The sequence below is a fragment of the Pelobates fuscus genome, chromosome 4 (genome assembly GCF_036172605.1).
Source record: "Pelobates fuscus isolate aPelFus1 chromosome 4, aPelFus1.pri, whole genome shotgun sequence".
In the NCBI taxonomy this organism is placed as follows: Eukaryota; Metazoa; Chordata; class Amphibia; order Anura; family Pelobatidae; genus Pelobates; species Pelobates fuscus.
The window spans coordinates 72,444,193-72,588,371 of NC_086320.1; the positions used below are offsets into that span (position 1 = coordinate 72,444,193).

At 42.1% G+C, this 144,179-nt stretch overlaps 1 protein-coding gene across 3 annotated transcripts; it reads left to right on the forward strand.

Annotated features, from left to right (window-relative positions):
* Window positions 1-30,673: 30,673 nt before the first annotated feature.
* On the forward strand, window positions 30,674-115,521 carry PAG1 (phosphoprotein membrane anchor with glycosphingolipid microdomains 1). 3 transcript variants are annotated; one of them, XM_063450357.1, is made up of 9 exons: window positions 30,674-30,891; window positions 69,649-69,703; window positions 75,633-75,693; window positions 101,338-101,511; window positions 103,883-103,934; window positions 108,600-108,693; window positions 109,261-109,853; window positions 111,650-111,709; window positions 114,911-115,521. In XM_063450357.1, the coding sequence occupies exons 4-9, from the start codon at window positions 101,396-101,398 to the stop codon at window positions 115,268-115,270; spliced, it is 1,275 nt and encodes a 424-aa protein (XP_063306427.1). In that variant the 5' UTR covers window positions 30,674-30,891; window positions 69,649-69,703; window positions 75,633-75,693; window positions 101,338-101,395; the 3' UTR covers window positions 115,271-115,521. The 3 variants fall into 3 exon arrangements, with proteins under 3 accessions (XP_063306427.1, XP_063306428.1, XP_063306430.1); XM_063450358.1 differs by lacking the exons at window positions 69,649-69,703; window positions 75,633-75,693; XM_063450360.1 differs by lacking the exons at window positions 30,674-30,891; window positions 69,649-69,703; window positions 75,633-75,693 and adding an exon at window positions 99,125-99,174.
* Window positions 115,522-144,179: the final 28,658 nt, after the last annotated feature.

A 144,179-nucleotide genomic window follows, 5' to 3' on the forward strand; every position in this document is an offset into this window, starting at 1 on the left:
GCAATATTATTGCTAATACCAGTCTCAAAATTCATTCCCCGCTACTTGACCAGATCTTGAAGTCACAACATCTAGCTCCCGGAAACACTCCTGAGGGAAGAAACTTTGTTCCTCCTGAACTTCAACTGGAGCTCTTACAATGTTTTCATGAAAGTAAAATAGCTGGTCATCCTGGTATTCGCAAGACGTACTCTCTGATATCCAAGGATTTCTGGTGGCCTTCACTTCGTAAGGATATTGAGGAGTTCGTCGCAGCTTGTGAGACTTGTGCCAAGACTAAACTATCTCATGCATCCCCATGTGGCCTGTTACACCCCTTGGACATTCCTGAGAAACCTTGGTCCTGTTTGTCCATTGACTTTATCGTTGATTTACCTGCTTCCAAAAGACAGACTGTTATTCTCACGGTGGTGGATAGATTTACCAAGATGGCCCATTTCGTGCCATTACCTAAACTTCCGACTTCCCCTGAATTGGCGGAGATTTTTGCGAGAGAAGTTTTTCGTCTACATGGGATTCCTTCAGAGATTGTTTCTGATAGAGGTTCTCAATTTGTCTCACGTTTCTGGAGATCCTTTTGTTCTCAAATGGGCATCAAATTGAACTTTTCCTCTGCCTATCACCCTCAGTCTAACGGAGCTGCTGAACGTACTAATCAAAAGATCGAACAGTATCTGCGTTGCTTTGTTTCCGAACACCAGGACGATTGGGTCGGTCTGATTCCTTGGGCGGAGTTCGCACACAATAACCTTGTTTGCGATTCAACTCGCTCTAGCCCTTTCTTCATGAACTATGGCTTTCATCCTTCGATTTTTCCTTCGGTTTCCTCTTCTCAGGGGATACCGTCGGTTGATGATCATGTCGCCAACCTGAAGAAATTATGGGATCAAACTCGACAAATTCTATTACATAGTTCCTCGCTGTTCAAGAAACACGCTGACAAACATAGAAGAGCGGCTCCTGTTTTTGTTCCTGGGGATAGGGTATGGTTGAGTACTAAGAATATTCGCCTAAAAGTTCCGTCCATGAAATTTGCTCCTCGTTACATAGGTCCTTACAGGGTTCTCACTCGTATCAATCCGGTTGCGTATCGCCTTGCTCTGCCACCTGCCTTACGCATTCCTAACTCTTTTCATGTCTCCTTGTTGAAACCTCTCATTTGCAACAAATTCTCCTCTAAGGTCTCCTCGCCTCGTCCTGTTCAGGTGGAGGGTCGGGAGGAGTACGAGGTCAGCTCCATCATTGACTCCAGAATTTCAAGGGGAAAATTGCAATATCTGGTCAACTGGAGGGGATATGGTCCTGAGGAGAGGAGTTGGGTACCTCAGGAGGACGTCCATGCTTCTCGCCTTCGCAGAGCATTTCACCTTCGCTTCCCATCTCGCCCCGGTTCATTCCGCCCGGTGGGCGTATCTGAGAGGGGGGGTACTGTCAGGGTACCTGAGGCCTCTACCTCTAAGGGAGGTAGAGACTTGGTGGTGTATCCGTCCAGGCGAGCTGTCTCCTCCGTTCCTCGCGGTTCATCCAGTCACTTAAACACCGGCCGCGAGGAATCCACGTCCTTTTCTAGCAGGACGCTCAATACGTGACGTCATGACGCTAGCACGAGCAATCTGTCACTCAAGTGTCCGATATCCAATCGGTACTTTTCAGAGGCGTGATTTCCATCCAGAACCAGGGTATTTAAGCTTACTCCTTACTTCAGCTCATTGCCCTGTCGTGGTTCTAGCTTGTCTAGTCACTCAGTGCTCTGGTATTCTAGTTTGCTCTTTTGGTTTTGACTCGGCTCGTTGTACTACCCTGTTTCTCTGTTATCCCTTGACCCGGCTTGTCTCTCGCTTATCTGTCTTCTCGTTCCCTCGACCTCGGCTTGCCTCTGACTATTCTTTACTCTCGGTACGTTAGTCCGGCCATTCTAAGGCCCGGTATACGTACCTTTCCACTCTTTGTACTCTGCGTGTTGGATCCCTGTCCCGATCCTGACAACATGTCATGATTCCCTTTTATTCCAGAAGTTTGGTCCTATCATTACCTCCACATTTAGGGAATATAATGTTACCCTAATATGTTCCTAACACATTTTCTTTGTGGTTTAGAGATCACACCTGCACCAAGAATTAACTTAAAGTGAGTTATAGATGGGGGTTGTAGAGGGGTAGGCAAAGCCATGTCCATACCCTTTTTCCCCATCCCCATGTCCATCCCCTCTTCACCCTTACAGTCTTTTTTTAAACTTCTTTTTAAATGACTTACAGGATTAGTAATTTAAAAAGGCAGATAAATGTGCTTTCAGTGGCTTTATTTTGAGCAGCCGACCTGTTTATTAAGGTCAGTTAATTAACCCCTTAAGGACACACGACATGTGTGACATGTCATGATTCCCTTTTATTCCAGAAGTTTGGTCCTTAAGGGGTTAAAGTTCTGCAGGAATTAAATACAGCCGAATTCTATTAAAAAGAAAAGAAAATCAGCCACTTTTTTCATAGATAATATAATAATGTCTTATTGGCATTATTCTATATGTTCCGCCTAGAAAAACACTTGAAGAGTGTTTTGAAAATAAATGTAACTTACCTTAATCCAGGGCCGGGGTCTGCATACCCTGATATGATGTCATAGAGAAGCTCTGAACCGGCAGGAGGAGTGGGACAGAGAGAGGGAAAGGAAGTAATTAAAAAAAATAACAGAGGGGATTGGATGAATCGGAGCTTCATTCAGAGTGAGTGTGAGGGAGAGAGCAAAGGAGAAGCAGTTACGTCTGTTGACAGCGTGCAGTGCGTGCGGACGAAAGGTGTAATTTATGCACAAAATTGATATTAGGCAGCCCAGGAAAGAGTTCTGAAACTTACCCCCGGCACACAATTAGATGTGCAGTGTTTCAAGCTGAAACATTGCCCATCCAGACTCCTACCACCATCATAACTTCAAAAAGCAAAAGTGGTTATGGTGATTGGAGTAACACTTTAACAACTGTTTTTGGCCAATAGAGTTAAAATGAGGCCAATCAGTGGCGTACGTACGACGACCGGGTAGCAGCTGCCACACTTTGCGGCCCCGGCACGTGCGGCAAACCGCCGGGGCCACATGTCAAGGGGTCCATCGGATGGCCCATGCTGTCAGGGCCACCCGATGGACATGGATTTTAAGGGGGCCCGGTCTGCGCTGAGTGCTTTAAGTGCTCAACCGGGCCCCCTGTGAGGACATCATCACGGCTGGGAGAAGGGACCGCACGTCACTCCTCCTAGCATACTGAGAGCCCGCGCGGGAGGAAACAGAAAGGAGGAGGGAGTCAGAGTGGGAACTCTGACTCCCATCAGGCTGAGCCACCACTGGACCCACACATGGTAGGAAGCATTTTGTGTATTTGTGTCTCTGTATGTATGTATGTCTGTCTGTGTCTCTGTATGTGTGTATGTCTGTGTCTCTGTATGTGTGTATGTATGTCTGTGTCTCTGTATGTGTGCATGTCTGTGTCTCTGTATGTGTGTATGTATGTCTGTATGTATATGTGTGTATGTATGTCTGTGTATGTATATGTGTGTATGTATGTCTGTGTCTCTGTATGTGTGTATGTATGTATGTATGTGTGTATGTATGTTTGTGTATGTGTGTATGTATGTCTGTGTCTCTGTATGTGTGTATGTATGTCTGTGTATGTGTGTATGTATGTCTGTGTCTCTGTATGTGTGTATGTCTGTGTCTCTGTATGTGTGTATGGATGTCTGTGTATGTATATGTGTGTATGTATGTCTGTGTCTCTGTATGTGTGTATGTATGTCTGTGTCTCTGTATGTGTGTATGTATGTGTCTCTGTATGTGTGTATGTCTGTGTCTCTGTATGTGTGTATGTCTGTGTATGTGTGTATGTATGTCTGTGTCTCTGTATGTGTGTATGTATGTCTGTGTCTCTGTATGTGTGTGTGTCTGTGTCTCTGTATGTGTGTGTGTCTGTGTCTCTGTATGTGTGTATGTCTGTGTCTCTGTATCTGTGTATATGTCTGTGTATGTGTGTGTGTATCTGTATGTCTGTCTGTGTCTCTGTGTGTGTGTGTGTGTGTGTGTGTGTGTATCCATATGTATGTCTGTGTCTCTGTGTGTGTGTGTGTGTGTGTGTGTATGTGTGTGTCTGTGTCTCTGTGTGTATGTGTGTCTGTGTCTTTGTCTCTGTGTGTGTGTGTGTGTGTGTATCTGTATGTATGTCTGTGCATGTATGTTTGTGTATGTGTCTCTGTATGTGTGTATGTATGTGTCTCTGTATGTGTGTATGTCTGTGTCTCTGTATGTGTGTATGTCTGTGTATGTGTGTATGTATGTCTGTGTCTCTGTATGTGTGTATGTATGTCTGTGTCTCTGTATGTGTGTGTGTCTGTGTCTCTGTATGTGTGTGTGTCTGTGTCTCTGTATGTGTGTATGTCTGTGTCTCTGTATCTGTGTATATGTCTGTGTATGTGTGTGTGTATCTGTATGTCTGTCTGTGTCTCTCTGTGTGTGTGTGTGTGTGTGTGTGTGTATCCATATGTATGTCTGTGTCTCTGTGTGTGTGTGTGTGTGTGTGTGTGTATGTGTGTGTCTGTGTCTCTGTGTGTATGTGTGTCTGTGTCTTTGTCTCTGTGTGTGTGTGTGTGTGTGTGTATCTGTATGTATGTCTGTGCATGTATGTTTGTGTGTGTGTGTGTGTGTGTGTGTATGATTGTGTGTCTGTGTCTCTGTGTGAGTGTCTGTTTCTGTATGTGTGTATCTGTATGTATGTCTGTGTATGTGTGTGTCTGTGTCTCTGTATGTATGTCTGCGTGTGTCTCTGTATGAATGTGTCTGCGTGTGTGTCTCTGTATGTATGTGTCTGCATGTGTGTATGTATGTATGTGTCTGTCGGGGGTGTGTGTATGTGTTTGTGTCTGTATGTATGTGTCGGGGGGGAGGGGCCCACAGTCAGGGGGGAGAGGTTCACAGTAGGGGGGGGGGCCCACGGATCAGTTTTGCACCAGGGCCCCATGGAGTGTGTGTACGCCACTGAGGCCAATGCTTGTTGTTTTGGTTTATTTTTTTGCTTTTGTACATTTTCTGTTTTGAAAAAACTTGTATTTGAGTATCAATTACTTAAAGAAGAATGGCCACTTTATAGAAATTCTCATATTATATTCACTTATCCCCTATATATGACAAATGTGTATTTTTGAGTTGTAAAAAAAAATGAATGCATTCCTCAACTGGCCAAAGAGGGATTCTTTCATTTTAGAGGTGATCTTGTGAGTGGTGACTTCATGACCAACTAATGAGCATTAGTGTTACATAAAATATTTATAACAATATCCTATTTTAACAAGCATTTAAACATCTTTATTTTAGTCTAGTCTTATTATTCCCATAACAAATAATGGGAGAACCAGGTGGGCTGAAACTGCACAGTCTAGGCTGATTTCATGATCACTAACTGCGTGAATGTGTGGCTTGGTTTAATATACGATCGCACTGACTGACAGTAATAGAATCAGTGACAGTCAGCCTGCATAACTGATTATACCAGTTGCAATCCCGGAGGCAGAACATATTGAACCCAGATGTCATGTATAAAAATTGTATTGATTCACGTGATCAAAATATAATTTTGCCTATTTGAAATTCAATGTTAAAACCCCACCATGCGGTGCAATTTTGTTTTATTCTGGCACAGTGAAATGCGTTGCCTCGTGACAAGTAAGTACGGAGAAAATTATTTGACAATGCATTGTGGCGACAGAACAATTTGCCTTAGTAAAACAGTCTGTTATATGCGCACGGAAGGTTCACTAAAGTGCAGGACAGGCGAGTTTCAGAGTGGAACTGAGCATCTAAAATCAGGACTGGCTCACGTAAATGTGACAGCTGCAAATTATGTAGGAATGCACACCTCGGGTCCTACCATCCTAGCTCGAGTTATTCATTATTACTCTGTCCTTTGCCCCTAGCAGTCAGCATTGAGAAGTCATGCAGAGACTAGGAGAAATGAAACAAGATGCAATATGTGCCATGTCTATGTCTGGACTGAATGGAATAGTGATGTCGACATAATGTTAACTCAAGTTATTTGTGATTTTGTATTTTTTATCAAATGGTGTAATTTCCTGAGAAGTGACGGTTCCCCTTTCAGAACACATTTTGGGAAATCACAGTATGATTTGTGCAGATTGCTCTTGGAAGGCAAGATAGAAAAGAAAAATAATATTGTGGAAAATAAATACATTTTAACCCCGTGAAACAACTGTGCATTGTCCTATTGTCCTTCAGATGTCCCTCGCACAGATGTTCTCGGCTGTCAGCAGCTGTTCTTCATTTCATGCTTGTGATTGAACAAGTCACATGCGTCAAGTTTTGTGAAGTGTACCAAGCCAGCATTATTCTATAAAAAAAAATCTATGGCACTCCAGCTGCTGTGGACTACAAATCTAATAGTTCTCAGTCGGTTTGTCATTTATATACTGTATACAGAGCAAAGCCCGGTTGAAGATCATGGAATTTGTACTTTCACAACAGTCGTACAACACTAGTGTTTAGGGGATCCGAGTTCTGTATTGAAAAAAAATTATTCTTAATAATTAGAGTTGAAGTAATTTAATATATTTTTGTATATATATATATGGGTTTTAAGTAAAATGTTAAAGGGGCACTCTTAGAACTATAACCACTGCAGCTCAGTGTAGTGATAATGGTGCAAACTGGCTTATGGGTGTCCTTTTACATTATTTTTTAATTTTCTTAATTTTTAAAAGCTAAGGCTATCCCCGCACTGATAGTCTGTCCTCTTACTGCCAGAATTGATAATGTGGTATTTACACTATGCATTGCCAGTATTAATTTTGCCCAACCTGGCTTCAACTTAAAGGGACACTGTAAGCCCCCAGACCACTTCAGCCCATTGAAGTGGTCTGGGTGCAGTGTCCCTGTCCCCTTAACCCTGTAATGTTTGAAGTTGATGAATTTGCAATATTATCCCAGGCTTTCTATTTTCTCCATTTAGCCCTGCCCAGACAAGGGAGTCACTAGCCAATCAGGATGCTGGTGTAAAACATGTGAAGCATTTTTCTTAACCATTTTAACACTGTAATATGGACACTTTAGCATACCTCCCAACATGCATCCTCCTCATTCGGGGTGGGTGGGCAGAGGCCTGGGTAAGGTTGCCAGAGAAAAAGGGTTTTTTTGTCAAAGAAGCAGACAGGTCAGCCAAAAAAAAAGCCTTGCATGGGTCCTTTTGCAGTGGTAAGCAGGTCTAATGATGTGCTCACACTGAGTTGCACGGTGACAGCTCCTAGGTGTCCCTGATCCAGGACACCAGGGAACTAAAGTGAGACAGCAGGACAACACCCCAAAATTAGGACTGTCCTGCCAAACGTGGGACAGGTGTGAGGCATGCTGTAGTTTTTATGCAGCCATGAATTAATAAAATTGGACATATAACTATGCTGATTTGGAGTTTAATTTACTTTTCGGGCACCTGTAGGCATGAAATTCTTTGGGACCCAACCTGCTAAAAACAACAAATTTTGCCTAACAAGGTCCATATTATAGAGGACATGCATATTATAGAGGAGATTTTAGAGGTAGTTGGGGAATTATTAATAGAGAGACTAGCTGGGGAGTTAAAAAGGGAACTGAGGAAGGTTAAAGAGAGGGCACCAAGGAGGCTGAAGATAGGGAGACTGAAGAAGAGGGTTAAAAAATGGAACAATTGATTCTTGCTTCATCCGTGCTACTAATGTCAAGTCTAAACATCTGCAAGTGGGCCCTGCTCACTAATGCCTCGTTTCCACTGAGCGGATCGGTTCGGTTCAGTTCGGTACGGTTCGCTATTTTGGGTGTTTCCATTATGAAAGTGGTCCATACAAGTGAACCGTACCGATCCATTCAGGGCCCTGCTTCAGATGTAGGGCCATAGAAAATGGAACGGTTCGGTTAGGGCGGATCTACTATACAATTCATTGATTGGTGGACAGGAAGAGCATTTTTTCTAAACCCTGCATGGCCCTGAAGGTCTGACTTGCAGTGGAAACGCTCACCAGAATGGGCTGGTCCATTCTAAACCTTCCAAACTGTACCAACCCGAACCGATCCGCTCAGTGGAAACGAGGCAATATTGTGCAGGTGGTTGATGCTGTTCTTTTTTGTGAAGGTCAAAGGACATTCACAACCCAGCAAACCAATCTATGAGTTTGTCTGTGTGTCGTGAGACCTGTAACCTCCAGTGTAATCGTTCCCTAAAAACCGTCACAGGGACCTGAATGAGCCTTTTAATAGCTATCTGCGGAGCAAAAATCAGTGTATGCAGGCAGTGTAATAGTATCTTATCTAAAAGAGTGGCTGGTGAGCAATTCCAGAGGTCAATTTTCCCCAACTTCCTGCCTGTGGGTGTGACCTTAAAAATAACAAAAATTTATGCCAAACATATTTAAATTGGAAAAGATGCATTCCAGAGGTACTGGAACCCATAGGCAGATGTCTACTTTGCCTGATGATCTCTGGTCAAGTCATTTTCAGAGGTTACTCCTACAGATACATGTTCACTGTATTCAGGAATACAAAAGACCTTTTAGATTAACACTATCTTTATTGCTTTGCTATTTAAATTAAAATAATAAAATACATGATTTATTTTTTTATTATTATACTGTCCCTTTAAAATGCACACAAACCATTTTATAGGTAAATAATGATAATAAACCTATAGGACTGTGAAAACCAGATAGCAGTCTGGCGATATATTGCTTTCTCAATATAGAATTTGTGATAAAAAGGCATTCTATTTTTACCAGTACCAAAGTAGGTTGCTATGGAAAATTTCCAGTGTTTCCTTGAAACCAATTACACAGAGAAATTGCTCTGGAAGGTTAATTATACAGTGTAAAACGAATTTAAGAGGTTTACTACATAGCAATAAAATACATTTGAAATCCAGTGAAAGCCATTTTTTTAGCTCGTATTTGTATATTTCCCCCATATCCAAGATGCAACTTAGATCTTCCAAACTTTATACACCCTAAAAGTGGAATGATTGGGGTTGTGACTTTGATTGGAAGTGAGACAGCCATAGCAAGTCTTATTATGTAGTGTTTAATAGCCAGATACTTGTTGCAGTTCTTCATGTAAAATGTCGATTTGGTGATTTCTCCAGATGGTTGTGAGACTAAGGATAAGTGGACAAGATCCAGTCTTCAAAAGTGGATATTAACTTAAATGGATACGCTTAGCACAAAAACCACTACATCTTAAGGGTGCGTAAACCATGTCTCTGCAGACTGACAAAAGTACAGTTTGCCATTTGTGAGAAACAGCTGCGTCTACATTTGTAGTCATATAAAGCTTGAGTGTAGAAGTTGCCGTGCATTTACGTCTTTATGACAAGGGGGATTGGCTGCTGGGAGAAAAAGGTGAGTAAAAACACTTTTATTTTTATTTTCTGGGTCGAGGCCCATAATCTATGCCCTTGGAACATGTCAATTAAAAAATAAATATATTCTTAGAAAATATATTTATAGAATTGCTATGTATGTGTATTTTTTTTTTTTATAGTTTTGTAAACAAATGAAATGGTTTCATATGGAGAATATCTTAAAAAAAGCACATGATAAAAGTGGTGCTGTTTCCATTAAAAAACGGAATGCTCTTGCTAATAGTTTTATGATGAGAACGTGGTCCTAGAATAGTTATTTACAAGCAAACACAATCTAAAAATATATTAATAACGCCCCTGGTATCGGACAAGAGGCGAACAGATACCATGTGACATTTGGTAACCAACTCATCAGAGTGCATAGCGTGCAGCTGGCAAATCTGGCCGTTCTAGAGACATCCATCTACAAGTTTGTAGACGTCTCATCATCTTGCAAAACCAACACTATCACATGGCATTGTAGCATAGTCTTTACATGAAATGCTGCTAACAAACGTGTGTGTGGTGTGAGTTCTGCATTGAAATGGGTTATGTGAGTCCAGTTCTGTAGTCACTACAACAACAATATGCATTGAATTCAAAACTTGGCCAAGGTATCTTGCAAAATGTCCCTGTGTCAAATCCCCACTCCCCTGCTCACCTGTCTCCACGGAGATGCCGCACCAGAGGAAGACCCTCCCTGCAGAGCGGCCAGCCCAACCATCAATGCTGGCTGTTTGTGGTCCTCCAGGCAAAGTCGCTTCTTAAACGCAGCTGCACAGAAGGCGGACCTTTGGGGGAATTCTATGGCACGTGCGCATCAAAGCAAGGCTTCTTAGAGATAGAGGAACGGAAACCAGAGAAGGGCGTGTACATGAAGGTGGAGCTACAGTAAGTGGACATGCCTCCTCTCCCTATTTAAACTCCTCTAACCCTTGACTCTTTGCTCAGTTATACTGTGCTCCTGTTGCTTTAATACCTTCGGTGTCTGTCCTGTTTGATTTCTGGTATTTCTACTCCTGCTTGACTCCTAACTACGATCCTGTGTCTCCTGTCCTGACCTTTGGCTCTCCTGATCATTCTTAGTTTGCCCCTTTGTACTGTGTTCTTGATTGTTCTTTTGGGCCTCGTCTCCTAAACAGTGTCCTAACACACTGATGGCATTGCTCACCCAGTCTCCACTCCTTCAAAAAATCGTTAAAAACCCACTTCTTCATAAAATAAACTGTTAATATCTCCTGACTGATTCCTCTTCTGCAACTGTCAGTCTAATACTATCCTTACCTTTTGTGTTACTATGCCCCACTCCCTCTAGCATGTAAGCTTATTGAACAGGACCCTCAACCCCTCTGTTCCTGTGTGTCCAACTTGTCTGGTTATAAGTACATGTCTGTTCGTCCACCCATTGTAAAGCGCTGCGGAAATTGATGGTACTATATAAATACCATAATAATTTTTTTATTTCTTTATTTATAAAATATTTTACCAGGAAAGATACATTGAGATTTCTCTCGTTTTCAAGTATGTCCTGCTCTCGCCCACATAGCATTAATTTCTCACATTTACTTGTACTCACTGAATAAAACCCGTCATCTACCCCTTGCTGTATAATTAGCTCCAAATACAGTTAATTAAAGTGGCATTTTCACTGCATATGTTATTGGTGGCATTATTTCTCTTTCGTCATTACAGAGGACGAGGGGCTAACAATGAACAGGCACTTTAATCAGACCAAGGACTTTTCAGGGCCCTACTTAAGGTTCCTGTTTGGTTCAACAAAACCGCTGCACGCACAATGCAAACTTCATCAAACTTCAGTGATTATAGTACTTGTAGCTTTAGTCACGGAAACCTCTCTGTTTGAAGAGAATTATCATGATTTTTCTTAATAAATCTGACAATCATTGTAGACTATGGCCTCAATTTAATATATTTTTTAAATATATTTTTCAAAATATTAAAATATAACTACAGATATATAAAAATCATATCAGATAAAAATATCAAAACATTGAAATATTTTTCAAAACATTACGTTTTAAAATTGTATCCACAAATATTAAATTGAGACCTATGTTACAAAGGAGGACCCCCCGAAATTTCTCACTACCTAGACATTTCATGAACAGATATTAGTGTCTCTCCACATCTGCCTGTATAAGGTATAATTTGAGGCAATATAGAAATATAGGAATAGCTGGTGTAGGAGCAGGGCCACCATCAGACATTTTGGGGGAACCTAACACAGCTCAGGGTCTTGGCCCCCGTGGGGCCTGCCTCCAAGCCCCAATACACACACACAAACACACGCACTGATACAAAATGACACATACACACACATACATACTAACAGACACACATACTGAAACAGACATACACATATAGGCATACAAACTGACACATACATACACACATTTTCAGCCACCCTCCTGTTTCTTACATTTTCTTTGCTGGAGGGTGGCGACAGACAGACATGCATACATACATGCATACTGACATACATACTTACACACAGCTCATTTTTCAGCCACCCTCCTGTTTCTTACCTTTTCTTTGCTGGAGGGTGCCTGGGACTGATGGGAGTTGGTGTGGGCTCTCCCTCTTCACGGCCTCCAGGCCCATGACAACCGTCAAGGTTTACACCCAATGATGCTGGCCCTGCGTAGGAGTAATATACTTCAAAAATAATAGCTTGCAAATTCATCATTTCTAGAACAGACTGTAAATAAATTGAACTAAAGACATTCGTTACATAAACAACCTTTTAACAGTATAGCACTCAGCATAATAAATTAGCCTTTTTATAAACCACAACAAATAATTGATAAGAGTATCTTTGTAACTCAAGACGATGAATTATAGACTCAATCTCTCTGATAAACTGTTGTGGCTTACCTATATTGCGTTATTATGATGGAAATTAGACTATGATTAAGTAAAGGGGACAGCTATTTTTTTTCTGAGAGAGCAGTGGGGTTCTGCAGGAGTACAAATGACCCAAACTTTTTACTTATGGAGTTATTCGCTAAACACAATTGTTTTCCAGGTGGACAAAATTCAGTTAGAATAAAATAATTTCAACCATATTTGCAATATATGTTAAAGACACAAGTGGTTGGAATTCTTTCATTCCAACCAATTTTGTGCATCTTATTCAGTACATTCCAAGATTTATTTCCTTTATAACATATAGAATTTGCATATTTAGCACATATCCGATTTACTGGATCTTACCTGGAATCAGGAAATCTAACTAAATTCAGCTTTATTTTGTAGGTGAATCTATTTAAAGCAGCACTATTTGCCCATTAGCTTCTGTGAAAATTGTTGTAACAAATAGCATATGAGAGTTAGAATGGCCCTGTTGTATACCTCCCATAAACTCCCATACCTCCCATAAACTCAAGCCAACATGCTGGGGTGGGGGCACATTTTGTAAACAGTAAGCCGTCAACGACTGCCAAGCTTTTAATTCCTCATCTCCTGACCAGTGGATTGTTCTTAAGATGAGAGTAAGGGGGGACCTGTCTCCAACTTGCCCACAGATCTACCTTCACACAGCAAGTTGGCCTTTATGTGTATTGGTAATTTCTGTTTGAAACGGGGCTCTCTATCCACCCTTCTAGTAGATTGTTCTGTTGTAACCAGTATTCTTTCAATTCTAAAGACCATTTATCTCAATGTATCTGCCACTCTTCACTCTAATTTTTACTTTAATTGCAGTGGTACTATAAAAATGCTACTCTTGCAGAGTTAGGGCCACTCTCTTCAAACCAAAAAGCACTTTGGGTGGAACTGATAATGATGGATGAGCCTTGTGCTTGTGACAGATTAACATTACATTGTCTTTTACTTGACGGAATTGTCAAACCTGCAGTGATGATATCACAGAACATGCATATTGGGATGTAGGTATAAGTGCATTAGTGATCAAATGTTAAAAATATGAAATATGTACGTGGACGATGCAGGGTTGCTTTATTAGGAAGAACAATTTTACTCACCGGAGTAAATTCAATAAATTAAATACTAAATGCCAAACACACATATTTAGAAATGCTATGATGCATGAAGGACACACACTTGTATTCGTTTTTTGTTTCTTAAATTGTCTTTATTAAATGATCTTTTCACTGATCCGTAAATATTTGCACAACAAGGACTGGCGCCATAGTCTTGGCATTGGTTCTCCTACTGCCTGTGTATTTTATTAGATCTCCAACAATGATGGCAGTGTATGCTATCTAGGTCACAGGATGCACAGTGAAAACAACACCTCTATTGCCAGAGCTCCTGTCCAAAAGAATGGAAAAATATGGTTCGTAAGAAAAAGGACATGTGGCGTTAGTTCAGTATATTACATTTTCATTAGACTCGTCACATGTTCTGCTGCAGGTAAAATGAATAGGTAGCCAAAATAAATTTAGAAGAAGGTTAATATTGCAGCATCTAAGGGCTCATTTGCAAATTCCCTAAGTAAATGAATAAAATTATTTGATCAAATTATTTGTGGAGATTAAAAGCAAAGCTTGTTTTGTTTCTTTCAACGTTCCGTTGGAACTTTACTGGATTCTCTGCTTCCATTGTATGAAGTCATTATGCCACTGAGCCATGCATTTACTAGATTTAGTCATACGTTATGAAGAAATATTAAAAGACTTTTACTTTTACTAAATCATTCCTCACCACCTGCGTAGCAGTCATTTTGCTTACGAAGAAAAGAGAAATAGCACTGTTACAGACCACATGCATCCCACTTACATAATTTTACTCCTATGGCCTGTATCTCCGTACAATAAAGCTGAGTTGTCAAACGCCAGCCCTCAAGATGGACCCCAAATATTCTTTGAATGCAATAGTGGGGCGGAGCATTATGGGACTTGTAGTCTAACATATGTGGTCCAAATTTTGACATCCATGCTACAGAGCATTTTGCAGCACAAATGTGTATCGAAACATCTAAAGCATCGAGCATTTGAGTTTCTTTCCATGAAACCAAACTCTGTAATGTTTTTTTTTTTTTTTTTTACCACCTTGCTGAATCCTCATGTGACGAACTTTGACTGTTATGGAGACAACACAGGCTTAAAAATATGGATGTGAAATAAACAATGCAATAAATGTTGTTTTCCCCCTCCCCCCATTTTTGTGATCTCTGGACATAGCTAGAATGAATTATATTGGTTTGTTTCTCAAACCTCTCTTTAATGTATGCAGTCCATTTATTGCTAAGCCCCCAGCAGCACACACAAATCATCTTAATGAGGTATTGATTATTTGAACCAGGTGTACCAGTGATGGAATTGAACAAATGAATGGAATGGAATGCGTGTCGGAAATAGCTTAGATATTTCAGACTGACAGGTGTACAATCAGATTTTTCATCTCTAAGGCTATTATCAGTGAGCGATAGCCTGCCTCACCAGATTTTCCTTGTCGTGTTCAAACTGTGTCAAAGAAATGTGTAAAACCTTGCTTAATCATAGACAGAAAGCAGAGTGGAAGACCCAAAACTCTGTCTGTGCCTAACAAACAGGTGTATCTAATGAACAGGTGTATGGGTTGCATCCTTGAGGATATAAAGAAATGCAGTGCATGCTCCGCATCTAGTGGATTAAAAATGTATACAATATTTCAAATTATACTATACAGATATATTGGAAGGATTGGAAGTTTGAGGGATTATAAAATGTTAAAGAATGTCTAAATTAACAGGATAAAAGCAGAATTATACAGTACAGGTTAAAGGGACACTATAAGCACCAAAACAACTTTAGACCTCCCTCCACCTGAACCTCTGTCCTCCCCTAAGCCTGAACTCCCTTGCACCCCTTCCCGTCTGGTGAGGGACATCATAAGAGGGTTGAGATGCACGGAACGCTTGGCCTTGGCGCTGGAATGGAGGTAAGTCTTAGCTGTTTTCTAAACATGACAAAGAAATATAAAACAATCAGGGTTATTCTCTAAAGTGAGAATTCAAAGTGAATTCAAGTAGAATTCCAAAGTTTAGACCAAAGTATCCAAGCTAAAAGAATAGCTCTGCAGGCGCCTTTTGCAGCATGGAAAGAAGTCTTGCGTTGTGCTCGGAACTCAAATCATACCTTGTGTTTCTGCAGAGTGGGTTGAAGTGGCTGGATTTACAGTTCCTCTGCAAAAATTCAGAGAGTTTGAAATGTGTTCCTGTAGCAGTGGAAAAGGAAAGTGGGGCTTGCCAGGATGTGAGGAAAGGATTTTAAAGGAGTAAATTGTTTCTACAAAGCAGAGTACTTTTGCGAGCAAATACTTTACAAAACTCTTGTGAATTTCTTGCAATTGGGTTCAGCTTGTCCTTAATCTGCTTCTGGCTGAACCTGCTCAAGATTTCATTATTTCTGATTATTTGTTCAAGTGCTATAGATTGGCTTTTCTTGTTTACTGCTCAGCTGCTAAGATATGGTGTAGAATAAGTCCTGTGACAAGCAACAGCTTGATTCAGAAAGCCATAATGATATTAATGGAAGTAGGTCTAGGTTAAATAAACTGCTTGGCTGCAACAAGTGAATGTCAGGATATGTCTGCTGTACCATAGCAATTTCAGATCCGCTTGGAAGCTTTATTAAATAGTTCATATTAAGGGTGTGCTTTCACGGATTCAGACATCTTCATATTTGCTTTCATCATCAATGGCCTCTATTGACTCTAACTTTAGAAAGAAAGGTTGTCTCATACTACTGGCCCGATATGTGACGTAGCTCTTTAGATCCCAAAAGGGCAAGTGGGTTTGCGTACTTCTACGGCAGTTTGTAAGTTAGTAAGCTGTTTTATACCTGTTCTTTCAATGTGTAACGGGACACTGTGGTCACTATAACCATTTCATCTCTTTGAATGGGTTATAGTGTCTGGAGTCCCCTGACCGTGTACCTCCATTCAGAGTCAATCCATTGTACAGCAGTTTCACACTAAATAAGGGACCCTTCTGGAGGTGTGGCTAAGGCAGAGGTTACACACTTCCTTGTTGTCATACCCATTCATACTGTCAGTTGGACCTCTGATAGGCTAAAAACAATCAGCTGACACTCTCAGCCAATCACACGTGCCTATTGCTGCCAAAGCTGATACTTCCTCATCTTGTAGTGTGTGTTTATAGGGGTATAGAGTGTGTGAGCAGAGAGTGTAGTGTATGTTTAGGGGATATAGAGTCTGTGCATTGTGTGTATGTATATAAAGGGTGTGTGGTGTGTATAAGGGTTATAGAGTGTGTATAATGTGTGTAAGTGCAGGGGGTGTAGTGTGTCAATAAGGGGTATGATGGCAGGGGGTGTAGTGAGTTAATAGGGGATAAGATGTCATGGGTGTAGTGGGTTAATATAGGGTATGATGGCATGATGGCAGGGGGTGTAGTGGGTTAATATGGGGTATGACACTAGGGGGTGTTGTGGGTTATTAGAAGATAAGATGGCTTCTTAATTAATTTAATAATTAAAGTATATATATTGCACTCCCCTCCCTCTTATTACCATGCTGATGACGATCACTGGTGGTTGAGCCGGCAGGTTATTAGGTCTGTCCTCCACAGGATACAGACCATGCTTCTCCCTCTCGCAAGCGCCGGTATTACCAAGCGTTGCCTCAGGTTTTTATGGCAACGCTTTGAACTCACAAGAGGGAGACAGGTAGGCTGCCCGGCACGGATTCACAAATCTTTCCTATGGCCCTGTGCACATTTAAATTAGAGGCCACATTTAAATACCACTCCAGTAGTTATTAAAGTGCTAACTCACCTGCCCCATCAAGGTAGCACTGTAAAATGACTGTGTAATACAGAAGCAAATACCAACATATAAAATTAAGCCCTGAATTCAAACTTCCATTACTCCTGGGAGGCAGCCATGGCTACAGAATTCACCAGCAGGGTTAAGGTTTTGGGCGCTACACTTACACAGTTGGTGGTGTACCATTTAAATGTTATTAATTATCTGTTCACTGATTATTTACATGTGGTGTTAAGGGAGTAACCACAAAGGTGTTAAAGTCACCATAATTACAGTTTTACAAAAAAATCTTATTCTAAAGTTCTTTTAATTCCTAATGCTACTACCTACACACACTGTTACACACTCATACTGTTACTCACGCAGCATGCACACACGCACATTACTACACATACTGCTACCCATACACACAAATACATGTACTCATAAACATGCACTCAGACATTTCTATACACTACTGCACATATACACACACTCTTTATAAACCATTTTTATAATATTTAAACTGTCAAGTTATTTTTTTGTTAGTGTGGAAGCCTGGAAGGGGTGTTTGGGGTGTTTGGGGTGCATGAGAATGTGATCGCACATTACCACAAACAACTCTGGCTAACCAATTCTGGCCTGTATAATATCTGCCTGTTATCACTTTATACATCGCACGGCACTATTTGCAGCCATATCTTGGTTTTGTAAACAGGGTGCTGTGCAGCAAGCTGCAGACTAAGCATGTTGCAGCCATGGCTTGTGGGAATTAGCAACTTGTGAGGCAGGTGAATGCCCAGAACACTGCACACACAAATTGGGTGGATATTGTATAGCATTTGATAAAGGTAAAATGCCTCCTTTTGATGTCACTGATGTTTACAAATCACTAGTTGTAAGTCAATGTACAGTAACACAATGAAAGAGGGACACCATAACTACACAATAAGGATAATATAGTAATAATATAATAAGAATACATATTGCACCCTCAGACACCTCCCCCCCCCCCACCTCCATATAGCCTTGGCCCCCAAACTACTAGCCAGGAGCGCTCACACACCCTAGCGCGACTAACCTTTGCACTTCCCCCACAGCAGGGACCCCTCGCAACAATGCACTGACACGCACCACTCCCACACATACCCGCAGCCAAAGCTCAGGGACTCACATGCCACACACCCAGGGAGTAACGGGACCTGACCCCGAACAACCCTGATACCCACTATAGTGCCCCACCAACCCATCACGCACCCAAACAAGGGATGGCCCTCCCTAACGCAAGGAGACATACGATAGGAACCCCTAAGACACTTCCACATAGTCGCATTAGACGCCCTGCCAACTCATCACAAGCACACATATCCCTAGCACAGGGGATACCCTCACACAGGGACAGGAAAGAATAACGAAAAGGGAGACAAAGAGACCTAAGCTAGCAGACACACGACTAGAGACGGCTAACGGAAGTAAATAGCAAGATAGGCAATACAACAGCCCTTGACAAGCTAAACATGACACCAGAAGAAATACAAGAAAAGGAAGTTTAGGACGCTCGAGACACCAACACTCCAGACACTAGGAGAGACAACAAGGGGGACCAAACCAGAAAACAGGAAACAATCCCCAGACAAAAAAGAAACAAGAGTACGCCACAATAAACATAGCCCAAAAACCCCACCACTCCGCCTAGCATGTAAGGTACCGAGACACGGACGAACACCAGAGGTCCCCACACAAGCAACTGATACTCTCCCTACATAACCCCTAGTAACCGAGACTACAGAGAAGCTATACTTAAAATTTCTGGGAATGTGCAACTTCTCCAATGACACGCTACTACAAAACATATTGACACGATGATATGTTCCTCTAACCGACCACTATTGTTGGATTACTATGTTTTATAAATGTCATGAACATTATGTAACCACGGAAGACATACTTAAACTTGCTTGTAAACTGTCCATGCACGCTTAATAAAAAAAACCTTTGGAATGGATAAAAAAAAAGACAGACAGGAATAACAGGGAATAGTAATCAACCACTACACACACACAGATATATATTAGTAACGACCAACACGCTAAGTAGATACAATAATTATAGTAAAGAGCCCAAAATAAGAAAGCTATCAAACTACACTCCCCAACAACTAGACGAGATAGAAGTGAATTCCACTGAAAAATAACTGCATTAATAGATATAACTCTGTTCGCAGCAACCATGTCGATTAAAATACTGTACTTGTTAAACAAAGCTACATACGAAGCTATGTAACAAAACATGATCCTCTGCATTTTTGTTATGTTTACACCGTGATAATTGCACTTGTTGAAATATGAAAAATAATTGTCAAAATATCTAGATACAACAGTTATGTAAACAAATGTGCTATATTGCAACTTTGTATTGTTAAAACCGTATATGTTTCACTGGTTGAAAAAATAAAAATAAAAAAAAACTTAAAAAAAAAAAAAATAATACATATTGCAACATAATATACTGTAGCATAATAATGTTATAGTGCTAATAAAAGCCACAGAGAGGTGTTAAGAAAAATTCAAAAGACTCATGGCAGACCAACTTTGAAAAATGCAGAAGGTTTTAAAAACATTAAATATAAGCCTTAATTGTATGCGTGTTGTGGTTTAGTTATACAGGATGGGAAAGGTTGCAAACAATTTTGCAAAATTAAGGTGCAGCATTTAACTCACTGAAACCAGATATCCTCGAAAGTTAGATGTGGTTAGTTTTCTGAAATATGTGAACGCCCATTATACTGTTTATAGATCTGAAAGAGTGTAAGACAGATTGAGTTGATAGATTCCCATACTGTCACTCTAACTCGGGGTATGAAAGTATGTTGAATTAATGAGATCCTCATATGGAGTCAGTTAATTATGGCTCACATTTTATAATAATCATCATCATTATTTTGTTTATCACCAGAGAGCACTTTCCTGGGAAATTTTAAGAGACCTATTAAGAATGTAACCAAATAAAATGTAGTTGCAAAGACGCATTGTTGTGAATTTTATTATTGAAAGCAATATTATGCACTCAGACACACCAACAATACAGAGCTTATTGAAAAGAAGGACACAGGATGATTTAGGCCTAAAATAGGGACTGTCATTCCTGAAAAGGGACATGTGGAAGGTATACATTTTACACTTAAGAGGGTCCTACAGGCACCAAGCCACTAATCATCATGAGAGCGTAAGCCCAGTGATCTCAGCACATTAATGGGCACCCGTCCAAGCTTACGTAGGGTTTCATACTGAAAATCTGCACTTACAGAGTCCCTACGCCATGACCACTTCAATACACTGATGTGGTTATGGTGCTTTGAGTGTCCCTTTAAGTTGTTCTTGGACTACAATTCACAGCGTTCTCAGTCAGTGGCTTGGCTACAAAAGGTGTTAATCCTCCCATAGCACAGGGTGTTTATGAAAGGTTTGGGCGTCTATAGCTGTCAGAAATACTTACCTGCTTAGTACTCTATCCTACGCCCATAGCAAATTGATCACAAATCACAATACAATTATAATGTTGCCTTCAGCCAAAATTGTAACCTTTCTCATATACTCATCTTTATGATGGAGAATATAATCTTGCTATATGCAAGTTTATGTTTGCGCTGTTATGCACATGAGTGTAAGCAAATTGCAAGAATAATATATATGTATATATAAAAAAAATGGTGCCTCACATATTAGATAATATGCGTCTGAATTGATGCCCATTTCAATTAGTATTTAAAACCCAGTATTTGTTCAATGTCCTTAGGTGTTTCTGTATAGCCCTAAGCCTGTTCTGGTATATTATGTGATATTCTGGTTTTAAAATTGAATTCCATGAACCACCCCCTCTGGATTCTTTGACTTTTGCCAGACTTATTTCTTACAAGTTTTTCAGGTCCTCTGCGTGCAGTCTGGTTCTCAGTAACCTCTGTTCCTCTGCCTCTATGGAGGTTTTCACATTAAGAGTCTCGTGAACCCATTACCCCAGGCTCCTACCACCTTGAGCATTTCAAATCACGGTCATGGTGGTTGAAATAACCCTTTGAGGCTGACTAATCTAAGGATAGGTTATGCATCTCGATATACTGTTCCTGATTCTTTATTGACCTCTAGTTTAGATCTATACTTTACCTGACTCTATGGTGGCACAGAGATTGGGTAAAACATAAACTGGGAATGTGAGAACTATGAGAACGGGTAGGAACTCAAGTAACTGAATAGCTTGCCCATCAGTTAATCCCTGCTCAGGTCTGAAAACAAGTTTTGCTCACTTCTGCCGTAACATAGAGAATCTATGACATTAGCATATCATACTCATCCCACCCATAGCAGCAGACAAGATTTAAAATGTCGGCAAGTTCCCTTTGTACAAGTAATACAACATCCTTGGACAATTATTTCCACCCTCTCTGGGCCTCGTCAGTAAGGTGTTGCTGCTACCACTCTAGGTAGTGACGCAGTGAGCATGGGGTCCATGTTTGCATTAACTTCAGGAAACTCTAAGAAAATGCACTGAAGCGAATACATATGATATGAGAACCTATATTATTATTATTATTATTTTTCTCTCTCTCTCTCTATATATATATATATATATAAAGCGTAAAACAAATTCTGCAATGCTGTACAATGGGTGAACTAACAGACACATATTTGTAACCAGACAAGTTGGACGCACAGGAACAAAGAGACTGAGGGCCCTGCTGAATGAGCTTATATGCAAGAGGGAGTGGGGCATAGTGACACAAAAGGTAAGGGTAGGGTAGAAAAGAACGCTGCTAAGATAGTATTCACTGAGGACTTGGTGTTTTGTTTTGATGACAGTTGCAGGAGAGGAATCTGCATATCAGACTGATGCTACCCAAAAGTGCTGACCAAATCTAAAATTCAGCCAATTTACCTATGTACAAGAGATACAGCGAACACAGGCAATCATATCTGCTCTCTTTGGGCCTCATCAGCAAGTAGTAGATGATACCGTTCTAGGTATAGTGAGCACGAGGTCTATATTCCAACATAGGGTTGTCATTGTGGAATACAGAGTCAAGGTGTATATAAGTGTAGGTCTAGAGTTTGCAATTGTAATGGGATTTTCCACAATGTATCTTCACAGTGAACCCTACTCTATAATGTGTCTGTGATGTACTATTATTTTGTCACAATTAGCTATAATGTGTATTTTATGTATTAGTATTGTGTCACGGTGATATAGTCTATGTTAGTAACTGATTCTGTCTGTAAATCTCTGTGTGGGGTATGTGAAAATTGTTACATTGTATTGCCATCCATCCTGTGATGGTACCTGCTGTAGGTGGCCCAGTGAAGCAGCCTGCTTCGCTGTTCTACAGAAATAAACCCACCATCTGCACAGAAGAAGCAAGGCTAGTCTATTATTTCCATAAACGTCCACTGAAACACTGTCCCCGAGACCAGGGGTAAACTACCATGGGCAATCCAGAAGCTGTGGACTACATCTCCCAATATGCTTTTACAAGCTGGATTTAGTACATATATGCTAGTAAAGAGAAATCAATTAATTATTCAAGGAGGAACCCAAAAGCATTGTTTGGATTAAGAAATTGATTTCATCTTCACAGCTAATGAATTATACATAATGCAGGGTAGCCATTTGTGTCCTAATCTTTAATATGAGGAAGTGATAGGAGTTAGGAGTCCATTGTCACATTGTACCATATAGCCCCTACAGTATAACCTTAGTTATATTCCCCCAAAACAAATAGAAATTACAGTCACGTGTGTCCACTGGGAAAATATTAAGGAGTTCTGGGTGTGCAAAACGCTGACATTTTGAAGTCTTCTTTCAACTTTGTGAGACAATTCAGTAGATTATTTGTGTTTGATACATTTACAAAGCATGACACTTGGACCATTTCTTGCCTAATCGTTTACCAGATACAGAGTAAATTACTAAAGTGAGAGTTCAGAGTGAATTTAAAGTTTAAGGCCAGAGTAGACAACTGAAAGCATAGCCAACCTAGAGATTTTTCTTAACGTTGGCTATTTTGACCCTAAATGTGAAATGTACTTGAATTCACTTTGCGTTCTCATGTTAGTGAATAACCCTGACAAATTATTTTTTATTTTAGTATTGCAACATGTAGATGTAGCACAAATATGATGAGCGTTTCACTGTCTAATGCAATTTGTATTTCGGAACTGAATTTTTTATTTTTACTTTTATTTCTCATCCACATAAACTATAAAGAAGACACATACAGTGTAATGTTACAGTAACAAGTAATAACCAAGTTATAATCAAAGACAGAAATAGAACCAACCCTCAGAGTGCAAAGAACCCAGCTCAATTACAAAGCTAGGCGCAGTAAAAAACCCTAATAGTAATACAATTTAGAGTGTATTGTAAACCACAATACTAGGTAATAAAAACAAGTAGATTTAAAAACAATATGAATGTTTTTACTACAACTTAAAGGGAAACTATAGTGACAGGTTAACAAACTCGTTTTCCGGGCACTATAGCTTTCCCCTTTGTCAAGAACCCCCTCCGTAGTGCAGAAAGGTTTAATAACCCCTTCTGTCACTTACCTGGGTTCAGCACCGATGTACCTTGGTGCTGGCTTAGCTCCGCCCACGCTACTCCCCTGCCAGCGGCTGCCGGCGGAGGAGACCTTATACACATGCGCAGCAATGACCACGCTCGCATTAGGATTTCCCTTCAGGAAAGCATTGTTCAATGCTTTCCTATGGGGATTCCGGTGACGCTGGAAGTCTCCATGCATGGCGTGAGGACGTCCAGTGTCGTTTAGACGATCTAAAGTCGTCTAAGCACCCGAAAGTCCCTCTAGTGGCTGTGTGGTAGACAGCCACTAAAGGAGGACTTAACCATAGCAGGTAATTATTCATTAATAATTACATGATCAGGGTTAAGGGTGATGGGAGTTTGCACCCAGACCACTTCAATAAGCGAAAGTGGTCTGGGTGCCTACAAATATAAAATAAATAAAAACAACAATATTTATAGTTATGGGATAATTCTCATAATTTATTTATTTTTTTTTAACAATATCTTTTAGACACTGAGCTATTGAGGACGTTGAGGACGTGCTAAAACATTTTGTAAAAACAACATGAAATGAGACAGCCATAGTAATAAATCTAAGAAATAGAAGAAGATTTGAAATGATGGGAATCTATAGTTTATCATTTACCCGCCCCTTGATCTTCTCTTATTATTATTACAACTGTTCTTTCTTCCAGTCCTACGTTGGACCATTGCACCTGGGTATCTTTGTCCTTCTGAAATGTGTTCAACTTTTACCTCTTGGCTCTCTCAGTTGCTGTTGCTGGGACATCCCTGTATGTTTTAGTTTCCCCCCTGCCCTCCCCCAAAAAATTGCTATTACTCATTATTAATTTATCATTGTGTTTGTAACATGCAACATGATAAACTGAAATGTGGCTATGTAAGACATTACTTCAGTGTCTTCTACAAACCGATATTGCACCGAGGGGACATGGCCACTGATGGCCGTAGACTCTCATCCAGTGTTAAATCAATAGAAAATAGTTTAACACAGAACTATAAGATGGTGCCATGGGTCACAAAGCACCACAGCCCCTTCAATATGATGAAGTGATGATGGTGTCTAGAATGTCCCTTTAAAAAAATTAGTTGTTGACTAATTTCTGCCTCTGTGATGCAATGATATAAACCAGTTTTACTAAGAGACTATGAGACAGGCACCCTGGAACATGCATTACCCAATGGTGGTGCTACTGAAAGGACTACTAAACTGGTTCATGGATTGCAGGATAAAACTTACCAGGAAAGGTTAAAGGATCTTAACATGTATAACTTGGAGGAAAGACGAGACAGGGGGGATATGATAGAAACATTTAAATACATAAAGGGAATCAACACAGTAAAGGAGGAGACTATATTTAAAAGAAGAAAAACTACCAGAACAAGAGGACATAGTCTTAAATTAGAGGGACAAAGGTTTAAAAATAATATCAGGAAGTATTACTTTACTGAGAGGGTAGTGGATGCATGGAATAGCCTTCCAGTAAAGGAGTTTAAGCATGCGTAGGATAGGCATAAGGCTATCCTAACTATAAGATAAGGCCAAGGACCAGGGCCGGTGCAAGGATTTTTGGGTACATAGGCGAAGATGCATTTTTCCGCCCCCCCCCCCCTCTAAAATTAACATCTTAACCTATGTGCCTCCTAACCAGCCCCTCCCTCTTCCCCGTCCCTTAGTGTTCCTCTCCCCTCCCCCTTCTTTTCCCTCCCCCTTGGTGTTTCTCTCCCCTCCCCTCTCTGTCCATTGGTGCACCCCCCACCCTCTTAGCGGTCACACTCCCCTTCCTGGTGTGCCTCCTACCTGTCTTGTAGTGTTGCGGAGCAGATCCTCTACAGGAGCTTCAGTTTTCTGTACCTGGCTGGACTGACAGGAAGTCCTCTCTCAGTGAACACTTCCTGTCAGTCTGGCCGGGTACAGGAAACAGAAGCTCCTGTACTGCGCTACGCTCCGCCACGCTACACTCAGTGGTGTATACACACTAACAGCCACACACAGAGACGTCACTGACAGACACAGACTCACTGATCTGACACACACTCATTCATTGACAGACACACACTCAATCACAAACATACTCTCATTGATTTGACAGACACTCACACTGACAAAACACACTCATACACTGACAGACACACATTCATACAATCATTCACAGACACACACACTCACTTACAAATGCATAAACACACATACACAGACACACACACTGACAGACACACACACATACACACACTCACAAACACACTCACAGACACACACACTCACAAACACATACACAGACACACACACTCACAGGCAAACACATACACATACACAGACACACACACTCACAGACACACACACACTCTCACATACAAATTAATAATATCCACCCAGCCTCCCTACCTGGAGAGCTGGCGTGGATCTGTCCCTAGGGTCCAGTGGGGCTTCAGTGCGGCAGGCGGCAGCGTTCTAATGAGAGGCGGCGAGGGAGCTCTAACCTGTCTGCTCTGCTCCCTCGCGGGCTGTCTACTGATGCCGGGAGCCGGATTATGACGTCATAATCCGGCTCCCGCAGAATCAGCAGACAGCGCGCAAGGGAGCAGAGCAGACAGGTTAGAGCTCCCTCGCCACCTCTCATTAGAACGCTGCCGCCCGTCGGGGGTCGAGAAGGTGACCTGGCAGGAGGAAGCACTTCCCTCCTGCCGGTCACTGAAATCTGGCGCCCCCTGAGCCGGTGCGCCCTAAGGCGGCCGCCTGTGCCGCCTTATGGACGCGCCGGCCCTGCCAAGGACTAATGAAAGTTTTTAGAAAATTGGGCAGACTAGATGGGCCGAATGGTTCTTATCTGCCGTCACATTCTATGTTTCTATTGAAAAGACATGAAAAGAGATCATAGAAACTCACAAAATACAATTTTTAATCTTTCAAGACGGCTTTATCCCTTAAGGACCAAACTTCTGGAATAAAAGGGAATGATGGCATGTCAGACATGTCATGTGTCCTTAAGGGATTAAAACCACCTAATTTATATGAAACAAATATGGTACCAAGTCCAGTAATATGTTGACGATTCCAAAATAGGAGGGTTCTTTTTGTATAGTTTTTTTTCTCATTTTAAGAATTGTATCCCAGACTATACACGCCTTTCTGCACCACAATTAGTCATTACTCTACGTAAAACGATTGATTTCACAACACTCTTCAATTGTTAATTCAAAGTGATGTATCACAGCAATTATTTGAGAGTACGAACCACCTTGCTGTCACAGCCTCACTATATTGCTTGACAGGAGATGTTAAAACCTATTAATTTACGCAATACTGCATTGGAGACATGCAGAGAGACTAAACAGTACGATTGTCACTGATTTCAGTTTGTTTATTTACAAACAACCTTAAAGGACCACTACACACCCATAAAGCACTTCAACTTGCATTAGTGGACGAGGAGTATCACATTTCAAATGCACTTTATAACTTTAGAAACATGCAAATTTCTATGAGAAAATAAATTCAATAATGACTGTCAATCAGACAAAAAGGGAGGTTTGCTTCCTCCTTCTGTTAGCTCCCCTAAGTTACTGGAAGTGGAGGGGCGCTCTACTTGACCATGATCATAGTACTGGGCAGTGCACAACACACACACACACACACAGGGTTAGCTTCACAGGCTTCTCAATGAGGCTATTTTCCTGTGAATGGACTGCTAGTTTATGGTGAAAAGCGGATGGCTTGCAGAGGCAGCAGCAATGAAAACTGCAGCTTTTGAAAGCTCTTTTAAGATACAACCGTAATGAACACATGCATGAAAACACATGCATATATTAATTGGGGGTATATCTACTAAACTGTGGTTTGTACTTTTTTTTTTGTCCATTTGGGCAGTAGATTGCTGGCGGATTATTTCAGATTGCATTCTTTTTTTTTTACCAGTGTAAATACCAAGTGCAATATATTTTGTTTAAACAGAAAATCAATTAATGCCATGTAAATCTTATAAACAACATGCTAATGTAATTTAAATTGTTCTGCATTATTATTTCGTAGTACATTCCTTCTAATACTTGAAAAAAAAATGGGACAAGAATGGTAAATTAGCTATCATATTATCTACTCACATCTTAACGGAACGCTCCAAGCACCATAACCACTACTGTGCAGTCTTCTGGCTATGACGTATTCGTGTCCTGTTGCTCCTGCAGTGCAAGAAGTCATACCCTTTTATAACGGTTTAAAAGCTAACCCGTAGTCCGCCAGGCACAGCTCTTCATCTCCCCCACAGCCTTTAAAGAGCGGGTAGTTCCTGCTTATGAACTTGCGTTAGTTCTGCTGCGCTAAGGCATTCGATGCAGGGCTAGCAGCAGCAGCTGATTGCTCTCATTCAATAAACTAAGCCTGCACCGCTAGGCTTCTTTCAGACAGAGAGCTAATAAACAAAGAAAATTAAAAGACAGTTATTGACCCGTAGCCTTTGTTATTACAGTGGGACTATTTTTTTATGAATTTTTTTCAAGAGAGGGTTAAATCTGATAACACCCAACTTTTTATTTATTTATTTTCTTTTTTTTATTATACAAACTTGGGCGATGTTGTAGGAACTGTTACAAATGGGAGTAAACGCATTATTTGATGCGCATTATTTGACTCCACTATATTTGATGTCTTTCTTTTTGTACCATTCAGGACTATTTACCTTTGCTTCCCCCAGTTATACTATTGCACTGGATGTCTTGGGTTCCTGGGTGTTATAATTCAATTGTTAGCGTTCTTTGGTAGAAAGGTGACATTTGAACTACAACGTCCAGAAATCCTTTCTGTACCCCTAAAACGTAGCTGTAAAAAGTGTTATGGGGTTAACTAAGCTAGCTAAGTCACTTCCTCTTCTGGGCAGAGCTCACCGCAGAAGCTGCAGAGCTGGTCATTTTCAGCAAACATGAAAATAAATGTTAATTAATTTACAGATTTGTATACATTGATATATTATATTTAAAATATTATTAGCATAATGCATTGAAAAATGAATGGATAAAGGCAAGCTGCCTGCAAAATACATTGCTTAGCCAGGCTGGCTGTCCATCATTCTAGTTAAAAAAAAAATATAGGAGGTACCAGGTTTAGCCTGAGGATTTGGCTATGCATATTTAACCAGTAATAACGTGTATATATATATATATATATATATATATATATATATATATATGTATATATATATTTAGTATTTTTCTTTATTTAAAGTTGAATGCACATTATGGGTTCTATATATAGGGAGTGGGGATAGGCGGTCATTCAGGGTCTGTGCTGGAGGGAAGCCGTAGTCTTTCATTACTAACACAGTCCATTTGTTCTTCACATGCACTCAGTTGTCAGGCATCTGGTGAGTGTTTCAGAGCTGTTTGCCAGCCCTACACACTCTCTTCATTCCCATGAGTCAAGTTCATCAGGAAAGAGACAGAGGCTGCTGTCAACCCCTTCCTTGCCAGAAACAGCAAACCAGCACAGCTTGCCAGTGTACACAGCGCGAAGAAATACCAATCCTTGTAGATGGCAACTCAAATGTTACAGACAGTCATGAATTGTTCTGGTATCAGGTGGCTTTAAGATGGATTTCTCATACCAGTCTGTCACTGAAAGGGTTAAGAGACCCGCCTAGACGTCCTACCCTTTGTCCTACCTCTGGGGTCTGTTTACTAAACAGTGAATTGTAGGGCGTTAACATTATTAGTATTTATATATCGCCAACATATTCCACAGCGCTTCGCAATGATAGAGGTGACGGAAAAGATATTGTTGCTATGATGTGAAGATTTTTTTTTTAATTCAATTGACCAAGGTATTTTAATCTACACTTGCAATCTGGATTTCAGTTTACAATAATTTCAATATTTATTGAATAGACCCCCAAAATGAATGCAAAGTAAATTTCAACGTTTAGGCCAACATAGTCAAAAAATTGACATACATGGTTATTTACCAAGCTCTGCATTTTAGCAAATTCAATCCAAATGGCAAAATTAAAGCAAACAAATCTGATTTTAAAAAAAAACTTTAGTAGTGGCATGGTTTGGCTATTTCAGTTGTAATTTTGCAATTCGTAATCGAGTAGCTAATATTAGTGAATAACCCCCTTTGTGTTTTTAACAGGTTAAATTTTAGTGAATTTATCTGTAAATGGTTACATTTAAAATTAGAATAGAAAAGTTTAAAACAGATTCAAAATTACATAACCCTCACCGCAGCTTTCTTACTAAATGCACTGTTTAATAGATAAACCCTTATTTGTTAAACTTTACTGTTATGAACACAATTCTCTATTTTGTGAATAGCCCTTTTTTTTCAGAATGTGGTTTGAGAAATAGAAAATATTTGATTACACAATAATCTATATTTACCAATCTACCCTAACCACACCTCTTCAACGATAAACTCGCATAGCTAATTTTTTTTTATTGAATACCATTATAATTTTTTATTAAAACAAATAATCGTGGCATAATTAAACCAGTGCAGAAAAATAAATCAATAGACTCCAATTCACTCCTTACATACCAAAAAATTAATTCTAACAAGCTAGGAAAAAAATCCAATCAAAACCACATTATAATCGATTTCTCTTTGAGTAATTGAATGGAAAAGCTTGTCCCAGACAGACAATAATTGAATATACAGGGTGTCTTGCGACTGACACCTTTTCTACAAGTAACTCAAGACACAGACCCTTGTCATACTTGAAACCGAGAGAAATCTCAATGTATCCTTCCTGGTAAAATGTCTAAAATACAGGACAGCATAGAGACTACGTTTCCATTTAAAGAGCCCCTCTCACTGTCAGGCAAGACCCACAGAGTTCAGGACTGCAGGATCTAAGGTGAACACGTGAGTGCTGCATGGATAGGAAGAGGTTAAGCTTTCTCATGGGTCTGTACACAAGAGCAGTGTCATTGTAGTAATGTGCTGTGGTCTGACAGAGGAGACATTGTTGCCTGTGAAGCAGGCTGGAAGCCTAATAAGGAAGTGCTGTGTGCTCTGAATGCAGATTCTCATTGTGATCGAGCTCCAAAGAATCTTTAAATTCCAATCTCATGGAGGATTAGCTGGGAGGAATTTTAAAGGATGAGTTTTTCCCAAAAGGGGGTCTTCAGTTAAGTGTGCTGGTTCCCTGGGTGAGAGACTAACGTATCTGGGTAAATATTCTTGTTTCTTTTTGTTTGCTATGATAATATGTGCATGGCTGCTGTGGGCATGGAAGGGAATAACGTATGGGCATATGGTGCCCATAGGATCTGTTCTGCTCTGTGTGTGTTTATATTTAATGCAAGCTGGATAAAGTTAACAAAGCTTCTTGTAGCCATGTGTTTTAATCTGCCTATGAGCTGCTCTGGAAGGATACCCAGCTAGCTGTGATTGGATTTATTGTACTTGTGTTATCAGGTTTCTAATGGAAGCCATGTGCACCGTTTACAGGGATCTGCAGGTCTTAATTAGAATCTAGAATGGTTGGAGAAGCTCTCAGGGCTGTTAGGAGAGCCATGCTGCATGTCTGATAACTTGAGTGACTCTTAGGGCTTGGTTTGTTTTATAGTGAATTGTGATGAAATACAATCTGAATTGCAACATTTAAATTGGAATAGCTACATGAAAAACCTAGATTCACTGTATGGGTGCTAAACTTGGAATTGTATGGCAGAACAGCTGATTTGGAGTAGTAGCTAACAATTTGAAATTCACTTTGTAGTTCTGAGCGTCTACACACTTTTGTTGGTATATAACTGGTATGTTGTGTGTTTTTTAACCCCTTAAGGACCAAACTTCTGGAATAAAAGGGAATCATGACATGTCACACAACACATGTCATGTGTCCTTAAGGGGTTAAATAAAAACCCCATGTACTGCTGAAATATCTGCAGGGCTTTTGAAATTGCAATGTTTTCATTATGCTGGAAATTGGTTTAGATGTTTGTCTGGTTCCAGAACCTGTTTTACAATATTTGCCTTCGTGTTATGTATGGAATGCGGTGTCCTATGGCTTGAATGTACCTAGAACAGAATATTCTATGACCACTCTCTGTGTGCCCGAGGACACATTGCTGAAGGGTTCCCTTGTCAAACTGTGTATTATGATCTGTTAAAAACTGAACTGCACATTTTTGCTATAAATAAATTATATTTATAGGGTGGGGGTGGGGGTGGGGGAATAAAACGTAAAGAGAGAGCAAAATTATTGTGCTTTTTGGTTTCTCGTTCCAGTCTTGACAAATTATTAAAAATACAAAACGTCCCCAATTAAAATGTTTTCAGCGCGGTTATTTTGGCTGGAATCTCACCATCCTGTCTTTCTTAATTTGCCACAATTCAGTGTTTAGTAAGTAAGCCCCCACGATTAGCACAGTATAATCACGAGTTATATCATTTCATGGCTGAAATCTGTAAAGCAGATCTTGCACTCTGTGGTCGTTGCCAGAGATCGGCGTGAAACATATTGTTGCTGTTTCTCCCTACTCAATATAAATTGCAGTTATTTTGAGCTGCTTAATAAAGTGTTTCTAAAGCCTTGTTCCCATGTGTTGGGATTGCGCAAGCTATAGTTGCTTGCTCCTTGCACCATGCTTCTCTTGTGTTTACGTTTTTTCTTTTGAGTATCAAACTTAAACCGCAACGCCGTCTCCATGCCGCCTGTCGAAAATAACTGTGAGTGTTTTTAAAGATCAGTCGTTGTGTTGTGTAAGAGCAAGCAGAATCTCCAAGGTTTGCAGAAGCTCTGCATGTTCTCGTGTTGTACATTGATGGCCGAGCCATGGAAGGTTTCAGATATTCTACACGCTCACATACTGGACGTGGGTACAACAGACATTCAAGATTTCAGAATCTTTGCATGTGGATGGAACAGGTATGCAAGGCTGCACAATATCTCGTGATGTACATTTACAAAATAGCCATATGAGGTTTCAGAAGCACTGTCTCTTCTACTGTTTTTCTATTGGCATTAATGGGACACTAAAGGCACCCAAACAATTTCAGCTCATTGAAGTAGTCTGGGTGTTTAGTCCCAGATCCCTTAACCACGCAAAGGTAATTATTGCAGTTTTTAAAAAAACTGCAATTGTGGTGAAGGGGACCTCACCACGGGCTCCTGGAGGAGCCTGCTTGTGTGCCTCAGGATTATGAGCCATGCTGTAAGGCTTATAAACGACTTGGTTCGTGGGATTCCCTTGGACTGTTCGGGAACCAACCCACGAACTGCAGACCACCTCTGAGCCTATTGACCCTTGTTAACTTCTCCTGACACTTTAATCAGTGTGGGTTCTAATTGTGTGGCTGGGAGGCCGCCATCTTGTTCACGAGAATGCAGGCAGCGGTGTTTGGGTGTCGTTCGCATGGAACTAAAATCACTAGTTTACTCCCGAACACTGCTGAACTTTGACGAATGCCTGCTTCTTCCTCATCCATGTCAGGAGAACCATACGAACAAACGCTACCTATAAGTCAGAGTGTGCTTTCGGTATTTCTTTTGCATGGAAATCCCGAAAAGGGACCGACCGCTATCCCTGAATTCATGGAACTGTTTTGGGCATAGGACCATGTGTGTGGCCGGTCAGAACTTCCACACTGCATGGATCTGAGCGCTATTTGGAGAACTTGGGCGCTCCGATTCAGGCTATCTGGACTGTGGGGGTTCCTATGTGGAAAATATATTTTTATGTGTTTTCATATTTTGTATTATTTTGCTGAGTCATGGTGACACTGTATTTCTTGGGTGTGTTTTGGGTGTGTCACTGTCAGGGCCGGACTGGCCCACCGGGATACCGGGAAATTTCCCGGTGGGCCGCGGCATCTGGGGGCTGCGCAAGTATGTGCCACCGGGTGGCCGGTCCGGTGGCACACTCAGAGGGGGGCCGGCGGCCGCGTTCCAGGCAGGAGCCGCCGGGCCGGATCGCAGCCTCGCCGGTCCGGCGGCACTCCTACTGCTGAGGGCTGAAGGGGGAGGGAGCATATCTCTACCATGCTCCCTCGCGGTTCCCACAATTCACAGCACGGATGCTGCTGGGGATTGTGGGAACCGCCAGGGAGCATGGTAGAGATATGCTCCCTCCCCCTTCAGCCCTCAGCAGTAGGAGTGCCGCCGGACCGGCGAGGCTGCAGTGTGGAACGCTGCCGGCCCCCTGACTCCTCTGCCGGCCCCCTGACTCCTCTAAGGTGGGTGGGGGAGATGGGGGGGGGGGGGGGGGGGAAGAGAGACAGAGAGAGAGAGACAGAGGGGATGGGGGGGTGAATAGAGAGAGAGAGACGGTGGGGGTGAATAGAGAGAGAGAGACGGTGGGGGTGAATAGAGAGAGAGAGACGGTGGGGGTGAATAGAGAGAGAGAGACGGTGGGGGTGAATAGAGAGAGAGAGACGGTGGGGGTGAATAGAGAGAGAGAGACGGTGGGGGTGAATAGAGAGAGAGACGGTGGGGGTGAATAGAGAGAGAGACGGTGGGGGTGAATAGAGAGAGAGAGAGAGAGAGGGGTGGGGGGGTGAATAGAGAGAGAGACAGAGGGAAGAGAGAGAGAGAGAGAGACAGAGGGGAGAGAGAGAGACACAGAGGGGGTGGGGGGTGAATAGAGAGAGAGACAGAGGGGGTGGGGGGTGAATAGAGAGAGAGAGACAGAGGGGGTGGGGGGGTGAATAGAGAGAGAGACAGAGGGGGTGGGGGGGTGAATAGAGAGAGACAGAGGGGGTGGGGGGGTGAATAGAGAGAGAGAGACAGAGGGAATGGGGGGTGAATAGAGAGAGAGAGACAGAGGGGGTGGGGGGGTGAATAGAGAGAGAGAGACAGAGGGGGTGGGGGGGTGAATAGAGAGAGAGAGACAGAGGGAGTGGGGGGGTGAATAGAGAGAGAGACAGAGGGAGTGGGGGGGTGAATAGAGAGAGAGAGACAGAGGGGGTGGGGGGGTGAATAGAGAGAGAGACAGAGGGGGTGGGGGGGTGAATAGAGAGAGAGACAGAGGGGGTGGGGGGGTGAATAGAGAGAGAGACAGAGGGGGTGGGGGGGTGAATAGAGAGAGAGACAGAGGGGGTGGGGGGGTGAATAGAGAGAGAGACAGAGGGAATGGGGGGGTGAATAGAGAGAGATACAGAGGGAATGGGGGGGTGAATAGAGAGAGAGAGACAGATGGAATGGGGGGTTGAATAGAGAGAGAGACAGAGGGGTGGGGGTGCCACAGGGAGAGGGGGGAGAGTGAGACACAAGGGGAGAAAGAGGGGTGAATAGAGAGAGACAGAGGGGGAGGGAAAGTGCCACAGGGAAAGGAGGGAGAAAGAGACAGAGGGGGGAGAGTGAGACACAAGGGGAGAAAGAGAGGCGAATAGAGAGAGACAGAGGGGGAGGGAAAGTGCCACAGGGAAAGGGGGGAGAGTGAGACACAAGGGGAGAAAGAGGGGTGAATAGAGAGAGACAGGGGGGGGGAGTGCCACAGGGAAACTCTAGCCCTGGAGCTACAGGCTAGAGTTCACTCTCACCACTGCGACCACCAGGGATTCCTGGTGGTCCAAGTGGTGAGAGTGAACTCTAGCCCCATACAAACACTGCCCACACACACACCATACACATTCACACACTGCCCCCCCCCATACACACACACAGACCCCCATACACACATTGCCCTACACACACAGCCACCCATACACACATTGCCCCACGCACCCTACACACTGAACCTTTCACACACATTGCACTCCTCACACATTGCACCACTGCTCCTAAACCCTACTACAGCCCCATATCCCAGCAGACCCCAGGTAAGTTGTCAAACTGTACTTAAACGGTTTGACTATTTACTCTGGAAACGGGTCCCGGCACAACTGGCACCATACCCACTACACAGAGCAGTAGTGGTTATTGTGCACGGATTATTTCTTTAAATAATCTATTGGTTCCCCCTCCTGAGATCAGGCTCTGGATCCGCCACTGATTTTATTTATATATATATATATATATATATATATATATATATATATATAATTATGCCTATAATATTTACACATATATTAATGTACATTTATATATGCATAATACACTGAGAAATGCCATTGATATGTACAATATGTAATAAGCCGTCTTCTTGCTAGGTACATACTCCAGCACAATAACATATTTAAAGTGAAGAGTGCACCCACAGGACCTCAAAATAAACAAGATAACGTAATTTTTTACAGTTGTGCCCTACATACATTCACCATTTCAGTCCCATTACCAAGCTTTCCTTAATATGTCATGGTAGTTGGACTGAAACATTGGTTATATGCAAAGGCACGTCTGCTTAAAATAAATCTGCACTCTTTTTTTTTTTTTAAGCCTATGAGTGCTTTTTTTCACGTTGGAGTAATAATTTTAATTTTAAGTTATCTTTTCTAACTCTGTATCTGCACACTATGCTGGCGCGACGCATTATGGGGCTGGTAAATAATTTTTTTCCAGGGCTGCTTTTAATTCCCAGTCCGGCCCTGGTCACTGTGCTCAGATTTTGAATATAAGTGAGCCATTTGGCTGGAATAAATGAGACTAATCCCAGCATTAAGCCTCGGCTCATGTGGGGGGGAACAGCTATACTGCTCTAATCACTGCTATATTCTCTTGGAGAGGTCTTCCCACTGGAAGCTGGATCCAGGTGTTGGTCCAGGATGGGAAGGGACGGCGAGACCCCAGCCAAGCTGTGGCGGCTACATTGTGTGTGTTTCTTATGGTTCTCGGCGTCTACAAGAAGCAAAATTGGCGAAGGTACAGCAATAATTAATTAAATCTGAAGGTTAACTCCACCTCCTAGATGGACTTCTGGGTTGTTTGGTGACTTTTGGTCGCTTAACTGAAGCTGGATATCCTCACGCTATGCATGAGGACATCCAGCATCACGCAAACTTCATAGGAAAGCATCATACATGCTTTCCTATTGGGGAAATACTTATGTGAACACAGCCATTGCTGTGCATGCGCATTAGGTCTCCCCCGCTGGCTGACATCGACAGGGGAGGAGTTGAGGCAGAGCCTGAGCCAAACTCAAGGGAAACTTTTTGTTTTTCCTGGCATTATAGTTTCCCTTTAATTTACAGAACATATATGTGACCTTTCAGAAGCTCTGCCCCTTCCACATTTACAGAACACATTGGTGGAGACTGCGCATTAAAGGGTGAATATGACCATTTCAGTGGTTTGAAGTGGTCATGGTGATTGGGGTCTGGATGTGCATAAAGAGAAGGTACTTTTTTTTTTTTTTTATATGTGTTCCTCCACTTCTAGCAACATCATAGCTCAGAATGACAGTTCAGGGCCAACTTTTTGGTGAGCCAAGTCCTTAACTAAGCCCATCTTCCAAGACGTCTCTCCTCTCCAGTAACTATGAACAACGTCACTGAAGATGATTAGGGGTGTAGGGAGAACTTCCTAGCCTCAGTGCTAGATTGAGGGTGTGTGGGTTGTGAGGTTTTTTTGGGGGGTTTTGTTTGTGTGCGATGTGTTTTTATTTTTAATTTTTTTGTTTTTTTTGTTAGGGGCAATCCCAGCAAACATTACTACAACCAAACAGAATCAGGGCTATTCACAAGTGTGTGAATTTTACATTTTAAGCCAAAGTACCCAAACTGAAAGCTTATTTTTCCATTTTGACTATTTTGACCTTAAAGTTTAAATTCGCTTTGAATTCCTACTTTATATGAACGACCCTGCAATCCTGCTTTTGGTTGTGGTAACCTTTTTTTAACAGAACAGCAGTGTGGGTTTGGAGAAGGTGCATTCACGCGGCCTGTGAACTGAACCAGGTGTCAGAACCACATCCTTTACATGCTTCTACATTTACTGCGTGAGGTTTGAAATGCTCCACCCCTTCTTCTGCTGTACACAATTTGCCACATTAACCACACTTCCTGTATACATAACATAAACATGCTTTAGGATTTTGTGTGAGCATTCATGTACATCAGAAACGGATCGCAAAATCTTCATCTTTCTATATGTTTTGGGTTCACTCTTATGATTTGTTTTGTCAATCGTACTAAAGCATGCATGTGCACTGTTATCTGCAAGTTTTTGTTTTTTTTTTTTTTTAAATCCATTTTAATTGATGGGTTTTTAAGGAAAAGTTGCAATACAAGATGGAGAACATTATAGAATCAAAAAAAAGCTAACAAAGGGCAGCTTCACATGTGAAAACCAAAAACATTTTTGTATTGCAAAGAGATGAGCTCAACAATAATTAAACTGTTACAAAAGATTCCTTGAGTTAATCAATATCAGCATCCCTTAATATCAAATGACCACTATAGCCTTGGTAATACATAGGTTCCTAACACTATAGTGCCCCAGTAACTGTTTAGGTTACTGGGCCCTGGCTACCAGGGTTAAAACGGTGACTTTACTTTCTCTCTCTCTCGCAGTGCGGGTCTCTGGCATTCAGGAATGCATTAAGAGTCTACTGCGCATGCATGGCAAAACGCCACGCTGTGCCAATCAGATGGCCTCTCTGAGATCATCTGATTGAAATAGTGCAGTTTTACTGTAGAACCTATCCTGTAGAAGTGCAATCAGCTGAAGGGTTAAAATGGAGGGGAGGCAAGGTACCCAAACCACGTCATTGAGATCCAGTGGTGTGGATGCCTATAGAGACTGGAAAAGGGGAGGAAATGGAATGGGGGAAGAATAGAGTGAGCAAAGTAGAGACCTTCTCAATTATTATTGAAATAATCTTAAAACTTTGCAGATATTGGTTCATGGAAAACGAACAGAAGAAATGGAGCCTATATATGATGACATGAGACCTGACCAGTTTTTCTGATATGATGCAGTTTAAAATCTTGAAACTGGTCCTCGTGAACCCATAAATGTGCCCCTTATCTGCATATTATTTCGGTTTAACCGAGCTAATGAATATTTTTTGTTCCATTTAAAAAAAAAAAAAAAATTCTAATCGCTTTCACTGTGTAGTGCGCTGCTGTTATGTACCGATGTGCTCCCCTTATAAAAAAATCTTTTTTTGACCTCGGCTACCTTTCTGCTCTTGAGAAAATTGGATTCTTGAGGATTTATTTACTAAACCTTAACAATGAAATTGACATGGACTTCTGTTCCAGCTCTTATTTTGGTCAAGTATTGCCTTTCCTACTCCTCTATTTTTCCCATCTTAGCTTTTGTTTACTTTATACTTGCAATTCTCTTGTCGGTTCACTGTAGCTCCTATTTTATTATTTTATTTATTTTTTTGAAACAAAGAAAACCTGGTACTGTGTGTCATTTTTGTGTGTTGTGTTGCTCCAGAATTTCCATACTTCAATTTGTGTGGTTTGGGGAGTGCTGGATTAGGGATTATCATAACGACCGTACATCCTCTTATATTACTGATGACTAGTGATGTCACGAACATAAAATGTTCCGTTCGCAAACGGCGAACGCGAACTTCCGCAAATGTTCGCGAACGGGAGAACCGCCATAGACTTCAGTAGGCAGGCGAATTTTAAAACCCACAGGGACTCTTTCTGGCCACAATAGTGATGGAAAAGTTGTTTCAAGGGGACTAACACCTGGACTGTGGCATCCCGGAGGGGGATCCATGGCAAAACTCCCATGGAAAATTACATAGTTGATGCAGAGTCTGGTTTTAATCCATAAAGGGCATAAATCACCTAACATTCCTAAATTGTTTGGAATAACGTGCTTTAAAACATCAGGTATGATGTTGTATCGATCAGGTAGTGTAAGGGTTACGCCCGCTTCACAGTGACAGACCAAACTTCCCGTTTAACGCACCGCAAACAACCGCAAACTCCCCATTTACAAAACGTTCGTGTGTGGGGGTGCTGGAATGACGTGGGCTAATGGGAGCCTGAATCAACTTTTGGCTCCCACTGCCACTTTAAGAGCGAGCTCGTGACTCGAGCCGTGCTCCTAGTGCCAGGCGGGCCACGTGACCGATCACTGCAATCAGTGCACGCGACTAAGTCAGAAGAGGAGATCAAGCTGCATACGGCTCGTGTGGAGGCAGGAGTGATCCAGCCACGCGCGGCTCAAGCTTAGGAGCCAGGTCGGTCCCAGGATAAGGTAAATACAGCCACAACCACTTATCCCAATCACACACCTTTCCTAACGTCCTATCCCATTAAAAGCATATTACCGCGTATTTAATAAAACAGACCCCCTACTTCATCCAGGTTACCGATCGATGGTTCGATATTCTGAGCCCTCTCTGATTTACTGTACACGACTATTCGATATTCCCACAAATTTTATATAGCATTTTATGTTTGTTTGCGACCACCTTAAAAATATTGGATATCGCTAAAAATCATGATCACTATATACTTTCTCTACAAACCTCTAAAACGAACCAAACTACTCATCCATCCGCTATACCACTTTATCCCACCTAGAACTAGTGCCCAGTTAAAATACTTGACTCTTACTTACCCACACTCAGTCATGCCACACACATTTCACCACTACTATCACTGAATCCCTCTGACTATGGCTAAATTCATCTTCTACATCAGAACACTACTCCTATAATTGGGTTGTATCCATGTCTCGGGTCTTTCATTTAGAATAGGGGCAGCTTCGGTCTCCTTCAACACTGACACTCCAGTACATATTATTAAAAGATTGGGCAGATGGAAATCCTCATTCTACAACCGATATATTCCTCATCCCGAGAAAGAAATGAGGAAAGCTTTTAAAAGTTTGGCTTTGTAAATTTGATGCAATAAGTGTGTTTTTCTTTAATACATTTTCACCCTCCTTGCATGAACCCGATTTACATATATTACTAATATGTTTCTGAACATGTATATTATATTATTCACTCACTCACTCTCTGGGCCGGCCTAAGACATCATGCTGCCTAGGTCCAACGATAAATGACAATGGGAGGATAATGTATAATAAACACAGGTTACTGGCTATGGGGAGGATAATGTATAATAAACACAGGTTACTGGCTATGGGGAGGATAATGTATAATAAACACAAACCCTAAAAAAAAATGAATGCAGCTTCAGAATTAATCTAAATTGTATGCTGTCTAGGAGGTGGGAGGGTCTGGGAGGGAGGGTCTGCTGCTGATTGGCTGGCGAATAGTTCCCGGCGAACATATGCGATGTTCGGTCCGCCCCCTATTCGTCATCATCGAGTAAACTTTGACCCTGTACCTCCCAGTCAGCACACATTCCAGCCAATCAGCAGCAGACCCTCCCTCCCAGACCCTCCCACCTCCTAAACAGCATACAATTTAGATTAATTCTGAAGCTGCATTCATTTTTTTTTTTTTTAGGGTTTGTGTTTGTGTTTATTATACATTATCCCCCATAGCCAGTAACCTGTGTTTATTATACATTATCCCCCCATAGCCAGTAACTTGTGTTTATTATAAATTATCCCCCCCATAGCCAGTAACTTGTGTTTATTATACATTATCCCCCCCATAGCCAGTAACCTGTGTTTATTATAAATTATCCCCCCCCCATAGCCAGTAACCTGTTTTTATTATACATTATCCCCCATAGTCATTTATCGTTGGACCCAGGGCCGGCGCATCCATAAGTGCGCACGGGCTCTGGGGGCGCAATATTTCAGTGGCCGGCAGGAGGGAAGCTCTCCCTCCTGCCGGGCCACCATCTGGACCCCGGCGCTGCAGTGCTGTGATGTGATAAGGCGCGGGGAGGGAGCTCTAATCTCACCGCTCTACTCCCTCGCGCGCTGTCTGCTGATGCCGCGAGAGCCGGAATATGACGTCCTATTCCGGCTCTCGCGGTATCAGCAGACAGCCCGCGAGGGAGCAGAGCGGTGAGATTAGAGCTCCCTCGCTGCGCCTGATCACAGCACTGCCGCACGCCGCCCAGCAGCCCCACTGGACCACAGGGAATGATCCAGCTCTCCAGGTAGGGAGGCTGGGTGGAAAATTTGTATTTATTAAAATAATTTGTGAATGTGTGTGTGTCTGTGAGTGACAGCGTGTGTCTGTGCGTGTGTCTGTGATTGACAGCGTGTGTGTCTGAGAGTGACAGCGTGTATCTGTGAGTGATTGTATGATTGTATGAGTGTGTCTGTCAGTGTATGATGAGTGTGTGTCTGTCAAATCAGTGAGTATGTTTGTCATTGAGTCTGTGTGTGACTATCAGTGTGTCTGTCAATGAGTGTCAATCAGTGTGGGTCTGTCAGTGTCAATGAATGAGTGTGTGTCAGATCAATGAGTCTGTGTCTGTCAGTGACGTCTGTGTGTTTGTCATTGAGTGTGTGACTGTCAGTGTGTACAGAGTGTAGCGGAGCGCGGTACAGGAGCTTCTGTTTCCTGTACCTGGCCAGACTAACAGGAGGTGTTTACAGAGAGAGCACTCCCTGTCAGTCCGGCTAGGTACAGAAAACTGAAGCTCCTTTAGGGGATCTGCTCCGCTCGGCAATGCAACAATAGAGGTAGGAGGCACACCAGGAAGGGGAGTGTGACCACTAAAGGGGTGTGGGGTGCACCAAGGGACAGGGAAAAAAGGGGGGAGTGGAGAAGAACACGAAGGGACCACTAATGGTCGGATAGGGGAGAGGGTCTGGTTAAGAGGCACATAGGTGAAGATTTTTTTTTTTTTTTTTTTGGAGGGGGGCGGGGCGGGAAAATGCATCTTCGCCTATGTACCTAAAAATCCAAGCACCGGCCCTGGTTGGACCTAGGCAGCATGATGTCTTAGGCCGGCCCAGAGAGTGAATGAGTGAGTGAATAATATAATATATATGTTCAGAAACATATTAGTAATATATGTAAATCGGGTTCATGCAAGGAGGGTGAAAAGGTATTAAAGAAAAACACACTTATTGCATCAAATTTACAAAGCCAAACTTTAAAAGCTTTCCTCATTTCTTTCTCGGGATGAGGAATATATCGGTTGTAGACTGAGGATTTCCATCTGCCCAATCTTTTAATAATATGCACTGGAGTGTCAGTGTTGAAGGAGACCGAAGCTGCCCCTATTCTAAATGAAAGACCCGAGACATGGATACAACCCAATTTTAGGAGTAGTGTTCTGATGTAGAAGATGAATTTAGCCATAGTCAGAGGGATTCAGTGATAGTAGTGGTGAAATGTGTGTGGCATGACTGAGTGTGGGTAAGTAAGAGTCAAGTATTTTAACTGGGCACTAGTTCTAGGTGGGATAAAGTGGTATAGCGGATGGATGAGTAGTTTGTTTTGTTTTAGAGGTTTGTAGAGAAAGTATATAGTGATTGTGACGAGAGCAATCTCGCCACATTGCATTGGAGCAGCCTGGTTGCCCGCCTGCTGCCTTTGGACTATGGACCAGACTTTAACCCCTTAAGGACCAAACTTCTGGAATAAAAGGGAATCATGACATGTCACACATGTCATGTGTCCTTAAGGGGTTAAAAGACTTTATTTTCCCTGCAGAAAGGCTTATTCGTGCCTTTCTGCCGGCGTGTTCGGTAGATTTTATCTACCGAACAAACTGCTGAAGGAGTGACCACCTGGGAGCTGGAGTGTGCCGCCAATTTACCTCCCTGAAGCTGCGGTTAACCGCAGCTTAATTGACGAATAGAGGGTGGTCTTTGTTTGTTTCCTGAACACGTGGCGGCGGCCATTTTAAAAGTCCCGAGCGGCCAGCGGTGTTCAACGCTTACACCATGGATATAAAAACGGACACTTATTTGCACGAACACCGCTGAGCCGTCCGCCGCCTGGTTCTTATTCGTACAGATCTAACGAATACATGTTCATCCGGTACTTTTGTTATGTGAATGTGTTAACCCAGATAGCTATGCCATGGAGCCTATTCGTGTAATTAAAGACTTTGGCTCCATGGCAATTGAACTGTATGAATAGGATCTAAGCGCTATTTGGTAGTTTTGTGCGCTCAGATCCCAGCTGTCTGGGGATGTGACATGTCTGTGTTTTATGTATAAAATATGACTGTGTATTTTAAAGTGTTTTATGGTTTTGTGCTCACCATGTGCATAATGGCGATTTGCCTTTGTCCTGGGAGATAATTGAATTATTTCTCAATTATCTCCAGGGCAGAGGAGAGGAAGCCAGGATGCATTGTGGGAAAGTATTGTGACTGTATGTCTTAAATTGATACCTTTTTGTCTTTTGTTACAGTCTCCCATTTGGTCCCCTAGGGAAGTGTCCACTAAGTGGGAGACCTGCATAAATACTGGGCGGGTAGCCCATAATAAACCACACTACTGCTTGACCCTCAACACGGAGCCTTGTCTCGTCTTTGGGGGGATTCACTGTATGCTGATAGAGACTGATTGCCAGGAGTGTAAGCCGCTTGGGAGCTTTTCCTGTTCGTCTGCTAGCAGCTATTCGTGAGGTTCCGGTTCGTGAGTTTGGAGTGCTACCTTATTCCCTTGTGTGCAGTTCGGGAGTTTGGTGCATTCACTTGTATTCAATTCGGGAGTTTGGTGTTTTACTGAAGCTGCCTTTATATCTGAAAGTGGAATATCGCCTAAGCGGATTTTAACCCCTTGTCTGCTGAAACGGTCCGTTAGTATGATCATGATTTTTAGCGATATCCAATATTTTTAAGGTGGTCCCAGTGCCACTACTCCTATCTGGTGTCACAATAGCTTGCATTTAAAAAAAACAAACAAACCTTTTTTGACTGTAATATAATAGCAGTCAGTTTCCTTCACACGTGTGCGTTTCAGGGCCTGCCAGGGCACAGTGTCACACCAGTGCAACTCATATCTGGTGTAACAGTAGTGTACATTTAAAAAAAAAAATACAGGGGGCTTGTTGTAACCTTTCGGGGAGCCTTGGTGTTGTACATAGCTGGGTGGAGGAAGAGACCTTCAATGACATCAGTGAGGACAAGGAACGGGACATGGCTAGCTTGGTATCCAACCTTGTGCAAATGGGGAGTTTGCGGTTGTGCAAATGGACTGTTTGCGGTTGTTTGCGGTGCGTCTGTCACTGTGAAGCGGGCGTAACCCTTACACTACCTGATCGATACAACATCATACCTGATGTTTTAAAGCACGTTATTCCAAACAATTTAGGAATGTTAGGTGATTTATGCCCTTTATGGATTAAAACCAGACTCTGCATCAACTATGTAATTTTCCATGGGAGTTTTGCCATGGATCCCTCTCCGGAATGCCACAGTCCAAGTGTTAGTCCCTTTGAAACAACTTTTCCATCACTATTGTGGCCAGAAAGAGTCCCTGTGGGTTTTAAAATTCGCCTGCCTATTGAAGTCAATGGCGGTTCGCCAGGTTCGCCCGTTCGCCGTTCGCTAATGTAAAATTTCATGTTCGCGACATCACTATTTCCCAGTATTTGTAGTTATTCACTAATCTACCTCTTGTACCAGAATGAAATCAAAGCTGCAAATTTTAGACATGGATAGCCAGTTAGCCACTCTTCTTTTACACTATTTCATTAAGATTTAATTCCAGTACCGTTTGGGGTTTAGTGAAGAATTGGATGATCATCTTGACAAAAACTAAATTACTGACACTTTTTTCAGATTCTGTAATTTGGTCTACAATTTACATTTTCCAGCTCGGTGAATATCCCTGTAGTTTGAGTGGATAGACATTTGTGACTGACAGGGTTATTTACTAACGTGAGCATTCAAGGTGAATTCCAAGAGAATGAATTTTAAATTTAAAGCCAGAATAGCAGACAATTTTGGTCTTAAATTTACATTATTCCATTAATTTCTAACATTGTGTCTCTCTCTCTCGAGAGAGCATAATCTCAAAGGACCACTTCAGCTCAATTAAGTGGTCTGGGTGCCAGGTCCCCCAGGTTTTAACCCAGGGTCAATCCAGCCTCTAGTGGCTGTCTTCCTGACAGTTGCTAGAGGTGATTCCTCGACGCTCGCCGAAAATCGCATTGAGCACACATCCATAGGAAAGCATTGAGAAATGCTTTCCTATGGGCGGTTTGAATGCGCGCACGGCTCTGGCCGCACAAGCGGCTCCACTCGAGCTGACGTCGGAGGGGGAGTAGAGGTCACCAGCGCTAAGGGAGCCCGGCGCTGGATTAAGATAAATGGCTGAAGGGTTTTAGTCCCTTCAGCCCAGCGGGAGGGGGACCCTGAGGGTGGGCGGGACCTAAGGATTATATAGTGCCAGGAAACTATTTTTTTCTGACACTATAGTGGTCCTTTAAACTACAAATAATCTAAAAATGAAGAGTAATTTCTATGGGTAAAATAGTTTTTTGTGTTGTACTTGGATCTCTGTAACTAGCATTATTTTGAAAATGAACACTGAAGTCTTAACTGTACTCTGTGCAACATTGCATTTTATAGTGTATCCAAGTTACAAAATGCCACATGAAGTATAAACATGCTACCATTCTTTCAAAACTACAACCTGTACTGCAAAAATATTACATGCAATTACTTAATAATGTCTTAAAAATAACAACATACGCTATATGGGTAAAGTTGTGTAGACACTTGACCATCACATCTGCATGGCCATTAATATGGAGTTGATTCCCCCCTCCCCCTCACCCCCATCCCTCTCCATTACAGCTTTAACAACTGCATCTCTTCTAGAAAGGCTTTCAATAAGATTCTTGGATTGTGTCTATTCAGCCAAAAGAGCATTAGTGAGGCCAGGCACAATGTTGGGAGAGTAGGTCTGTTCCAATTGATCCAAGATGCGTTTGGTGGGGATGCGGTCAAGACTCTGTATAGGCAACTCAAGTTCCTCCACAGCAAACTCACCAAACCATGTTTTTCTGGATTTCTCTTTGTGTACAGGGCACAGTCATGCTGAAACAAGAGAGAACACTCCTCAGATGGTTTTCACAAAGTTGGAAGCACCAAATTGTATAAAATATCTTTTGTATCCTGTAGTATTAAAGGACCACTCTAGGCACCCAGACCACTTCAGCTTTTACCCTTTTTTTTTTTATAAACATAGCAGTTTCAGAGAAACTGATATGTTTATACTGAGGGTTAAGCCAGCCTCCAGAGCCTCTAGTGGCTGTCTCATTGACAGCCGCTAGAGGCGCTTGCATGCTTCTCACTGTGAAAATCACAGTGAGAGCACGCAAGCGTCCATAGGAAAGCATTATGAATGCTTTCCTATGCGAGCGCGGCTCCTGCCGCGCATGCGCATTCAGCCGATGACGTCGCGAGGAAGAAGAGGAGGAGGAGGAGGAAATCTCCCCGCCCGTCGCTGGAGAAAGAGGTAAGTTTAACCCCTTCCTCCCCCCAGAGCCCGGCGGGAGTGGGTCCCTGAGGGTGGGGGCACCCTCAGGGCACTCTAGTGCCAGGAAAATGAGTGTTTTCCTGGCACTAGAGTGGTCCTTTAAGATGATCCTTCACTGGAAGTAACTGAAAGACTGAAACCCTGAAAGACTGCTACAGATTAGTATCCCTCCTTTCCCAAACTTTACAGCAGGTACTATAAATTGTAACCGGTAGTGTTCTGGCATCCACCACCCAGATTCTTCCATCAGACTGCCTAATAGTGAAGTGAGATTCATCACTCCAGAGTAAGTTTCCACTGCTCCAGAGTCCAGCAGTGGCATATTTCACACCACTTCAGAGGACGCATGGGATTGCACATCATGATGCAAGGCTTGTATACTGCTGCTTGGACATGTAAACCCATTTGATGAAGGTCCTGATGCACAGTTCTTGTGCTCATGTTCCTTTCAGAGGCAGTTTGGAACTCTGTAAGAGCCTTCTTCACTATGGCAATCAGTGCTGCACCTCTATGGGGAGCATTCTGTGTGTTCATGCAGATCATGAAGACACCAAACGTTGTTCTTGCATGCCGTAGGAAGCTCTTGTATTGTCTGAGTGAGGGACCTTCAAGGACAAATGTAAACACAGCATCTTCATAAAAACGGCAATGTTTACACATGAGACTCCAGGAGCAGTCCATTGGCACCAAACCACTTTATTAAGATGTAGTGGTGTTGGTGCTTGAGATGTCCCTTTATAATCGTATGTTGAAGGATTATTTACAACTTGTTAATAGTTACAAATGAGGAACATTTAAATACATAAGACATGTACTTTCTCTTCTAATTTTTTTCTAACATGCCGTGCAATACACTGGCTTTATGTGTGATGTGCTTGCATCGAGAGTCGTGCAAGTAATTTAAAATGGGCTTTATTTTGTAAAGGATGTCATATGTATTTCTTTATTTGTTTTAAATGTTTAATGGTCTAATAATGTGCAGAATGGTTTGAGGGTTATTTAATAAAGGTCATTGCCGCAGCAATAACCAAATCAAAATGGACCGAGCAAATGAGGGTATTAAGAAAATACAACTTGTTTATCTTGTTCTTCAGTTGGTCTACGCTCTGGTCTCAGGCTAGTTTTTTAGCTTCTTTGTGGCTTTACATGAAGAATCTAAACCAGTGATGGCTAACCTTGACACCATAAATTGTTTCTGGACTACATTTCCCATGATGCTCAGCTAGCTTTTAGAGTCTAAAAGCCAACTGAGCATCATGGAAAATGTAGTCCAGAAACAATTTATGGTGTCATGGTTAGCCATCACTGACCTAACCAATCTGCATATCAGCGGAAGAACTTCTTGGTTAAACTGCTTCAAAAAAACATAACATAAGGCAATACAGGCCCTGGGACAGGTTTCTGGCTCTGTTCCCCTGATTACTAGGGGTTTCCCCACTTTATTTTTGATCCATTATATTGCACAACTGTCTATGAATGGAAACTGTATACATTGAAAGCAATTTGGCATCTGATATTCGCTGAAATACTAAGCCGGATTTGTTATTCTTTATCTCCAACATGTTGGGCTAATATCAAAGTTGCCTTTAGTAATTGGCTGGTGTCAGGTGTTACATTCATGCAATCTAGGTAAAATCTTTTTTTTCTTAGACCACACCTGGTCTGAGTGCAATGCTTGTTGAGGAGGTGGTACAGAATAAGGTAATAATGGAGTTTAAAATGGTGAGAAATGGTTACGGCTTATTCCCCCTTCCCCACCCAACCCATTAGTTGTTCTTTTTTTTAATTTATTTTTTACTTTTCATTATACCTAGTTCCCTCTTGGTATATTTCAAACAATGAGATATTTGAGCGAGGTCTAATGGCTGGTACAACTCTTCCTATGGTACAGTTACCCCATGCTCCCATGGGAAGCCATGAGTAGGCCTTATTGCCACAAATGTAATAGAGTCCTTGTCTCAAGACCCTGGGAATTATCTTACCATGGTTTCCCAGCCACTTGTTAAACCATACCATATTGTGGTGTACATGACTTTGACAGCTCCACTCATCATCGTCTGTTTGTTCAGAGCAAGCACACCTGGGGGCACACAAAGCTTTTAATGCTGGGCAAAAACACAAACTGTTACAACCAGCATCTACCATATCGCATGGTGAATCATTAGGTTAAATGTTAAGGTAGCATTTCTACAATCCATTTCCCCCACATGTACCTTAGGTAAACTGGCAAAGTGACCTTTTATTTTTGCTATGTGATTCACATACATGGGCCCCAGACATATTGTAGGTGGAGAAATTATACCAACAATTTCAAGATAAGTCCCTTTATCTGAGCGAGCATTATGAGTAGAGTGATCTACATCTATCTGAACCTCATAACTATAATCTGTTAAATTTAAATCATTCATTGATATGGGTACACCAATTAAAGGGATTTCTTTATGATTAGCAGGAATATGGGAACATATCCAGCAGTCGGTAGCATTCAACTGTTTGGCAGTTTGTTGATGTAAAAGCCAGATGAAATTGTCTGCTTCACCCCGTACACCTGTGCATAAAGTCACAAAAGACAGAAAAACAAGCAGGGCACAACATGCATTTCGACAGTTTGTTAATCCTTGTCGTATTCAGTGGCCTCACCCTTTGAACACAGGTTTGTATCACTGACCTGGAAGTCTACTAGCTTACAGTGGGAAGCGTGTATCCAGTTTGGTTCCCCTTCCACCTTGACTGAGGTGGGTGTGGTCAGTAATACCTGGTAAGGGCCATCAAATCGGGGCTCTAAATGTCTTCTCACGTATCTCCTTATCACCACCCAGTCTCCAGGGTGCAGGTGGTGAGTTCCGGTTGTTTCTTCTGGATCTGGTAATGAAGAGAGAACTTTTCCATGCAGATTAGTCAGTTGCTTGTGCATCTGCACAACATAATCAGTTAAAGAAGCATACTGTCCGTGTAATTCTTGTGGAAAGAAAAGGCCTGTCAGTGGTGGTCTGCTAAACAAAATCTCAAATGGCGAAAGACCAGGTTTTCCCTTTGGGGTGTGCCTCACCGCAAAAAGGGCTAATGGTAAGGCTTGTACCCAAGTAAGGTTTGTCTGCTCACAGATCTTAGCAATTTTATTTTTCAAAACACCATTTGCTCTCTCTACTTTCCCAGATGATTGTGGATGGTAGGGAGTATGTAGATGCTGGTTAATCTGTAACCCTTTCATTACCTCTGCAAACACTTGCCCAGTAAAATGAGTTCCTCGATCAGACTCTACCGTCTCAGGTAGACCATATCTGCACACAATTTCAGATATTAGTTTTTTAGCAGTCACACTTGCTGTGTTGCCTTGGCAACGGGCCAAGCTTCCACCCAGAAGGCGAACATATACCAAAACATACTCATAGACATCACATTTGGGTAGCTGGATGTAGTCTATTTGCAATCTTTGGAATGGGTAGTCTGACTTTACAAGATGTTTCATCTCTACCTTTGTCATTTTACCTGGATTATATTTGGCACAGATCATGCATTTCTTACACCACTCAGTTGCAAATTGTGAGAAACCTGGTGCAAGCCAAAATTTATTCACACTAGCAATCATTCCCCCTTTGGAAACATGGGAGGGGAGATGAGAGAAACTGGCCAGAACAGGATATATAACAGGGGGTGCACACAATCGACCATCCCCATGCTTCCAAACATCATTCCCTATCAGCAACCAGCAATTGTCCATTTGCTCTGAGTTTGCGGACCTGTTTGGTTTTGGAGGGTCTTTAAAACTTCCATTGTCAAATTATCTCTGTCTCTTGGAGAACCATAAGAGCTGCCTTCTTGGCTGCTTCATCTCCCCTGTTGTTACCCATAGTGATAGGATAAATTGTGCGCTGATGTGCCTGGCATTTGATACAAGCTACGGCTCTGGGTAGCTTCACCTTTTGTAGCAGATCCTGTATGAGGTCTTCATGTTTCACCACCTTTCCACTAGAGGTCAGGAAGCCTCTATGTGCCAACAAAAAGCCAAAATCATAGAGAATTCAATAGGCATGACGGGAGTCAGTATATATGTTCACTGTCTTCCCTTCTGCTAGCTCACAAGCCTTGGTCAGGGCAAGTAACTCAGCACTCTGTGCTGAGTGCATACCAGGATCAAGGGGCTCAGAGTACAGAATAGAGGTGTCGTCTGCTACAGCAAAACCAGCAGCAAACCCTCCCTCTGGTCTCTGAAGTCTAGACCCATCTACGTAAAGAGTCATTTCAGCATTTGGAATGGGTTCATCCAAGACAGGATTGAGAGGGGCATAGTAAAACTCCAGCTCCTGCTCACAATCTTGTCCTGGGGGTCGCTCCCAGTCCTCCTCATGAAATGGCAAAAGGGTAGCTGGATTTAAAACATTGCATCTGAGAATGGTGATATTAGATGGTACCAGCAAGGAAATGTCATATTTTGTTAGTCTGGCTGCAGAGAGGTGTCTGGTTGTCAGGCTGTGGAGGACTGCTTGTACAGCATGGGGAACCATAAGAAACAACTGGTTCCCTAGGACAATGTCAGTTGTTTTTTCAACTAACATTGCTGCTGCAGCTACTGATTTTACACATGCAGCTCCTGCTGAAATCACAGGATCCAGTTTGGCACTGAAGTACCCCACTGGCTTCTGTTTCCCTCCATACTTCTGGGTGAAGCCTGTCCCTCCTGTTCATGACAAACAGGTAGAAGGGCTTGGTGTAGTTTGGAAGCGCCAGTGATGGGGCGCTAAGTATAGCAGCCTTTAACTTGTCCACAGCCTGTTTTTCCTCTGCAGACAGCACTATGTGTCCAGTCTGGGCGGTGAGAGCATATAAGGGAGCAGCGAGTTGAGACATGTTGGGTATCCACTGTCTGCAGTACCTGACTAATCCCAAAAAGGCTCTGATCTGTGTCATTCTGTGGGTATGGTGCCTTCTGTATCACAGAGACCCTATCCGCAGTGATGTGTTTAGAGCCCTGTGATATGCAGTGGCCTAAAAAAAATGACTTTTTCCTGGCAGAACTGTAGCTTACTGGGGGAAACCTTGCATCCCTCAGTGCTAAAGTGGGAAAGCAGTGAAACAGTTGCTCTGGTGCACAGCTCCCTTGAGGTGGCTGCCAGAAGGATATCATCGACATACTGCACAACAGTCACCCCAACGGATGCATGCCACCTGTCTAGGACTTGCTTCATGATTTGACCAAATTCAGATGGTGAAGAGACCATTCCTTGTGGCAACCTTGTCCAAGCATACTGCTGTCCCTCAAAAGTGAACGCAAACCGGTACTGAGAGTCAGGATGCACAGGGACACAAAAGAAAGCATTTACCAGATCTATCACACTGAACCAGGAGGCATTCGAAGGAATTTCTCCTATAATAGTGTGAGGATTTGGAACAAGTGGGGAATCCTCTTGAATGATTTTATTTACTGCCCGCAAATCATGAACCAGGCGAAACTGTCCTGGTCTCCCAGGCTTAGCCACAGGATACAAGGGTGTATTCACAGGCGATTTTGTGGGAATCAGGATCCCCTGATTCACAAAATTTTTTATTTGGTCTCTCACACCATTTAATTGTTTCATGCTGAGGGGATACTGAGGAATCCTGGGCAATTTAACTCCAAGTCTGAGCTTAATGACCACTGGGTCTGCTAGTTTTATCAGACCCACTGGACCACCTTTTATAGCCCAGACATCTGGGGGTACATCCTCCAGTTCAGGCGGAATATCCTGCTTTGGAAGGATGTGAACTGCCATTAGGGGGTCAGACTCTCTAAGGTGTAGTGGTCTTCTGATCCCACTAATGTAGTGACTACCGGTCCATCCTCTGCATATTGGATTTTCGCCTTTAGTTTCATCAGTGCATCTCTTCCCAGCAAATTGCAGGGAACAGTGTCACTGAGAACAAAGGAGAGGGAGGTCTCAACCGGACCTATAGTCACAGGAGTCTCTACAGTTTCCCTCAGCATGATAGATTTACCTGCTAGTCCTATAGCATCAATTAGTCCAGAAATTTTCAAATTTGGGGCTTCTGAAATTTTGAGAACACTGCGGGCTGCTCCAGTGTCTACCAGGCACTCCACAGAATGGTATGGCATGTCAGAGAGGGTCAGGCGAACAAAGGCATCACCTCCTCTGCTCTCAGAGATGACTGGTAGCACTGGAAACCCTGCCTGTCAATTGCTCTCCTGTCTCCCCCGCTTAGGGGCTGTGCAGTCCCTTGCAAAGTGACCCAGTTTGTCGCAGTTATAGCATTTACCTTTTCTGGGTTCCACCTTGTTTGCTCCTCTGACCTGCTTCCATTGAGGTTTCCCAGGGGCATTTTGAGGCACAAATGATGGGGCAGTGGCTCTGACTTGGGGTTCAACATATAGGGGTGGGTACAAAGAGGGTGGGGGGTTCAATCCTCCAGTGGGGCATGTCGTGGTTGGGCCAACAGGAATTTTTCGTGTGGCCCCTAGGTCTCTCGGGGTCTCTGTATTGTCCACGGCATGCTCCACAAGTGAGCTTGCAAGCTGCTCTATCTGTTTTGCCTCTTTCCTTTCTGACTCAGACTGACTCTCCTCTCCTCTGTTCTCACTGATGCTATCTTAGTCTCTACAGTAAAAATACCTTGGGCCTTCTGCTGTCTTTGATAGGATTCTACAGTCCATCTACACCATGCTGCTTTCTCATTTGGTTCTACTAATTTTAGCTTGAAATTTTTTGTTGAGATTTTCCCAGCGGGATAATTCAAAGGTTCCCCCTTTGGGGATCCCAAAATCCATTCTCTTAGTCAGCTTGCTCCACTTTGGCAGATGCCGGCTGACCCACAGCCATATTTCTTATTCATACTCTCCTGTGGGGTAGGAGGACTCTTTGGACGTCCTTTACTTGAGGGTGATGCAGTATCACCCTTGCTAAGATCGTTTCCCATAGCCCGGCTATGATGGAGGGGACTCTTACCCTTCTCTCTCGATTCTTAGCAACACTGTGGCTGTGGCTGTCAGGGAAAGTCCCACCCTGAAAATCCCCGCTGTTCGTCTCTACGAATTTTCCAACAGAACCAAATGACAACCAGCATGCCGTAGATCCCCAAAAGTCCTTACCTCTTATATCATCAATGTCAAACCACCCTTGGAGGCTTGACTCAACAGTCTGATTATTCATGGGAGACAAGTCTGCTACAGCTCTGGGGCATGCCCTTTAGCATGGGAGAGTACAGGCTCAAACCAGCGCGACCAGGGTTGCTTAGAAACAAAGCCGAGAGGTGATCAGAGATCAGGGTCGCTCTCGTTCTCTGGGAGTAGCCCTGTACCCAATAGCAGCAGTGGACTGAAGCCGACAAAAGCCGACGATGTCCAAAGGCAGAGCACAGGGGGTACCCAAAGACTTTGCACTTACAGACCAAGGCACACTTGGTAAAAACTCTGCATCAACCCACACTGAACCTTCTATGATTTTTTTTGTCCCTTTGCTGTGCAGACTATGGTTAGTTACAATTTACTTGACAAACTCCGAGAGATAGAAACTTTTGTGTCTGAGGATGATAGGGTCCTCTTACTTAGCACATCACTGCCCCCATAGGCATTCTCCATAGAGGTGCGTCTTGAGGCAGTTTCAATCATACGCCGTAAAGGACCTCTTGCATACTGATACGGTGGGTTTTATGCACCAGTATCCTCACTCACTCACACATTCATAACAAAAGATGTTAAAACATAAAACAGTTGTTTCAGGTTCATGGGAGGTTTGTACTTAAGACAGGGGACAGAGGGTTTAGGAATCAGAGGAAGGGAGAGCAATTGAGATACAAAGGTTCTCACCTATTAGAGGCGCCGGTTGGTCTCCTGTCCTCAGTTTCCAGGCCTGGTTCCGTCCACTGGTCGCTTTCCCCTCCCCAGGTTCGGCACCAAAATGTTGAGGATAATAAAATCACATGAAACAACTGGTCCAAATTAAAATATTATTATTGAACAGATAAGCAAAATTACAAAACAAAGTGACAGAGGTTTTAGCACTTTCAATGTTATTTAGCTGGCGCGCAAATAATCAGATAAAAAGCTGTTTCTTATACGTTATGCAGATATCCCAGTGATGCAGTTTGTCCAATAGAATTCTCTGCAAGTTCTCCAACTCAGGGTTTTCTTATCTCGTCCTTACAGTTCTTGGGTGTTGTAACATCATTTGTGCACGTAAAACAGAATTTAGCTGAACTATACAGAAAGGCTTTTGTGTAATATGACTGTAAGCATCAAACTGATATTAAGCATTGGGCAAGATATAGGCAGGTAATGTTTTCTTTAACAGGGCATACTATGTAAATTTTAGTGAAACCATGCATATACCTTTTATAGATCTTTTCATTTATTTTTTATATATTTTTTTCTGACACAGACCAGGTATGTAAGTAAGCAAATTGAGGGGAAATCAGGTTAGCGGCAATACACTAGCGGCTGCATTGTGCAGGTTTGACTCGGGTTTAGTATTCACAAAAGGAAGTAGAAAGTAAATTCATATTTTTACACCACAGGGTGTATTGTGAGTAATGCGAGGTAGAGCTTTACAGTCTATTCGAATTCTGTGCACTCATTGCAATCCCAACATATGAGTAATAGAGGTGCTTAGGACGTTTATTATAATGTGTGCACTTAATGTGGTGAACACTTCTGAGAACACAATGCAACTGGCTGAAGCAAGTAACTCCAATGGGGGGTGGGGGGTGCTCATCCACAAAACTTAGAAATGACTGAGCCAGCATTTTGTGTGTGTGTGTGTGTGTATATAATATATGATAAACCTAATGCAACTTTTCACGTAGGGCAGGGGCTTCACAGTCTGCAGTAATGTGGACCCACGTTGGTAGTTGTGTGCGTGCTGTAACATGCTAACATAAGCATTTTACCCTTTTTAAAGGGACACTCAAAGTACCATGAACCGTCACAGCTTATTGTAGTGATTAGGGAGCTCAATCTCCAGTTTTTGTCAGATTGTTTCCAAGCTGTCAAACTCCAGAGGATACACTGGTTGCCCAAGCCCATCTCTTCATTTTAATTTTGTGTTGCCACAAGGGTCAACTGAGATAAGGGATGGTCGAATCTTCCTGTATTACCGTTCATGGGTATCTGGACAGATAATGAGAAACTGGAACTTTCTCCTTATGTAAGTTGGTGGATTTACTGGTTTTATGCAATTCTCTGGTTTTTGTCAATCCCCTGAAAAATCTTTTTTTAAATATGTATGGAAAACAGCCATAGCCTCCCAGCACCATAATCAATCCAGTAACCTGCAAAAGTTCTGGTGCTTGGAATGTTTATTTTAGCGATTTATCTGTACATTTGCTAGTACTTGGGATGTAAAAATTCAGTTCGGGACTTCGGCAATACCCTAACCCATTGGGGGTTGGGCTTAGTGGTATGGGTAGGGTTAGATTCCTGTCATCATTCCCTTAATTTTCCCTCTCTCTCCTGTTTTGCCACTTTTCAGAAATCCGAAGCACTTCGGCACTTCCGAAATTTGGACATTCGGAAGCGTCCGAATTGCCAAAATTCGGTCGAATTTAAATTCAGACCGAAACGAATTGCACATGTCTAGCTACTACAATATGTAGATAGAATTAGAAAAACCACAGAACAGGACTCTCAGGTTTGTCGTCACTGGGCTCTTTTAATCTGCTTGTAATAGAGCCCCTGAAACCTGTTTTTGATGGCTGTAGAAGTACTTGTAGAACACTGCTTTGCTATATAGTGGTTTCATTGTTAAACTCTTTTCAGACACGGATTGGCTTTATATTTCAGAATGTCTCACATTGGGGTTGACTAGTTTATCAGCAATGTTGTCTGTAGTATTGTTGTTATGGATTTTTTTTTGATTGTCTGGGGCCATGTTAAAATCTAACATCTGCTCCTTGGACAACCCTAATCTAAAGACACCAGAAGTCACTGCCATGGGACCTTGACATAAATCCTGAAGATAACTATGGCATTGTTTGTGACATAAGACATTGTGTATCAGTGCTTGCTTTCCAATGAGTTATTGATGGTGTCTATTCTAATGGGAGAGTTTTCTGTTAAATCGCTTGTGGTTTATTCCATAGACCAGTAACATAGTGTAACCTGGAGTTCTAAAATATTATTTACAATATACACACAAGCAATCCTAGCCTTGTATTACATAACATAAAACATTATTCTATTGTGATATTGAAGTTGACTTAATTAATAAACTTAGTGACTCCTCAAACCCTATTTGGAATTTTGTCCCGCCCTGTATAAACCTATAGAATTATAGCCATTTCTCTTAGAATAATAGCCTACCTAGCCCAGTTCAAATCTCAAACAGGTTAGCAATATCATGTTTTTTATATCCCTGTATCAGAATAAATATCAGATTGTTCTGCACAGATTGTGGAAGTCTTCTCTAAGCAATGGTATATGTGGGTTAATCAAGATGTCATTAAAGGTAAGGGAAATGACAACTGAGGGATTTTTGTAAAAAAAAAATTTGTTTGGTTGTGTGTTTTTTTGTTTTTTTGTTTTGTTTTTGTACTCCAGGCTGATGTCCTTGAATTGGATACCTGCTATGGTTTTTACTGCCATCTATAAAGTAAACTCCATAAATTAGTGTTAATCCAAGCACCATAACCACTTTATTGACATGAAGTGTACAAAGTGCCTAGAGTCTTTGTTAAATACTGCACATCCTGAGATTGACCCTTTCTGCTGTCGGAAATGTAACTGAAGTTCCCGCCTGGCTAATCTTAATGTAGTGCAAATTTGTTTTGCATACAACTGCATTTATTGTCTAAAGGAGTCATCTGACGCTCTCCCTCGCCTAATGAAATGCATCGGCGTCTGGCTTCTGCAGCTCCGGAGAAGTCAGAGGCTCATCGCCTGGCAGAGACCCAGTTAACTGGAACCGGTTCAGGCAACTCCTAACACCATAACCAATACAGCAAGCTGTGATGTTTGGAAAAAGCCTTTAAATGGATCAGTTATTCCGTGGCTAAATGCATTACATGTAACAAGTCAGACGTGATAAACTGCAACGCAATTCACTTTATTTCTGACTTTGTTTAAATGCATTGTTCTAAAACATACATGATATGCACCATTAATATAGTGACTGTATAAACAAATCCAACTTCCTTCTTTAATGAACCATATAAGGTTCCTTCAATAACCATAAAAGTTATTCAGCAGCTGTGTTCCTTCAGTACAAAACAAGTAGTAGGAGAAAACCCTGTCTGTCTACCTGTATCCGTTACTGTCTCCTTTACAAAAAGTGCCAAAATCACTGCATTAAACCCAGGTTAAAAAAGAGCAGGGTGGTGGGAGGAAACTGGTAAACATAAAGCGAAAACACCCCAAAATAGTAACCTACGTGAGAAAGAGGAAGGAGGTCTGTGGCTGATTAATTCAGGGTTATTTGGGTGTGAATTGTCAGGAATTAATATTACATTTCACATTTTGGCTAAAGAATTGTCAAAATGGAAACATGACCTGGAGATTTCTTCCAATGCAGTTCTCATGATCTAAACTTTGAAAATCAGCTTGAATCGCCAACAATTCCCACTTTAGTGAATATCCCCTCAATTCTAGCAGACTGAAATCCAAATGGCAAAATTTAGACTAAGATATTCTAGCTGTGGCTATAACAAAAAGCTTCCTGATCGGCTGTGTTTTACGTAAATTTGGAAATCCAAATATCTGTGCACGTGTTTCATAACAGGCCAACCTATCCTCCCGATTTTTAGGGGGTCAGGAGTCTAAAATTTGGATTTGTTCCCTGGGGGTCTTGATTTTGGGGAAACACCAGGAAACTGTGCCTACCTGTATGCTTTGGCAGATGTATGTAAGCCAGGCTGACCTTCCATTTCCACTTTTGCCTGTGCCCAAATCCTGTACCTCCAAACCTATAACTAGACTACTAAATAAATTAAAGGCATAGTTCTAAAAAAAAATCAGTCTCAGAACCTTATTTTTTCCCTTTTGACTCTTGTATACACAGCCAGGTTCTGCTGCTCAGTCTGTAGCCTGATGATTCCATTTTGTCCTATAGGAGACTGTACTACAAGGAATACCCACGGGATAATCGTTTTAATTCCCCATGCCTCATATTATATGGCTCTAATTGAGTAATTAGCTTGCAGAAAGTAGGAACTAATCATCCTAAAGGAGACCGTGGAGCCGATTTTTATTATCAAGCAGTGCTTTATTAGAATATTTGTTCTTCAGGAGTCTGCGCCCTGTCGACAGTAAAATGTGTGTTGGAGATCGTAATATTCGCTTTGAAAGGAAATGTAATAACCCTGGTTTAAATATATAATGTGTTCTTGCAAATCTGTTGATCTGCAAACCTACATAAATCACAAAATTAATGCAAATATGCTGTTTGGAAAGTCATACTGGATATTGTGCAACATATAAATGTTATTTATAAATATGTTCTGTTTTGCGTGTGTGTGTGTGTGTGTAGAGCAGAATAAGGCTGTCGTGTGTGTGTGTGTGTGTGTGTTTATGTGTTTTATATATATATATATAATGCCTAAATGCTTGTCTACTGGACTTATACAACCTCCAATACATATATATTAATATTATTATTTTGAATTTATTAAAAAAAAAAAAATGTATTCATGAATTGCCAACCATTTCAGCAGTGCTGTTGATACCGGAGAAACTGACGGAAGCCAAGCACAGAGAGATGGACACAGGTTTCTTCAGGAAGGAAGAGATTCTTTATTGGATCACCGATCGGGACTCAGAGGGACTAGCGTCACCAAAATACAGCAAATTCTGAGCCCCGGACAATAGTGCAGGCTCCTTATATAGGCACATAACTCCTCCCATATTAAGCTCCACCCGCACATTCTCTTAACCAATCAACACAAATAAGAATTAACTTCCTGTTTGACCGCATGGCCTGTCCAGCACAATGGAGGAGGGGAATACTACATCCTGTATTCTTGCACATGCTCCGTACACTACTGATCGTATCTTGCCTCGTGCAACCAACTGATCGATACGTCAGCATATGCACGTACACATGCCACGTGGTAATCTCGGCCTACTAAATTTATTTTTACCGAGATTCCACCACATTCCCCCCTTTGATGCCTCTTGATATTTTACAATTACTTGAGGCATCACTTAACCTTAGTTTGCTTACACCGCAAGTTACCTTGAACCAGACCAGACTTATTTATGATGCGAATCTTCAACATTCATCTTCCTGCATTGGTTCTCCCTGATCTAGAGCCTTATAGTTATATATTGCCATTATCTGTGCAGCAGCCTTTCTCTCTGCTATATTTTCTATCAGGCTTTGCACAGATCTAACTACTAAGGGTATAAGACACGGTAGGAGTAGACACAACATTAAAATCAGTAGGACTCCACCTACCACTGCCTTAAGCCCTCCAAACCACTCATACCAGCTACCAAACCAACTACTTGGATTATACCCTTTCCATACCTGAGTAGGCACATGCGCTAGTTTAACCATATGGCTAGTAAGCTCAGCTATTGCTTGCCCTTCGTCATCTATTTGAAGACAGCAATTGCTTAGGTTAAACTTCCCACATACACCTCCCTCTACTGCCAAAAGGTAATCCAAGGCTAATCTATTCTGGTAGACTGCTGTCCTCATCCTGGTATTATGCTTCGCTAGAAGATTGAGCGCTTGTGATGTTTCGTTAGTAATAATCTCAACCACCGCCTGTAATCTTATAATACGTTTGAGCATATAAATAGGGGTTCTATAACCAAAGGTACCATCTTCTGCCCACGTGGCTGGCCCATAATAATCTATAATACGCTGGGGAGGCCATTCATTATCTTCCCAGGCGCCTATCTCCATGGGTCCCCTTTTCTTCCTATGATTCACATCATATACTTTAACACCTAAAGTCTCACCTGTTTCAATAGGCAACAAGAAGAAGGATGGTTTGAGCATACCCAACACACATGCCCCTTCCCAGTCCTGTGGCAACTCCGAATAGGCTTTCTTACCACAGATCCAGTACAAATTTGCTGGGGCTCTCCAGGTAGATGTGATGGATAGATCAAACCACACATCCTTTAAATTGGCATATCTAGCAAACGGGTTAGATGGTTCTGAGACATTTGAAGCCGACCACCAAGTTGTATTTTTAGTATCATCATCATAAGCTTTTTGCCCTAGACAAGTTAATTCTCCTACAGAAGTATTATACATTATTCCTTTCCTTGCTATGCAAACATAATCTATGATCGAGGTCTTTAATCTCCACTCAGATTTACCTCTAACACTCATATGATAATCGGCTTGTGTAGATATTAGTTGGTCAACTGCCTCAGAACCGGACATTACCTCCTTTGCTTCCCAAGGCCATTGGTCTCCCATGTTAGTACCTCCACACACATAGCAGTTGGTAACATTAAGACTACCGGCAATACTTTCGGCTAAATCGATGAACAGGTTTTTAGCGTTATGGGGGATCTTATTATCTATACTCATCTCTTCGTAAAAGGAATGATATACTTGATGAGTTTGGGAGGATACCGTATCAGTCTCTATCCCTATAAATAATACTGTCCCAGGATCTAAACCCGTCCCGTATATCTGAAACCCAAATAAATTTCCATACTTGTCTAAGAACTTGTCGGGGTTATTAATAAGTATATGGACTGGGTTGCATTCCATAGACTTACAATATGGGCTAGTCGGCAACTTAGTCACTATCATGTCCTTGTCTACTGTCTGTCCCCAAGTTGCCCACCCCACACAAGACCAATATGGGCAAAAGTTATACTCTCTATTTGGGCATCTAGGACTCACATATTTATTTTTACTACTGGGACAAATATATTTATCATTAGACCCATACGTCCTCTCCCATCTAAGATCCCCACATACATTCCACGGCTTTCTACCACTTGATATCGCCTTACATGCATCAAATAGCAGAACACCCGAAGAATGTACGGATTCTAACACCGTCTTATTAATTAGGGTCCCCTGAGGATCTCCATTCCTGAGAGTCAACCAAATTGTACGAGGTTGATACTCTGGACTGAAGCACTTAGGTTCTCCTACTCCTAAATGGCACACACTATAGTCTATATTTAGGTATCTACATCTCGATACATCTCCTTTACACTCGTATTGTGAATGCCAGATTAGGGTTTGGGAAATATGGTTACCTGTTCTCGTAGTCTTAATGCATACCTCACAGCTAGGAGTGTCGGTACCTCTACCTTCCTGAATATAAAAACACATATAAATAAACACTATCAAAAACACATCTTTCGCCGTCATCCTCAGTCTTCGTCCGTGCGAAGGCACCTCAGCTTCCAGGATGTAAGGGCTGCAGGGAATGGAGTTCTGCTAGTCTTCACAGGTGTCCCTTCGAGACTTTCCTGGCTTATATACTATGTGCTGGTGAGCGGACAGGCTTTATTATGGCCGTCTAAAACACTCACTTCACCAAATCCCTGTAACAATAAAATTTGTAATCCACACGATTCCTCGTTACTCCGACTGAGTAGTGCGTTTTAACCGGATCTTGCAGGGATTCTCTGGATCTGCTGTAACTTGCCAAGAATCGACTGCTGCTGGTTTAACCCTGGAGTGATGTATCCACGGAGTCACTTCGGCTACTTTTATCGCTGTAGGGGTAGACAAAAGAACAACATAAGGACCTCTCCACTTGGGCCCTAACGGTACATTATTCCACTCTTTAATCCACACTTGATCTCCTGGATGGTAACTATGAACTGGGGGATAAATATTCACAGGTAATCTATCTTGTACCCATTTCTGTACCTCCTCCATAGTCTTACCCAACTCTACAACCCGCTGCCGGTTAATTCCTTCTCCCAATAATAATTTTGGACAATTTCTACCGCTAGTGATGCTGGTATGACTATTCTTCCATCTTCTAGCTGATACCACTTGTTCAACAAATACTTTCCCGGTTCAGTCTTTAACCACTCCTCTTCTTGAGCTGTATAAACTGGAGTCCATTGAGACAGTGGAGTTGGTATAAGAGCAGCTATATGCCCCACATACTCCTGTCTTCCTGATTCAGCGGCACGCTTAGCTGAACTGTCTGCCATCCGATTTCCCTTGGTCACATCACCATCTCCTCTCAGATGCGCTCGACAATGTATGATACCGACTTCTTTCGGTTCCCACACTGCTTCCAATAGTTGTAGGATTTCAGCTGCATACTTGATTTCTTTGCCTTCTGAATTCAGTAGTCCTCTTTCTTTATACAAAGCTCCGTGGGCATGAGTGGTTAAAAACGCATACTTAGAGTCCGTATAGATGTTCACTCTTAAACCTTCAGCCAATTGTAACGCTCGTGTTAGTGCTATTAATTCTGCCTTTTGTGCTGATGTTCCTTTCGCCAGTGGCCGAGCTTCTATCACCTTGTCTATTGTTGTTACTGCATATCCTGCATAGCGGATCCCTTCTTTCACATAACTACTGCCGTCGGTGTAATATTGGACATCGGGGTTCTGGATGGGAAAATCACGAAGATCTGGTCTACTTGAAAATACTTCATCCATTACTTCCACTTGTTGATAACTGCTGCTATCAACAAGTCATCTACATATTGTAACAATACACACTCTCCTGGGATGGACTCGAAATCCAGTAGATCTTGGCTTAGAGCTGAACCAAATAGGGTAGGTGAATTTTTAAACCCTTGGGGCAGTCTTGTCCAGGTCATTTGGCGTTTTGAGCCCGTTACAGCGTTTTCCCATTGGAAAGCGAAAATACATTGACTTTCTGCGGCAATTCGGAGGCAAAAGAAGGCATCTTTGAGATCTAAGACTGTGAAGTAAGTAGCCCCGCCCGGAATTAAAGCGAGCAGGTTATATGGATTGGGCACGACTGGATGTATACTAACAACCGCATCATTGACTGCTCTCAAGTCCTGCACAGGTCGATACTCATCTGTACCGGGCTTTTGAACAGGCAGCAATGGGGTGTTCCAGGGGGAAGTACAGAATTTTAGGATACCATACCGTATGAACTTATCCAGATAAGATTGGATGTTCTTCTTAGCCTTCTGCGGGATGTGGTATTGTCGTAGGCTCACTGGATAAACCCCAAGTTTTAGTTCAATTTTAATAGGTGGAATATTGCGGGCCAGTCCTGGTGGGTTGTTCTCTGCCCAAACTCCTGGTATGTTGAATAAGGATTCATCACTCCTAGGGTTTTGGATAGTCAACGCTGTATAAAGTCGCCACTCTTCTTCCTTTGGTACGGATAAAGTCATAATACCTGAAGGTCCATTAAACTTTAAGGATGTTGTTCCATTTGGTAGGAACGTAATCTGCGCTTGTAATTTGGATAGCATATCACGTCCCAGCAATTGGACTGGACATTCAGGCATATAAAGGAATTGATGTTTTACTACGTGGCCTCCCAATGTACAGAGTCGACTTTTAAGAACCGGTTTTTCAGCACTTCTTCCAGTTGCTCCTATCACAGTAATAGTCCTTCCAGATGGAGGAGCAACTAGATTAGTCACCACTGAATGTTCAGCACCAGTGTCGATCATGAACGCACTCCTTTTTCCCCCTATTGATACATCGACCATAGGCTCCGCTCGACCAAGGGGGATGGAGCCCGGTCGGTATCAATAGTCCTCCATGACCGTGTCAGCCAATCCTACAAAGTCCCTACCTTCTCTATCGCGGGACCTTTGCGCTGCTGGAAAATACCTGTCTTCCCTAACACTTCCTCTGTTCCCATTACTCCCTCTATTACCATTACTCCCTCCGGGGCCTCCTCTACCTCTCGTTCTGCCTCTAAAGTTTCCGTAACCTGTCCTAGGTCTGTCTCTCTCAGACTGTTCTCTTCGCGGACACTCATTTCTCCAATGCCCTTCTTCCTTACAGTAAGCGCACTGATTTCTACTTAGAGGTTCCTCATTCCACTTACTATCGCCTCTATCTGGGCCCCGTCTATCTACGCCTGCGATCGCTACCGCTAGCATATCAGCCTTTTTACGCATCTTGCGCTCTTCCTCTTTCTTGCTTTCTGTTTCCCTATTCATATAAACCTTATTCGCTACCTCCATTAGTTGGGTGATTGACATACCTGCAAACCCTTCTAACTTTTGTAGCTTGCGCTTAATATCTCCGTAAGCTTGGCTGACAAAGGCGGAGTTCACCATTCGGGAATTATCTGCGTCTTCCGGATTAAAGGGGGTATACAAGCGGTATGCCTCCAATAATCGGTCATAAAAGACACTGGGCGCTTCATCGCTTTTCTGAATCACCTCAACTGTCTTCGACATATTAATAGCTTTCTTTCCTCCGGCTTTCATGCCAGCAATTATAGCGTCTCTATAGGCTCTGAGTTGGACCATATCAGCACCGTTTACGTTCCAATCGGGATCGGTGTTGGGATAGTGTGTTGCGGCCCATGCTGCTGGATTAGCTTGGTTCAAAGCACGGGCTCTATCCTCTAGTGCTTTAATGGCTGCTTGATTAATTCTTGTCCTTTCCTCATTATTGAACAATGTCATTAATAACTGCTGGCAATCAGCCCATGTCGGATTATGTGTCTGTACTATTGAGGTGAACAGATCAGTCATAGCTTGTGGTTTCTCAGTATACGAGGAATTGTGGGTCTTCCAGTTTAAAAGATCGGTTGTAGTGAATGGGACATATACGAAGACAGGGTCAGCGTGTGCCATTTGACCTGCGGCATCGATATAGGCTGACCCAGGATTCAGGTGGAGAGGCATCTGATAGTGCTTTAATTGTTGGGTACCGGTCAGTTGTCGGGTCTGTATGGGGCTACGTGGAGGGGCGTCAGTCATGGGTTCCAGTCGGGGAGAAATAGGGTATGGGGATGTGGGAGCTTGGTTTTGGGAAAAGGTTGTAAATAAAACACTTCGAGTCGAGCTAGATGAAGCTTGACCGGAAGTCTGAAGTGGCGCCAAATCAGGATATTCGGATTTAATGGGGGTTGGTTCTGATTCCGGAAGGGGAGATTTAGTACGAGGGGGGGTGGATCCTGTACTGGAGGAGGAAGCGGAAGTGGATGGGGGTAATGAGGGGAGGGTTGCAGGACTTCCTGCATTTGCGTCACTTCCTCTTAACGGAAAGTAAGGGGGCGGTAAAGGGATCTCGGACTCAGGGGGCGTGTCCAAAATGGGCCTAACACCAGTCCTAGTGGACAAACAAGTCCTAGCTACCATGAGGCGACACTGCTCCTCGTGGCATGTCTGAAGCCATTTTGGCGAGTCATTTACGGCCTGTCTCCAACAGTCAATATAAGGAAACTGGCCGTAAAGTTCAGGCCTACCTGATACAGCCACGTGTAAGCGCTGTACCAGAGTTGGATCCAAACTGCCACGTGGCGGCCATGCCGCAACCAAAGTGGGCCACTCCCTAGTACACAAAGTGACCAAACGTACAGGAGACATCTTAACCCCAAAATCACAAGTTTTGAATCCCTTTTTAAAATTCTTCACCATACAACCTAAGGGATCCGGAATCGTTGACTGCGACGCACCCATACTTAACAATGGAACGTCGTTGACAACGAATACTATACACGCGTACTATTCAACAGTCACACCCGTTTCCTCTGGCAACAGCACCACGTGGTACGGTTACCAAGTGAAACGTACACAATAACAATAAACACTCAGGGAATTCCCGTACACACACAGCTGTTACACCAGTCACTATATAATCAATATTATGCCCTTTGGCGTAACTATACAGTCACCCACGCTATAATTCTCTATATACGAATTACCCGTCTATAACACACCCCAGTAACATCGTCTTTTACAAATAGCGGTTACAGTACGGTTAGCATAGGTCAAAGCACAAGTTAAGGTCACAATACAATTATTAGTGGTTATGGTGTTAAACATGCAATGGACGACAGTGATTAGTACTTATATACAGTGTCAGTAAATATACAGGATTATGGTACCGTGCACTATAATACAGCAACACACTATTAACACTCTCGCTAGACGGCTGAGCTCGCGCTATCTAACAAGATATACACTTTACTAAACAATCGTTAACACATTTACAATTCCCAACTAAACTATTGGCCAGTACCTTGAATGGACTACCTAAAAACAATCTACATACGTTTTGGTTAGCCACACTGCCCAATCACCACATATATAGCGAGCTAGAGGACCGAATTTACACAGACGCCTCTTAGTCGCACTATCAAAAGTCTAGTGGGTTCCAAATTTACACGCCTTCCCACTTAGCCCAGATAGATTGAGAGCTAGCGAACCGAATTTACACAGACGCCGCTTAGTCTCCCGGTCCCTCCGACCTAGCGAACAAAATATACACCCTAGAACGCTAGTCTAGACAAGACACCGGTGTCCGGCTAGGGCTATTTACACCAGAGCCCCGCCTGACTAACAGAATCAAACGGTCTGACTAAAGAGCGTTCGATCGAGCGGTGCGCCTTCGCTCCTTCCCTCCGACAGAGGGGGCAGATACACAGATTCAAAACCCCTTTGGGCCTACCGCACAATCAGTATACCCCTAGTGGGTCCTGCCGTCTAAAACAGCAGTTGTCTTACCTCCTCGTTCCTGAACCTGAGTTCACACTCATCGACGGGGACACCCCAGCACTTCTCACGTAGAGGCCGATGATCTCCTGGACAACAGACCAGTGGCGCTGAGACGAAGGGAGGTCCACGCAGAAGTTCAGGGGTGCAGCCGTAGAGAACGTGGGCAAAGATAGACCGTCTCACGCCTCTGCCTCTCAGCTACCGTTGAACGATGAGCTTCCCGGCCAATGCACCAAATGATACCGGAGAAACTGACGGAAGCCAAGCACAGAGAGATGGACACAGGTTTCTTCAGGAAGGAAGAGATTCTTTATTGGATCACCGATCGGGACTCAGAGGGACTAGCGTCACCAAAATACAGCAAATTCTGAGCCCCGGACAATAGTGCAGGCTCCTTATATAGGCACATAACTCCTCCCATATTAAGCTCCACCCGCACATTCTCTTAACCAATCAACACAAATAAGAATTAACTTCCTGTTTGACCGCATGGCCTGTCCAGCACAATGGAGGAGGGGAATACTACATCCTGTATTCTTGCACATGCTCCGTACACTACTGATCGTATCTTGCCTCGTGCAACCAACTGATCGATACGTCAGCATATGCACGTACACATGCCACGTGGTAATCTCGGCCTACTAAATTTATTTTTACCGAGATTCCACCACACTGTGGGATGGAACTATAAAACGAAACTCATGACAAACAGGAACACTCAGCAACGTGCCCAATAAGGGATCTGCTCATTCTGAATATTTCTATATACTTCAATAACTAAAAATACATCCTTGCACTAATTATTTCCCACATTCTGCTAGCGTTGTATAATCCTGTGCCTGGAAGAATTCTTTGTAGACTGCTTGGCCTGTCATCCTCACACTGCAATATCTGGCAGTTGGCCAGTCTTGTTAATTTAGTTCATAGCTAGACTAACTGAGAATGTATACCTCCTGAATGTACACTATATTGCTGTAAAACCTTTTAAACTCTACCAGAATTCCAGGATTGTTTGTGCAACCTGTTGCATTCCACAGATTGTAGTGGATGGAGCTACGTTAATGACAACTAACAAATGTCCCCAAAATCAGTCACTGTGGGTTGTCGGGCTCCATTAACGTGTCTCAGCTCCTTTTATCAGTGGCTGCTAAACATAAATATTCCTTCAAACAGTATTGACACATCACAGGTGAAATTCTATTTGGACCATGTGCAGCAGTATAAACAAAATAAATAAGCTTTTATTACATTGCCGAACCCCCAGATGAGGATGGCAAATGTCTGTTTGTACATTGTCAGTAAATGTATGCTACATTTTGTTAGGTCAGTGAACACCACAAATCTCAGGAGAGTAATTGCACCCACTGGATGAAATATTAAGGGCACATTTGGGGGTCATATACCATCTATTATGTGACACTTTTTTTTTTTATGCTGTTTTACATTTACATTGTAGAGGAGTACAGGAAGACAGAGACGATACATACAAGTATTTGTACGTTACCCAGAAAGCAAATGGGAGGCATGTACTCGTAAAATGTAAAAAGAACTTGACGATAAGGAATAATGACAACTCTTGACATGTTGGTTGACATCACATATATACAATAATTATTTTCTTTTACACACTAATCTGTGCAAGTGATATTTACCATGCCTCACTTTCTCCACTATTGTAAATAGAAATCATATTCACTGTCTAGTCAGTGTATGAAGGTAAAATAAGAAAAATTAAATTAAATGATAGATTAAAATAGTTCATCCAGATTCTGTTCAATACTATTCGTCCCTGAATCCTATTCATTTATATATATATATATATATATATATTTTTTTTTTTTTCTTCTGATTGCTGGTGCAGGGCACTGAGATGGTTAGAGGATATATTTTTTACAGAATCCAAACTAATATCAATTGCTAGATAGTCTCAGGAATGCAGGGTTACAGCTGCCCTATCAAAGAAGGTGTGTGTATAGCATATTTATATTTTCTTGCCTTGAAATATTGTCACTGGTGGTCGTTTAATGAGTGCAATGAAATGTTATATGGCATTTAGACGAAAGACAACAGCCTCCAGATAGCATGGGGAAATTGATTATCCCTAAACCCAGCCTTCTGCAGTGCCTGCACATGTATTTATTTATGGAACGGGATGGTCTCACAGGATTTGTTCGGCTCAGCGTTGTCACATCTTTCAATTTTATTGCAGCCACAATTTCACGCACACAACGGAGAACAAGAAATACTGTTTGCCGCAGTGATCGGTAAGTTTTAAAAATGGATCACTATGATATTTTATTTTAGATAGATGTAGCCTCCTGTGAGTAGCACCCAAAATCCTGCCCTGATATTGGAAATAAGCCTGCAGTAGTGGTAGTGTCTCCTACCTGCTGCTTTACAAATGTCCAGCAATCTCTCTGTCTGGGTACCTGATTGGAAGGGTACGATGTGACATGTAAGTTGAAGTATTTTTATGTTGCGTGGATTTATTTTGTCTTTTAAAAAACAAAACAAAAAAAAAACGGTGTGCTTTTTGTGTTTTATAATGCATTATACAGAGAGTTTATGCAAAAGCAATTAGATTAACATTCCCAGGCTAACCAAGAGCTAATTAGATTTAATATGGGCAGACTTGATGGGGCTTTCAGTTCTCTGCCACTAAAGTCTGTTTCTGAATGTCTTTCCTGTGTTTCTTGGAAAACACCAGGTTGTGGTGGATTCTGCAATGAGCTTCTCAAACCAGGAAGTGATTTACTCTGTATTTCCACCACATTCTTTGCACCTCTTCCCTTTCCAGAATGTAAATCAGCCAGTTGGGCTTATTTAACTTTCTCAAGAACTGCTGACCGTTTCCCACATGTACCGCAAAAAGAAAATATGCTATCACTTCATATCCTGTCGTGTGTGCTGTTGGAGCCCATAAGGTGTCAGGTGGTACTGGATGCGTTATTGCAGGTTCTTAATATGGTCCAGTTAGGGGAGAGATTTCCATCTCCCCACCTGCAATGCAGTACGTTACTTTGCAATGAAGCGTGGCCTGTCCTTTTATATGACTAAAGTCCCGGCAATACTTGTGAATCCTAAAATATCCATGTTGTATGGTTACCTGTGGCTGTTTGCTCCTCTACACTTTTTATAATTACATCAATATTTTATTATTTTTTTTTTATTTATTTTACACAAAACATTGACACCTAGGTGAGTCTATTTTCCAATGTGTGCTATAGTTGTGGTAGTGTTGACTCCAATCAGAACTCTGATCCTGACCTGCCCAAGACGTCCGCCAATTTTAACATGGAATGCTGCTCCCACGTGTTCTTTTGAAACCAGACATCTCCGCGTCAAATTTCTAACAGTACCAACCCTCCATTACTCTAGCGCTGAAACACATGCTTGTTTTGGGTGCACAGGAATGACGTTGACATGGCTGTAGGTTCCAGACCTATATTAGGCTCCACTCTGCCCAGTGTCTTTGCCCTGTCGTGGTTTCTCTCTGAATGCCAACAGCATTGTCCATTGTGTTTCTCTGGTACACCAACTCGCTTGTTTGATCTATCCTGATCCCTGTACTACTAGACCCAGCCTGGCATTGTGTTCTTGTGTATCTCTGAAATTTCTGACCTTGGCCTATTTTTTTGACCCTGCTAAAGACACGTTCTATATTCCCTGCATTAAGCCTGTCCATTCGAAGGACCAGTAATACGCTGCTATCCCTTTCTATGCTATTATGGTAGTATAGTCTTGAACTCTCCGTAGTGGGTTACCTTATTGATATTGACACATTTAGAATATGCCTTGACAACCCGTAGACAGTAACAATGTACAGAGCAGTGTTTACTCTGTGTTTTTAGAACCTCATATATAGGATGAATTTAACCGCCTGCCATTTCAAGACAAACCCTCTTGGGTAAGTCCTACACAACCAATCCATTTTGCTGCTTTAAACTATAATGCTAAATTTCTAATGAGACAGAGAGGGGCATTTTTTTCTAAACCGTTACACACCTACTAACACTTAATAGGAAATGCCTGGGTTGGGAGGCATCACTGTAACATGGCTGTGTAATACAAAAGCAAATATACAGTATATCAAATCTACTGTCCGGACATGTTCTAGAGCTCACAGCTGACCTGTCACATGAAAGCACTTCAACACGAATCGATGTGTGTTTTACATTGACCTATATTTTATTAATGTTCCAGTCATAGTCACTGAGTTTTGTGCAACTCAATATCGAACAGTTCATTGTAGAGTTTGTTCTTTTTGTTTGGTTTTGTGTGTGTTTGTGTGAGCCTGTGTTTGTGTTCTGCATTTTGGAAAAGTGTCTCTGCCACTTCAAGTAAGCTCTTGCCTAGAAAAATATGATTCTATTTGGTTTGGGTAAAACCATTTTTGGATTGAAACTTTGCCAAATTCAGTCATTTTTCTCTGATGCACTATACACCCCTATCTATCATGATTTACAAACATCAGGGCACAAGACATCTCAGAATGTGTCTCACTTTGAAACTGATGGGCGATATTGGTGAAAGACCAATTCCACTCCTGTAAGCTAAAAACTGGAAGATTATGCCACAGTGGGCACAATATCACCAAAACATGACCTTGAAGCTTGGAATATGTATGGAAAATCTCATTCTAGTGTGACACGCTGATGGCAAGTTCAGAAAAAGTTTTTTTGTTTTTTTTTACACACACACACACACACACACACACACACACACACACACACACACACACACACACACACACACACACACACACACACACACACACACACACACACACACACACACACACACACACACACACACACACACACACACACACGATAATCGAAGATTTAGAATATCGTGCAAAAGTTCATTTATTTCAATAATGCAACGTAAAAGGGGAAACTAATATATGAGAGCGACTCATTACATGCAAAGCAAGATAGCTCAAGCCGTGATTTGTCATAAGTGCGATGATTATGGCTTACAGCTCATGAAAACCCCAAATCCACAATCTCAGTAAATTAGAATATTACATGCAACAGTGGCGGATCCAGAACCTGATCTCGGGAGGGGCACTTGTAGATTATTTAAAGAAATAATCCAGGCACAATAACCACTACAGCTCAGTGTAGTAGTTATGGCGCCAGTAGTGCCAGGATCCCATCCCAGAGTAAGTAGTCAAACCGTTTAAGAACCGTTTGACAACTTACCTGGGGTCTGCTGGGATATTGGACATAGGAGCAGTGGTATGTGTTAGGGGTGAAGTGTGTGTGAAAGGTGCAGTGTGCGTGAGGGTGGCAGTGTATGTTAGGGTTGCAGTGTGTGTGAGCGGTGGCAGTGTGTATGTGAGCGGTGGCAGTGTGTATGTGAGCGGTGGCAGTGTGTATGTGAGCGGTGGCAGTGTGTATGTGAGCGGTGGCAGTGTGTGTTTGGGGCGGTGTGTATATGGGGCAGTGTGTGCAGTGTGTGTATGGGGGCAGTGTTTGTGGGGCAGTATGTGTAGTGTGTTTATGGGTGTAGTGTGTGTATGGGGGGCAGTGTGTGTATGGGGTAGTGTGTATGGGGGGCAGTGTTTCTGGGGCAGTGTGTGTAGTGTGTGTATGGGGGGTAAGTAGGGTAGGGAGGCTTTTTTTTAAATTTAATTAAAATTAATATATTCATGTCCCCCCTCCCTTCTTACCTTTACTGGGAGGAGGGGGGGCATTTCTTAGTCTCTGGTGGTCTGGTGGGGATTCCCTGGTGGTCCCAGTGGTGGTGAGCTACAGGGCTAGAGTTCACTCTCGCGAGATTTGGAGCGTTGCCATGGTTACAGCGACAACGCTCCAAATCTCGCAAGAGGAGGACCCGGAGGAGCTGCAGGCTGAGCTCCCGGGTCCTCTCTCCCTCCCCTGCCGGCTGCCAGCACCGTGCCTGCGGACCGGAGAGGGAGAACTTTGATCTCCCCTCCGGTCCGCAGGCACATTGCAGGCCTGGCGCTTGGGCAATGCCAGCCCTGCATTAGCCGGCAGGGGAGAATCTCGGGGGGGCAATTGGATCCGCCACTGGCATGCAATCAATAAAACAAGGAGTGTACATAGAACAATATCAGACCTCTGAAAAGTATAAGCATGCATATGGACTCAGTACTTGGTTTGGTTCCCCTTTGCAGCAATTACTGCCTCAATGCGACGTGGCATGGAAGCTATCAGCCTGTGGCACTGCTGAGGTGTTATGGAAGACCAGGATGCTTCAATAGCGGCCTTCTGCATTGTTCGGTCTCATGTCTCTCATCTTTCTCTTGGCAATGCCCCCTAGATTATCTATGGGGTTCAGGTCAGGCGAGTTTGCTGACCAATCAAGCACAGTAATCCCACGGTCATTGAACCAGTCTTTGGTGCTTTTGGCAGTGTGGGCAGGTGCCAAGTCCTGCTGGAAAATGAAGTCAGCATCCCCATAAAGCTTATCTTCGAAAGGGAGCATGAAGTGCTCCAAAATCTCCTGGTAGACGGCTGCGTTGACCCTGAACTTAATGAAGCACAGTGGACCAACACCAGCAGATGACATTGCTCCCCAAATCAACACAGACTGTCGAAACTTCACACTGGACTTCAAGCATCTTGCAGTGTGTGCCTCTCCATTCTTCATCCAGACTCTGCGTCCTTGGTTTCCAAATGAGATGCAAAAGTTGCTCTCATCAGAAAAGAGGACTTTGGACCACTGAGCAACAGAAAAGGTCTGTTTTTCTTTAGCCCAGGTAAGACGCTTCTGATGATGTTTTGTTGTTCAGCAGCGGTTTGACAAGGAATACGACATCTGAAGCCCATGTCCAGGATCTGTCTGTGTGTGGTGGCTCTTGATGCACTGACTCCAGCTTCAGTCCACTCCTTGTGAAAGTCCCCAACACTTTTAAATGGCCTTTTCCTGACAATCCTCTGCAGGCTGCGGTCATCCTTGCTGCTTGTGCACCTTCTTCTTCCACACTTTTCCCTTCCACATAACTTTCTATTAATGTGCTTTGATACAGCACTTTGGGAACATCCAACCTCCTTCGCAATTAACATTTGAGGCTTTCCTTCCATATGGAGGGTGTCAATGATGGTTTTCTGCACAACTGTTAGGTCAGCAGTCTTCCCCATGATTGTGATTCCTACTGAACCAGACTGAGAGACTATTTAAAGGCTCAGAAACTCTTTGCAGTTGTTATGGCTTACTTAGCTGATTAGAGTGGGACATGGTGAGCCTAGAATATTGCACCTTTTCACAATATTCTAATTTACTGAGATTTGGGGATTTGGGATTTGGGGTTTTCATGAGCTGTAAGCCATAATCATCGCACTTATGACAAATCACGGCTTGAACTATCTTGCTTTGCATGTAATGCGTCTATCTCCTATATTAGTTTCCCCTTTTACGTTGCATTACTGAAAGAAATTAACTTTTGCACAATATTCTCATTTTTCGAGTATCACCTATGTGCATATATACACTTTTTTTTTTCTTTGCCAAAGTAATGATGTACTTTTAAAGTTTTTTGTTGCAAGACCTCCTGAGGTCCAACATTGCTAGATGTGCAAGCAACCTCTTAAAATACCAAAACCAAATATAGTTTTAGTTTAAAAAGTGCTTCTTCTTTCAAGCTAGAATTTTGCAAACAAAAGTATATGCAGTATAAGAAACGTTGTTAAAATAATCAAAACAGAGAACTTCCTACTGACCTTTCACATTAATCTAGTCTTCTTTTAATTTCTAAGCCTGGAAGTGGTAATCAGTCACTCCTAGCTATTTGCAGTGTTGTGAAGCATGTGCTTATAAGAGTAGAACATCTGGGGTGTTTGAAAACCGCTGCATTAATCATGGTCTTGTATGATGCAGCTAAGAGCTTTTCTTGAGGCTAAAGCATAATCTCAGGCACTGAGTGAGTGAATTAGAGTACAGCTCCGATGCTATTGGCATCCTGATTGTATTGCTTCACTGAACAATGTTTCTACTGCTTACATAAATGCAATCAGGCAGAAATCTCATCCTCCTGTCTTTGCCACACTGACACATAAATAAATCTTAGATCATAAACAGATTGATGCTTCAAATTTCTTAACGCTGTCGTGCCTTTTTCATTTTTTTTATTTATTTATATTTTTTATTTTGTTTGTTTGTATTATTCATTGTCACACTGTATCTCCTGGCTGACATCCCATTTGTTTTTGGTTTTTTTTGTAGGAATTGCTGCATAAAGCGTGCAACCATCGTGTCAAATTAACATGCTACGCTGCTTTATATGGTAATCGGGTTAGGATCAATTCTGAATGATCTTGCATTTACATTTTCATCCCAGATCCTTGGCTAGAGGCCTTTAATTTGTCATTCTATTTCATATTTAATCTCTTTCGGTTACACAACCTGCTGATACATAATACCATCTCTGTAATATTATAAAAGCATTAACTAGTTGAGACTTTCAAAATATTATTTCCTTATGGACCATTGTCACGTGGGTATATCCCAAATTTCTGATCATCAAATACCAATGCAGTACCCATAAGGCAATGCATTCATTGTAGTTGTGCTGAGATTTTTGGTCAAAAAGCCAATTCTAATTTTGCAGAACAGGAGCACTTAGAACGGACCGTACTACGAAATCTGTCGACATATCTGACATTTACAAACTACATTTATTTATCTTTTTTCTTGACCTACTGATAGGTATTTATTTGAGTTTTACAAAATCATTAAAATAATGACCAAATTTTCCAGCAGTTTAACCCTTTAAGGACACATGACATGTCATGATTCCCTTTTATTCCAGAAGTTTGGTCCTTAAGGGGTTAATGGTTATGGCGTTTTTTGTTTTTTTTCCACAGTTTGCTTGGCTCCACCTCCATACCCTGTCAGAGAGAGTGTGTGTTTCTTTAAAAGGGAAACCTGGAATTCTGCTCCACATTAATATTAAAGTACCATGGCCGTAAAATGTAACCAGTCCTGCTCTATCTCCTGAATGAAGATGCTGATTGTTTTGCTTTGTGCTAGACTGTGTGTTTTTCCTTGGTAAATGTTGAAGGGTCATACATTTTTGGAATGCACCATTGTCAGCTTGTCTTTGTTTCTAGTCAAAAATGTAAAGGGACACACCAAGCACTACATATTAAAGACTTGCTAAAACATTGCCATTTCTAAGAAATTTAGCAGAAACCGTTTTTCTCTAGTGCCTGTCAGACAGACTGCCACAAAAGTCACATCCTACCTGAGACTTTCAATTTTCTCCATGTGCACTACATTATGATGACTGTCACCAATGCTTATTATGTAGGAGCACTGGATCCATTATTTCTGTATGAGAGGCACTTGATTGGCAGAGTGTGGCAATTGTACCATAGCACAGGAAAGATTCACCTAATCCACAATAAAGTGAAAAATGTAATCCGTATCCTGAGGTAAATGGGATCTCAGTCCGCTCTGCATGCACCAATACATACACAAACCACATATATCCCTAGTGCAAGTGATATATACTAGCCGTGTTAGGCTACTCCTCTACCTAGTATAGATAATGGATAACCATTGGATTATCCGACAGGCGCTTAAAATATTAATATACAAGCTTTATTAATTAGGGTTATTTGTAGCACTTTTGATAACCATTTTGTAGGTAAGTAGTGCACTGGAAAATAAACCAGTGTACCCAGGTAGACAATGGGTCAAACCATAGTATTAGTGTTATTAAACAGGGATAAACTAGAGGTTAAACCAAGTAGACAAGTGGTTAAAACATGGTCTAAGTGTTAAGTAACAAAGATTGACTAAAGGTTAGACCATAGTACTATCCAAGTGAAGCATTAATAAATATAGATTGGATAATAGAGTACTATAGTATATTCAGCTGCAACCTAAAATATCCACACAAAAAAGTACAATGTACAGGAAAGTGATATGGGAAATAGGTCGAGCATAAGACCGTAAAATGTAGTAAAGCCACACTCTCTCCCTGTTAAACTGACTGGACAGGTAGAGGAATAAAAGAATAAAGGAGTGAAAAATAAAATAAAATAAAAACTACTGGGAGTGAGGCATGTCTAGAAATCAGACATCCTGCAGTGCATAGTGTTAAGTGCCCTAAACACACTCCAAACAAAACGCCCAACGCGCGTTTCGGTGCAGTACAAGGTGCACCTTCGTCCAATCCTTATTATGCAGGAGCACTGGATTAATTATTTCTGTATGAGAGGCACTGGATTGGCAGAGTGTGGCAATTGTACCATAGGTCTGCAATGCTTCTCTAAGAGCAGTGGATCAGACTGTTTGATGATTACACAGTGGGACTAGAGACTGCAGAAGATGTACAGAGTTTGTGTCCCCCAGTCTCCTCCTGTCCACCCGGATAGGCACCCAGACCACTTCATACATTACAGGGTTAAGACCACTTCTAGTGGCTGTCTACCAGACAGCCTCTAGAGGCCTATGCACGAGGATATCACAGTCTTCTAAAACCAAATAGGAAAGCATTGACTACATGCCACACATGCGCATTATGTCCCCTTCCCCATCAGCAGAGGAGGAGTGCTACCCAGCGCTGTGGGACATTGGCAATGTATCGGGTAGACTGTTTTTAAAGATTTAATATTTTAAATTTAAAAAAATAAAAAAATTTAAACCCTCTACTTGCCACGGGGGTGCATAGTGATCCTGTCTATTGAGTTTAGGACCACTGCGCTAGACATTCACAAAATAACAGAAATGGTTGTCTAACAGCCAGGAGGCTGTAACAAGCTTAATTTATAAATGTGCCAATTTCTATCGAAACCTGCTATTTTTGCACTTTGGGTAAAAAAAGAGGACACACTCTTAATACATAAAACAGTTAAACAAGCTAAAGTGCTTTAGGGGTCTGGAGTGTCCCTTTAAGGTTAATTCACTAACCTTGTGATAGCGCAGAAATTGACATTATAATTTTTTTTTTTTTTATTAAATCAGTTTAAGATTGGCTTTTGTGGCTAAAATTATTTTCCCAAGTTAATTCACAGTTTAGTAAATATCCCCTCTTGTCTGCACACAGACTGTACACACTTTCTGCAGGAATGTCAGTAAAGGTTGGGGTAATGTATTACTACTGGTATTAGACATGCTTGATTTATCTGTCGCAGTGATCGGAGCACACAGAATTTAAATGACAAGACAAGCTAATTAGCCAACGTAATTTAATTAATGTCTTCCCTTCCCCCTCGCAAGCTACATAATTCCATTTTCTGTTGCATTCAGTTGAGGAAGATAAAGCTGATTTTCGCCCTAGATATGATTTATTGGTGTGCTGTATGCCTACAGGTTTGGAGATGTTGTAGAAACTTGCTTAATATTCATTCATTAATGAGACGGTTTATGCATTTGCCTTCCGTAATTTAAACCCATTCCTTCTTTGTTCTTCACAAAAGTTAAATGTCAGTGAAATACCAAAGGTGTTTTTTTTTTTTTCGTTTTTTTTTTTTCTTTGATATGATTTTGTGATTAAGAAGTATTTCATACATATTGCAGATTACTTGTTCTGGAATATGATATAATAGTAATGGTTATGCTTTATAGGTGTTGGATGGGGTAAATACATGTCTTTGTACAGTAAAATCTTAATGATGGTAAAAAAAGTGGGGGGGGTGGAATGTACTCTTTTTAAAATGCGAATTAGTTTAGCTCATGGGTCTGTAGTGGTGTGTGGTTTTAAAACAAATTATATATATATATATATTTTTTTTTTTTACCATATTGTCTATATTTACCTTGAATTTGAAATGAACATTGAATTCTCACTATAGTGAATGACCTTGTTAGATGCATATTTTAAGCTTACTGATGTGGTTTTGGTGTATAGATCATGCCACTGCAGTCTCACTGCTTAGTCTATTGCCATGAAGGAGTTAAATCACTTGTCCAAGACTCACACAGCCTCCCTAAACATCTTTGGAATAAGGGTTTACATTTTTTTTTATCTTGATTGTACAGTGTGTTTCATAAATTGGAATTTCGTAACTCCTGCGATGTCCATTACCTGCTAGAGTCATACACATCCTCCTGTGTGTGAAGTTCAATAAACCGAGCAGGAGATAAGAACTTCTATAGTAAAACACATTGCGCTGTTATATCTGGTCGGATTTGTTAGTCACAGGCAAGGGAGGTGTGATTAGGGCCAAAAGTCATGTAACTCCTAAAAGACCTAAAATTGAGCAGTGGGGCCTGTCCTCAACTTTGTGAACAGAAAATCGGGGGGGGGGGGGGGGCAGGGGATGACGTGATACATGAGCATTAGTGATGTCGCGAAGATAAAAATTTCCGTTTGCGAACAGCGAACGCGAACTTCCGCAAATGTTCGCGAACCGCCATAGACTTCAATGGGCAGGTACATTTTAAAACCCACAGGGACTCTTTCTGGTCACAATAGTGATGGAAAAGTTGTTTCAAGGGGACTAACACCTGGACTGTGGCATGCCGGAGGGGGATCCATGGCAAAACTCCCATGGAAAATTACATAGTTAATGCAGAGTCTGGTTTTAATCCATAAAGGGCATAAATCACCTAACATTACTAAATTGTTTGGAATAACGTGCTTTAAAACATCAGGTATGATGTTGTATCGATCAGGTAGTGTAAGGGTTACGCCCGCTTCACAGTGACAGACCAAACTCCCCGTTTAACGCACTGCAAACAACCGCAAACAGTCCATTTGCACAACCGCAAACTCCCCAAGGTTGGATACCAAGCTAGCCATGTCCCGTTCCTTGTCCTCACTGATGTCATTGAAGGTCTCTTCCTCCACCCAGCCACGTACAACACCAAGGGTCCCCGAAAGGTGACAACAAGCCCCTTGGGACGCCTGCTGTGTTTGGTCTTCCACCTCCTCAAAGCCACCTTCCTCCTCTGACTCCTCTTCTTCAGACTCCTCTCTCTGCATTATTATAAGGTGTGTTAAGAAGTACTATTCCTATTAGTTGGTCCTCCTACTTCAAATTTGGGGCCATGCGCATGTAATCTAATGTGCCACCAGATAGGAGTGGTGTGTTAAGTAGTCCCCCTCATCAGGCCTCTTTTAGTCGAATGTATTGCCCACTGTCAGTCCCTTCGGGATCCATCCCTCATTCATCCTAATAAAGGTGAGGTAATCTAGACTTTTTTGACCTAGGCGACTTCTCTTCTCAGTGACAATACCTCCTGCTGCACTGAAGGTCCTTTCTGACAGGACACTTGAAGCGGGGCAGGCCAGAAGTTCTATCGCAAATTGGGATAGCTCAGGCCACAGGTCAAGCCTGCACACCCAGTAGTCAAGGGGTTCATCGCTCCTCAGAGTGTCGATATCTGCAGTTAAGGCGAGGTAGTCTGCAACCTGTCGGTCGAGTCGTTCTCTGAGGGTGGACCCCGAAGGGCTGTGGCGATGCGTAGGACTTAAAAAGCTCCGCATGTCCTCCATCAACAACATGTCTCTAAAGCGTCCTGTCCTTGCCGGCGTAGTCGTGGGAGGAGGAGGATTACTTTCACCTCTTCCCCTGTTAGATTCCCGTTGTGCTGTGACATCACCCTTATACGCTGTGTAAAGCATACTTTGTAATTGATTTTGGAACTGCTGCATCCTTTCCGACTTCGGTTACCGTAATTCGGTAACATTTCAGGCACTTTCTGCTTATACCAGCGGTCTACTAGCATGGACACCCAGTACAGGTCGTTCTCCTTCAGCTTTTTTTATACGAGGGTCCCTCAACAGGCACGACAGCATGAAAGACCCCATTTGCAAGGTTGGATGCCGAGCTACTCATGTCCCGTTCCTCGTCCTCAGTGAAGGTATGTTCTTCCCACCCCCCCCCAGCCACGTACAACACCACTGGTACCAGATAGGTGACAACGAGCACTGTTGCGGTTGATCTTCCTCCTCCTCCTCAAAGCCACATTCCATCTCTGACTCCTCTTCCTCACAATCCTCTTTCAGCGTTGCCGCAGGTCCAGCAAGCGATGCTGATAAGGCTGTTTCTGGTGGTGATGGTGACCACAATTCTTCCTCTTCCTCTTCACGCTCATCTATGGCCTGATCCAGCACTCTTCGCAGGGCATGCTCCAGGAAGAAAACAAATGGTATGGTATGTCGCTGATGGTGCCCTCGGTGCGACTGACTAGGTTTGTCACCTCCTCAAAAGGACACATGAGCCTACAGGCATTTCCGCATGACGTCCAGTAATGTGGCAAAATTCCCAGCTCCGCAGAGGCTGTCCTAGCACCCCGGTCATACAAATACTCGTTAACGGCTTTTTCTTGGTGGAGCAGGCGGTCGAACATTAGGAGTGTTGAATTCCAACGTGTCGGGCTGTCGCAAATCAAGCGCCTCACTGGCATGTTGTTTCGCCGCTGGATATCTGAAAAGTGCGCCATGGCCGTGTAGGAACACCTGAAATGGCCACACACCTTCCTGGCCTGCTTCAGGACGACCTGTAAGCCTCGGTACTTATGCACAAAGCGTTGTACGATCAGATTACACACATGTGCCATGCACGGCACATGTGTCAACTTGCCCAAATTCAATAGCGCTAACAAATTTCTTCCGTTGTCACAAACCACTTGGCCGATCTTGGTGCGGAGTCAGCCACTGATCCACCTGTGCGTTCAGGGCGGACAGGAGTGCTGGTCCGGTTGGACTCTCTGCTTTCAGGCAAGTCAACCCCAAGACGGCGTGACACTGCCGTATCTGGGATGTGGAATAGTACCTGGGGAGCTGGGGGAGTGCCGTTGATGTGGAGCAAGACGCAGCAGCAGAAGAGGACTCAGCCGAGGAGGTTATGGAAGAGGATGGAGTAGGAGGAGTAGAGGAGGTGGCAGCAGGCCTTCCTGCAATTCGTGGCGGTGTCACCAACTCCTCTGCAGAGCCACGCATTCCATGCTTGGCAGCCGTCAGCAGGTTTACGAATGCGCAGTGTAGGTGATATACCTGCCCTGACCCTGCTTTGCAGACCAGGTATCAGTGGTCAGATGGACCCTTGCCCCAACACTGTGTGCCAGACATGCCATTATTTCCTTTTGCACAATCGAGTACAGGTTGGGGATTGCCTTTTGTGCAAAGAAATTTCGTCCGGGTACCTTCCACTGTGGTGTCCCAATAGCTAAAAAATTTTGGAACGCCTCAGACTCCACCAGCTTTTGTATGGTAAAAGCTGGCGGGCTAAGAGTTTAGTCAAGCCAGCTGTCAGACACCTGGCAAGGGGGTGACTTTGTGACATTGGCTTCTTACACTCAAACATGTCCTTGACAGACACCTGACTGTGGGCAGATGAGTAGGAACTGCTCAAGGCGAGAGATGGAGTGGCGGACGGTTGAGAGGGGGCAAGGAGGACAGCAGTGGTTAACGTGGCTGAAGATGCTGGACCAGGAGGAGGATGGTGGCTTTGAGTTTGTGTGCTGCTTGTACTCATGTGTTGATCCCATAGGCGTTTGTATTGTGCGATCATGTGCAGTTGTACCTAGGTGGGTGTTGGACTTCCCATGACTCAGTTTCTTTTGGCACAGGTTGCAAATGGCATCGCTGTTGTCACAGGCAGACACACAAAAAAAAAATGCCACACTGCTGAGCTCTGCAATGACGGCATTCTGGTGGTGGACACAGCATGTGTTGATTGGCGTGCTGTCTGGCTGACCCCGGGTGCCGATGCATGCTGTCTGACTGTGCCACTAGCTCCTTGCGACGACCTCCCCCTGCTTCCAACTCGTCTCCTCCTCTCTGTCTCCCCATCTGAACTTTCCCCCTGTTCTTCTTCTCTTCTAGCAGGCACACATGTGACATCCATGGACGCATCGTCATCATCAACCGCTTCACTTGTATCTGACAACTCAGCAAAGGAAGCAGCAGCGGGTAAAACATCATCATCATCATCACACCGTACGTCCATGTGTGTAATGCTGCCTGACTGAGACATATCCCTGTTATCTACATCCTCTGGCAATAATGCTTGCGCATCACTCATTTCTACCAACTGATGTGTAAATAACTCCTCTGACATACCAAGTGAAGCGGCTGTGGTGCTGGTGGTGGTGGTGGCGGCAGGCGGGCGAGTGGTAACTTGAGAGGTGCCCGAAGCTAAGCTGGAGGAAGGTTCCGAGCGGAGGCTGTACAAGATTGGGTGTCCTGTGTTAGCCAGTCAACTATGTCCTCAGAACTTTTCAAGTTCAGGGTACGTGGCCTCTGAACACTGGACATTATTCTAGGGCCAAAGGGAATCACAGCACCACGACGGCCCCTGCGGGGTTGCCTGCCTCTGCCTGTCATTTTTTTTTTTTCGATTAGTGGTACTATGGGTGCAAGCTACTGTGACAACAGATATGAGTGGCACTGTGCACTGGCAGACGTTGGCAGAGTAGACGCTGTAGGCCTGACACACACGCTTGCAGACAACTAACTGCTATTCAATCTATTTGTCAGGATCGGGACAGGGATCCAACACGCAGAGTACAAAGAGAGGAAAGGTACGTATACCGGGCCTTAGAATGGCCGGACTAACGTACCGAGAGTAATAGAGAATAGTCAGAGACAAGCCGAGGTCGAGGGAACGAGAAGACAGATAAGCGAGAGACAAGCCGGGTCAAGGGATAACAGAGAAGCAGGGTAGTACAACGAGCCGAGTCAAAACCAATAGGGCAAACAAGAATACCAGAGCGCTGAGTGACTAGACAAGCTAGAACCACGACAGGGCAATGAGCTGAAGTGAGAAGTAAGCTTAAATACCCTGGCTCTGGATGGTAATCACGCCTCTGACAAGTACCGATTGGATATCGGAGACTTGAGTGACAGGTCGTTCGTGATAGCGTCATGACGTCACGTATTGAGCGTCCTGCTAGAAAAGGACGTGGATTCCTCGCGGCCGGTGTTTAAGTGACTGGATGAACCGCGAGGAACAGAGGAAACAGCTCGCCTGGACGGATAAACCACCAAGTCTCTACCTCCCTTAGAGGTAGAGGCCTCAGGTACCCTGACAGTACCCCCCCTCTCAGATACGCCCACCGGGCGGAATGAACCGGGGCGAGATGGGAAGCGGAGGTGAAATGCTCTGCGAAGGCGAGAAGCATGAACGTCCTCCTGAGGTACCCAACTCCTCTCCTCAGGACCATATCCCCTCCAGTTGACCAGATATTGCAATTTTCCCTTTGAAATTCTGGAGTCAATGATGGAGCTGACCTCGTACTCCTCCCGACCCTCCACCTGAACAGGACGAGGTGAGGAGGCCTTAGAGGAGAATTTGTTGCAAATAAGAGGTTTCAACAAGGAGACATGAAAGGAGTTAGGAATGCGTAAGGCAGGTGGCAGAGCAAGGCGATACGCAACCGGATTGATACGAGTGAGAACCCTGTAAGGACCTATGTAACGAGGAGCAAATTTCATAGATGGAACTTTTAGGCGAATATTCTTGGTACTCAACCATACCCTATCCCCAGGAACAAAAACAGGAGCCGCTCTTCTATGCTTGTCAGCGTGTTTCTTGAACAGCGAGGAACTATGTAATAGAATTTGCCGAGTCTGATCCCATAATTTCTTCAGGTTGGCGACATGATCATCAACCGACGGTATCCCCTGAGAAGAGGAAACCGAAGGAAAAATCGAAGGATGAAAGCCATAGTTCATGAAGAAAGGGCTAGAGCGAGTTGAATCGCAAACAAGGTTATTGTGTGCGAACTCCGCCCAAGGAATCAGACCGACCCAATCGTCCTGGTGTTCGGAAACAAAGCAACGTAGATACTGTTCGATCTTTTGATTAGTACGTTCAGCAGCTCCGTTAGACTGAGGGTGATAGGCAGAGGAGAAGTTCAATTTGATGCCCATTTGAGAACAAAAGGATCTCCAGAAACGTGAGACAAATTGAGAACCTCTATCAGAAACAATCTCTGAAGGAATCCCATGTAGGCGAAAAACCTCTCTCGCAAAAATCTCCGCCAATTCAGGAGAAGTCGGAAGTTTAGGTAATGGCACGAAATGGGCCATCTTAGTAAATCTATCCACCACCGTGAGAATAACAGTCTGTCTCTTGGAAGCAGGCAAATCAACGATAAAGTCTATGGACAAACAGGACCAAGGTTTCTCAGGAATGTCCAAAGGGTGTAACAGACCACATGGAGATGCATGAAGTAGTTTAGTCTTGGCACAAGTCTCACAAGCTGCGACGAACTCCTCAATATCTTTTCGAAGTGAAGGCCACCAGAAATCCTTGGATATCAGAGAGTATGTCTTGCGAATACCAGGATGACCAGCTATTTTACTTTCGTGAAAGCATTGTAAGAGCTCCAGTTGAAGTTCAGGAGGAACAAAGTTTCTTCCCTCAGGAGTGTTTCCAGGAGCTAGATGTTGTGACTTCAAGATCTGGTCAAGTAGCGGAGAATGAATTTTGAGACTGGTATTAGCAATAATATTGCATTTGGGTACAATGGAGGACAACAGTGGTTCAACTGAGGCAGAGGGCTCATATTGGCGAGATAGCGCATCGGCTTTAGAATTCTTTGACCCAGGTCTGTAAGTCAGAACGTAATTGAAATGGGTAAGAAACAACGACCAACGAGCCTGCCTGGAGGACAGACGTTTGGCCTCTCCGATATAAGACAAGTTTTTGTGGTCTGTCAGAATGGTAACAGGATGTAAAGTACCTTCCAATAAATGTCTCCACTCTTTCAAAGCCTTGATAACCGCTAGTAATTCTCTGTCACCAATGTCATACCTGCTCTCAGTACCGGTCAATTTTTTAGAGAAAAATCCACATGGATGTAATGGTTTATCAACACCCAACCTTTGAGATAGGACAGCACCTAAACCAGTCTCTGATGCGTCTACCTCAAGTAAAAAAGGCAGCGAAGTGTCGGGGTGAACTAAAATTGGCGCGGAAGCGAAAAGCTCCTTGAGAGTTTTGAACGCCAGGAGAGCTTCAGTAGTCCAATTCTTAGTATCAGCCCCCTGTTTGGTCATGTTAGTGATAGGTGCGATAATGGAAGAATAGCCCTTAATAAAGCGCCTATAATAATTAGAAAAACCAATAAATCTCTGTACGGCTTTAAGACCTTTGGGTAAAGGCCACTCTAGAATGGATTGGAGCTTATCCGGATCCATCTTAAATCCCTCCCCAGAGATCACATAGCCGAGAAAGGTTACCTGGGTTTGATCAAAGCTACATTTCTCCAACTTGCAGTACAAGCCATGCTGGAGAAGCTTGTGCAAAACCCTCCTGACTTGCTTGTGATGAATCTCAATGTCACTAGAATGAATGAGTATATCATCTAGGTATACAATGACGCAATCTTGCTGAAATTCCCTAAGAACCTCATTTATCAGATCCTGGAATACAGCTGGTGCATTGCATAACCCAAAAGGCATAACAGTATATTCATAGTGACCATATCGAGTATTGAATGCCGTCATCCACTCATGTCCCTGCTGGATTCTCACCAAGTTATATGCCCCTCTGAGGTCTAACTTGGTGAAAATTGTAGAGCCCTTCAAACGATCGAAGAGTTCGGTAATCAAGGGGATTGGATAGGCATTTTTAATGGTTATCTTATTTAGGCCTCGATAATCAATACAAGGCCTCAGAGAACCATCCTTCTTTTTAACAAAAAAAAATCCAGCCCCGGCAGGGGAGGAGGACCTTCTAATGAATCCCTTGTCTAAATTTTCGTGAATATACTCCTCTAGAACTGAGTTCTCTTTCGTAGATAACGGGTATACATGACCTCTGGGCGGCATGGTACCAGGGAGTAGGTTAATTTTGCAATCAAAGGACCTGTGTGGGGGTAAGGTATCGGCTTTCTTTTTGTCAAATACAGCCTTTAAATCTAGATACTGAGACGGAATTTGTGTCTCTGTAGGATTATCAGAGTTAGCCGCTGTATTGGTTAAGCCGAGAGGTGAGACTTTCCGCAAGCATTTCTCTTGACAATTCTGTCCCCACGAAACTATCTCCCCTGACTCCCAATTAATAATAGGGTTATGTCTCCTCAACCAGGAGTACCCCAGCACTATGGGAATAGACGGAGAAGAAATGAGCAGTAAGGATATGTCTTCCCTATGTAGGATGCCAACAGTTAAGTTAATCGGTATGGTCTCATGGAAAATAACAGGCTCAAGTAACGGTCTACCATCGATGGCGTCAACGGCCAGTGGTGTCTCTTTTAACTGGGATGGAATAGCATGCTTGGCAGCAAAACCCTGATCTATAAAGCTCTCAGCAGCTCCAGAATCGATTAGTGCCATAGTCTTAACTACTCCCTTCTCCCACTTTAAAGAAACGGGTAACAGAAGCCTGAGCTCTTTGTAGTTGTGAATAGAGGACAAAGTAGAAACACCCAAGGCCTGTCCTCTAGAGGAACTTAGGTGCGAGCGTTTCCCGAACGATTGGGACAGTTTAGGCGTAAATGACCCCTGACTCCACAATACATACATAAGCCCTCCCTTCTCCTGTACTGTCTCTCACTCTCTGTGAGATGAGTACTGCCTATCTGCATAGGTTCAGGAATACGTAAGTCCTCGAACTCAGAAATTTGAAAGGTAGGCGCTAGTTTAAAGGAGGGTCTACGGGTCCTATCTCGAGTGTTCAGCCTCTCTCTTAAGCGTTCATCAATACGAGATATAAAAGAAATTAAATCCTCCAAATTTTCAGGGAGTTCTCTAGTAGCGACCTCGTCAAGAATTACATCTGATAACCCATTCAGAAACACATCTATATAAGCCTGTTCGTTCCACTTAACTTCTGCCGCCAAGGACCTGAACTCTAGTGCATAATCCACAAGTGTTCGATTGTCTTGTCTAAGGCGCAACAGTAATCTAGCTGCATTGACCTTCCTACCAGGGGGGTCAAAAGTTCTTCTAAACGCAGCTACAAAGGCATTATAATTATAGACTAGTGGGTTATCATTCTCCCATAAAGGATTGGCCCATCTCAAAGCTTTTTCAATGAGTAGAGTGATAATAAATCCAACCTTCGCTCTATCAGTAGGATAAGAGCGGGGTTGTAATTCGAAATGGATGCTAATCTGGTTTAGAAAGCCACGACACTTCTCCGGTGACCCGCCATAACGTACTGGTGGGGTAATACGGGAAGAAGCACCTACAGTGGCTACCTCTAGACCTGAGACTGCAGGAGAAATAGAAGGAGTACGTGTCTCCTCAGGTGGATTACTAGCACGGGACAAAAGTGCCTGTAGTGCCAAAGCCATCTGATCCATCCTATGCTCCATGGCGTCAAACCTGGGATCCGAAGAACCAAGTTGACTGTTTGTACCTGCAGGATCCATTGGCCCTGTCGTAATGTCAGGATCGGGACAGGGATCCAACACGCAGAGTACAAAGAGAGGAAAGGTACGTATACCGGGCCTTAGAATGGCCGGACTAACGTACCGAGAGTAATAGAGAATAGTCAGAGACAAGCCGAGGTCGAGGGAACGAGAAGACAGATAAGCGAGAGACAAGCCGGGTCAAGGGATAACAGAGAAGCAGGGTAGTACAACGAGCCGAGTCAAAACCAATAGGGCAAACAAGAATACCAGAGCGCTGAGTGACTAGACAAGCTAGAACCACGACAGGGCAATGAGCTGAAGTGAGAAGTAAGCTTAAATACCCTGGCTCTGGATGGTAATCACGCCTCTGACAAGTACCGATTGGATATCGGAGACTTGAGTGACAGGTCGTTCGTGATAGCGTCATGACGTCACGTATTGAGCGTCCTGCTAGAAAAGGACGTGGATTCCTCGCGGCCGGTGTTTAAGTGACTGGATGAACCGCGAGGAACAGAGGAAACAGCTCGCCTGGACGGATAAACCACCAAGTCTCTACCTCCCTTAGAGGTAGAGGCCTCAGGTACCCTGACACTATTACAGTCAAAATTGTATTTTTTTTTTTAAATGTACACTACTGTTACACCAGATATGAGTTGCACTGTTGTGACACTGTGCCCTGGCAGGCCCTGAAACGCACACGTGCTATTATATTACAGTCAAAAAAGTATTTTTTTTAAATGCAAGCTATTGTGACACCAGATATGAGTGGTGGCACTGGGCAAGTGGGCACAGTATACGCTGTGAGCCTGACACACACGCTGGCAGGCAGGCAACTGCAATTAGATTGCACAGGAAAAAAAAAAAGCAGACTGATGTTCTAGCCCTAAAATGGATGCTTTCCAGGAGGTGGGAGGGTCTGGGAGGCAGGGTCTGCTGCTGTTTGGCTGGAATGTGTCTGCTGACTGTGAGGTACAGGGTCAAAGTTTCCTCAATGATGACGAATAGTGGGCGGACCGAACATCGCATATGTTCGCCGTCCGTGGTGAACGCAAACAAGCTATGTTCGCCAGGAACTATTCGCCAGCGAACCATTCGGGACATCACGAATGAGCATGCAAGCTTTCGTCCCCACGAGGATATGGGTCTGAGGATATCTCCCAAAGCGGTGTTCAAGGGTAAACGCTGAAGCAGCCGTTAATAGGACATCTGAACTACGCATCTAACCTGCAAAGGAGGGGAGACAAAATATAATTGGAGTACCTTCAACTTTTGATAAACCCGCTGGCTGTTTGCTATGCTCTCGCTTTTTATGGGGGACGTACCCTGTTGCAAAGGTTTCTAGCGGTGAGGTGCGAAAGCAAGGCCTGGGGAGTTGAAGCTGTGAAGCTGAGATCGAGTTGTATTCACTCCTTTAGTTAAGCGGTAAATATAGACTTGCTGTATTAAATAAAGCAGCAATACAGCAACAAGCTACAATAAGCTGTAACACCTCTACCAAATTAGGTTATTTTTTTTCAGTTTGTCTTAATAAAGTTGCAACATCGAATAACTGTATTGAAATTAGCGGTTTGGCGTGCTATTTGATAATACTAGCAGGACTTAATAAATTGGCATACGGATTCAAGAACAAATTAATTCCCAGCTACAAATTTGCTTGTGACATTTTGCACCATTAAATTTGGGAGAGAAGAGGTATTGAATCTTATTCCATTTTTATAAGTCTTAAACTGGAATTAAGCAATATAAGCTGTCATAACCTGCTATATGGTTATACACTGTTTCTTAATCTGCTGCATTTGATTTGACTTTATGACCAAACTGCAGTATTGGAATAAGTTACTGGAGAGTTCACTGGATTTTTTTAATTCATATTTTTTTTTTTAATCCAACGTTTAAGGCAATTTATACTTAAATCAAGGAAGTGGTATATCTGGAAAGCTATAGAAGCCCTATAAATTAATGTAAGAAGATTAATCGGAAGATTGACTAAACTTCTAAGCTAATCTTTCAAGGCGGAGATAAAACTACTTTTTTTTTTAATGTTTTTTTTTTATGTGTGGACATTGGGAACTTCATAAGTATAAAGAAAAGTCTTAGAATTACAACCAAAATGTCTCCAAAAAGAGAGAGCGAGAGAGAAAGGTAGAACGGTAAATACTGAGAAAAATAAAAATATAAATTTATACTATTCCCTTAAATGTAACCCAGGAAGACCACTCAGTAACTTCTCTATATATTACACAAAGAATACTCAATGAAGCACTTGGTCTATACCTTAAACTAAAACCGGATTCTGAAGATAAGTCTAATATCTTATGGCTGGAGATATCTCTTCCAAACTGCAATTGCAATCTGATACACTTCAAAAAATGCAAGCGAGTAATGAAAATCTAACTTTAAAGTATAATCAACTGGAAAGGGAGATTAATTTATTGGAGACCAAATTAGTTGATCTGGATGATCGATCTCGAAGGAGCAACATAAAACTGAGGTGTTACAGAGTCAATTACTTTCTATCAGCTGGACCAGTATTTAAAGGGACACTATAGTCACCAGAACAAATACAGCTTAATGTAGTTGTTCTGGTGAGTATAATAGCTCCCTTCAGGCATTTTCATGTAAACACTGTCTTTTCAAAGAAAAAGCAATGTTTAAATTGTGCCTAGGGATATCTCCAAGTGGCCACTCCTTAGATGGCCACTGGAGGGGCTTCCTGGCTCTGGGCTGCACAGTAAGCAGCCCTGCCATTCAGCGTCCCCACGCTCTGCATGGAGACACTAAATTTTCCTCATAGAGATGCATTGATTCAATGCATCTCTATGAGGAGGTTCTAATTGGCTTAAACGACATTTGGTGGCCCGCCCCGGGCCGATTTTAAAAATCAGCCATTGCGCCAGCGAACCCGGACCTGGAAATAAGGTGATATTTAAACTTTTATAGGTGGGTAAGGGGGACAGGTGGGGGGCAAGCCACCTATATGATGAGTTTAGCACTATAGGGTCAGGAATACATGTTTTTTACGCCATAAGATATGGCTGGTATACATCCCGGTTCCAGGAGCACACACCGCTCCCACACAACCCTGAGACCTGCAGCACGCGGAGACGCCACATGGCTCACAAAATTGTAGCAATCACAGCCGGAGGCCAAGCCGAGGCATACTTCACAACAGCCATGAGCAAACTGTACAGCATATTTGCCAAATTCTGGGCGAAACTTGAGGCTAGGCAACAGCATACTCAGCTGAATTACTCACAGACCATCCCGCCTTCCAGAATCCTGAGTAAGCTGTATAAGCGGAGAACCCCACTAATTGCACGACGGATGCCAAGGAAACATGGCTCAATACTGCACCCAGGGCCCGAGAACCCGAGAACCCGAAAGCAAAACCCGCAGCCAATCTTGGCCTTGTCAGCATGAGGAGACTGGGGACTTTGAATCGTTCGCCCCCTCAAAATGGCGCATACCGCACTGGAGACCCATGGGACATAAGCGCACAAGCCCTCTATCGGGACACTCACACAATACCTGCCTCCATGTGGCATTCCCCAGCGATCATTAAACACTCCCGAGTAGGGGGGTCGGCTGACACTGGACCCTCTTCCTGAGGCACACGGCCGGCTCTGTGTGGGAGCTCTTTACAAATCTACCTACACTACTTATGATTTTTGAGCCACGTTCTTCCCTCACATTCTGATGACCAGAAAAATTTCATTAATGTTTGCAGTTCTTATTATTATTTAAAAACTGAGCAGTGAAGCCATGAGATCGAGAGTCGGGTTTGTTGTGGTTTTTCTTTTCATGTAATTTACAGCAGTTTTGCAACATCTCCTATGTGCAAGTTATTTTGATTATGCCTAATCTAGCTTGTTTTCTTTACTGCATATAGCAACCTAATCTAAGCTATCTGGTGGAACATTCTATTGTTTCTAAGCTACCCAGTGCATGTACTTAAACTGGTTCCTTTATTTGTGTTTATAATACCAAGCACTGAATATCCTTCCTTATTATAGTTCCTAAAAATGTGCAATGTTATCACTATGCCAGTGTAATACTATGCCTTTTAATTCGCTAGCTATAGCCATTGTGGTTAGGCCAGTCTGATTTGTTACTCTATGTACAACAAAAATAAAGAATTGGGGAAAAAAAATATATATGCATAGCAAGAGCTTGGAAAAGTCTATCGCCTGTATCATGGCAGGAGGTTATGGAACAAATAGAATTTCAGTATAGGATGGAACATGACTTTATTTCTAATGTTGGAATTCGAATGACTTATGCAAAATTGTGGTTACCCTGGACAACCAACCAATAAGATAAACATATCATGGCAGTTTTCCCGGTTTGGTTTTACCTCATGTCGAATCTAAAGAATCGTCCCCCTTTTTTTCTCTCTTCTTTTGTTGTTTCTTCTTTATTTTATTTTTTATTTTATTTTTCTGTTGTTAATAGAACACTAATAATCTAGATCTATAGAAGAATTTGGATAGATGTCGGACTATACGAAGATGTTTTGTTGACATATTTTGTGTATAAATTCATATTTTTTTTATTTTTTTATATTGTACTCTTGAGAAGGTATTTGTACTCTAATATGAACAACGACAATATGATATAAACCCTGCCTTAATGTAATAATATATGTCTGTGAAATATCTTGTCTATATGTTTATTCTTCAAATAAATAAAATAAATATAAAAAAATGAGCAGTGGGACTGCCTGGGGCATGATCTATAAATTAAAACGATTTACACAAAAACAAAGGTTTAGCGATGAAAAGATATAGAAAATCCCTATAACAAGAGGAGTAACCAGTTGAATAAAACATAACTTTTATTAAGATCCTAAAAGATATATAATAAGTCGAGTGATGATATATACATCCATTATATAAAAGAAACATTGAGAAGATCTCTGTGGAAAGAATCTAATTGATTCTAACCTGGTGAAGCTTATAAGCTTTAACGACCTTAGAATAGAAACTTAATATTGATACAAAATATCAATACAAAACCATCGCACTGGCAAGCATGGTAATAATGTATCAATACAAAAAATAAAATAAAGCGACAAATGGTACGTAAACAATAGCTCCACAAATACCTGTATGAGTGTGTATGGTTTAGCAGAGACACTCTCCTATGGCAATAAAAAGGAGGGGGAGGAAGGGTATATAGTAGACCTGTATAATTGGTAATAAGCAAGTTTAGCCTGATGGGAGTAGATCTAAAAATAACCCTATGCTGTTGCTGTACTTCCGTGCCTCCGAGGGCACCCCTTAACAAAAGTACAGCACCCACCAGTCTATACTGCCGTAGCTAGGTCTCCATAAAAAAAAACGTTTTTTTCTTCATTGTTTTTTGTTTTTGTATCCAGAAAATCTGACTTGAGATTCTGCTCCAATTGCTATATGATCAGAGGTTTAATTTTGTTGACAATTCATATTCCAAATACTGCATTGTATAGGTTGGAAAGGTGTGTTTTATACTACTGCATGCATTTTTTGTTGTTGTTTAAATGTGAAAAAAATTATAATTGTATTTAGTGTCTTTAGAAGACAAAAACTACTTAGAATGAATTTCCAGGGGATGCTAGAATAACGTTCAGTGTCCTGGTCTACAGAAGCATTAGAGAATTTGCCTTCTGCTAAGCACAGAAAAAAAAAGTAGGGCAGTGCAATGCCACAAAATCGAACACTGGCTGCACCCATTAACAATTTTACTGCTCCGAGGCAATAAAAGGGGTCAGTTTATTCTGTGCTTTATGTATTGTATGTCAGTTTAGAACTGTTTACAAACACTGATTAGAGGCATGTTTGTGTCATTCACAGATCCTAATAAAATGGGCATTATATTTAACGAGGGCAGATTATCCCCAGATGTTCAATAAATTAATATCCTCCTCATTTTGGTATTAACATTTTCTGAATCTCTGTAAACAGAACATATCTGCCTAAAATCTCCCATGTAAATGAGAATGTGGAACTTTGATTATTGTGCTAAAAGCAGATTTTTGTTTCCAAAGGAAATAAATGAGATTCCATATTCAAAATGTATAGTCCCCTGGCTTCCAACACTCTGTGATTTATAGCCCACAAGCAGAGCACATGATTTTATTTAGCTCTTGATTTCCTGCATTCTTTCCAATTCCCACAGTCCCCATGTCCCTGCATTTTATAAACATGTCCCTCATTTGTAGGAAATCAGAACATTTTGGAGTCTTTTTTTTAAATAAAGCACTACAGATGAACATTTATCACATTTATGTGATTTTTAGAATATAGAAAAATTAAATAAACTGATCAGCCACAATATTAAAACCACCTGCCTAATATTGTGTATGTCACCCCTGTGCTGCCCAAACCTCTCTGACGCATGGCCTCCCCAAAACCTCTGAAAATGTGGTATCTGGCACCGACTTGAGCCGCAGATCCTTTAAGTCCTGCAAACTGCGAGGTGGGGCCTCCATGGATTGGATTTGTTGTTCCAGCACATCCCACAGATGCTCAATCGGGTTAAGATTGGGGGAAATGGAAGCCAAGGCAACACTTTGAACTCTTTGCAATGTTCTTCAAACCATTCCTGAACAATGTTTTTTTGCAGTTTGGCAGGGTGCATTATCCTGTTGAGAGAGGGCACTGCCATCAGGGAACTCCATTGTCATGAAGGAGTGTACGTGGTTTGCAATAATCTCTAGGTAGGTGGTATGTGTCAAAGTAACATCCAAATAAATGGCAGCACTCCAGGAGGACATTGCCCAGTGCATAACACAGCCACCTTTAGTTTGCCTTCTTCCTATAGTGCATTATGCTGCCAGGGCCAGACTGGGAACTAAAAGCAGCCCTAGATAAATTCTATTCCAGCCCAATAAGTCGCGCCAGCATAGTGTGCTGATTTAGAGGTGGAAAAGATAACTTAAAATTGAAAACTATTAATGCAACAAAAGAAAGCACTCATAGGGCTTCAAAATAAACAAGAGCGGCTCTATTTTAAGCAGACGTGCATTTGCATATAATCAATGTTTCAATCTAACTACCTTCACATATTAAGGAAAGTTTGGTAATGGGAATTAAATGGTAAATATATGCATTTGCACAACTAAAAAAAGTCCTGTGAGTGTGCTCTTCAGTCTGAATGTATATTAAATTAAGTAAATATTATAGGCATTATTTTATATATATATATATATATATATAATATTACTAATGCACACATTAATATGCATGCATGTGTGTGTATTACTGTCAGAATCACATCAGTGTATCACATCAGTGTATTACTGAGAGCATGATAGTCAGATCTGCACCCTCCCTCAGTCCTCTTGTGCTTTCTGATAGCTGCTGCTATCACTATTAGAGTGTGCCGCTGGACCAGCTAGGCAGCCACCCGGAGACACCACCATGATATGTGGCCGGCCCCCTTTGTTTGCCACCGGACTGGTGCACCTACATGTGGCCATGATATTACTAAAAACGTCTGTACGCCTCCGTCAGTCCCTCTCTATGTGAGGGCAGAATTAGAGCGCCGCACAGCCCCAGGTGCTGGGGCACACCGGTAAATTTCCCAGTATCCCAGTGGGCCAGTCTAGCCCTGCATGCTGCCATCTCTTCCCCAGGTAAATGACACACGCAATCGACCCTCCACCTGATCCAAAAGAAAATATCGATCATCAGACCAGGAAATCTTCTTCCATTGCTCCATGGTCCAGATCTGATGCTCACGTCCCCATTACTAAGAAGATGGAGGGTGAAGAGGTCAAGATGTTTGTCTACAGAGCTTTTTTTTTTTTTTTTTACTGAAAAAAATAAAATACAATCTCCCCAAATGATGTGCTTGATGCCTGTAAACTCTAAAATTAGTGTTTTGAATGCTGTGTGTATAGGCCAATCCGTCATAAATCCTGTTAAATGTTTTTTGTTTAGTTTTTTTTTACATTGGCACTGTTGGTTAACTTCGACGTAATATTCTTCTTGATACCTACATCAGGCAAAGTTCCATGTAAGTAACTTTCTTTAGAAACGGGCTTTTACCATTTCAATAAAGCAATAACCAAGTTTGCCGCTGAATAGGCTGCTATATAATGGCCTCAGGCATCCCATTTATAGTTCAGTATTTGCAGGCTCCGAATGAAATATTGATTTTTATTGCTGCTGCAGGGTTTATATTACTCTGGAATATGCCTTGAATGTGAATGTTGATGTGATTCGAGCCTAGCCAATGACAAGAGCAAAAATATATACTCCCGAGAACGCACTAATTCCATTGAGCAATTTTATACAATCACATTCTCTTCTGAAACCATCTTTGAATTTTTAAATTGCTTAGAGCCAGGTGTGTACTATATACATTTCTAGGCTTAATGGAAGAAGACAATGGTTTCTTTACTTTTTGTATTTTATAATGTACAATTTAAAACTGCACACCATTGCACTCAATTTCTGTTTCTGTATTTTTTTTATTTTTATTTTTTTTATTTATTTCTGAGGGATTGAATTGGTTTTTCTATTTTCTAAATCCTGAAGCCTTTTAATAATCTTTATCCACTGTAAAAGTATGTTTATTGCAGAAATCGAAATTAATTTGATGTTTTAATTGAAAATACAAGATGGATTCAGAAAATGAAATAGAATATATTGCAAACAGGAAGTCTCATTTAAAAAAAAAAATTGTATTGGGCAGGTTTCGGTTGTTGTAAGAACATTTTGTACAATAACTCTAACACATGCCATATTGATAACACAGAGAGCATAACAAAAATGTATTTATTTTAATTTCTTTTCTTTAGAATCAGTCACACAGTCTAGTTAATCCATGCTTACCCTGGTGCAGCAACCAATCATACGTTGTTTGATATAAGTGCAACTTTAAATGACACATTCCCTACCAAATAGCGTTGTCTAGCAACCAATAAGTGCAAAAACTGGTTTTATAAATCCTTGTCAATATGGGAATTTTTCATGATCCTTTTTTAAACATGATAATGATGCTTCTGGAAGAGTAGTTTGAATCTCCAAACCTTATTAAACCTCAAATTGGGCAGAGTGGCTCCAGAGTGTATTTCTTACTCCCTTAAGTATCTCCGGATGGGAAGACTTTGCCGGAACCTCTGTCTGGTCCAATTTTTAGCGAGCTCAACTCCTGAGCCTGGTCAGCCGCAATGTCAACAGGGATTCAGAGAGAGTGCAAATTGAGCTGCATGATAAATTAACATCTCAAAAGCACACTTAACGTATAATATTGAAAATTCTTTGTCTGTTCTGACACCAGTGTAAGGCTAATTAGTGGAAATGATCTTGTAGAACCTCAATTATCCCCAATATAATGTTGTTTTATGGTCTCCAAAGACAGTCTATCAAAAAGTTGTGTAATTCAGTGTTCCACCTCTGTGTGTACACTGCAAACCGCCACATGTTTTGCACCACAAAGTTGGAAAATCTTGACATCTATGTTTAGAACACTCATAAATAATGGGTGCCACCTATGTGATCTCCCTGTCCATGGTGCTGAAAGCAATGGTGGAACATCTTCAGAAAACCACAAAGCCTGATCTATCTGCCCTTAGGATATTGCCATAAATTGTGTTAACTGTGCCAAACTGTGAATTGCTGGAAATTGAACAGCGAGTTTTACATTTTTGGCCCCAAATGCCAGATATAACAAAATATGGGAGCTGGAAAGTTGGATAATAGCACAATTTACCCAAATCACTTATTTTTGCCTAACAGTAGAATTTTCCTGCTAGGTTAGTGTCTGTTCAGTTTAATGATTTAGAGTTTAACTCTGAAATTATTCCCGTATCATAGGACATTTGACTTTTTCTTTAAATTTACTTCATCTCTCACCCTACATCTAGCACTGGATAGAAATAAGCAGTAGTGCATGTGACACCTACATTCTTAAGAATAACAGATTTTGCTTGTTTAGTAGTAGTTTTAAATGTTTTTTTTTAAAAAATTAAAACATTTTTTTAAGTGAGTAGTATCTCCTAATGTACCTGTTTGATGAGCAGGAGGAAAGCAAGCTATGGTTGGTGTCAAGCAGACTGTGCTTCATGTAGACAGAATTCATTGCGATGTTAATTTTGTTAAAAGATAACCAAGGATCTTTGCCCCTTTTTATTAAGCCTCAATTTTGAGCAAATCAAACACCAGTTATATTTTATAGAGGTGAATGACATCCATCACTTATGCCTTTTCTTAACATAGTACGTTCAAGTTAATGTGTTCCAGAGGAAATATGCATGTAGCCTAAGTTTGGAGAGTTGACATTGTAATGCTATGGTGATGGTCCCTAGAATGTTTTGCACAATAAGGCAAAAACTGTATTTTTAAGATACACTGCAACACTTCATTGGGTTTTATTTTCTTTATATATATTTTTTATTTTTTTTTTTTATTTATTTTTAGATCTGTTGATAAATTCTGCTAAAGCGTTTCTCCAAGACCTATTATCTCTCGCCTCCATATCTGATCCTAATTTTTCCTAGAATCCCACAGAGTCAGTAAGTGAGCAGATCAGTAAATCGGTGACATTAGCCGAGCTCCCTAATGAATTTCAAATCGTGGTCGAGCTCTGCAGTGACCCCTTACAGCCCCTTAATTCTTATTCGATGACTGGCTGGTGTCTACACATCAGGAAACTAATTGTTCAAGACAAAACAAAGAGGTTCACAATACAGATTTTTATTAAAGTTTAATTGAATATACTTGTCTTTTCATATTAATAGAGATTTTATGTCTGTGGTGCTTCTATATAGGTTTGTAACATCATAGTGGGTGGGAGTGAAAATGTGATTTTTATCTTATTTTTGGGGTGGGGGGGTGGGGGAGTTGTTGTGTGAGGTGGTGGTGTGTGTTTTGTTTGTTTTTTGTAAAGTTATTTCAGATCTGGTGGTAGGTGACCAGATTTCACAACATTGGTTATTAGCAAAATTACTAAAATATTTCTAGCTGTTGGTTTACAGCTCTGCTAATACAGATCTGGAAGGGTGTGCAAGTAGTGATAGTGTCTGGATTTTCTATTGATGGATTAACAAATGCAGATAACTATATAGAATGTAAGCTCGATTGAGCAGGGTCCTCTTCAACCTATTGTTCCCGTAAGTTTTTTTTTTTTTTTTTTTTTGTAATTGTCCTATTTATAGTTAAATCCCCCTCTCACAATATTGTAAAGCGCTACGGAATCTGTTGGCGCTATAATAATAATAAATAATAATAACTAACCAAAATGGAAATGTATTGCATAACATCACATTAATAGAAAGGGACATAATCCTTAGTGTTATTGGTGTGAATTGTCCTGAATTTAAAATGAATTTTACATTCTAGGTATAAATGGGTGAATTGAAAATATTTAATGTAATTTCCTCATAATTCACTTTTTTTAAGCCAGTTAGTGTGTATCATTCGTTTTCAAATGTAATTTCTTCTGCAGGGAAATCTGCTAGCAGAACAGTGCTGCCATCTAGTGGTCACATCTGTTGTGTTGGCCACTTAGACCTGCATTTCTTATTAGAATTTTTAAAGTTTGATAGAGATGTATACAAACTGAAAAACTGCATTGTAATGTATATCCATACATTTATTATTATTCTTATTTTTAACATAAAAACCTAAATCAAAATATGTTTATCCCAACGACGCTTCATTGTTGCTTTTATCCATTGTGCGATAGCTGCCATTTTTACTGATAACGTATTAGTTAAACTTTATTAAATCCATGTGGTCACACAGTATATCAGTTTTGTATGTGTTGTCAAATATTGGCTCTCAGGGTTAGCTCATTATAAGAGGCTAAAGAACAGAGATAATGCTAAGTTTTCAAGAAGCATAATGACTCTCCAATAGACCGTATGTGCCGGTTGTTAGTTGATGTTAACCTGTCTGAAATTAAATGTCAAATTTATGCCTAATATTTCATTGATTATGTCTATTCCCTAACTTTTTGAATTCTGTCCTTAATCAAGAATAGTTGAGTCAATTTATTCCACCGATATTTAGATAGAATAGACTCGAGATGTCTTTAGTCCTACAGTTTCTACAAGAGCCTAATAGAATGCAACTGGGTGGGAAGATCGGGCGGGGGGGGGGGGGGGGAGGGACTTCCATTAATAGAACTGTAGCAACAGTTTGCCTCTTTTGAAACCTTAAACGTGTATTACCTTGATTCGTGCATGGGGAATGCTAAGACCATATTTTTCTTTTTGTATTTGCTAATCATCCTCTCAAGAACTCATTATTATATTTAGAACATTTATTAGGGGAATTCCTCACATCTGGCATTTTATTCCTTTTCTAATAAAGAATAAACAGAAGACTGATCTATTGATTTTTTTTTTTTTTTTTTTTGGTGTTTTATGTAAAATAGAAAGATGGGCGAACTGTATACCTTTTTCCGGGTCATGTGCTAGTTAATTCCCAAATTGAAGTAATTCTTTTAATTAAAATAGAGTCCTCTTTATACATTAAAATCCCCAGATATTGGGGTTCTTCTTTTTGATATCCAGTGATGTAAAAATAATAATTTTGATATAATTTTCTAAATCTTTTTAGTTCCATAAATGTGCAAAACAAATAAATACACATGACCATAAAATGTATAATTGCGTCAATTTGCATCCATTATTTGTATATTCTTCAAATTTATTTTTGTTTATGTATTTCAGAAATCTAGACTCGAATGCAAATGAAGCCATTTTCTGAGCCGATGTCCAATGAGTAAAAATGGCTCCGGTTTTGTCCAGCGAACAAGCACTCCTCTGGGAATGGGGAGGTTTAGCGGCAGTGTCTACAATCTTCTTCATCACCTTCCTTCTGTTTCTTTGCTCTGTCTGTGACAGGTAAGAAATAAAGGATAACCTGGATACAAGAGCCAAAGTGTGGCTAGCGTGGCCTTCAAGATTACTCTGCATTACTGCTCCTCATGCACAAAGTTGTCTTCTGCTGAAATAGAATATATTTTGGCTCACTGCAGTGCTGCACACTTCTTATTCAAACTACTTGTGTTTTATAGATTGTTTGATCTTAAAATTCAATAAGAATGTTAATTCCTAAATATTCCATTTGCTAACTTGTTAAAAATCTGCTCAGACAAAATTATGCACAAAATGGACAGTGTCCCTGTAGCCGCCATCTGCCATAAAAAAAAAGTGTGAAACTATTACACAGATTAACTTAACAAAACACTAATATTGTGATTTTAAATATTTTTTTTTTCAACTGATTCATTTCAATAATTCCTAGTGCACAATTAATACATGGGTGGGTGACTTGCCTGTTTTTCAAAAACAAACAATGGAAAAATTCATTTCTGTTAAATACAATTCATTGTACTCGCCGTTACGTTATTTCAGTTGCATGCTCCGTTTAAAATCTTAAATAGCGTTGGCAGCCTGGAGGATTTCTACAAATAAGCTACGCAACAAGCATCAAGGAAATTATGAGATTTCCAGTAAAAACTCTTTTAGAATGAAGAGGAATAGAAAGTTTGCAGCAAAACAGATTTAGAAATGAAAGCTGAAAATATTTGAAGTGTCCATATTTTGCTGCAGATCAACATTCTTTGCAGATTCTGCAGTAAGCTTTGACCTAACTGGGAAATAACCCTCTAATTCTCTTTTGAATGTGGTTGTGATGGAGTGTCAGACAATGTGGGTTTTTGGAGAGAAACAAATTAATATTGATTAAAGGGCGGGGGCCCTAAAATTATCAATAAGGGGGGATTGAAAACCATCCAATCACAGTGCTCTGTGTCATTTTACAAGCGTGGGAAAATTCCAAAGAACTTTCCCACGCTTGTAAAATGACAAAGAGCACTCTGATTGGCTTAAACCCACCAATCAGAGTGTTCTTAGCCTAATTGCAGGGCGGGGCAAGGCTTTATAAGCCTTCCCCCGCCCTGCGGAGCTCAGTCTGCGCGGAGCCCTCCATGGGTGAAGATGGATTATTTTTTTTGCGCTCGTTTTTTTTTTTTTTTGTAATTGCGTCGGTTATTATGGATTTTTATTTGGCCTTTTTTGGGGCTGAAGAAAGAAGATTTTAGAAGAAAGAAAACATCGAATGGTAAGTTGATTTTATCTTATCTTATTTTTTCTTTTTTTTTTTTACAGGTTTTTAGTTAATGGTCCCCCCTCATTATTTTTAGGGTGAGGGGGGTAGGTAGGGAGATATTTTTTTTGGGGGGGGGGGGGGGAAGGGTTAACTAGGGTCCCCTCCCCCCTTTGTATTTAGGGCCCCCACCCACCGTTCAGGGGTGGGGGCCGGGGGGGACAATAGGTCCCCCCCCTTATTGATAATTTTAGGGCCCCCACCCACCGCTCAGGGGTGGGGCCCGGGGGGGGGGACAGTAGGTCCCCCCCCCTTATTGATAATTTTAGGGCCCCCACCCGCCGCACAGGGGTGGGGGCCGGGGGGGGGACAGTAGGTGTCCCCCCTTATTGATAATTTTAGGGCCCCCACCCGCCGCTCAGGGGTGGGGGCCGGGGGGGGACAGTAGGTCCCCCCCCTTCATTGATAATTTTAGGGCCCCCACCCGCCGCACAGGGGTGGGGGCCGGGGTGGACAGTAGGTCCCCCCTCATTGATAATTTTAGGGCCCCCACCCGCCGCTCAGGGGTGGGGGCCGGGGGGGGCAGTAGGTCCCCCTCCTCATTGAGAATTTTAGGGCCCCCACCCGCCGCACAGGGGTGGGGGCCGGGGGGGACAGTAGGTCCCCCCCTCATTGAGAATTTTAGGGCCCCCACCCGCCGCACAGGGGTGGGGGCCGGGGGGGGACAGCAGGTCCCCCCCCTTATTGATAATTTTAGAAAGCGAGCTGAGCTGTCAGTCAGACAGCTCAGCTCGCGATGCGCATTCCGCGCACATGCGCGGTAAAGCGCTCAGGTTCTTCATAGGGCGGCATTTAATGCCGCTCTATGAAGAACGCGATTGGTGCAGCGCGAAGCCGTCCCATTGGGCCCCGCGATTTCGTCATTTTGACGAAAAAGGGGGCGCGGCCTAGCGGGGAGCTCGGCGCTGGAACGGAGGTAAGTTTTTAATATAAAAACACCTCGAAATTTTTTTTTAATGAATGAAAGTACATATAAAAGCAAGAAGGAAGGCTGGGGGACCTGTCTTTCTTGCTTTTATATGGTGACTATAGAGTCTCTTTAATATAAAATCACGAATTGTGAACTGGCAGCATAAATGTATTTATTTAAATGTTTTTTTACAGAGAGAAGAAAGCAAAAAACCAAAATGGGGATGTTGACAATCTGGTGAATGCGGTAAGCCCATTGTTTTCACAAAATCTTGCATTCAATCAATCTACCTGTACTTATTATAGGAATAACGTGAACTACTCTGCGTACATATCACGCATGGTAGGGGTTGTGCTAAAATGTTTTTACAAGGTTGGTTTATTACCTAGCAAAAACATCTACCAATCCATTTCAATAAGCGTTTTTATTTCAAGTCAATCCCTCCAATAATTCCTGCACCTGGGTGTCGCAGGCTGCTCAAGAGATGGCCGGGTGGCTACCTCGGTGTGCCCCACTAGGCGGGTACCAATGCTCTAAGTCAGGTTAGGCACCTGCTTACCTGGGTGGGTACGTGTACTGTAGGCAACGAGGGAGCTGTAATTTTTGTGCCGTGCTTTTCCTGAACTGCTCCGTGTGCTCTCTGCGGTGATGCCAGGATACTTGATATGCCATTACTCCTGCATCACTAAAGGACGCGTGAGGGAGACTAGCTAGAAGGGCATGAAAATCGGAGCAGCCCCAATAGACCCCAGGGAGAGGATCCACACCATTTTAGGGAAGCTGGGTGGGCCAAAAAAAAAACCCACACAAAAACCGCCCCACACTATAAATAAAATGTTAGTCAGTATGTTACTCATGCTTGCTGGAGGAGTATGGAATGCACTGACACCAATGTGCGGGCAATGAAACAAGCATGTTGGCATCACCACAGGGGACTGCCCTGTTTGGATCTTCTTGGGTATACAAACCCAATCACACCACCAAACCCCATATAAAATCACATTCAACCAAGCGCCACACAATCGCCACCACATGTGCCCTGTTTCTGTCATTATTGGACTGGACTACACTGAGGTGGGGGGCAAAAAAAAGGGGATGTGAGGGCTGAAGAAACTAGCTGTTGAGGCATGCCTAATAATGCAATCTGACTACGTTTTTATAATAAGTAAACGAAAGTTTAATTTGTATATTTGTTTAAAGCTGTTTTGCGTGCTGGTTTGGAGATGCATGTCCCTTTAAATCCTGTAAATATTATAGGCACCTGCTATCGATGTGACCATATTAAGATACACTACAAATAGTCTTAAACTGGTATACTGTAATATCCTTATTATGATTAGCAGCGGCTGCATTATCACGGCTTTGTTCTTACTTTTAACCTCTCGATTCGTAGTCATGGGTCACCCCTCCTTTTCATTACAGGGGGATTCTCTGAACACAAATGTAATAATTTCTAAATATTCTGTGTTTGAGACTTACCAGAGATTACAAATGTAATTATTGAGTGGGGTGGAAGATTTCTGCTGTCATTTAACAAATAGTTATTTTTTTGTTTTTTTCCATTAGAAACAAGCCCTAAAAGACAATCTAATTAAAAAAAAATTTCCCCAAAACTAAATTATGAAATGTAGTTTTTGTATATTTATTTGGTGCCTCTCCCAGGGGGTTAAAATGGGACATTGTAGAAAAAAAATATATAAAAAAAATATATATATATATATATATATATATATATATATATATATATATATATATATATATATATATATATATATTTTTTGTGATGTAAATGTATTTGCTTTGTTTACTGTAAGAGTTTTAGTTAGTTTTATTTTTTAGAGAATGACTGCTTTGCTTCTTTTTAAAACATTTGACCACTTTTTGCACGATATAGAGGTTATACGAACAGATTTATTTAGTGCTTTTCGTTGCTTGAACCACAACTAATACAAATTAAGGAGGAAACTGAATCCCTAGTTCAATAACCCAATATTCCACCTGTATTTCCTTCTATCTCACCACATGGTTCTCTTTGTGTTTTGTTTTTTTTTCACCTTTTCCTGAACTTTTTTCCTCTTCCAGTATCTTCAACTCCTTAATCAATTCCGATTTTTATTTATTTTATTAATACATTTTGCAGAAAGCATTTTTAGAATATGTTGAAAGAACTTTAACCTTTCTGCACCCATTAATGTATCCGCTCATGATATTATGATGTTACCTCATATAATTATTCTATCTATTATAAACTAGTGTGTGAAAAAAAAATGGAGGTTGGAGTGAGTGCTTGCTTGACTCATGAAGAGAGGTAGTAGATTGTGAACTGCTTTGAGTTATAGAGATCATGTTTTTTTTTTGTTCTGGCAAGTCATTATCATAAAGGAGCTAAGGTAGAGTTGTCATGATTCAGTTGTTTTCCTTCGTGTTCTGGATTATAGCGAACATACATTTAAGAAAAAGAAAAGGGGGGGAAATATATATTGTGACCGAAAGCAAGGAATTGTGCTGGAGGGAATCTATATACCTCCCCAGATTTTGCAAGGTTCCTACTTTGTGTAATTAGCCCCAGGGAAATGTGTAATGTTATAATGAATGTTGCACTTTAAATATGTGTATATTTTGGGCCCTGGGGTGGAGTACTTGGAGAGTAGGGTGGGCCAGTGCTCCACTCCACATTTTGGAAGATGCTTGGAACCTACAGGTGAGAAGTCCAGTTCCAGAGTTTGAATCCTAATTTAACTCACCTGAAAAGGATTGCCAATTACCGGTGCTATTAAGTACTCCCCTGCCAAGGAAGGAGGGAGATTGTGTTTGGTTTCTGTGAGTGGAAACAGAGAGCTGAAAACCCTGAAACAGTAAGGTTGTTTATGCTTATGTTTATGTTGGGAAATGGACAAGCCATCCAACCCAGTTAGCTGATTATTTTGTTTAGTTAGTGCTCAGAAGGTCAAGGCTTTTGTTTTGTATATTTTTGTTACCTTTATACCTTACTGTGCATTTATTTTGGAACCTCAATAAAAGAGCAAGTTAATTTACCTCATCCAGCGTGTGAAGTGTCTCTAAAGCCTGAAAAGACTGTGTGTAACACCCCAATCCCAGGACAAGGTACCAAGGGAAAGGAGTACTTTTGTCACAATATGTATTGGGTTTTTTTCTTTTGTGTGTTTTTTTGGGGGGGGCAATAATCTTTATTTATTAAAGCTCTAACACTCAGAGTTCCTGTTTGTTTTGTTTGGAGTTTTTTTTTGTAAGAACCAGCCGGAAACGCAGTTAATGAAAATGGCTTTCAATGATGTCCCTGCGTCTCCCCACTTTAAGCACCACCTGTAGTCACTTGCTGCTTTAATTAGCAATACTGCAGGTAACGTTCTCAGTGCAATGGTCCTCACATCCATTCAATGTGACTTTCTGTGATCTTATTGTTTGTGGTACACATTTTATGGATGTAACAAGCACAAGCACAACTTGTGACAATTGAACTTTGATAGGTTATATCTTAAACAATAAGCAATTTCTGGATATAACCCTAGGGGGAAATCAGGATGAACATGTATATCTACTTTATCTATTTGCTAACCTAGGTCAATTATCTAGCATTTCAATATCAAAGACAACATGGGTGTACTTCATGGAGGTCATGCCAAACTAATCTTATTGATTTTTTTTGTTTGGGTAACTAAAAGAATAGATCAGGGTGGTGTAGTAGACATTGCTTACCTAGATTTCAGTAAGACTTTTGACACTGTTGCACATAGAAGGCTTTTCAATAAACTGCAATCTTTAAGTTTGGATTCCAATATTGTTGAATGGGTAAGGCAGTGGCTAAGTGACAGGCAACAGAGGGTTGTAGTCAATGGAGTATATTCAAAGCTTGGGCTTGTCACCAGTGGGGTACCTCAGGGATCTGTACTTGGACCCATTCTCTTTAAGATTTTTATTAGTGATATTACAGAAGGTCTTGATGGTAAGGTATGCTCTTTTTGCTGATGATACTAAGATATGTAACAGGGTTGATGTTCCAGGAGGGATAAGCCAAATGGCAAATTATTTAGGTTAAATGGAAATATGGTCAGAGCTGTGGCAACTGACATTTAATGTGGATAAGTGCAAGATAATGCATCTTGGACGTAAAAACCCATGGGCAGAGTACAGAATATTTGATAGAGTCCTAACCTCAACATCTGAGGAAAGGGATTTAGGGGTGATTATTTCAGTTTCCTCAAAGGTAGGCAGACCATGTAATAGAGCAGCAGGAAATGCTAGCAGAATGCTTGGTTGTATAGGGAGAGGCATTAGCATTAGAAAGAGGGAAGTGCTCATGCCATTGTACAGAACACTGGTGAGACCTCACTTGGAGTACTGTACACAGTACTGGAGACCCTATCTTCAGAAGGATATTGATACCTTAGAGAGAGTTCAAAGAAGGGCTACTAAACTGGTTCATGGATTGCAGGATAAAACTTACCAGGAAAGGTTAAAGGATCTTAACATGTATAGCTTGGAGGAAAGACGAGAAAGGGGGAATATGATAGAAACATTTAAATACATAAAGGTAATCAACACAGTAAAGGAGGAGACTATATTTAAAAGAAGAAAAACTACCGCAACAAGAGGACATGGTCTTAAATTAGAGGGGCAAAGGTCTAAATATATCAGGAAGAATTACTTTACTTGGAGGGTAGTGGGTGCATGGAATAGCCTTCCAGCTGAAGTGGTAGAGGTTAACACAGTAAAGGAGTTTAAGCATGTGTGGGATAGGCATAAGGCTATCCTAACTATAAGATAAGGCCAGGGACTAATGAAAGTATTTAGAAAATTGGGCAGACTAGATGGGCCAAATGGTTCTTCTCTGCCGTCACATTCTATGTTTCTATGTAGACATTTGTCATCTGACAAATTTGCTTTTTACAGCCCTCCGATAAAGAAACTTACAGCCACTCCATCACAAGCTTGGGAACCGAACCACCAGCCAGTTATCGCAATGGAGCTGTCAGCAATGGTGATGGTGAGTACATTACTACGTATTATGATGTTTGATGACTCTGTGCAACCCATGCACTCTCTGTGTAAGGATGGAATATGTATTGCTTTAAAATGTATGGCACACTTTCAGTAACTGACTACAACTTGTTTTAAAGTTTGTTGTGAAATAATAATTTTTTTTTTTATAATTTTTTTATGGATATTTTTACAGCTTGAAAGTATCTTCAAAGTCTGTATTTCATTGACACCATGTATCATGCCAAAAAATGAGGCATTTCATTGTGATCTATAATATTCAAAAACAAATTTATTAATTTGGAATTCTTCTGTGATTGGTTGATAAGGAGTAAAAAAAAAAAAAAAAAAGTTATAAAAACTAATTTCAGTTTAGTTTATATTTCTTTCCTCCTGATTATGTTATCGGATTTATAATCAAGTTTATTTCAACATGTGATCAAATGCTGCTTCTCTTATTTTTTTTTTTTTACAGTTTGTAGATGTAACATCTGTCACCTTAATGTTTCTGAATAAAACAGCTAAAAATAACCATAATAAAAAAGGATGTTTTTGTTCTATTTTTCCCCCTCAGTTTCAGAAGATAGCACAGCTGCCTTCATCCAGCCTTATGAAGATGTGCAGAGCTCTCTTCCTGACCTTTGTGACCTCCAAGACTATTCTGGAAAATCATCGAGGTGCCATCAAAGCAGAGAGTTGCCTAGAATCCCACCAGATAGCAATATGGAACCTGCTATTTCTCCAGGCGAGACCGAAAGTGATGTTCCTCTCGGAAATGAAGGACCATACGAAGTGCTCAAAGATAGCTCTTCCCATGAGAATATTATTGAAGATTCTCTTTATGAAACAGTAAAAGAAATTAAAGAGGTTAGTGCACCAGCTGAAGCAGATGACAAAGATCAGGATACACATGATCTACACCAGAGAACTAAAGAGTGCAAGATGGATGTTGGTGTTGAATATGCCTCTGTAGATCATAACCGAAAAAGCAGACAGAGCATCAATACACAAAGTGCTGCAAGTACCCCTACTTCTCAGGACTATGATATCCCCCCTCCCCTGCCGAAGAAACTATTGGATGAAAACGAGAATGTGCAAAGCAAAGAGGTGGAGGATCAATCTGTTGAACAAGGGGAGAACCTAGAAGGAACAAGTAATGAGGGAAAGGTACATTGAAGTTTAATTTAATTAACTATCCAACTATTACATTTTCTGTTGTAGTTTTGTATAATTGTATTCCTAATCTCCCAACCTGATATTGTCTATCGTACCATTGGTTACTCTTGCCTTTAGCTAATTTTTCACCATAACCTTTAGTATACCCAACTGTCTGTTCTTCATGCTTCTTCTCAAGGAATTCCTAATTCCATTCCTACTCCCCAGCAATCATGAGCAGTGTTGATTCTTAGAATGGCCATAGCAGAACATAGTGGTGTTGACAAGGTCATTGGCCAATGCAACCTCTATCCTTCTTCCATTGTGGGTGTCATTACTGTGGTGGTGATTAATATTCTTACTATTGATGTATAGTATTTCAGAATGCAGATGTTTAAAAGACAACTAGATGCATACGTGCAAAAATATAATATTCAATTATATAACTTTTTAATTTTAGGGTAATTGCTTCTTGACCCAAGGATAAATCTGACTGCCATTCTGGGTCAAGAAGGATTTTTTTTTCTAGCTTGTTGCAAAATTGGAAGTGATTCAAACCTTCTTTTGGATCAACAGCAAAAAACAGATGTTTCTAATTTCAGCCTTTGTTCTGTGTAAATATATACGGTATGTGGAATTCCACATTTTGTTTGTTTGTTTTCTTGTTGCTTATTCGGATAATAGATCCAAAATTCACTCTAAGAAATTTCAGAAAAACATTTTAAGTAGAACTATATTCACAAATTATTGTTGACAATGCAATATATCACATTGACTGAAACATCTTTCCCAGGCTACATAATCCTTTTCTGAGTCAGCAGTGCAAATCCACGTCATCTCTAAATCCAGAGGTCTTAATGTGGTCTTAATGACTCATTGACACTGACATGCACTACTGGTGGCCTTTCTGTCTCAAAGGAGGAAGTTCTAAAGAAATGTCACTGTGTCCTGATATTGTTTAGGTCAATGACAACTAAACAAACTTTTGTTGACCCAGTGAGAGTTACCAATCTTTGTCCATAGAAGATTCATTCGGTTAAATTCTAACCTCATGGGTTGTGTACACGTGGCAATAAAAAAAATCTCAACATCTGTGCACATTATACATATTGCCTCATGTATAGTGTAATCTTGTGGATATTTTAATAAGGCTTTTAAGTCACATAAACCCAACACATAAAAATAATACAAAACATTGCCAGGTCAGTTTTAATGACTAGATAAAGTTCATTTCTCTTTTGGACTTTTATTATTTTTTTTTTTTACTGATTTTTGGGGGCCATAAAGGTAGAAACAGTCTCACATTGGTGTGTGTCCCTGTCATGGTCTTGATATTAAAAAATAAATAAAAATTAAAGTCAGAGGTGCTCTAAAACCCGAATTCAGTGTCTGCAACCCTCAATACAATTATGAAACTTACTATGTAATTTCTCATGTTGCTGGAACTGACCCACTAAATGTCAGCTTTCAGTTCTTCTGTCGACTGCAAATCTGATTTGTAAGTGATATTTTATTAGAATGTTTCTAAAATCAAATTATTGCCTTTAGTAAGTCCTATATTTTACATCTACCACATATAGAATAATTCTGTTTTGTGGCTTGTTTTTGGTTTTCTTTATTTTTTGTTTTTTTTTCTTTACCACTTTTCAATATTTGCTCTGTCTCATCCGTTTCAATTTGAACATGGCGAATCTTTCTGTAATATTGGGATAAAAGCCCTGGAGGGTTGTGAAAGATAAAAGTAAGCTCAAGTCTTTACAGAATTCAGAAGTATATTGATTTTCCTTTTATCTTTCTTGCCTTTTTAGAGACAAAGTTCTCTATCCTACAAATCTCGGGAAGAAGATCCATGTCTTACGGAAGATGACGTATGTATTAAGAGTTTAGCCTGGTGACCATTGTTAAAGCTGTGTAACCACTGTAATATTTCAACATTGCTTTCCATGTATAATTGAACAGTAGAAAATGGGGCTAAAAGCTTGCCCAGGGAATTTGCAACACAATCTCTCCTCTAGAACTGCCACCACCCCAGTATGCACATTGTATATCTACCAAAATGAAAGAGGTAGAATAGGATATTTAAGTATAGCTACAGGCCATGAACTATGGACCAGAATTTCCGTGTACATGAATTTTCTTTTGGATTCCCTCCCATAGAGCAAGAGTAACCAAAATGTAGATCATAAACTACTCTACATTCCTCCACACCTCCATTCCCTCCTCTACCCCCACTATGCTTTCTAATTTGTCTGTCCCTCTTCATTTTTTTAGTGTGTGTATAATTATTTTTTCGCTGTGTTTTTCCTTGAAATTAATTTTCTTAAAATCTTAATTAAGGCAGAAGTCTTCTCATTGCTGTCCCGTTGCATTACCTCTAATAATCACATTAGTCTGTCCACTAATAGTCACTGTGCTCAGCGGTCTGTTTATACTCAATAGGGAAATCCACCTGGTTGAAGGCTGAATTATAGCTAAACAGACCAGGCTATTAAAAGTCTCCTAGACATTTTGACAGTACTCTATTGTGGTTCTTTTTAGCCCATTAGCAGATATTGTTATTATGGTATATTTTTGGGTTCTGCCATATTCCCACCCCTTTCACACTCACAGTGCTTCTATGGCATGCCTAAAACCATTGCTAAAACCTACCTGTGGAAGAGACATCCACGGAAACACCGAATACTACATGTTCAAACAGGTCACAGGTATTTACAAAACTACAGGGTAGGAGATTGGGATAGAGAGAGAAAAGGGAGAGGTGGGGAGGAAGCTACAGAATGAGAAATGGTCATGGAAAGATACACTTAAAAGGCTGATTGAGAAAAACCTTTAAAGGGAGATGCAAGCCTAAAGGAGACTAGAGAGCAACTCAAAACTGATCAGTTTGCTGGGATGGAGAGAGACATACTTGGGTTGCTGGATAAATAGAGAATCACTTGGGGGCTAGAGAGTTGTGCTACTCTAGGGGATTTCTTACAAAGAAGGAGAGAGAGAAGTCTTACAACATGAGATGGGTAGAGATACTCCAGAGAGGTCCATGGCCTCATTTTGCCAGGATGCTCAAGTTATGCTCAGTCTGTCCCTGGACACTGTTTGTATGAATCCTTGTTCTCCTATTTCAGGTAGGTGTGGTTTTTTTTTTTTTTGGGGGGGGGGGGTTGGGGGTATTTATGATGTCTTGAGCCTTGCTTTGTTTCTAGCTACACATTTCCCTATGTGCATTTGTAATGTAAGCCCATACGTTCTAAGGACTGGTAATATGTGTTACAGTTCTCTATCTTTACATTTTCTCACATTCTGTGTCAGGCCTGTCTTTAGCATGAAAGATCATATTCAGACATAATTATATAGTCCTATAGTACCTGGCCTCTAAAATAAGGTTGTTGCTTGTCCATGGAAATTGACGGTTAAAATTAATAATGCCTATTCCGTGTAGTACATCTTATTGCATGAACGTTGAATTCTAATTTTTAATAGGTTTCTGTAAGTATTGTTAATTCTCTTGCACAAATCTCTTCAACAAGTGCATTAATTACTTTTGTTTGTTTACTTTTACTTTTGGACAACTCTATTTGAATACTGTCAGCAGTGGCGTACATACCAGGGTTGCAGGGGTCGCGGCTGCGACCGGGCCCGGCCCACCAGGGGGCCCGGCCGCCCTGCGACCCAGGTATGTACCCACAGGGCCAGCCTCTTCTGCTGGGGGGCCCAGGAGCCGGCCACCTCCGGGCCCCCCGAGGCTGGCCCTGTTGTCACCCGGCTGGCTGGCGGGCGCGCGAGGGAGCACTGTCCCCTGGGTGCTCCCTCTTCAGCTCCCTCGCGCACCGCACTGAAACCGGAGCCGGAAGATGACGTCATCTTCCGGCTCCGGCATCAGTACGCGGCGCGCGAGGGAGCTGAAGAGGGAGCACCCAGGGGACAGTGCTCCCTCGCGCGCCCGCCAGCCAGCCGGGTGACAGCCTGGCCAGCAACACCACTGGACCCCAGGGAATCCCCCAGCTCTCCCACAGGTAAGGAGGCTGGGGGGATTAAATAAAAAAAAAAAACGTGTGTGTGTGTTAGTGTTAGTGAGTGTGTGTGTTAGTGAGTGTGTGTTAGTGAGTGTGTTAGTGTTAGTGAGTGTGTGTGTTAGTGTTAGAGTGTTAGTGAGTGTGTGTGTTAGTGTTAGTGAGTGTGTGTGTTAGTGTTAGTGAATGTGTGTGTTAGTGAGTGTGTTAGTGTTAGTGAATGTGTGTGTTAGTGAGTGTGTGTGTTAGTGTTAGAGTGTGTGTGTGTGTGTTAGTGTGTGTGTCTGTTACTGAGTATGTTTGTGTGCGTCTGTCACTGAGTGTGTGTCTGTCAGTAAATGTGTGCGTCTGTTCATGAGAGTGTGTGTGTGTGTGTCTTAAGCACTTACCTTTCTCCAGCGCCGGACTCCCTTAACGCTGGGGATCTCTCCGTCCCCATCCGCCTCTCAGCTCCGAATGCACATGCGTGGCAAGAGCCACGCGCGCATTCAAACCGCCCATAGGAAAGCATTACTCAATGCTTTCCTATGGACGTTCAGCGTCTTCTCACTGTGATTTTCACAGTGAGAATCGCAGAAAATCCTCTAGCGGCTGTCAATGAGACAGCCACTAGAGGCTGGATTAACCCTCAGTGAAACATAGCAGTTTCTCTGAAACTGCTATGTTTTCAGCTGCAGGGTTAAAACTAGAGAGACCTGGCACCCATACCACTTCATTGAGCTGATGTGATCTGGGTGTCTGTAGTGGTCCTTTAAGTGTATGTGTTTATGGATGCACTGGCATACATACCGCGGTCGCACGGGTCGCAGCCCTGCGACCAGGTGCCCGCCGCCATGTGTTGCGGCACCAGCCTGCGCAGAGTAAGCGCTCGCGCGGGGGGAGGGGGGGGGCCCCGGATCAGTTTTCGCACCGGGGCCCCATGGGTTGTGTGTACGCCACTGACTGTCAGGTTGGAAAATAACCTCTATAGAAAACCATAAGATTGTCTCACTCTCTTTCACACAACCAACATTTTAAAAATATTTTTAATACATTAATCCTTTTATCTACCGTCTATTTCAGATTTCTGCAATGTATTCTAGAGTATCCAAGCATGGGAAGTCCCGAAAAGACGATGAGGATTTATCCCATTACTCATATATTCAAGATGTTGACACTGACCTTTCTCCAACCACCTGCAATGGCACATATGCTACGGTCGGGGACATTGAAAAAAGTGCCAATATCAGTGGCTTTGTGCCATCAGTCGAACAAATTAATGGTGGGACAGATCCCGAATATGAAGCAATTGCAACCCTCAGCCGGGAAGAGGAGAGGACTATACCATATTCTAATACCAGAGAAACTATTCTCCCACATGGAGAGAGTGACTATGAAAGTATTGGTGATTTGCAACAAAATGCTGAATTTACAAGACTTTAAGGAATACATTTTTAACTTTAATTTTTTTTGGGGGGGGGGGGGGCGGGGTGGATATGGCACATTATGAGACAAACTATCTTTAAACCACCCACTGAATGGTCTTATGAAAGAAGCACACATATCTGCTTGCAAAAAATGCCTTTCTACAGCATGACAATGTTAATTATTTTTTACAGAATTTCATATATTTTCAACGATGAGTCAATGGGTTGCTTCATTTAGTTTTGTTTACAAATCATGTATATATATATTTTTTTTCTTTTGGCTGCAAAAATGAAATGGTATCAGATCAAACTAGGTACTTTTTCAGGTACTTCATTACAAAATGTTTGGTACTTTGTTGTCGATTTTACAATTCATGTAAATCTCTTTTGCTTTTGAATCCAATTCTTGTTAAATCCTGCAGCTATTTAATGTATACAAAGTATTGGGAAATTTTTTTTAAAAAAACTGGTTATAGGGGCGGAGCCTGCGCTCGAGCTGAATGGCTGTGTGAGGACGGAGCTCCCGAGCCGACGGCTAACTAAAGCAAATCTTTAAGCGGATAATCAGCAGGATACTGCTCCAAAAAGGGGGAGAAACATAATGTCACATCGGGGACTGAGAAAAACGGGAGACAACAAGGATAAACATGCGTTTTTCACCTCGAAAACGGTAACTCCCAAAAGTACCGCGAATCACTCTCAAGATGGCGACGGCGACAGTGAAGACAAAGTGCCTTCTCAACCACAATCCCCACAGCACTCCCCACAACGCACCATGCAAATACAAGTGGATATATTCCAAAAAATGCTGGACGATATGGCTGTGAAGATCCAGCTATCTGTCCAGACGGCAATCGCAGAGTTAAAAAAAGATATTACAGACATAGGGAACCGCACAACACATATGGAAAACAAGATGGCGGAATACGCCGAGGCCCATAACAGCCTGGCAGAAAAGCTGGAGGTATTGACAACACAAATGGAGAAACAAGAAATAAAAAACATGGATCTTGAAGATAGGTCTCGGAGACAAAATGTGAGGGTAAGAGGCATATCAGAGGACGTCCAAAATTCGGACCTAATGGCATTTCTAACCGGCCTCTTCCAGACCCTGGCGCCCGACATTCCTACCGACATGCTGCTCATGGACAGGGCGCACCGAGTAGCAAAACCCCAACACCTACCGACATCCACGCCGCGAGATGTGCTCCTCAAATTCCATTACTTTCATGTGAAAGAGACCATCATGCGTGCTGTTGGGCCTCAAAAAACCTTACCGGACCAATATAAGAAGATCCAGATCTTCACGGATCTCTCAGCAGAAACACTGAAACGCAGAAGAACCTTCAGAGACATCACCTCCGAACTAAGAAACAGGAAGATTCCATATAAATGGGGATTCCCGATCAAATTATTAATTCACAAAGACGGTAAAACACATGTCGCACCAGACGTTGACACCGGCACCCGCCTACTGCATTCCTGGGGTATCGACATACCGGCAGGTCCGACTAGACCCCTACAGAGACCACCATTAATCCCGGACTGGCAGACGGTGAGGCAGCATAAATGACACAGAAAGACCAAGTTCACCTGACGGAGGCACGAACAGGACCTTCCAGTGGCACTTGAGCCGAACTTCCCTCCCGCACGAAACAACACAACACACCTGATATGAACTCTCTAAACCTGGACTATATTGATAGATCCTACAGCTAAGGGGCACAGACTGTCCATATGATTCGGACGAAAAACCGGGTGTGGGTAATGTACTGACGGTATTGGGTGTGGAGATTTGCCCTTTAGCTTTTAGAACGTCCCGCAACAGACAAACGAAATGCCCATTAGAAAAAAAAAAAGGGGCCTAACCTTACCTAACTTACCGAACCGGCCGGGGGGACTTAAAGGTCCTGTTCGCCCGGTGCGTATAAACTAGTCCTCTCCACCAGCTTCACAGTGGCGGACGAGAAAATGACCCCCACCCATGCCCCAGCTAGGCCCACACCTACCATCACCAATACCAATACCAACACCAATAGCGTTAATAATGTCACTAATCCAGGTCCAATTAAGAGTTACATGCAAGGGAGGTCTCCCAATATATGAGACGAAGCTTACACTCCCCCAGGCTCCACTTCTAGGAGCAGGTCCAGTGGCACGTAATGCAATATATAAAAAAATAAATAAATAAAAAAAAATAAATAAATAAATAAATAAAAAAAAAAAAATAAATAAAAAATAAAAAAACAAAAAAAAAAAATAAATAAAAAATAAAAAGATAAAGTTCTACAGATAGTTTAAGAGCCGTGGGCTCGGGATTACATTCACCCGGGCAGTTTGCAGGCTAGACCAGGCATCCTCAACCCCCCGGACAGGGAGTGCTAGTGAGGGTAACTAGCAGGTTCACTGGTGCCCTTAGGGAAAGACAGGGCACAATGGATAAGTTATATTTTTTGTTGTATTTTTGTTTGTATATATGTTCAATGTTTGTTTTACTCCTATGGTCCACCATCAGGTCTCCCACATACAGTCACACACGAAGCACGGAAAGGCAAGGTAAAGGGATAAAGCGATTCCTCCATCCGCAATACAGTAGTAATGGTAACAAATCCGCTCAACTGTCACAGAATATGCATGATCTCAACCAGGGTACATTGCAATTACACAGCACTACTACCAACATACACATTCAGTCTAAAATTATATTCACATAATGTGCAAGGACTAAACATACCGTACAAACGCCATGTCCTGACTAGAGAACTCAAAAAGACTCAAGCTGACATTGTATACCTGCAAGAAACCCACTTTAGGTCAGGTGACCACCCGCAGCTTAACCCAACCTCATATCCCCACCAAGCGCACGCCACCACTTCCAAAAAATCTAGAGGGGTGTCTATACTCCTTGGAAAGGACCTAACAGTATCCTCCCACAACCAAATTCTTGACCCAGGAGGCAGGTACATCATTTGGCAATGCACACTCAATGATCTCGAATACACACTGGTGAATGTATACGCCCCGAATACCAACCAAAGGAACTTCCTACATAGCGTCTTTACCAAAATAGAGAGCATAAGAAAAGGCACATTACTAATTAGCGGGGACATCAACCACGTACTAGATCCGGGGTTAGACTCCACCAGACCGACAGCTTCACAACACTACAAACTCCTTAAAAACCAAAGCAAAGGCATTAGAAACTTACTGTCTCTATTTGGTCTTCGCGACGTTTGGAGAGCACTCCACCCGACGGACAGAGCATATACACACCACTCTAAAGTACACAATTCATACTCCAGAATTGACAATTGCTTTATGCACGAATCAACCATGAACGGTATAATAGATTGTGACATACTGACGGTTGACTGGTCGGACCACGCACCTGTAACACTAACACTAGCGAACTCTTACGAGTATAAACACAGGAGTCCATGGCGCCTGAACGAGAGCATACTCTCAGACACACAGTACTGCGCAACATTGACAACAGAACTCCAACACTATTTCAACACGAACACCTCGACAAACACGAACGCACACATGGTGTGGCTTGCACATAAAGCCGTAATCAGGGGCTTGCTGATTAGCAGGGCCTCGTATCTTAAAAAGCAACAGGAAAAAGAAGTGACACAACTCCAGCGGCATCTAGACAACCTCCATGCAGAAAACCAGACACGAACCTCAGAGGCGCACAAAATACAAATCACTACACTCCAAAACAAACTCAAGGAGATCCGACTCCACAAATTTGGTCTAATGATGAACAGGGTGAAAGCCCGCACATATGCCCAGGGGAACAGGGCCACCAAACTAGTAGCACACCACCTAAGGGAAAGACAACAACAAACACGAATTGCACACATAGTAAACACGAAAGGACAAAAAGTACATTTGCCCCTAGAGATTTGTGGCGAATTCGCACAATACTATAGCAGACTTTACAATCTCTCGAAAGACCCAAACACACCTCAGCCCACCAATAGTGGCATACAGGCCTACCTATCAGACATACCTCTACCGACGATATCCGATGCCCAAAAACAACTCCTAGACGCCAAGATCACAGAAAGCGAAATAGCAGAATGCATCAATGCCCTGCCAAAAGGGAAAGCACCAGGCCCGGACGGCTTCACCAACGACTATTACAAAACATTCCTGCCCCAGTTGGCCCCACAACTATGCAGGGCATTTAACAGGGCACTTCATACCGGAAGCTTCCCCGCAGAGTATTTAGCGGCCAGAATAATCACCCTCCCGAAACCGGGCAAGCCACCAACACACTGCCAGAATTTCCGCCCTATATCTCTCCTAAACTCAGACACCAAGATATACGCGAAAATTTTGGCCAACCGACTCAAAGACATCCTCCCCACTATAATCTCGGATGACCAAGTAGGCTTTGTACATGGGAGACAGGGATCGGACAACACACGTAAAGTAGTAGACGTTTTACAAGCGATTCACATAGATAAAACCCAAGGACTCATAGTCTCCTTAGACGCGGAGAAAGCCTTCGATCGACTAAATTGGCTATTCTTGGAGGCTACCCTCACTAAATTTGGATTTCCCCCCACATTTCTCAAAGCTATCAAAGCCCTATACAGTGGCCCAAATGCAGCGGTATCGACGTCCGGGTTCCAATCAGAGCCATTTGACATCACTAATGGTACCAGACAAGGCTGCCCCTTATCACCGCTCCTATATGTATTGGCCCTTGAACCACTTGCGGAATCAATCAGACGCAATCCAAACATACATGGTATAAACATAGGAGACAGAGAATACAAGATTAATCTTTTCGCGGACGATGTCCTACTAACACTATCCCAACCGTTGATATCACTCCCGAACCTCCAACACGAACTCCAGCATTATAGTACACAATCATACTATAAACTGAATATCTCCAAGACTCAAGCAATGGGGATAGGAATAGCGAGGGACACACTAGACAGACTGAAATCAGCATTCCACTATGACTGGAGGGAAGACTACCTTATGTTCTTGGGTATCAGACTTACTAAATCGCACAACTCGCTCTTCTCCATGAATTACCAAAAACTTTTCACAGAAATAGAGTCCACACTGAAGAAGTGGGATGGAAAGTATCTATCATGGTTGGGCAGGTGCGCAGCAGTCAAAATGATGATTCTGCCAAAAATACTTTATCTATTCAGATCGCTGCAAATTCAGGTCCCCGCTAGATACCTCAAAGCACTACAGACGACTTTACTCAAGTTTGGGTGGAGAAACAAAAAACCCAGAGTATCCTGGAAACTCCTATCTAGAAAAATAGAGGACGGAGGGTTGGGGTTCCCAGATGTGAAAGAGTACCATAGAGCTACACACTTGGCTAATATCCTGGGATGCCACCAAATGATCCAACCCCCTCAATGGCTATCTCTGGAATCCAGCAGACTAGAAGGGTCCCATTTAACATATCTCCTATGGGCACCCAAAAATAGGAGACCCCACATACCCAAGATGTTGCCGACAACCAGGCTAATGTTGTCCATATGGGACAAAAATAGGCATAGAGTATGCTCGAAACAAAAATGGTCCCCGGCAACCCCCCTGAAAACGCTGCACGCTGTGAACCCTACATTTAATTATAAACTATGGGCAGAACACAACATAACACATGTCCACCAAGTGACCCGAAAGGGATTAGTTCAAAGCTTCCATGACCTACAAACACAATTCCTGATACCAAACAAGGCCCAATTCTCATATATGCAAATGTATCACACCCTGCGCCCAGAGGGCACAGGAACACGGCCAGGACGAGGGGAGACAAAATTGACCCACTTTGAATCTAAATGCTTAGACACTAGACAACAGGGTAAATCTCTGTCTATGTGCTATAACCTACTAATTAGGGAACCACAGCCGCAGCTATGGAAATTTCAAAGAGAATGGAATAGAGATCTGGGGAGAGACCTTACACCTCAGGAATGGAGCTCGGCATTCACAGCCCATAAGGGAATGACCAGCTGTGCGTCACACATTGAAACAGCTAGAAAAGTATTGTACCGGTGGTACCTCACGCCAGATAAATTGGCACGAATGTATACTAACACAGATGGCCTATGCTGGAGATGTGGGGGACCTGATGGGGATATGCTACACATATGGTGGAAGTGCCCGCAGATACAGCCGGTATGGGAATTGGTGGGAGACATTATAACTCAAAGCACGGGCTGGGAGGTGACGCCTTCTATAGAAACATGCCTTCTACACATCCTCCCAACTATCATCCCGAAACACATACGCAAAACGATATACCTCATACACATAGCAACAATGACAATCATAGCAAAATACTGGAGAACGTCAGCAGTTCCAACTGAACTAGAACTAAAGAACCTCGTTTCCACAAACGTGGCCTATGAAAAATTCACAGGAACGCAGGGTCGAAGGAGTTGTATGAGGGCGGACTCATACACCCTTTGGCATACATACTTAGCTGATACCCAATCAGGAAATCAGAACAAAATCCATGAACCCCCTTGACGGGGACACACACTAAACTCAGAAGACAATAACATAATCAGACGATTACTGGTTGCACAAGACGAGACCCCCAACAGGGAATCACCGATGGCTATGAATAGCCACAGGGACCAGCCCCCATGAAAAAACCATAACCGGAGACATGGGCGTACAAGAATAATAATAGGAAACATAGGATGTAGACAACACTTGTATATAGTTCTTCTTGTTTTCATATTGGGATCTCACATACCGACGACCATACACCACGGGACATTCAGAGATAAAACGCAGAAATACCAAGGTTGGTAACATGGTCCATGGGGTAAGAGGCGTAATTGTAGACAAATCAATTGCATAAACAATGTAGTAGGAAAACCTGCAATGTTAAACATGTTCCCTCACCCCCACTGTGTTTTTCTTCATTCTGTATCCCCTGAAATGTTATTGTTGCTGCAAACAGAAAATAAAAACTATTAATTATAAAAAAAAAAAAAAACTGGTTATACTGTATGGGAGTTATATAAATTTTGTTTAGTTGATCTCTGCTGCAAAGTGAAATCATGGTATTTTTTCCCTGAATACCTTCTTATTTCGTAGAGTATGATCTAATTGACTTTAATATTTTGAAGTCAGAGGGATCTACAATAATTTACTCTGGTACGTAAAAGAAAAGTGTCTCATCCACGAAAATTTTAATATTATGTGTATCTATCCTCTGTTTAATATATATATGTTAATGAGGTCTGAAAACTAAGATTAAATGGCAAAACGGATGCAGATAATATTACCTCTATCCTAAAATAGTGCCTCCATCCTCGCTCCCTGTCCATCCTCATTCTACGCACTGCTATCTGCACAGACAGAGGTTGTATGGTTCTCATTCTCCAGTGCTGTGTGTGCATCCGCTGTACTTTGGCTAAACTGGATTGTGATGTCCATTACGAAATCTTTAACGGAACACTATTAGGAATTCAAGAAGTGAACGTTTACCTTCATATGGTGAAGGTTTTTTTCCTGGTGTTCCGTAATGAATCAGGAGTTAAACAGATTTATATAGAACACTTTAAGATTATCTGGTAAGGTTTGTCATCTTATTGTTGATCCTTGGTGATAGCCCAGGATTCTCCAAAGCCCAGGGATCTCCCAGTGACATTAACTCGACCAACTCTCTACCAGGTTCCACCACAAATGCCTATAGAACCTTCTCCAAGATTACTTTATTTTTATCGTGTGCCCCATTGCCTAGCCCTCTTGTGTTGGCCTTTTTTTGTGTTAGCCTTTTTTCATGAGCTTGGAACTAAATATTTATGTGTTGAAGGAGTTTCTTTTCAGATCCAAAAAGGTTCCGCCAATGATGATCTTTAACAAAATGTCATAAAGTAATTGATAATCCTGTACTTTATTGCTGGATATTCTGTGGATAAGAACTTACTGTGCTTTGGCTTTGCTATACAGCACTCCAATAGCAAACTGTGTGGGTCATTTTATTTTAGAGTAGGACCCTTATAGAAGAGATTGCTTTGATGGCCTATATGGTTTTTGATCCTTAATGGTTAAATGGAACACTCCAAGCGCCATAACGATAGCTACAGGCACCCTATCATTGTAGTGATTATGGTGCTAGGAGTACCATTACACCCTCCCAGAGTAAATGGTCAAAGAATGGTTTGACAACTGATGTGGCAAGTCAGAGGCAGTAATGGAAGTTCCTTGCAGGAGCTTCCAACACCACGGGGCGTGAAGATAGGCTCTATGTCCGCGTTCAGTGAGCGTCCTGGCACTGCCGAGTTTAGTTAAGTGGCAGAACTTTTGGCAGCAGAGGGGGCGGGTTCTGGTGTCCAACAGGACCCAGGAAATATGTCAAATCATTCGTAAACCGCTTGACTATATACTCTGAAAGGGCATTAGGGCACATATTTCACCATAACAACTACTGGCAGCTGTAGTGATTATGGTGCTTGGAATATTTCTTTAAATGGGCTACACAGTGAGCACATCCTGAGTTTAAAGGTACCCACCAATACCCAGCTAGTAGCCTCACATAAAGTGTTATACCAAATGTGTTAATCAGATTCTCAAGGTGTCCATATTTTTATTTTTTCATGTGAGTACATATTTTGTTAGTATATGCGTATGTATGTATACTGATGTGTGAAAATTGAGCCCTGCTTAGTGTGCCATCGACCCTTGCAGTGATGAGGATATTTAGTAGTTATAAGTAGTGTATTATATATAATATATATGAAAAATATAGTGTGTGCGCGTGTGTGTGTGTGTGTGTATGGATGTGTGTGTGTGTGTGTGTGTGTATATATATATATATATATATATATATATATATATATATATATATATATATATATATATATATTACACTTCTGTATGAATGGCAAACTTTAATAGCAGTTCAATTATTCACTTAATTTTAAAATGTGCTATTAGGAATCATTATTTTGTGCCAAAGGGCTATATTCTTGCACAAAGGGTTACAGTTTCTTCTTGATTAACCTGTTTTTATCTTTGACCTCTGTATACAGTTGTAGCAATAGTACAGGCTGGATATGTAATAGTCTCACACTAGTAAGCTCTGATTGAACACATCTACTTGCCCCTGAGGGGCCTCATGTACATTTAGCTTTTGGTCCACCTGCTGATAATCACATTCCTTTTTCTTTTTCTTTTTTTTTCTTTTTTTCTTTGTGTTTTATTGGTTTTGCATACACAGGTATACATTGATATCATTAACGTATAGTAAAAATAGAACAGGCAATATTGGTAACATCATGTGCTGATCAGTATAACATAATATTATGCGCTAAGCAGTACAACATGGCATAACAGTTCGTGCCAAGAACCATGGGAAACACTGTGGCATTTAAATGTATGAGAACATTGGTAATAGCTTGGCTAAGTGTGTCTCGTTGGGTTGGAGAGCTGGTCTGGGAAATCAAGCATGGGGTACAGTGCATCCATCTTTAGTATGGGCAAACCTATACATTAATATTCAGCAGACACATTGTCACGGTCTTGTTCTCGGGAATAAAGCATAGGCTACGTTTTTGATGTGCTTTCTTTTGGATCTTCCCTAGCTGCCATGTCGTATTTCCCAGAAGACGCTACAACGTCTAAGTTTGCACCTTAGTGTCTCTGGGTCTTGGTCTGATGTGAGGGAAATGGTCTTGTTTCCTTGTGGGACCATTAGGCTCTATCTGTACTGGACCAATAAGTCTCTCAGTATCTTTGCGACCGGTGCCAACTTGCGCTCACCACTACAATGTCTCTTGGCACCTCAGCTGGGGCTATGGCAGCCTTTCGGATCCAAAATGATAATTTCAGCATGGTTGGGTCCTCTCCCCCTTTGAGGCCCATGAATATAAAGAGTCTCTTGGTGTAGGGTAATAAAGCTTCCTGACCTCTTTTGGGACTCCACTCAGTTGGACATTCTGTTATCTGTGGCGGGATTCCAAAGATGTCATAGTTTTTTGCTCCTTCATATGTGTCTCTGTGGCTTGTAGCCTATCACCCCGTGCTCTCTCTCTCTCTCCTCTGCTTTTTTGAGCTTCTGGGTTATGATGCCCTACTGGCCTGGAAGTCTGCCTTCCACACTTTGCGGAGGTCCAGGAGCAGCCTCTTGATATCCCCTTTTGTTGAGGGTGTTTGGTCTTTGGTCTGGGTTACTATGCCCCATTGTCCTGGAGGTCTGCTTTCCACACTTTGCGGAGGTCCAGGAGCATCCTTTTGATATCCCCTTTTATTGAGGGTGTTTGGTCTTCCTCAGACTCTGATTCCTGGTCCACTTCACTGTGGTGGGAAGAATCAGGAGAATCCACCTCCTTATGTAACTCCTCTGCTGCAATGGGACTTGCTTCAGGTGCCATCTTATGTGTTTCTCACGTTGCAGGCCTTGTAAAAGCGTCTGATATCTGGGATTTTTGGGCTCTCTGGCACCCAAAATCTTTTATTTTTGCGGCCCATACTGTCATCTGGTAGGGGCAATGTTTTAGTGCTCGTCCGGAGTGAATCGCCAAGGCAAAGCGTGTCTCTGTTTGGACGGAGCTCCACAGGGACACGTCCGTTCAGTCTCGTAGCAACCCCGTTATTCTTAGTGTGCAGACAAGTTCCATTCTGAGTTAAGCTTTGAGGCAGTAAAATAAAACGCAGTGGTAGACGATGGCTCATGTATGTGATTTTTACCATGGTTCTAGTAATTCAGCTCCCTGACTGGGGACAGATTTTGTAGGAGGTGCCCAGCATGGTATGCAGAGTCACAATGGATTTCACCACTAGCCGAGATGTTTAGAGAAATTTTATTATATATTCCTTTTTAGTATTTATTGAATGAAACATGCCAGCAATACCATGAAATACATTGAAAAGAACTAACCTATTGTTACTCATCCTGTGAAGGCACTGAAGGTGTGCTCCAAGCATAGGGAAATCCTCGGCGTGACGATCTGTGGCACAATTTCATTCAGTGTGGTCTCACTGAAGCTAAACTTGACCGTACTATTTGTAGCTTAAACTACTTTGAGTTCCATCTGCATTGAGGCAAAACGTGGCCAACGTTACCATTGCAATAAACGGTATCTCCTAATCTTGGTTACAGTCACATTCAGTTGTGGAACCTTACACTTGACATTTGGGAGACAGCAGACAAATGTGCGGTGTAGTGACCATGTTTGTTGCAAAACCACAGCAAAAGTAACAAATCTTAAGAAAACCCAAATCTCCCATCCAAACTCTGTCCCTGCCTCTATCACAGACTTGGTAAGCACAATAATCACCTTTTTTATATTTATCCAATTGTTTCTCCATTTTGCAGTCTAGATGGTGATATTGTGCCTGAAGTGTTTTAATTGTTACACTTCAAATGTATCTTGAATGTAATTTAAAAAAACTACACCCAGAAATACAAATGGGTACGACTGCTCTGTGTGTGTGTGTGTGTGTGTGTGTGTGTGTTACACACATTGCTACTTTTGTTGCTTATCCTTTTTCTCCCAATCTCTCTACAAAAAGATTTATATTCTTGTAAAATAAATCCTGATGAGTTATTTTTTATGATTTTTCCCTGTGGGTGGAATATTAACTTGTTTTGGTAATATGTAATTGTGATCATTCTGTATATAGGAAGGTATTATTAATCACTGCAACTATCAGCACAAGTCTCTTCTGTACAAACTCACAGAAGAACTGACAGTAATAATTCTACACAATAACAAATATGCTACGCAGCACAATCTTAAAGAAATTTAAAAAATAATAAATACGTTTCTCTTTCTCTTAGCACTAAGATTTACAATAGGTCACATGGTGGGAAAATGTAAGTTTTCTCCCCCTGGGGGTCCCTAGCAAGCTTGCCCCCTGGCAGTCCCTAGCAAGCTTGCCCTAGGGTTACATCAATATTGCATAAATCTCACCTAAACCAAGATACCAGTTGTCGATGCGTGATTGATAGCTGACCAAAATGGGAAGGCTTAACCAGTCTATGTACTGGCAAGTCCTCTGACACCAAGTAAAAAAACATTATAGCTAAAATTCTTTTCTGCACATCATAGGCAGTTTTTTTAATATATGCTTTTAACAATATCTACCAAATAGCACTATAGTGTTCCATTAAGTAGACCTAAGAATGCAAACATGTATTCCGAATACTAGTGCTGGAGTAAATATGTAGGTCCCCTGCCCCCCTGGTCTTGCCACGGCTGGCTTCACCTCAATGGCTGAGATCAACAATATTGATGATCTCTGCCAACCCAATGCTTTCCCATAGGAAAGCTTTTGGAGATATTGTGCATGTGCGGCAAAATGCTGTGCTGCCCCAATCAATTTTTGGCATAGAGATGCATTGAATCAGTGCATCTCTACAGGAGCATCCCGCGTCTCCGTGCAAAGCCTGGAGGCGCTGACCTAAAGAAGCAACTCTAGTGGCCATCTGAGTGACTGCCTTTAGTTGTGTTACTAGGCACTGAAAATGCAGTGTTTATTACATGTCCTGGCAGACTTTTCAATGTAGACACCAGAACCACTACATAAAGTGTCTCTTTAAGGGTACAATGAATCTGTATTTAATTACTTATATCTGAAACAGCAAGTGGGAAATCTATTTAAATATTTAGAAAATATTTTAAAGAAAATCATGAATTTAGAGAGAGGTGGTAAGATATTGCTATGAGGGATTTTTGGCTGGTGAAAATCCGTACTTAACATAATAATGGTTTAGAAGGAAATGGTTGAAGGAAAACGTTTATTTATTTTTTTGTTTGTTTGTTTTTGCAGTTTCATTTATATATATTATTTTTCTTGGAAACCTGTGAAGTACTGACAAATCTCAGTTAGAACTACAAATGTTATCCTTTGTGAGTATTTCATGTTAATGCTAAATCTATGAATGTGCCAATGTATCTTGAAATGGTTTGTCAGGGGTGCATTCAGACTAGGCTTTTTTTTTTGTAAACTTTTTATAGATTTTATTAATTTTTTACTGTTGCTTTAAAAACAATTGTGTAAATTGTTTTATTTTACCATGCCCTCAATGATATAGATTAGTAAATTGTGCATTTTATGATGTGATACAAATAGATCCAACGGTTGTGATCCGGTTGACATGTCTCTTCAAACCTGTCTCACATTCTATTGAAGCACTTTGTATTTCTCATTCATAATTGCAATGTTCACTTAGAGTGGGTTTCTTGTTATCCCTTGGTGCTAGAAATGTTTCCTCTTATTATGGCTGATGGCGAGTAATGTATTTTATATTCATACTAGTGCAGACTACCATTGCATGAAAGTCTGTTATCTGACAATCTGATCCAAGGTAATGCAAAATCTGGCACAACCGTGGAGCGTTAAAAATAAAAAGGAAAAGACTGATCTCATGGTTCACTCAAATAGACTAACTGGGCATGTCCCAAAAGTGTCTCTACAAAAACAAAAAAAAATGTAATCTCAAAACTGGAAATGTTTGCTGGAGAATACAATAAAATAAGTGTAAATTTAAATTTAAATTTTTTATTTTTATTCTACAAAAAGCTATGTTTATAGTCTATTGCTCACCCATGTAGTGATCTGTTTTGATGATCTGTGGCGTAATGGAACATTCTGACGAACTTAACTGGTGTATATTGAGCCAAGTGGCAATGAAAGGTTTGTACTACTGCCAAGTCCAAATGACGGTCGCTCTGTTATGGGTTAAATCTGGAATTCCTTGTGATCAAATGACATATTGTATTGAGAACCTTCAAAATATTCTATTTGTGAGGTATCCTATTGTATCATTATTATTGTAGATATTTACAAATCCAAACTATAAACCAATGAACAATATATGCAGCTATATTTCATGGACAAGATAAAGTGGTTTCAAATCTTGCTTGAGTTTTTTTTATTTATTTTTTGTCTTTTTTGTGTCCCATTTTATTTATGTAGCATTTCCTTCTCATCTTAGCTCACGTGACTCTGGTTCCATGGCTGGTTTTATTATACAGATCGGTTATTTTCTGTAGTGATAGTTGCAGGGAATTCTAAGTGAATTTTAAAAATGTAGACCAAAATAGTCACATTTGAAAAATTCTCCAAGACATTTTGGTTTGGCTATTTTGACCTGAAATTAAGATTTTGCTTTGAATTCCCCTAAAATTCCTAGAAACTCTTGCTTCAGTAAATAACCATTCTAGTGTGGATCATGGAATGTGTTGTAAATAAAAGTATCTACAATTGTTTAGCAAATAAAACATTCTATCCATTTTCTGTGTGTTTTGGTTGACTTTCTACAAAATGTAAGTTTCTTGATTTTATTGAATTAATCAAAGAATATTTGGCTGCTACCTAAGTTCCTGGTGGTCCTGCTTGAACAATGGTCTCTCTCTCTGAAATATGGACTCTTGGAGGAGGGATGTTTTTAATTTCAACTAAATTCCCAGAGCCAAAACTCTATATTTTGTACCATGATAATGGAAAGTATGAGTATCCCATTCAGGCAACCATGTACAGAGATGACTTTAGACTTTTGTTAGTCCTTTGGAAAAGTTTTAAATATGAGGCTCCATAATCCTCTCATCAGGATTGTCCCCATAGACTCAATCACATTCTCCCAGTCCCATAAACCCATTCGCAATAATCCTCATCAGTCCTATAACCAACTAACCTCTATTCCCATAATATACTCCTTGTCCTTGGCTCTGATCACATTACCCAAGCCTCATAACCACTACATCCCACCATCTGTTCCTCACCCCAAGCTACATAATCACCTAATCATCTCCAGCCCCCAACCATCATCCCCATCCTCCTCCTTCTATCACCAACTGAAGAACTGGTCCACAGCCTCACTGTCTGAGCATATTATGTACATCATGTCCCTCCATAGAGTCTCTGGGAAGAACCACAGCCTCTGCTTAAATTGAGCAGAGGAAAAGGAGCTGCAGCTTAATCACGCTACCCAGTAAGCTGGGATAAAGCACATGGCAAACCCGGCATTTTGGCTGGAGGAGTTATTTGGACCTTGCACCCCTAGTTCAGGACACAGGGCCTGCGTGCTCAATCAAATACTTATTCCACCATAATTTCACAATAAGCTATAGTGGTTATGGTACTTACAGTGTCCCATTAATCCAGTTTTGGATTAGGTGTCAATAATGAAGTGCCATGGTGGTGACTTTTTAGAATAAATGTTGCCTTTAGACTCTGTGTGTGTATATATAAATATCGTTCGTTCGGGGCTTTCCTCAGGATCAATGTTGAGCCCCAATAAGGGTTAAAACGTCTTTTTTTTTTTAATAGAATTACTTCAATAAAAGAATATTTTTAACTTAATCTAAGACCGTGAGTGCAAGACGTTTTTGTATGTTTGTGATTTTGGGCTATGGCTTTTGTGCACGCAGCATTTTTGTTAAACTGGTCTGTCTGAGTGCAAGGACATATTTGGAAATAAAACCAATATATATACTAAGAATGATGAAAACTTCATTTTATTTTACAGTCACATGAGGGACAGTATGTGTGAACAACAAAATAATTTTTTGTTAATTTTAATTTCATCCAAAATATTGACTCGGACTAACCAAATTTTGTCTGAAAAATGTGTGAATTGTTGTAACTGGGATACCAAATATTCTGTGAATGAAGGTGGATGTCACCAAGTTACAAGGTGCTAGTTTAAGGAGTTATCTGCTAAACAGCTGAAAGATCAAAATTAATGAAAGTTTTCTTAATGTTGCACTTTTAGATGAGTGAGTTACCTGCTAAACCGCACCTTAATTTGGTATCCTTGGATATGGCAATTCCACATAAGGGTACTAGTTTAGGGAGATTTGCTAAATTGCTGAAAGAGCAAAATTAAGAAAAGCCAATTTCTTAATTTTGCTCGTTCAGTTGTTTTTAGATAACTCCCTAATTTGCCATCTTTATCAAAACAAATAGGAATGTATTTGTTTAAATTCGCTATGGATTTGTCTATTTTAGTTTCAATTTCCGTTGATTCCGAAATTCGGACGCTTCCAAATTAATGAATTGAACAAAATCTGATTCATTACGAAATTAATTGTGCATCTATAGACCGTAAGTCAAACGTTGTATGCTGTTATGTGCGTGCAAAACACTGCGCCAATGTTTGGATTCAGCGTAGTTTCCCCTGCAGCAAACTAGCTTCTATGTTAAATCATTTAACTTAAACCCTTTAGAACTCCAAAGAAGAGGAGGTGACTGAGGGATTGTGTTGAGATGAGAATGTTTAATTGTGTAAAAAAAAAAAAATGTTAAACATTTTTGCAGACAAAACCTGGAGTTGTGTGTGTTTTATGCAAAAAAAAATGTGCACAAAGAAGCTCAAACAAATGTTAAGAGTTTTGGAACACTGTGTTTGTACAGTGAGAATAATGTCTTATTATCTACCTAGACATGAATGTGTGTATTATAATGGAATTGTGTGCTTCCCTGCATCATCACTGCAACGAGAACTGAGATGTATGCTTTTTACAGGCATGGCCCTTGACCTGTTTTTACTCTTGGATGTCGTCTACTGCAGTGTTCCAGGACCGGACTGCGAATACAAAGCAGCCCTGGAAAAAAAGAAAAATCAGCCCCACACATAGTGTGTGTGTCAGGCAGTGGATGTGTCAGTCAACAGGTGTGGGTGTGTCAGTCAGTGGGTGCCTCCTAAGACACTAAATATGATTTATCATAGTGATTATATTTATGTGCGTTGTCATCTGTTATATTGTTACTTAACTGCAGCCCCTCGCTCCAGACAATCCATGAGTGCTACAGTACTGTAACAACATAGCTTACTGACTGTCCCTGTCTGTTATTGGGCCTGCTTAGGGACACTTCCTTGAGCAGGGCAATCCTCCATCCTCACGTTCAAATCCGTATACATGTTCCACATGAATAAATCACACAAACTCCATGGCACAAACAGAAAAGCTCACTGGCACACACCCACAAATGTACAGCAGACAAGCTCTCTGACACGCACAAGTTGACTACAGACAAACTCAATGAAACACACAGAAGCTCTCTGACCCAAACAAGCTCACTGACACATACACAAAACCTCTCTAAGCTCATTCATACAAACAAGCTCACTACACAGAAGCTTCCTGACACACAAAATCTCACAACAGACAAGCCCACTGACACACAAGCTTAATATAGACAAACCCATTGGTAAATACATACACGCTCAATACAGACAAGCACACACAATCTCACTAAAGGCAAATTCAATGACACACAAGCTCACTACAGATGAGCTCTGTCACACCAACAGACAATCTTACTGAAACACACATAAGATCACTGACACCTACAAGCTCACTACAAACAAGCTCACTGACACACACACAAACTCACTACAGACAAGATCACTGACACACAGAAGCTCACTACAGACAAGATCACTGACACACACACAAGCTCACTACAGACAAACTAATTTAAAAATGCATACAAGTACACTACTGACACACAAGCTCACTGACACACACACAAGCTCACTACTCCAAATGCACACAACCTCACTACAGACAAGCTCACTCATACAAGCACACACAAGCTCACTACAGACAAGCCCAGACACCAGCACACAAGCTCACTGCAGACAAGTTCACTTACACAGACACACAAGCTCACAACAGACAAGCTCACTCATACAAACACGTACAATCTCACTACAGACATGCTCACCCATACAGACATATATACAATAACATACCGGTGGTGGCCTGGAGGGTGGATGTTACAGCATTGTATCATCCATGGATTGTCAGGAGTGAGGGACTGCAGGGAACTAACTATATAACAGCCCCCAAAGCACATCAAAATTATATCTATCACTATGATAAATCCTGTTTAGTGCCTTGATAGTTGCATGTTAAAGTGAACCTGGCATGACAGACTACAAGCTCACTACAAACAAGATCACTGACACACACATAAAATCACTGACACCCACAAGCTCACTACTGGCAAGCTTACTCACACACAATCACTAAGCAAACCTACAAGTACCTGGCAGTGGAGACTCGCAGGGCAGCATGGGGTATCTCTTCCTGTGTGAAAGGTCAAGGCTTGCTGCGATGGGGGGCGGAGCTCCAGTGCGGGGGTGGGCTATGTGACCATGCTGAACAGGAAATGGCTAAGTGAGTGAGATCTACAGTGCTCTCACTCCTCCCTGCTGCTAGCAGGCTGCAGACTTTGCCGATGTATCAGCTGCTGGCAGCCTCAGTGCAGGCATCTAGTTGGGTGCACCAGCCCCCCAATACACTGAAAATAATATTTTGAAAGAGGTTTCATATAGTGGTTTGCAGCACTGCCTGGCCCCACATGCTGTGGCCCACAAGGAAATTTCCCGGTATCCCGGTGAGCCAGCCCGGCCCTGCAGTGTTCATACGAAGAGATGTAGAATGAATATAGGACATTCGTCAGATGGTTTTAGTTGGTAGATAGCCAGAGGATCTGTTTCTTTTTATTATTATTATTATTTTTTAAATATATATTTCCATTTAATATTAACTCTTATATGATGCTGGCATATTCTTAAGCCAGAGGGTGTATTTTCCAATATTATTATTTTTCTTTTTTTTTCTTTCTTCTTTCTTTCTTTTTCTGGTAAAAGCATTTGTTCATAGTCTCCTATTCACATCTGTATAGGCTGAGTAAACTTGTGCACAAATGTGTTTAAGTGGGTAAAAACAAATTAAATTCCTTTATTTGTTAAATAAGACTACACAGGTAGGTCCGGGGTGGATCGATTCGTTTGGACGTGGGTTAAAAGGAATTTGATTTGTTTGTACCAGCTGGGTATTTGTGCCCAGTTTAGGTCAATTTGATAAATGTCTAAATTTCTATACTCCTATTTCTCCAGCATGCATATGAGGTTTAAAATTGCACGAGAATTGCCTTATGTATAAGAATTTAGTCGGGTAAATTTGGGAATTCAGTTTTTTAATTCTGAGGTGTATTCGGAACTCAGTACTGAAATCACTAATGACTCATTTATCGATAAATGCTATCACAGAAGCTCATTTGAGCAGCGTACTCCTCAACCTATTATTCCTATTATTCTTCATTTTGTTATTGTCTCATTTATTGTTCAATTGCCCCCTTTATAATAATGTAAAGTGCTGCGGAATTCCAAAATTAGTAATAATCTCATCAAACTAATATTGTTTGACAAGACTTTTGACATTATCATTTTAATGAAACCGGGCCCAACATTTTATGTTAAGCAGTACGTTGATTGGTAAAATTAACAAAACAATCGACTGAATGAACGAATATACCACTGACTGAATGTTGTTTGAGACCATTCGTTCATTCAGCAGTAGCACGTGAGGAACGCTGCCACAGATGACAATGCCAATTACAGTGCAGCAACTATGTTTTGTGAGTATTTTCTGACCAATCCTTTGACCACAGTAATGGACCATCATCATGCAATACTATCTGTTTATGGGGAAAAATTGAATGTCAATGTATTCTATGAGTAACCAGTCAAAGAAGAAGTCTGATCCTGCAAAATATTGTTGTAGACCATGCATGTCAAACTAGTGGCATACCTACCACTGTTGCAGGGGTTGCCGCTGTGCCTGGGCATGTTACTCCAGGGGGCCCAGCTGCAGCAGTGATCCCTTTGACTGTGGGCTAGTGGCATGCATATATATATATATATATATATCTATGGCAAGAGATATGCAAATGATTGCTGCAAAAAAAATTGTGATTGACAAGGTATGAGATGGGTCAAATCGTCCGCAATAAATATGATATCCTGGTCAGACCACGCTGACCTTGCCCTGACACTACAAACACCGGGACCTCGGGCCCCATGGAGATGGAGGCTTAACAACTCTCTCCTTAAAGACCAAGAAACCCTAGAGCTACTTAAGACAGAAGTGAACACTTACTTTGAATTAAACACCACAGAAGGAATATCCCCCACTATGACATGGGCGGCCCACAAAGCCGTCCTACGGGGAACCCTGGTAAAAATAGCGACTCGTAACAAAAAACAAAAATTGGAAAAGTTAACAGAGCTACAAAAGGCCCTACGCAAAGCGGAAATGCAACACAAACAGAATCTGACACAGCCCACACTAGATGACATACAAAACATCAGACACGCGCTGAAGAATCTCCTCTTGGATGAGGTGAGCAGAGATATCACCCGCTCGAGAAGACTTTTTTACGAAAAGTCCAATAAAATGGACACGTTATTAGCTAGAGCCCTAAGACCCAAACAAAAACACAAACACATAACATCCATAATGTCAGGATCGGAACAGGGATCCAACACGCAGAGTACAAAGAGTGGAAAGGTACGTATACCGGGCCTTAGAATGGCCGGACTAACGTACCGAGAGTAAAGAATAGTCAGAGACAAGCCGAGGTCGAGGGAACGAGAAGACAGATAAGCGAGAGACAAGCCGGGTCAAGGGATAACAGAGAAGCAGGGTAGTACAACGAGCCGAGTCAAAACCAATAGAGCAAACTAGAATACCAGAGCACTGAGTGACTAGACAAGCTAGAACCACGACAGGGCAATGAGCTGAAGTAAGGAGTAAGCTTAAATACCCTGGCTCTGGATGGAAATCACGCCTCTGACAAGTACCGATTGGATATCGGACACTTGAGTGACAGATTGCTCGTGCTAGCGTCATGACGTCACGTATTGAGCGTCCTGCTAGAAAAGGACGTGGATTCCTCGCGGCCGGTGTTTAAGTGACTGGATGAACCGCGAGGAACGGAGGAAACAGCTCGCCTGGACGGATACACCACCAAGTCTCTACCTCCCTTAGAGGTAGAGGCCTCAGGTACCCTGACAGTACCCCCCCTCTCAGATACGCCCACCGGGCGGAATGAACCGGGGCGAGATGGGAAGCGGAGGTGAAATGCTCTGCGAAGGCGAGAAGCATGGACGTCCTCCTGAGGTACCCAACTCCTCTCCTCAGGACCATATCCCCTCCAGTTGACCAGATATTGCAATTTTCCCCTTGAAATTCTGGAGTCAATGATGGAGCTGACCTCGTACTCCTCCCGACCCTCCACCTGAACAGGACGAGGCGAGGGGACCTTAGAGGAGAATTTGTTGCAAATGAGGGGTTTCAACAAGGAGACATGAAAAGAGTTAGGAATGCGTAAGGCAGGTGGCAGAGCAAGGCGATACGCAACCGGATTGATACGAGTGAGAACCCTGTAAGGGCCTATGTAGCGAGGAGCAAATTTCATGGACGGAACTTTTAGGCGAATATTCTTAGTACTCAACCATACCCTATCCCCAGGAACAAAAACAGGAGCCGCTCTTCTATGTTTGTCAGCGTGTTTCTTGAACAGCGAGGAACTATGTAATAGAATTTGTCGAGTCTGATCCCATAATTTCTTCAGGTTGGCGACATGATCATCAACCGACGGTATCCCCTGAGAAGAGGAAACCGAAGGAAAAATCGAAGGATGAAAGCCATAGTTCATGAAGAAAGGGCTAGAGCGAGTTGAATCGCAAACAAGGTTATTGTGTGCGAACTCCGCCCAAGGAATCAGACCGACCCAATCGTCCTGGTGTTCGGAAACAAAGCAACGCAGATACTGTTCGATCTTTTGATTAGTACGTTCAGCAGCTCCGTTAGACTGAGGGTGATAGGCAGAGGAAAAGTTCAATTTGATGCCCATTTGAGAACAAAAGGATCTCCAGAAACGTGAGACAAATTGAGAACCTCTATCAGAAACAATCTCTGAAGGAATCCCATGTAGGCGAAAAACTTCTCTCGCAAAAATCTCCGCCAATTCAGGAGAAGTCGGAAGTTTAGGTAATGGCACGAAATGAGCCATCTTAGTAAATCTATCCACCACCGTGAGAATAACAGTCTGTCTTTTGGAAGCAGGCAAATCAACGATAAAGTCTATGGACAAACAGGACCAAGGTTTCTCAGGAATGTCCAAGGGGTGTAACAGGCCACATGGGGATGCATGAGGTAGTTTAGTCTTGGCACAAGTCTCACAAGCTGCGACGAACTCCTCAATATCCTTTCGAAGTGAAGGCCACCAGAAATCCTTGGATATCAGAGAGTATGTCTTGCGAATACCAGGATGACCAGCTATTTTACTTTCATGAAAACATTGTAAGAGCTCCAGTTGAAGTTCAGGAGGAACAAAGTTTCTTCCCTCAGGAGTGTTTCCGGGAGCTAGATGTTGTGACTTCAAGATCTGGTCAAGTAGCGGAGAATGAATTTTGAGACTGGTATTAGCAATAATATTGCATTTGGGTACAATGGAAGACAAAAGTGGTTCAACTGAAGCAGAGGGTTCATATTGGCGAGATAGCGCATCGGCTTTAGAATTCTTTGACCCAGGTCTGTAAGTCAGAACGTAATTGAAATGGGTAAGAAACAACGACCAACGAGCCTGCCTGGAGGACAGACGCTTGGCCTCTCCGATATAGGACAAGTTTTTGTGGTCTGTCAGGATGGTAACAGGATGTAATGTACCTTCCAATAAATGTCTCCATTCTTTCAAAGCCTTGATAACCGCTAGTAATTCTCTGTCACCAATGTCATACCTGCTTTCAGTACCGGTCAATTTTTTAGAGAAAAATCCACATGGATGTAATGGTTTATCAACACCCAACCTTTGAGATAGAACAGCACCTAAACCAGTCTCTGATGCGTCTACCTCGAGCAAAAAAGGCAGAGAAGTGTCAGGGTGAACTAAAATTGGAGCGGAAGCGAAAAGCTCCTTGAGAGTCTTGAACGCAAGGAGAGCTTCAGTAGTCCAATTCTTAGTGTCAGCCCCCTGTTTGGTCATGTTAGTGATAGGTGCAATAATGGAAGAATAGCCCTTAATAAAGCGCCTATAATAATTGGAAAAACCAATAAATCTCTGTATGGCTTTAAGACCTGTGGGTAAAGGCCACTCTAGAATGGATTGGAGCTTATCCGGATCCATCTTAAATCCCTCCCCAGAGATCACATAGCCGAGAAAGGTTACCTGGGTTTGATCAAAGCTACATTTCTCCAACTTGCAGTACAAGCCATGCTGGAGAAGCTTGTGCAAAACCCTCCTGACTTGCTTGTGATGAATCTCAATGTCACTAGAATGAATGAGTATATCATCTAGGTATACAATGACGCACTCTTGCTGAAATTCCCTAAGAACCTCATTTATCAGATCTTGGAATACCGCTGGCGCATTGCATAACCCAAAAGGCATAACAGTATATTCATAGTGACCATATCGAGTATTGAATGCCGTCATCCACTCATGTCCCTGCTGGATTCTCACCAAGTTATATGCCCCTCTGAGGTCTAACTTGGTGAAAATTGTAGAGCCCTTCAAACGATCGAAGAGTTCGGTGATCAAGGGAATCGGGTAGGCATTTTTAATGGTTATCTTATTCAAGCCTCGATAATCAATACAAGGTCTCAAAGAACCATCTTTCTTTTTAACAAAAAAAAATCCAGCCCCGGCAGGGGAGGAGGACCTCCTGATGAATCCCTTGTCTAAATTCTCGTGAATATATTCCTCTAGGACTGAGTTCTCCTTTATAGATAATGGGTATACATGACCTCTGGGAGGCATGGTACCAGGGAGTAGGTTAATTTTGCAATCAAAGGACCTGTGTGGGGGTAAGGTATCGGCTTTCTTTTTGTCAAATACTGCCTTTAAATCTAGATACTGAGGCGGAATTTGTGTCTCTGTAGGATTGTCAGAGGTATTCGATGTATTAGTTAATCCAAGAGGTAAGACCTTCCGCAAGCATTTTTCTTGACAATTCTCTCCCCACGAAACTATCTCCCCTGATTCCCAATTAATAATAGGGTTGTGTCTCCTCAGCCAGGAGTACCCCAGGACTATGGGAATAGACGGAGAAGAAATGAGCATTAAGGATATATCCTCTTTATGCAGGATGCCAACAGTCAAGTTAATCGGTATGGTCTCATGGAAAATAACAGGCTCAAGTAACGGTCTACCATCGATGGCCTCGACAGCCAGAGGTGTCTCTTTTAACTGGGATGGAATAGCATGCTTGGCAGCAAAACCCTGATCTATAAAGCTCTCAGCAGCTCCAGAATCGATTAGTGCCATAGTCTTAACTACTCCCTTCTCCCACTTTAAAGAAACGGGTAACACAAGCCTGAGCTCCTTGTAGTTGTGAATAGAGGACAAAGTAGAAACACCCAAGGCCTGTCCTCTAGAGGAACTTAGGTGCGAGTGATGTGGGATTATTTAAAAAACCTTATTGTATTTGTATTCAATTATTGCACTAACTCCATTTTAACTTTATACTGTGACAATCCTCCATTTTGTCCCCCTAACCTGACTTCTTCAATCCTCCATTTTGTCCTCATAACCTAACTTGTTCATTTTAAAATCACCTTACATGACAGAATTTCCCAGCACATCTAATACAATAGAACAAAGACTGTATTTTCTATAAAGATATGATTAACACAGGAATTGCTGACTTTTCCTTAGATTTGCAACAAAGTATAATTTGAAGGCCATGCGAACACAGTAGTAATGAAATGTTCTATTCATAAGAGACCTTGCACCTGGCCACGAGGCCTGAGATCACCGACCGTGTAAAATGACGCTCAAGACCCCTTGTCCCCCACCCGTGTCCAGAACAATCCCACCTCTTGGTGGGTGGACACGGGATTAACCACTTAGTCTTTTGAGCCAATTAATAATATTGATAGGTGGACACTAATCCCGACACTTGACAATTAATCCAATTAATGATGTTTATTTACTGATATTCTAATAAGCAATGATGACGTAAAATGTCTCTTAAAAGGACCTGCGTGTCCGCTTTTTAATCACTTGCCAATAAATTTTCTCGAAGTTATTTTAACCTGAACCTTGTGTGTCAGACTTAATTACTTCAGCGTATATACGCAATTTATTTTATTGATTTGGACAGGAACAGATAGACATTTAAACATTTTGGTTTACTGCTAAAAAGTACCATAACAACTTGGCTGCCCAACGTGGGGCACCGGGCTATGTCTGGCCGGTGAGCCGTCCTAAGGAAGACGCTGTTGGACGGAGGAATCCAGGGGGAAGGAAGGGAGATTGATCACCTCCAGATACACGGTAGAGACTTCTGCAGAGCCACCGGTACGTTCCGGCCCCTTTGATTGACCCGTCCACGTGTCTGTGACTGCTTCCCGGGAGGACATCAAAGACAGGTAATATCTTGCCCGGTGTCTCGTTACTCATTTGTTTACCTGCATTTTAGTCTATCTGTTGCCTGGGTGTGTTTGAATTGTGTTTGAATTGTTTGCCTGTTTCCCCATTTTGAGATAAAGGGGGGGTGGACCTGCAGGGGATTTGCCTGGGGTTCTGTCTTGCTTGTTTTCCCCTTTTTGGGATAAAGGGGGGTGGACCTGAGGGGATTTGCCTGGGTCTTCTGTTTTGTCTGTTTATCTGTTTGTATTTTGCCCCTTTTGGGATAAAGGGGGGGTGGACCCGAGGGGATTTGCCTGGGTCTTCTGTTGCCTGTTTTACTCCTTTTAGGAACCACGGTGCCGTGGTTGTAGGGAAAAAGGGGGGTTGACCTGTGGATGCGTTCCTGGGGGTCTTCTTTGCCTGTTTACCTCTTTTAGGAGCCTCGTGGCTGTGGCTGTAAGGAAAAAGGGGATTGTTGGAACTGTGGATTTTGTGTAGACTCATAATTTCCTGTGATCCTTCTCGTGACACTCTGAGAGCTTAGCTAGCCTCATTGTGCACGTGGTAACCCACAGTTTCGAGTACTGGGGCTAGTGGAATTCCAATTTTGGTAACCACTGTCCCGAGTACCGAGGCTGGGGGGATTCCAGTTTTGGTAAACCTCAGCTTCGGCTGGGGGGATTCCAGTTTTCTCTTGGTAACCGCCGCCCTGAGCGCTGGGGGCTGGTGGAATTCCAGTTTTTCTGTTTATTTGTGGTAGTGAGACTTGTAAGTGGGTTTTATAGGGGCACTACGGGGTTGAGGGAGGTGACTTTGGAGTAAGCACATGAGTAAAGGAAAGGAATTACTGTTGATTTCATTTGAACTGTGATGCATACACTGTATTTCAACTGTATTGTTGTCTTGTTTGTTTAATGAGGAGTCTCATGTACTCCTGTGTCTGTCTCTAAGGATTTTTCCTTGCCTTTCATCTTTTCTACACTTTCTATATTATTATACTATCCACTCCCATTCCTCTTAAAAGAGAAGTGATTGGTCACACACTTCTCACCTCGCTCCAATCCGTGTCTACCACCCCGGGTAGGCGGATTAAGTGACTAGTCTACGTTTTGGGAAGACGCACCTGAGAAAGTCCCAAGATTCTCGGGTGGCAGTCGAGCATTGTAGACGTTCTTGTTCAAATTTCCCTCTCTCTCTCTATATCTAGGACGCTGGTATAGGGGTAAAGGGACTATGGGACAGGATTTAGATAAGCCCAGCAAGGGCTGGTTAGCATGTGATTTGGTAGAGAACAGAGAGGGTGAAGAGATGGTTAAAGGTGTTGAAAAGATTGCAAAAGTATGTAAAATTGCTGTACCGACATGTGGGAGATTGCAACCAGAAAGTTGGCGCAAGTTACTAGCAGAAATGAAAGGCAAGCTTACAGATAATGGTTTATTAAAGACTGCTGAAGCATGGTACAGAGTAGCGAAGGCTATTCAGTTAGAAGGTTGGGTTGAGGAAGAAGTAAATCACAAAGGTGTAAAATTGTTTGTGTATCATAAAAATTGTGTTGCTGGGGTTTACCCTCAGCCAGCGCCCCAAAATGGCGCCCAGGGGATGTCCGTCCCCAAGGTTCAGTCAGCCATAGGTGATAGCCAGCTGACTATGTTCCCCACTCCCGATCCTCCCGAATCCCATCCCATCACCTCCCCTGTCTGCCCGGTCCTGAATTCTGATGGATCTTTCTTTACCCCTTCCCTTTCTCTAACGGTCCCATCATCCTCAGCCATCCCCACGCTTCCTTCCATGCCTAATCCTAACATCTCATCTGCCGCCTCCTCCCTGCAATCCCTCTCTATGGTTAATCCCCTTCCATCAGCACCCGTCCAGCTAACTACCCCTCCCTCCCATGCTACGACTCCTCTTTCTGCATCCATCCCTACTAATCCTGTCCTGTCTCTTCCGATAACCAGCTCCGCCCCAGTCCAATATCCTACCTCCTTAACCGTACCTGCCCACCCTACTCTTTTGCCCTCCCCTGCCTGGCCCTACCCCTTCCCATATCCCATGGCCCTGCCCTACCCCGGTTACCCTCCCTTTCCCCAAGCCACTCCCCAGGTTCCGGTCATGCCCAGTCCGGCCCAATCTACCCCGGAAGTGCCCATATCAAATATGGCCGCCGCTCCTTCCCTTAATCCTGAAGCAACTCCTTTCCCCGCCTCCAATATGGCGGCTCCCAGTTCAGCCCTGATGCCAGTAATTCCCGGCGACTACCTGACCCCAGGTTACGACTCGCTAGCCACCCCTGCATCTGGGGCTCATTCCCAGCCACCGACCCTTTCACCTCACGCGGGACCTGCACCGCGTAGAAGAGTCAATATCATAGAATTCGATGATGACGAGATGGACAGGGTGTCCCATGTCTCATCGGAACTTGCTGCGGGAGCCCCATCTCATCGTTCTATCGATGATCCCTTCGGCCACAAGGGTCGGGGAGAACAGGCCCCTCCTAAATATGTTGCTTTCAATCCCACTCAAGCTAGTGCTCTGATGAAATCACTCCCGGACCCAGAAAAGCAGCCCATGCCCTTCTACCGAGGGATAGTTCAAATTCAAAAGACTTATTCAGCCGCATGGCGTGATCTATTGAGCATTTGTGCTATTAAAGCAGGGGATGCATATTGGCCAAGTATGGCCCGACACCTCAGTACAGATCAGCTCAACAGTGATGTTGATTACCCCTCTGGAGTAACTTTTTGCACCCAATTAAAAGAATGGGCTAAGGACAAACTTGCAGATCAGGCTGCTGGCCTTACTGATGTTATTCAAGATAAAGGAGAATCAGTGGAAAGGTTTCATGCAAGACTGTATCAAATGTTTACAGATTTGGGGTTTGATCTTACTGACAAAATTCATTCACAAATGCTGTCAGGTGCGTTTGTCCAAGGTGTTAAGGACTCTATACGCAAGGGAATCATTGCTGCACGCCCTGAATATAAGGTTGTTCCCCTGGACACCCTACTTTTAGTTGCTAGAGGTTTGGAATCCGCTCAGACCCCAAGAAGATCCACTTCAGCGCCTCTCATGGTATCCCGCTCCACCCCAGTCCCAAAAGGTACTAGACCGGAGGAGGGGGGACATTGTTTTAATTGTGGAGCCAAGGGGCACTTTAGAAGTGACTGCCCAGAACCTAAAAAGGAGCCAAGGGAGCCCAGAAAGCCCTCCAAACCTGCCCCAGCTCCCAAAGCCACCAAACAGGTTCCGATAATTGAGGAACCAGATGATTAGGAAATTGGCAAGCCTGTGTCTGCAACCCCTGTCATGGCAGTGTCTACAGGGGATAAAGGGGGGCCACTTGCCACAGTGACTTTGCCCATTGAAGGCCACCCTACCACATTTCTAGTTGACACAGGTGCAGCCCGTAGTGTTCTGCGAGAACAAGACCTGCCAGACCCATCCTTTCTGTCAAATATTGACGTCTCTTGTGTTGGAGTGGATGGCCAGCCAAGACATAGCCCTTTAACAACTCCATTACGAGTTGGCTCTAGCCTGCTTGCTCGCTTTGTGGTATCCTCCACATGCCCAATTAACCTATTAGGTGCTGATGTTCTTTCACGCCTGCAAGCATCCATCACCTTTACCCCGGATGGGCAGGTAGAAATGTCCACACCTCTATCTGAATCAGACACCTCAGCCTTGTGCTCCTTGCCTCTAATGCTGCATTTAGAAAAGCCCCGTGAGAAAGCAGCAGAATTAAGGTCCAATTTCCCAGAGGCATT

Coding starts and splice junctions, on each gene's coding strand:
- PAG1 (XM_063450357.1), top strand. CDS start 101,396: ATGGCTCCGGTTTTGTCCAGCGAACAAGCACTCCTCTGGGAATGGGGA. Junction 103,935..108,599: donor TTGACAATCTGGTGAATGCG/GTAAGCCCATTG, acceptor TGCTTTTTACAG/CCCTCCGATAAAGAAACTTA. Junction 111,710..114,910: donor CATGTCTTACGGAAGATGAC/GTATGTATTAAG, acceptor CGTCTATTTCAG/ATTTCTGCAATGTATTCTAG.